Here is a 137720-nt window from a genome sequence, read left to right as displayed (position 1 = left end):
CAATAAATACCTCCTCCCCTCGGCTCCTCTGTCCTTTCCGATTCTGGTCTCTCTCACCTTAACTCTCCTTTTGGAGCCCTCGATTCCACGATTCCGAGGCGATTTCCGGCCGCTGAAGGTTAGGACTTCGATTCCCTGCCCCTTTATCTGCACTGGTTTGATGGTTAATTCCATATTCAATTCGTCCGGTGGAGGATCTGCGTTTCGTTTGCTTACAAGCCTTCTGTTGTCGTCTCTGCGCAGGGATCGTCGAGCGTTTTGATTGGCGGAGATCGCCGCAGGCGAATCGCGAAGAGGGCTGATCCCAAAAGGTACTTTTTTTTCCCCCTTATTGTTCGAGGTTTTAAAATTTTGGCTGAAATGAATTGTTTCTTTTAATCTTTGGGGTATCTTTTTTATTGTTCATCACGAAGAAGGACTTCGAATCGATGGAAGAAGGATGATTCCGTGCTCGTGAACTTTTCCTGGATGCTCATTTTTCCTAGAGATGCCTTCCTAGACTCTGATCTTTGGATCTGCAAACAAGAAATACAAGAGATTCCCAATAATTGAATTCCACTCCGTTAAATATGAAAAAGATGTGAATTTGACTTGTGTAATCTGCCCCTTTTTGTTAGTTCAGCTGTTCGCGAGGAGTTTGGGAATTGGTTTGAGGGTATAGCCAGCGGTTGCTGTGGGCTTCTGTTCTTCTTCGTGTTATATGTCAATTTTTTTCTTATCCCAAGCAAAATTGTCGAGAGCTTAGGAACAAAGTATTTATTTGTTAGTTTAATCTTCTTCTGGAGCAAAGTTGTGTTCTTTTTTGTTTGTTTGGTGTGCGAAGGTTAGACTGGGGTTATGGGTTGCGCGAATCAAATAGAGTTCTTAGATATATTACTTATTAGATCTTAATCAAGATGTAAAAGATATTTCCTATTCTCAACCTATGCTGCTGTGATGCAGGAGAGTTTGCAATGGAGCACGATGAGACCGGATGCCAAGCACGTGAAGGACCAATCCTTTGCATCAACAACTGTGGATTCTTCGGAAGTGCCGCAACCATGAACTTGTGCTCCAAGTGCCACAAGGACATGATTCTCAAGCAGGAACAGGCCAAGATGGCGGCATCCTCGATCGACAGCCTCGTGAATGGCAATGGCAATGGCAGTGGCAGTGGAAAAGAGCCCGTCGTTTCGGGTAATGCTGTTGTTGCTGTTGGCTCCATGGAGCCGAAAGTGATTTCAGCACAGTCATCCGATGCTTTAGCCTCAAACGAGGCCGGAGAGGCAAAGGCGAAGGAGGGTCCAAACAGGTGTGGCACCTGCAGGAAACGCGTTGGTCTGACTGGTTTCAGTTGTCGGTGTGGGAACCTTTTCTGTGCTGTGCACCGCTACTCGGATAAGCACGACTGCCAATTCGACTACCGAAAGGCGGCCCAGGATGCAATTGCCAAAGCAAACCCTGTCATTAAGGCCGAAAAGCTTGATAAGATCTAGAGATATGGGTTAAAGGTTAATGAACTCTGTTCCGATGATCTCCACGTTATCATCATGCCTTTTCTGTCAGTTGGCTGGATGTTGGTGTCCTTTGATCCTATATATATGGCTGGAGGAATGATGCATGGGGCATCCTTGCAGCCTCTCAAGAACCTCTATCTTGTTGATTGGAAAAGGTTTGCATGTTGGATCTGGTGTGTAATCTTTAATTTGTGCTGGTTTGCATGGTGGATGAGTACAACGTTATGCTTTAGTTAGGTTTGTGACTTAGTTTCATGGTTATTATGTTACAAGTCTATCGATCCTAGTAATAATCAGATAGTGCATGGAAATGCCCAATCTTTTGTTCCATCTTATAACAAGTTAAGACTGCCTGTTATGTTAATATGCAGATCACTCACTGCTTGTCATCCTCTATTGACAGCAAGGTAGTGTGGTTTTCCAGGAAAGACAGGATATTATCGAACCATCTGTTTACTCGTTCTGTATTGCAGTTTTACTGTAATGCTTTTCTGCTTTTTTGTGCATGTTCCTGCTGCATGGTGCAGTAATTAGTCAATGGCAGATGTGGCCCTCTTGTATTGAACACATACATTCTTTTGGTTTGCTGATACTCCACAAGGTAATAGATAGTTCATCAGAAATTGTTAACAAGATACATGGTCTCTTGGTGGCAATTTCACTGATGTTTCGTTACTCTTGTTGGTCTCACTATTGTCGAATGAGATGTGGACAAGATGTGTGCATGTATCTTGTTTTTTCTCCGCTATGCAGCTGCTGTAGATGCCCCTCATTTTCCCCTGGAAGGGGGCGAGTGCTTTGTGATGGCTTGTCGACGGTCCATAACGAGTAGCTTTAGCTTTTCATTGCTTCCCACAAGTCCCTGATTTGATGCAGTTCCTGCTGGAGAAGACGTGATTCTATTGGCTTCAATTGGATCCTCAAATCATACACAGCTTCCCAATCTGTAAGAACCGTCGTGTACTTTACTAAACATAAGGTCTACTAAGCTTTGTTGCCAACTTCAGCTGCCACACGCTCTGTTGTCAGCTAAAAGAACAGCAAAATTACCTGTGCCAAAAGGAAGAACATCCGGTGGAAGAACCGAGCCTGAATGAAATAGAGAAGAACTGCTACTTTGTCCGTAGCACGGATTGCCACGGCTGCAGTTGCAAAGTAGAATACAATATAAATTTCGATTCACACATCTTTAGTGATTGAGAATGTAGGAAAATAGAGTTGCTGCTCTTCGTGCCTCAACACATTCACTCACCTTCCAAATACCAACTGTGTGTGAAGTAACAAGACAAAAAGAGAAAGCCATCCTGCCATACTCTGGTTTCCTTCTCCATGTCCTGCCAAAATAAAGTTGTATCATTGAATTGACCCATTCCGGTTGAACTAAGGAGATCCACTTTCTTTTTCTGTATTCAATCACAGAAATGGATTCAACACTTTTGAGAATAATATTCTGGTTTACTTCACCACATCCTTTTGAAAAAACAGATAGCAAGACGTCAGTGTATTAGATTTTGGCCCTTTTTTTTTTGTCAGAGATATATATAACGCAACAATATGAAATTTGGATTCTGAACAGACATCCTTACCTTATAATTATGAATTGACAGAAGCCCAATGAATACATGAGGCAGTAAAGCCAATGATAACTTATAACGAGGAGGCAGAGACCACATGAATTCCATTTGCTTATCTGTATGGCTTCAGCAGTAAACCAACGTGCAGAACATCGGATAGAGGGTATAAATCCTGAAAAGGAAGATTCGGCAATGCTAGTTCCAATGATATAGATAAGTAGAAGAATTGCTTAATCACCAGTAGTCTCTACAGGTACAAGTCCCTCTGACAATTAGGTGGAATCGGTTGCTATCCCTCAGAGATATATATCTTGCATATACCTTTGACACATACTTGGCAAAATTGTGACAATCAACACAGATCCGAAGGTTCTTTGTAATACGAATCAACTTGCAAGGGGTACTGCCCATCAACCCAAAAGCTATTGCCAGTTTCTCACTATGTCCAAGCAGGATGCTTTCCTTCTGCTCATCATCCACATCATGCAATACACAGCTAAGGTCTGGAACATAACCTGCTTCTTTGATCCTTTCATATAGCTCCATAATCTTGGCATTTATCTGTTCCCTCTGGGGATGCGACCGATCACTGGAATAGAAAGTATGCATGGTTTTGTCAAGATTGATCCAACTTCTGCCTGGTTCTTTTGTCACTGTCCTCTCTTTCATCAATTCCCTGACTCTGGCGACATCTTGCCATCTTCCAGCAGCAGCATAAATATTAGAGAGTATCACAAAGTTCCCTGAATTTTCTGGCTCAATATCGAGAAGCTTTTGAGCAACAAATTCTCCGATGGAAACATTAGCATGAACTCTACATGCACCCAGAAGAGAACCCCACATGGCTGTGGTTGGTTCAAAGGGCATGCACTTCATTAAGTCCAAAGCCTTCTCTATTCTCCCAGCACGTCCGAGTAGATCTATGACGCATCCATAGTGCCCTATATCTGGTTTCATCCTTTGACCATTAACCATAAAGTCAAAAAAATCTAAACCCTCATCAACCAATCCACCGTGACTGCACCCAGACAGGACAGCCAAAAAAGAAACACCATCAGGCCTCACCTCTTGGACCATGGACTTAAAGAGACGAACAACCTCACTCCCTAAACCATGCTTACCATATCCTGCAAGCATTGCATTCCAACTTATCACAGATCTCTCAAGCATGTTGTCAAAGATTTTTCTTGAATATATTAAGCTACCACACTTGGAATACATGTCAATCAGAGAGTTTTGCAAGACAACATAAAATGGAAGTTCACATCTGATTACCAAACCATGCACTTGTCGACCATAATCCAAAGCAGCAAGTCCAGAGAGTGCATTTAAAAGACAGGAAAAGGTAACGTAGTTGCATTCTATTCCCTCTTTATGTAGTAATTTGAACACTTCCAAGGCTTCCGCATCAAGACCCAACTGGGCATATCCAGAAATAATGGCAGTACAAGAAACAACATCCCTGTCAGGCAACATGTCAAAGACTCTCTGAGCATCATCGATTTCGCTGGCCTTTGCATACATGTCAAGCAATGAACTCCCAACAAACATATGAGAGTCAAAGTTGGTCTTGAGTGCTAGGGAATGAATCTGCCTGCCATGTTTAGGCCCAAAAGGACCAGTACAAGAAGTGAGCACCGTAGCGAAAGTGTATTCATCTGGCAATTGACCTGTGAATTCATGCCATGGGATAAAGATTCAATATAGCAGCATCTGATGTATTTTGACTCTAGTCATTTGGATTTTCCCAGTTCTTCTATCCTTATTTTGGGAATAAGTCAGCAGGGAACACAGAAAACAAAAGATCCAATAGAAGTAATGTTGATGCTCTGTAAGCTACAAAGCAACACAAGATTATGGTTTTTACTAAAGAGATCAACCGGGAATTGGTGCAGTGGTTGATTCCGCTCTTCACCTTGAAAAGGTTCTTGGTACAAATCTCCATCAAGGTACTGCCTTAAGCATTTGAGGTAGTTAATTCTCTTGGTACACAGGAGTATAGTACTACATCACCAATTACTCCCTCTGTAATTCTAAAAGAAAAAGGTCCTTACGAAAGAGAAGAAAAGCATATCTTCTCTATGCTTTATATCACAACAAATCATTGTGTCTTGAAGAGCTTATGATATTATGTCTAAAGAATGATATCATATATAAGATGGTAATTTAAATGTTCTCACTGAGCTGTTCCCTAAATCTTGATAGATTCATCTGGAAATCAACTTAAACATTGTAAGCTACTTAGAAGATAGGAAACTGATGCAGCTGCAATTTCCCTCTTTATCTGTTATGAGTTATAGACACAAATTATTATAAACAAAAATAGGTCCATTTACAACTAATGGATTTTACTATCACTAATATAAACAACTTTGATATAAGATGATGTGTAAAATCATTTATGAGAACATGTAATAGCTGTTCATTTGAACAGATCAAGCATTGCACCCAAATACTTGTTTTTTAAAGTAGTAATAACTCAAACTTGTAAAGGTTGTCAAGAACATCAAGCTCTTGAGTCTGTGGAACATGTTCCTTCTCTATGTTATCCTGCCATAAATGTGTTGAATGGTTCAGGTGATAGATACCTAGATGATTGGAATTACCCAAACTGAAGATTCAAATATAATTATGATGCAATAGAAAGTAACAATATTCAGCTTTACCGGCTTCCATCATCTTAACAAACAGCTCCAAGGCCTCAGCGCGGTGACCCTTCTGAGAATATCCTGAGATCATGGCGGTCCACGAGACAACGTTCCTTTCAGGCATTGCCTCGAGCATGTGGCGAGCGTCGTTCAAGGAGTCGCACTTCACATACATGATGAGCAGCCGGGTGGCGAGGTACACGGAAGGGAGGTACTGGGACTTGATCATGTGGGCGTGGACCAATTGGCCCTCTAGGAAGGCCCTTCGGTCGATGCACGCGGTCAGGAGGGCGTCGTACCCGTGGAACCTGACCTCGGTGCCGAGCGTAGCCATTCCCGACAGCGCCTCGTGGAGTCGACCTTGGAGGCAGAGGGGTTTGAGGTTTGAATCTGGCGGGAGCGGCGGCGGGCTCGTTTGGCAGGAGAGTTGGCGAGGGCGGTCGCTGTCTTTGAAGTGGATACGGCGGAGCAGGAAAACGCGGCTTCGACCGTGCATTTAGAAGAAACGGGAAGTGCTCGAAATGAAAATACAAACATAGAACGGGCTGAAGTTATCGTACATGTGTGCTGATCGCCGAAACCTGATCCGTACGCAAATCCTAAAGCATTTCGGATGGATATGATGGTGGGAAGGGACGAGAATACCCTTCTATCCTGTTTAATGTGGTTACGATGATCCTGGCGTTGACTTGGCTTGCCGTGTCAGCGAAGACCAAGTCAACCGCACGAGGCGTGAGCACAGTCAGGACCACTTGTGATGAGATGCGATGGTTGACTTTTGGTTATAGTTGGCTTGAGCTACGATCGGTGTGAAAAATGTCCATAATGTGAGTCATATAATAAAACTAAGCCTTTGACCACAGCAATTCTGCATCCAAGAAGCAAAACAGATCCCTGTCCCTTCAAAATTTAATATAATATTTTTGACCTTCTATATATATATATATATTTATATATATAATTTAGATTGTAAGTTATTAAGTGGTCAACAGCATTCTTATATATATATATATATATATATATATATATATAATTTAGATTGTAAGTTATTAAGTGGTCAACAGCATTCTTTAAATCGTTGGTTTGGTATAGGGCGCTTTAATTTTCGCATGATAACGGGAACGGAGGAAGATGAAACGGGTTACAGCACGACGCAAATGAGACTGTTTCCTGGAATCGGACTTCGGCACCCCGTTGCCGCGTTACCCACAAACCACCCGGACTTCTATGTCTGGCTTAAGGGTCCCACATGAGAAAGCCCAAAGAAAAGACACGTACATGCGGGTACTAGCTTGAGTGGCCAAAAAAAGGATTGCTCGTCTAAGAACGGCCCCGTTTCCGTAACAGTAGCACACCATCGACGACCACCCTCTCTCTCTCGATCTCGATCTCGACACCTCCCCCACCCACCGCCCCCCCACAAACCCAGACCTAACCGATTCCGTTTCCTGGTTTGTTTGGCGCCTGAAGAGAGAATCATAATTTATATTGGTAGATCGAGAGAGATTCTTCTCTTCTTCGTCGTCCTCGTCCTCGTCCTCGTCTTCTTCTATCCGATCCCTCGTCTTCTGATTCTGCCTCGTCGTGCTGGCGGTCGTCGTCGTCGCCGCGATCCGTTCGCCCTCGATTGATTGATTGATTCCGTTGGAACCAAGATTGAGATCGAGATCGATAGAGAGAGACATAGAGGATGTCTTCGGGGAATAGCAGGTACGGGGAGTTCAACCAGAGGATCGACTACGTGTTCAAGGTGGTGCTGATCGGGGACTCCGCGGTGGGCAAGTCGCAGCTGCTCGCCCGCTTCGCCCGCAACGAGTTCAGCGTCGACTCCAAGGCCACCATCGGCGTCGAGTTCCAGACACGCACCCTCAACATCGACGACAAGACCATCAAGGCCCAGATCTGGGACACTGCCGGCCAGGAGAGGTCGTCTCTAATTAATTTCATCGCTTTAAACTTCCTTTTCGTTCTGTTCTTTCTCGTGTTTTTTGGGTCCTGATTTGGTTGATTAAGATGACGTTTCCTGTATCCTTTTTCTTCATGCATTTGATCGTTTGAGAGAGCAGGTTATTTCCTTTCAATAATTAATTAAATTTCAATTTAGATCCATCCTTATTTATTGGGTATCCTTTAAAATTTAGGGACGTTGCATCAGATGCTGATTAGTGTACCGGATGTTGAGGAAATGTAATGCTTGTTGATACAAGTTCCATTGATTCTGAACATCCTGTTCACTCTTACAAGAGCTATTTTCAACAAGGTTGAATTTGGTTTTGATGTTTTATGAAGATCTTTCTTTGAGTGTATTCTTGTTGTTGTCGTATCCATCGCAGTTTTACTTGTCACTTTCGCTTTGATTTTCAATCAGATGAAGAGGAAGAATAGGATAGATTCAAGAATTTAAGTAAAAACTTATTTGGAGGAATTCAACAGAAGACATATCAGAGCGTAGAATAAAAATCCTTAATAGAAAACAAAGGTCAACTGCCAATTAGTCCATTGTAGGACTTTCATCGATTCAAACTGGAATCAAAATTCTGACTGCCATCTATATACATTCAAACACAACTAGAAGAAAATGCATGCATAGTCTCAGTTTAGTTCAGAAATCATTACCTGCAACAGAGACTAATAATTCAACAGCTATTTTGCACCATCAAACAGTGCTTGTTGGCTTGATCGAGGGTTGTAATAAGACATTAGTCTAGCCCTTCCTTCCACTTCAATAATGTTCCAAAGAAATCACAGTGTCAGGTGATTTTTGACAATTATATTTTACCCATTCCTCTGTAGAAATAAGTTTGTCTAAAGATTTTTAATCCTACATGTGGAGATCCAATGTACATTGGCTTTTTACAACTGATGCTGTGGTTAATACATCCGAAATGTATTAACAAGATTTGAAGTGTCAATAATAGAATGACTTTGAAAATTGTAGGTAGGTTGCATATTAATTTCTTGTTTAACAGTTAGTAACAAAAGTGAACTATATAGTGCTTTAGAAATATAGTTTTGAATTTGGCACAATTGATACTATTCCATTTTTAGCTGTGCCAGGACATAGCTATTGACACTTCACTGGCACATTAGTATACTTCGAGCTGTGACATAGTTATCCCAACTACACAGATAAGTGCTTCCTCTATCTTCATGTTAACTTCCTCTGGATTTTATATATGCTTTTAAGTCTTTAGAAGTTTGGTGTATGAGAGATAGGTTCAAGAGCCATGACAGCCAATTATTATTGAGGAATGAAATGAGTGCAATCATAAAAGACAGTGCTTCATGCTAGGTGATCATGTTTGCTGCGTTCTGGTTTGAGATAAAAGGTAATGGGATGAAGGATGATTGATATCTTGCTCAGCATTACTAATGATCTAAGTGTATTCCACTGAGAATTGGGATTCTCTTACATTTTTCACTCAGTTTCGTTTTAGTATAGAAGTGCTGGATTTTTTTAATTATATATGTGTATCTGGTATAGATGATTTATCTGTTAATTTTGTTTAGTCCAAACCATTATTAGATCCTTATAAGTTAATTTTAGTCTTAACCTATTTTTAATATTAGACTAACTAGGTGTTACACTTATCTGAGTTACACTTTATGATGGCACTATTGCTTGCCCTCCATTAGATTATTGCATTCTGAACGTCATGTCTACTTGGGGAAAATTGAATAACCGTACCGACAAACAATTTTGTTTTCTGGTCCTTTAGTAGACTAGTTTTTAGGTGCAAAGTAAAAATCTATACCTTTACATTAGTAAAATGTATGCACCATAAATTAGAGATGGCTCTGATTTGACTTTGATAATTTATTCTTTGCCTAATTATAGACATGGTTGAATCTATGTGAATAAGATTCCACCTAAGTCTACCATAATAAATGCATTTTGCTTTGGAGCTCCTTATTGAATAATGGAAATGAACTTTATACAGTACTCTACCAAGATTTTTGTTATAGAAGTAACTTGGGCTATTGTCATATTTGGAAATATGTGGCTGGAGAATTACCTGGAATATAAAATGTTTCCAAGAGATGGTCCAGACATATTTATGAGATTGGAACAACTATATAATGACAATTTGCCCTTGCTACTTTTCATTAGCTGGAGTAAACCAAGGTAGTGCTTATATCGCTTAAACTTGTTTCGATCACTTTTGGATTGTCATTTCTCTTGTGAAATCCTTGCCTTTGAGGTGGGTGATATATGATCTTCTACCCTTGCCAAATATTAACTTTAATTTATGTACCACCTTCAGATTACCAATCGATCACACTAGTAGCTATATTTAAATTGACTTGATTGTTGTGAGCTCTATGATTTGCTAAAACAACTCAAGTTCTTCATACCTGCTTACGTGGTTATCCAAATATGCCTAGAATTGCTTAATTGAGCACCAAACAGGAACTCATAAAATATTGAAATCCCGAACCTACTACTTCAGTAACCCAAATTCCACAATATATTTGCTAATGAAAAAGAAAATAAAATCTTTAGATTGACCAATATAAACTTGGATGCTACTGCTATCTAATGCAATGAAAAAAATGATAAATATAAGTTCTTGTTTTACCCTAGATCAACTCAGACCAACTTTTCTGGATTTAATCTTGTGAGTATTGAGTGAGTGTACATTTGCAATATGGCAGTTCTGGAATAAAGAACCTTCGATGGAAGAGTATGCTTTAGTACTGAACACTAGTAATGTTCATCTTAATAGCAGCTGACTGTCAGCATCTTCTCCTATAAATTGCCTTACTTCTGCTTCTGGTTAATGTTCACCTTACATCTAATATTCCAATTCCCTATGATGATTACCAACAGGTACCGGGCTGTAACAAGTGCATACTACAGAGGCGCAGTGGGGGCAATGTTGGTTTATGACATAACGAAACGTCAAACGTTTGACCATGTGGCAAGATGGCTGGATGAACTACGGGGACACGCTGATAGAAACATTGTAATAATGCTCATTGGCAACAAATCTGATCTCGGAAGTCTTCGTGCAGTGCCCATTGAGGATGCCAAAGAATTCGCCCAACGCGAGAATCTCTTTTTCATGGAGACCTCTGCTCTTGAGGCCACAAATGTCGAGGGTGCCTTTGTGACTGTGCTCACTGAGATATATCGGATCACAAGCAAGAAATCTCTTGTCGCCAATGACCAATCTGACTCTACTGGAAACTCAAGCTTGCTCAAAGGAACCCAGATAGTAGTTCCAGGGCAGGAGCCTCCAAGTGAGAGTAAATCCATGTGTTGTGGGTAGACATAGATGGTGCATTTTCTATGGTTGCCTATCAATTTGATTTGGGTAGGGTTTCTTCATCTTCTTTTGTTTGACATTTTTGAATGTTGATATTCCTTTAGCGATCATAAGTATGCAATTCTTTTGATTTTTAGTGTATGTAATTCCATAGACACATCAAAAGATTTTAATTAGCATGAAACTTTGTTTTAGTTGATTCCCAGATTTATGTATAATTTAAATCAAATTTATCTTTTCAATTATTTGTTCTTCTTTCAAGTCATCCTATATAGTAGACCTGTACTTGCTTCAGGGAAATAAATAAAATTGGTTAGATGATGTGCTTCTGATCCGGTAACAAATGGACTATAAAGATTGTTTTAAAACCTAAGCCTTTCATGGAAAATTATTTAGCTGTCATGATTCTTCTATAATTACATTTATACAGTATTTTCCTGTTGATTAAATATAATCAAATGATGAGAAGCCTCCCATACACAAAGATAAATCCTTGTCCTTAAGAGACGTTTCGATTTGGTAAAGGCATGTTATGATTATCTGAGAACTTCATTAAATATTACTTGGTGTCATTTAGATCGATCGTTTTTTTTCCTGTAATGTATGCCTATAATTAATTTGTCATTTTAACTGCTATTTAAAACTTCAATTAACATGTGTACACTATAAAAATTATCATGATGCTAAGAATATTGGAGTAATACAAGTGTTATATATAACTTGAACTTGCCAATATTAACCACAATTAAAATCGATTAACTGTTTTCGATGAATCATAACATGATATGGATACATTCAATAATAAAAATTGTATGGGAAAATATGCTATTTCAAAAGTGTGTGTGTGTGTGTATATATATATATATATATATATATATATATATATATATATATATATATATATATATATATATATATATATAAACCCGATCTTTATGAATTGAAACGTGGAGTTAATGATGGTTTAGGGGCCAATTAGCAAGAAGATTAGCAACCAACCCGCGACTAAGTCGAAAGCATTATTTCCCTCTTCGGTCTCTCGCCAAGATGATACCGTTTTTTAAATCCGCGACATCTTCCTTCCTATCCTACTCCAGCGGAGACGTTAACTCTCGGGTCGGTTCCCGTCGCCTCACTCCGTGACCGATGTAGAAGCAATATATGGCTTTCTCCCTTCCCTCTCACTCCATCCTTCCTCCCACGGAAAGAAAGAAAAAATATAGCGAGAAAACGAAGCGATGGTCGAAGGCCAAGTCGAGCCCTCCATCGACGCCTCTTCCTCTCCTCCCTCCGTCGACGCACCCGCCCCGGCTGCCACCTCTGCCCGCTCCCCCCAGCTCCTCCTCCGCCCCCGGCGCGAGCCTTTCGAGCACGGTCTCCTCCCCATTCCCAAGCTCATTTTCTCCGACGGAACCCAAACCCTAGCCGCCCTCGCTGACAAGCTCCTCCACAGATCCATCAGCTCCCCGCACCGCGTCGACGTCCCCGCCCTCGCCGACGCCTTCCAGATCTCTCTCGACCACGCTCGCCTTGCCCTCGATACCCTTGCATCCGTCCTCCCTTTCGAACCCGATCTGGACGGCTTCGCCGACGTCCATGATATTGTCTTATTTCTCTACGTCCAGTCCTACAAGCGGCTGGTCCCCCGTCCGCACAAGGACTCGGCTGCCATCGCCGATGTCTGGCCCTCCACATCGGCCTTTGACGGCTATTTGTCCGCCCTCTCGCCACTTCAGGTCCTGGAACTGTCTTAATCCTTGCAACTTTCTCCTCAACCATTTCGCATTCGGTGACACAAATTGCTTCCCGTTGCAAAATTTTGAATGCTAGGAATAAAAGATTCATAGGATCTAATTTTGAAGAACAATCATCGTACTTGAAGTCTCTAATAGCTGTGCACATGTAATTTGTTGGCTATGTGAGTAACCTCCAAAAAATCAGTCCATTATGGCGACACTTGGATATTGCCAATATAATGCAGCATAGAAGAACCAGAGAATATTGATAGAAACTTCTGATCATCAGCAATGTTGGTCCTTCTTAGCGTGCAACATTTGGTGCTTCTACTCTTTTACAAGTATGCAATTACTTTTGAAATAATCGGAAATATATTTGAGCTACTTTCGACCCCTTACTAATTGTATTTTCAAGCACAAGTCATACATCTTTCTAGCTAAATTTTGATACCTGAACAAGTAGGAGAGCTTGTTCAATCATGTTTCATTTCTAAGCTCGGTGATTAACATCATGCATGGTCGTTAGATTTTCAAGATGATATAAATAAAGACACCTTGGCAAGTGGAGCATGGGGGGGTAAATCAGGAGCATAGCTGAAAATTTATCACAAAAGGGGCTTTTTGATTCTTAAAGAAATTGTTCTATTCCTGGTTGCCCTTTAGAATCTGAATTTGAACTCTTGCCCAATCAAAAAGATGGAGGTACTTGATAAAATGCTCCCTGAAAGCAGCACTGGAATGGTACTCCTTGAATTGATTAAGTGAATTCATATGTTATCTGCAAAATTTGGATTACAGTAGCGCCAGCCAAGAAATTTGAGTCAGATTGTTCAAATTTTGTAGTCGCATTCAGCTTAGTTTTATTGTTCATGCTATGGTAATCAAGCACATCTATGATTTAGATAAATAGAAAAATTAGGCTTCTGAATCCCTAATTTGCTAAATTTGCAGCTTGTACGCAGTAATAGTCGTCGATTTATGCCTTCACAAGTGGATGAAGAAGCTCATCAGTTATCATACTTACAGAAGCATATGGCCAATATTATTACCCTATTGGCGGAGCCTGCTGAAGGGGAGGGTGATGAATCTCTGGTTTGTCTGTCACATGAGGACATCCTAATACTTCTCATTTGTTACATGCCGTTGCAATTCTTTCAGTTTTCCAAAGTAATGACATCTTTTCTGCTTTTTTCTTGTTAAATATCTCATTTACAGGTTTTGACAGTGGAAAGATTTGAACACCTTGGTTTCCTTCTCCATTTTTCTGAAGGAATTCCATTGACCCAAGCAGCTCCTTTTTTTGCTAATTCAGATCCAGACATGCCTGCTGTTCCTGTTTCTGCAGCTCAAGTCCATGACTGGGTCGTGCAAAACATAGTCGTTTCATTGGAACATAATGCTGAGAAGGTATTAGCAAAGGACAACAATATGCATAATGCTGCAGACTTGGATGTGCCAATGACTGATATCTGCTCAAGTCATACAAGGGTCCAAAGCAGCTCACCTCCTGGGACCTCTGTGCCTGCTAATTCAACATACGTGACAAGTGTAACTTTTGTGGAGGGTATATCAAAAGCTTCGGTGGTCAAGCAGCCATGTGATATTAAGGGGCCTTCTCTAAAGGTAAGGCCACATTGGCAAACCTTCATTCGTACCTTCAAACCAGGTTTGACAATCTCGATCCATATTGGGTTTTGGCATGCTGGTGTATAAATATGATATGCTGTTATGGAGCAAGATTTCAGTGCAATCTCATAGGCTGCTAGCAAAGTTAAAAAAACAAAAATAAAACAATATATATCTATAGCAGTCACATGCTCTCTTTTTATGTGTCCAAACAGATCAAATAGTGGAGAAACCATAACCATATCCGTTTTAGATCGGCAGATAAGAATTTGGATATGGATATTAAACAAATACTAAATTTTGTTACCATATTTGTTTCAAACAAATATATTACATAGGAAAATACAGTCAAATGATTTCTTTCTTAGATTAATATAAGTAATTTGACTATTCTATATGTATTTGGAGTTCAAATGTTTGGGTGCAATTATAACCCGAGCATGTCCATTTTTATATTTAAAGTGGGACAGAGATAAAGGTATCTGACGTGTACAAATTTAGTTATCCATATCTGGTTCGGATATGGCGGACCACTCCAGTTTGACCCTAACTCTTCTAATTCTTCTCTCTAAGGTTACTGCAGCAATTTTCCAACACTAGCCCTTGAATGCATCAGGATTTTACTTGAATTGAACCTGCTTTAGTTGTAAATAAACCAAAAATAACTGGGTTCATGCATGTACATTAGATTTCATCTAAAGTGTTCAGTCCATGTGCTGCTAGTTGCATATAGGTAAATAATGGGTCGTACACCTGGAATTTCATGGTATGGAAAACCTTGCCTTCAGATGTTGACTCTTGTGGACTACTGCAATTTGTGCATCTACTTTGAAAAACTTGTGCACATGGTTAAATTTGGTTTGTTAATTCTAATGTGTTGGAACACCATTTCTTGTGGATATTTTACAGCATGTTATTGCTAATAATTTATAGAATTTTTGTATTTAATATTGATCACCAAGCAAACAACGGTGACAGAGGCAAGAACAGAATACTGTTGTGAAAGGATTTTAGATAAGTAGCTCTCAAAATTTCTAATTGACTAGTAGAACAATGTGTTATAGTTGAGGTTCCATCATATTCTAGCTAGCTTTTGTGTGATATTAACTTTTACTTGGTTCTATATAAAAATAAAGCTGTTATACTGCAGGTGTTAAACTGCCATGATTCAGTGATATACATCTTAGCACCTTTGAGCTATGCTACAATTTATGGATGTTCAGATGCGACTGTTGTTCTTGGTGCCATTGGTAAGGTATGCGGTGATCACATTGTGCTTATCAAAGATCACTTTAGAGGAATAATGCAAAGTGTTATTAGATCAATAGTGCATAAGCTAGTAATTGTACACATTTTGTCTGCCTAATCAAGCTTTTAAAAAAGTGGAAGTGGAATGGAAGTAGTTGGGTCATGGCGGAGGCATACGAGGTATGCAGGCACAGGTGCATATGCAAACATATATTTAATTCCTATGAATAAAAATGAAAATGAATTAAACTTTAAGCAACATCATCAAATTTCATACGTAGATAATAAGATATCTTAACATTAAAAAATGGAAAAACCTACATATCTAGTGCTGCTTGTTCTTCATTTTCTAATAATTGAATGCTTGATGATTTTATATGTATTATTTCTAGGAGCAGCTACAATTTTGGTCTGTTATCAACCATTTCATTTGCTTTCTATGTCCACTTATTTTTTTCCTTATCCTAATATATTGTTATATGTTTAATGTTTTTGTAATATGCCGTGGAGCAAGTTGGCAAAACTAATTATATAGAACAAATATTAGTAAGATTTACTTTCTTTCATGCCTCTTGGCATGTGAATGTTTTACTTATGCTGTTTTCTTGATTGGATTTTGAATTCAGTAGTTGTGTTTTTCTTTATTTTTTTTAGGCTGTTAAAGTGGAGCACTGTGAGAGGGTACAGGTTATTGCAGCTGCAAAACGCATTTGTATTGCAAATTGTCGTGAATGTCTGTTTTGCTTAGGGGTTAATCAACAACCTCTTATCGTTGGAGATAATCATAAATTGCAAGTAAGTGTTCTTTGTTTCTTTATTTTTTTTACTTCTTCTGTATCCATATCTTGCCATTAATATTTTAAATGGGAAGTGCACATCCCATCCGAATAAAATTATTGATGCCAAATATGCGTGGATATCAAAGCATGGGTGAAGATGAATGAGGCATCAAACATTATGATGCAATCAAAATTTGATTGTAATCTTTATCTAAACAGTTATTTACTAAATTATCCTTTTATCAGCAAAGATTCAAATTCTCTGGTGGCCTCTTTTTCATTTCTGATATACAGTAGAACAGACATGTGAATGATAATAAAAAAAATGGAGCATGACTAGTTTTATAAGTTCTGATACTTTTAACTGATATTGTTAGGATATCACAGTTCATTCAGTCTGGATAATACTAACCTATTGTTGGATCATGATCTTATAAACCTATAAGTAAAATATATTATGGATGATGTTACAGCATAATAGAATGTCTAATGGAAAGAGAATAACTTTCTTAATAGAATATCTAATGGAAAGAGAATAACTTTCTTCATCCAGGAATAATGACATTTTTTCTAGGACATGTTTGAGTGGTCTAAAGCAAGGATTAAAATATCATACCGTACCGGAATTTCGATATTCATTCGGTATGGTACGGTATTGTATATTGAGCGGTATACCGTTCTGTGATGTCGTAGAAAAACGAGGCGACGTTACCTCGACAATGTCGCCTATATATATATAAGTAAAAAAAATCTTATATATATATATTTATATATAAAAGATTTTATATATATATATATATATATATATAGCATCTCCGGTAGTAAAGGATGGCTTTTTCCAGTTGCATGCCATTTGTTGATGTGCGAAAGCGTGCTTCCGTTTGCTCATCTTCGAGCTCAATCAATAAGGATCCGGAGTCTACCCTAAGGATTGAAAAATGTAGCCGAGCATGGAATTCTATCCTATGAGTCTGCTTGTTCTTCCTTGTACTTCGGCATTGCGATATGTTGCCTACACCCCATGTTATTTAGATTTAGGCGATGTCGCCCCGCGTGGGAGAAGGGAAAGGCGACATCGCCTTATATATATATACCACTCGGTAACGGACGGTCCGTGTATTGGTCTGCTGACGGATCGATACATATCGTCCGTACCGAACGGTATTATTCGAAATTGAAGACCTTGATCTAAAGAAGGTGCAAGTGGATTCCTTTCAGTTATGTTTGTTTCTTATTTAGTTATGGTAATCTCATTCTCTAATATTAAATCACGTGGTTGACACTGATCATAGGATTTTGGCCTGCAATTGGGCTTGAACATCTAAACATAATATTTCTTCGTCTGTATTGATTGTTTATTGAGATGGAGATGAAACAAAATAAATACTAAGCCACAATCTTGTATGAGTAGGACTAGGAGCATAATAAGCATAATGTAGTATTTATCATACGTTGAAATTGAGGTTGAGATAGATTTTAATAAGATAAAAAAGATTAGAAATGCTTTGGTATTGTGCTTATATTATTCAATAAGAGAGGTTGAGAAAGATATTGTTCATATCAAGGTTCACAATATCGTACCGTACCGGTATTTCGACCTGGGCTCAGTACCGGTACGGTACGGTATACCGAGCGGTACACCCAGGTGTGCCGAGTACTGTAGCACTGCTACAGTGCTATGGTGCACTCGGACCGGTAACAGGCGGTCCGCGTACCGACAACCTGTCGGACCGGTACGTACCGACCGTACCGGGTGGTACGGTTCGGTATGGCAGACCCTGGTTCATATGATAGGAGCATAATGGATAAAGCAAAGTTCCTATTGTTCCTCATGTTGCATACTATGTGTGATCAGTGTAATGAGCCATGCTTTTGTATATTACAATGCTAGAGAATTAAGAAATGGTATCCGAAAATGTTACTGTTGCATACATGAGTTTGGTGGTTAGTGGTACACCGAAGGATAAGACAAGTTGCTTACTTAACTAAAGTATTAGTTGATACTAGTGACTCGGTGAGGAGATCTCATATTTACCAATCCATTTAACAGTGACTTGCTACTGCAATTTCTTAAATCAACGGAAGTGTTATATCTACTTCTGTGCCTAGAAGCACCTTTAGATGAACCTCAGAACTAAAATCATGGATTATGTTCTTCGCGTGTTGTAGATTTTTTTTCTTCTGGATTAAAGCCTCAAGAATTATATATCGTCATGCAGTATTGAGCACTTCTATATCCTTTCTTCACAGGTCGCACCATTTAATACCTACTATTCACAACTGGAGGATCACTTAACTCAAGTTGGTGTTGATTCGAGCATCAATAGATGGGATGAACCCTTGGTGCTGGGGATGGTTGACCCTCATGATTCTTTGTCCCACCCTGCAGGGGTCTCTGATGTTCAAGCTGAGTCTGCCACATGTATCGATCCTGATCAGTTTACTAATTTCTTGGTATGCTCAAATTGTTACAGTTCTTGGTCGAGCACTTAAAAAAAAATCAGTATCAATATTTCCTTTAAATTTTCTCTTTTTTTCTGGTGAATGCTCAAAATTTGTCCTGGCAGTTTTATGCTAATTAATTTTCCTTGACTATTGATAAAACCTTAGCTGTATTTTTGAGTGTGAAACACTTCATCTGATATGTGAAACACTCTGTGGGCTTCTTGCTAGTCTTCACGGATGTAACATCTAACAAGTTGTAATTTATTACATGCAGATTCCTAACTGGTTTGGAGCTGACTCACCGCAGTCCACAAAATATAACCCATTTCCGTTGCCTGAAATTTATAGAGCATCCCAGAAAAAGAAGGTAGAACCTACTTGAGTGTTATGATGACTACAGCTATAGTTGTATTTCTTCTATAATGCCATTTTTTTAAAACATTTGCAATCTGTAATTTTCTCCAGCACTCAAATCTGACTGATGTTCAAGAAGCTATCAGGGATGTGCAACTTGATGAGAACCGAAAGCGAGAATTAGCATCGGCCCTTCATGTACATTTTAGAGATTGGTTATACGGTAATGCTTAGTTTCCTACTACTTCATCCAGCTGGTAGAACTTAGGTTAAAAATTGGGAGCTTTTGCTTCAATATAGTATCTATACTTTTTTTTTGTGTGTGTGTGTGTGTCGCATAATACCTTCATTCAGGACACCTGTTATTTACGGAATATACTAGGTAAGTAGCAGCAACATAGTAAATTTATATATTGTAAAATACTTAGTGCATGTATAGTAAGATGTGGATATCTGTTTCATCCAGAACCTCTTCACAGTGATGGTTGTCACCAATGCCTTAAGACCAAAGATTCACCCCTCGAAGGTTGCTACTGAGCTCTTGCTGGGACTGGCCTTACACATCTTTTTGGGATTGCATCTTTTGATCTCGGGGGATGAACATGGATTTTGGTGGCAGTGCGGAAGAAGGGAGAGATGAATTAAGTGAGAGATCAAACAAGGTATCGCAGGGATCAAGAAAAGAAAGAATCAGGAGTGACGAGGAGAGGGAGGGGTATGCTATGATTCGGTTAAACATTAAAATGAGGTTGCTTTGATTGTTATTCTCTTGAATTAGTGGGGGATATACTATAGGCTAATTTAGTAAATTATATGGATCACATAATTTTATACAATATAAGTTGGATTGGATCACTGCTGGATCAGGACAGCCCTGATCCATACTTGATTCAACTAGATTGCTGGATCAGGCTAGTATTGAACTTGACCCGTATCAGATTTAAATCCAGACTGGATCTCAGATACATGGATGGGGTCAGGGTCAGTTTTTGTTTTGGATGATTTACAACCCTAGATATCTTCATAGTACATTATATTGATCTACCTAAAATGTCCTTATAATGTTTCCACAATTGCTTTGACTGACTGAGATTTTGTGTGCAGCTTCGGGGAACATTCGCCAGCTATATTGTCTACAATCTGATTGAACCGACAAAAATGTTTGTTTGCTGGAGGTAATTTGTCACGGCCAGATTCTTGCAATACAACGGAGTTGGTCTTTTCTCCTCCAATCTGTCCTCGCATGCTTTACAAAATTTTTCATCCACTGTAACTGGCATCTGTTCTAATGCATCATGTAAACTGGATGCACATTTGGTACTAGAATTTTATGCACGTTGAGAGTTTTGATTTTTCTCTTTTTTTAAAACTTTTTTCCCCTTCTTCAAAGATCATCCCTGGGCTTGTCAGGTAGTTCATGTGCCTTGGCGGTGTTGTGGATGCCACGCATGGAGTTGCACTTATTGGTTTGCTACTGGTGAATAATATTGGCTACTGAAATCATTACGTTCTTCTGAGTTTTGAACTGTTAGCTAACATGTTTCTCTTCACCAAGGTTCTATCTAAAGCGTATATGGCAGATCCAATTGTGATGTCGTGGTGTCTGATGATCATGGGTTTCTTACATTGCTTCTCGACTGCAGCACCAAATCGTCGAGTCGGAGAGGACGCTTATGATCGGGCTTGATCCGAAATAAACCGGAACCCAATTCCGGCCCAGCATCAAACGATTTTTGGCTCGACGGGGCCGAAGGTCGGATCGTTTTGACTTACAATCTCATCACTTATTTGTTGCAGTACAGTGGTTATATATACTTCATTTTAGTGTATCCCTAAATTCCTTTGTTGCAGTAGTTATTTGTGCTTCTATTTTTAATGGATTCTACCATTCTATAATTCGACGTATTTTTCCAAGTAAAACAAAGAAATTTTGCTGATTTAAACACGTGTTCAAATTTATTCGGATCCAACACCGACTAGATGAGGTGGATCTGTTATTTTTTTTTATCTTTCAAAATAAATCGGAATGCCATGAAATAATAGTATCGAGCTCAATAAACCGTTAAGATCTTTACCAATTAAACTAATTAACACTTTTTAAAATGTATCATTTGATGTTTGGAAATTTTAACCTTTGGTAAAAGGGTCTCACTAGACAAATAAATGCTTAAAAATAATAAGATTTGTTAGAGATTATAAATAAAGATTCATCTCTACAAAGATAAATATATATATATATATATATATATATATATATATATATATATATATATATATATATATATATATATATATATATATATATATATATATATATATATATATATATATATATATTAATCGAGCATACCATTCATCAAGAGAAAATATTAATTTTCAAATTAAGATTTTTTATTATTTTCAAAGGAAGATTATTTTTCAAACCAAATTAGAATTATTAATCCCATCAAGAGAAAATATTAATTTTCAAATTAAGATTTTTTATTATTTTCAAACCAAATTAGAATTATTGCTTTGTTCCAAGAAATGACATCATGTATTTTATTTGATAAAATCATATTTTTTTTATAATCTTATCTATGTCTATAGTCGATGATAAAATATTATGATGCATCAATCGAGAGAGAGAATCAACGGATTGGATTTTTCTGACTGTCACAAGACATGTGAAAGATGCGAGACATTCATGAGAGCATTCATTCCGTAGAGGTATATTTTTCTATTAATTTATCTCTTCTTATATTTCTACTCCTGTCATTAAAAACCAAAATCCGTCATTGTTTGTCCGACGTCAATCGAGTTTTTTCATAACTTTATCGCTTTCATTCCTTGAAATGACACATCAGATGGCATCTTTTAGGCCACACGTCAAACAACTTTTGATGGAGATCGGTAGACTAACGAAGCTACTCGCCAAGCCATCTGCATCGGTTTCGATGGATGGAGATTGAGATGCGCTTGGAATCGTTCTCGAACATCGATTGAAAGAGGTGACATTTTAATGGAAGTAAAGGAGGGGACGAAGGACGAGGAACTACAAGCTGATTCCTTGGTGGTCCACTTGGTTGCGACGCCGGTGTTGTCTGGGTAAAGGTGATGTGTGGAGGAGGGAAACGCCATTTTTTCCTCATGCTCGTAGCATATAAGTGGAGGAGAACGTCGAGGGCTTCCGTGATCACCATTTCCTCCTCCTATTTTTTAGGTATTTATGATCATAATGCTATTGGCTTGGTTTCAACGTGAAGTTCCTTTTCTTTTTTTTTTTTAAGGTGATGGTTAGATCGCCATTACAAATCGATAATGTGATCCGATCCAACTCACAAGATCAATCTTTTAAATTATGAATAAATCCCTATCGATAATTTGGCCCTTTCGACTTTTATCCATACGACATTATTATCTTGATGTCTTTCACACATAAATATTTTCTAATATCTTTTTCTATTCATGCGTGACTCAATTATCTCTCTCTTTTATTCTCTCTCTATTATGCTTGTACTTCAATCTTATTTTAGAGTTTGATGTGACACAAATCTTAAGGATTGTGGCATGAGAAACTCGTCATCATTATTTATTATTATTATTCTTGAGATTCTTAATCTTGCTTAGATCACCAAATCTACTGTACTCCTTCACCTCGTTCGTCACTCTTATAATGAATTGATTGCAATCGACAGACTAATAGTTATTGTCTCCATGATTCGGTGATGTTGGACCCGAAAGCTTCTTCTCCATGTGTTCTTTAGGGGGACGCTCGCATGGATTGAGCGTGTGTGGTGTAGAGGAGAGGAGAGGTATCCTTATTGATATTTTCTTTCCTCTTCCCCATCCTTGTTGATCGACAGCTTAGCATAAAGCATAAGGACGTAGACCGAACCCCGATTGCGGATCCAATGATCCTGGTTCTTAAATTTTGAGAATCGAAACCAAACCATGTAGGGTCGATTTAGATTCCATAACCAAATAAATTTAGATTCGATTCCAATTGAAACTTAGCTAGGGTTAGAACTATGCAGACCAGCTTGCACTACGGTTCGGTCTCGTCGTTTTCTTGTGCCTCTTCATCTTGATGGAACCAGTCGCTAGTTGGGGAAGAAGGGCCTCATGAAACGCTGTATCTCCCTGTCCACGTCGTCGGCGGCGTAAGCGGTAAAATATCGCAGATTCTATCGACAGAGGAACAAAAATGCACGCAAATCTGCTACCTAAGTAGTCATCGTTTGTAGGAGAGTGCACGATAGAGAGGGCAGTCAGTTCCCACGTGAATCATGCAGCCATGGATGAACAATACAATATTCATCTATGATTGCTGCAGACTGTAGTCACCGCTGCGGCTGGCGAGCCCTCTATAAGGACTAGCCGACCGGTAGCCCTCTTCATCCATCACAGCACTCTCGAGCGTTCCTCCTCCGCATGACTAATATGCTGAAGCAAGGGTTACGAGCTCCGACCCACGCCCCCTCCCTCTTCCTCTCCCATAAGCCCTTGCTCTCTGGCCATGGCGCCTCGTGCGTGCCCATGGTGTCGTCGTCGTCGGCTCGACGCGGGAGGGCGTCGAGGCGTCGACGGCAGATCTGTTGCTCCGCCGCCGCCGAGGAGTCCACTCCGGCTGTGGTGGCGGCCGCGAAGAGGCCGGTCACCGTCAACGCCGTCTTGACGGTGCTGCCGACCGTGGGAGGAGCCTTCGCCCACATCGGCATAACGCGGGGGCTCGACGACATCGGCGATTTGCTTGGCAAATCCCTCCACCTTGAGCTCGTCAGCGCCGAACTCGACCCGGGTAATCATCTTCTTACGCGATAGAGATGATCTGCTCCTGGTTTAATATCTATCTAAAATACTTGAAGATAACGGCGAAGAAGAGAATTCCTCTCATCTTCTCTTCTGTTCTGGCGGAGAAGATAACAATCTGGTATTCGGGTAGACAAACTTGTGGTTTGACTCGATGAAGATGAACGGACCTACCTGTAAAATGATATCGACTCCGGCGAAGTTTGATTCCTTAAGAGTAAGGAGAAGATAATAGTCAATAAACTCACTTATAAATAGGAAAAGATATAAAAAATATATTCATAAGTGTTGAGATAATAAAATGAGTTGAGAGGATAAAATATTCAGGAGTCAGATTACAGTAATATCCAATGTTAGGCTCATAGAAACTTATGTTCTTAGATTGAATTGGTATCTGACCTGATATATGTTAAGATTTTGATACTTTTGTGAATTGTATTGGGTTCTCAATCCATTAAACCTTTCAACCTTAGTTTGACATAATGAATGAGATCTTATATCTTATACCAAATAACAAGTGTTCCTGATGTTTTGGCAGCAACGGGACTGGAGAAGAAGACGATTGCGGCGTTCGCTCACAAGGCCAGCCACGGCGTTGAAACTGCCAAGTACGAAGCCAGCTTCAGCGTCCCACCGAGCTTCGGAGAAATCGGTGCTGTGTTTGTGAGGAATGAGCACCACAAGGAGATGTATCTCAGTGATATCGTCCTCTCCTCAGCGGATGACTCCATTGCTGCAAACATCAGCTGCAAGTCATGGTTGCACTCCAAGTTTGACAACCCTGAGGATAGGGTTTTCTTTACCAACAAGGTCTCTCTCTCTCTCTCTCTCTCTCTCTCTCTCTCTCTCTCTCTTATGCTCTTTGATAAGTATGTATATATATATATATATATATATATATATATATATATGTCAGATAATGGTAGAGATGATGGCATTTATTTCTATCTTAAGTATTTTTCGAAAATATTATATAAATATTTTTATTCTATCATGTCTGTTTTTTTGGTTGATGTTAAATCCACAAACTGCCGCTCACTTTCCCTGAGGCGCCAACGGTCATTGTGGACAAGCACAAGTGACAAGCTGATGATGACCGGCGGTCCACAATTGTGGGGAACGCGCCAATCAATCATTGAGCACAACTATTAAGGACAGCTGCAACATCACGGGGACTGTCGTCACCCGTTGCCCCATAACTACTCGACTCGATTCTGACACCCTCCCGCCATATCATGGTGTCCGAATCAGAGTCTGCCAATGGAACAAACCCACATCAGCACTTAAGATAAAGTGGGTGTGTGTGTGTGTGTATATATATATAGTTAATTAATGTTATTCCCGCACACCAAATGCTTATCACAGGACCCTAATAGATATGTCTTTATGATCTTGTCGTTCGCCACGTTACAAGCACAGAAGATTCAAAAATAGCTTCAGAACTTTTAGTTTTATGTTGCACTTGTTTTATATTAGCCTAATCTGTCATCATGGGATGAAATTGTTTGATACCTAATTTGTCAGAATTATTCATGTGAGGCGAGAGAGATGAACTTTGCGAATAATTCGAGAGAATCGGTAACATATATTGAGTTTGATGGACAATATAGAAGGTTGAGTTTTTGATTTGAATTGATGTTAAATCTCTAATATATATTAATATTTATCGGTTTGAATCAAAGTAGATGGATCCTAACTCGGCCCGACCGGAATTGATGTTGTGGGTGTGCCATGGCAGTCCTACTTGCCGTCTCAGACCCCGACCGGGCTTCAGAAGCTGAGGGAGAAGGAGCTGGGGATACTGCGAGGGAATGGCACCGGGCAGCGCAAGAAGTTTGAGCGGATCTACGACTACGACACGTACAACGATCTCGGCAACCCCGACAAGAACCCGAGCACGGCCAGGCCGGTCCTCGGCGGAAGCGAGGCGTTACCCTATCCTCGCCGCTGCCGAAGTGGACGTCCCAGGAGCAAGAAAGGTATCCATGCAACTGCATGCTACACTCTTCTTCTGCTACTACTACTACTTCTTCTTCTTCTTCTTCTTCAGATTTCTTTTTCTTCACGCTGCAGATCCTCAATCGGAGCAGAAGGGAGATGTATACGTTCCCAGGGACGAGAACTTCTCGGAGGTGAAGCAGGTGACGTTCTCGGCGAAGACGCTCCGCTCGGTGCTCCACGCTCTGGTGCCCTCGCTGCAGACGGTGCTGGTGGATGCCAAGCTGGGCTTCCCCTACTTCACCGCCATCGACTCGCTGTTCGACGAGGGGGTGCCGCTGCCGAAGCAGGACGCGTTCCACGTCTTCCGCACCGTCGTGCCGAGGCTCGTCAAGGCCGTCACGCAGGGCGCCCATAGCATCCTGCAGTTCGAGGTCCCAGAAATGTTCGAGAGTAAGCCATCTTCCCCATTATGATCGTGCCAAGCAAGCTAATATTTCTATCGCAGAAGGTCAATTGCATTTACTGGTAGATTTCTATGCGTCGTTTCTGATTCGCACTGATTGCCTGAATCAGGGGACAAGTTTTCATGGTTTAGAGATGAAGAATTTGGTCGGCAGACACTGGCAGGCCTCAACCCTTTGAGTATTCAGCTAGTCACGGTATGATCCTTTTATCTCCCATGAATTCTTTGCTCGAAATCTTGTACCCGTTTCGGACCTACGCCATGAATCATCTCTTACGCTCGACATGTTGCAGGAATTCCCTTTGGTTAGCAAACTCGATCCAAACATTTATGGTCCGCCCGAGTCTCTGATCACCGAGGAACTTATCGAGCGAGAAATAAAGGGAATTATGACTGTGAAAGAGGTATAATGCAGGATATGATCCGTATCTTTCCAAACATCACAACGAGTTGTTCATAATTCTACAATAAAATGTTTGATTTAGGCGCTGGAGAAGAAGAAGCTGTTCATTCTGGACTACCATGATCTGTTTCTGCCGTACGTGCATAAGATTAGAGAGCTGGAAGACACCACGATGTATGCGTCCCGCACAGTCTTCTTCCTCACGCCGGCCGACACACTGAGGCCTCTCGCCATCGAGCTCACTCGGCCGGCTTCCCCGACCAAGCCTCAGTGGAAGCAAGTCTTCAGCCCTTGTTGGGACGCCACTGGAGCCTGGCTTTGGAAGCTTGCAAAAGCCCATGCCTTGGCACATGACTCGGGCTATCATCAACTTGTCTCCCACTGGTAAGATGAACACTCGGCTTCATTAGAATCGAGATCGATTCGAGTTCTTTAAGTTGGAAAGCCCAGCATTTTGTCGAACACCGAGCTTCGTCGTTTGTCTCAGATCATCTGAACTAGACTTACGAGCCACTCTGGGTAATGTCATTCCGCAGGCTGCGAACTCACTGTTGCGTGGAGCCGTACATCATCGCAGCCAACCGGCAACTCAGTCAGATGCATCCGATCTACCGATTGCTGCACCCTCATTTCCGATACACGATGGAGATCAACGCGCTGGCCCGCGGCTACCTCATCAATGCAGACGGCATCATCGAGCAAACCTTCTCCCCGGGCAAATACTCCTTGGAGCTCTGCTCGGTGGCCTATGGCAAGCTTTGGAGGTTCGACACGGAGGGCTTACCAGCTGACCTGATCCGGAGGTACTTGACATTAGAAAATTGATGTCGCCATTGAATCTCTACAGTTCAGCTTTGACGAAGCTCTTCTGTTGTTCGACAGGGGAATGGCAGTGGAGGACCCAGCGGCGGAGCATGGATTGAAGCTGACGATAGAAGACTACCCGTATGCGCAGGATGGTCTCCTGATCTGGTCAGCCATCAAGCAGTGGGTGACCGACTACGTCAACTACTACTACCCAGATGCCAGCCATGTCAAGGAGGACTCCGAGCTCCAAGAATGGTGGACGGAGGTCCGAACCAAGGGGCACGCCGACAAGAAGGACGAGCCATGGTGGCCGGTGCTGAACACACAGGAGGACCTGATCCACGTCCTGACCACCATCATCTGGGTGGGCTCCGGCCACCACGCCGCCGTCAACTTCGGACAGTACCACTACGCCGGCTACTTCCCTAACCGTCCCACCATCGCGCGCACCAATATGCCGGTCGAGGACTACAACGACGAGCAGCTCGCCAAGTTCTGGGCCAAGCCGGAGATCGCCCTGCTCCACTGCTACCCCTCGCAGATCCAAGCCACGATCGTGATGGCCATCCTCGACGTGCTGTCGACGCACGCGCCCGACGAGGAGTACCTGGGCCGCGACCCGGAGGCGTCGTGGGCGCAGAACCCGGTGATCTACGCCGCGTTCGAGCGGTTCAGCGGGAAGCTGAAGGAGATCGAAGGCATCATCGACGGCAGAAACGCTAACCCTGAGTTCAAGAACAGATGCGGCGCCGGCATCGTCCCGTATCAGCTCCTGAAGCCGTACTCCGAAGCTGGCGTCACAGGAATGGGTGTCCCGAACAGCATCTCTATATGAAACACCGACGAGACGTAGAACTCCTCCCCTTCCTTTCTCTATCTTCCCTTCACCACTGTAGGCAGAGTTTTCGAGCGTTTCCTCGATCGCCATTTGAATAAAGCCAAGCATCAAGGTGTTTGATGTTTGGTCCTTGTTTGATATGTTCAAAGAGGTCACAAAAATTCCATGGATAAATCACAAATCTATCTCACGAACATTTATGGGACTTGAACTATAGGTGTTAGTGTAAACAACCTTAAGCCGTCGTCTCGGGACAGACGCGGCTTGGTTCGGGTCCGGATGACGGGGATCTCCTTGGGACGTGCCTCGAGACTACTGAGGTGGCCGATCCCGGTGTTCCGATTGGGATGGGGTCGCTATCCTCTCCGGGCAAGAACTCCTCGCCTGCGCGTCCTGTGGGGACCTTTGGCTTCGCACCTGCACAAAGGTCGGGTCGAGGGAGCTCGGCCCGACCCCTCCGACGATTAAGTTAGTGAATAGTCACAGGGAGTTTGTTATTTATATTGGTGTCCTCCTCCCCCCATTTTCCGTTTAGAATGTACGGGTATTTATAGGGAAGCTTACTGTTTCCTGATGTGTCCGCTTGTAGGGGACATACTCGTACTCTTGGTAGCGTCTGACACTGGTGTTGGCGTGGCGTGAAGGACCGAGCCTGAGCAGGATGTTTAATGTGCCTCGGTCAGTGTTCCAGTCCGTTTGACCAAGTGGTGTCAGGTCAACTTATGCATCATCTGGGGCAGTTGACGTCAACTTGAGTCTTATCGCCATTATTACCCTCATCATATCCCCCCCCCCCCGAAGGAAGCTATGCGTCAGTTGTTGTAAAAGGGGGGTCTGAGGCATGGCTTCGGCTTTGAGAAACTGTCCCAACCGGGTGTTTTGCCAGTCCGTTGCCAATGGTGGGGGAATCGTGGAGTTTAGCAACTAAGAAAGGTTGGATGTGCAGCGATGACCCCGGGTAGTGTGCGGTCGAGGAGCACACTCAGTAGAGCAGGCCGAGCAGAGGCTATGGTCTCAGGGAGCATGGAGCCGAGGAGCACGATGCAGGCGGGCTGGCCGCGCAGGTGTGGTCTCGGGGAGCATAGAGCCAAGGAGCATGACGCAAGTGGGTGTTAGGATCGAGAGCACTAAGAGGGGGGGGGGGTGAATTAGTGCAGCGGAAATCTTACAGCGATTAAAAACCAAAAGCTGCGTTCGTTCAATAAAAGCTATTATGATGCAAAAGCTAATTCTCAGTTTGTATCTAAGTGCAGTTTGCGTCTAAGCGCAGATTGCGTCTAAGCGCAGTTTGCGTCTAAACACAGTTTGCGTCTAAGCGCAGTTTGCGTCTAAGCACAGTTTGCGTCTAAACACAGTTTGCGTCTAAGCGCAGTTTTGCGTCTAAATGTTGAAACTCGTTCGTAAAATTGTAGAGGACAGTTTGCAGTTATCAATAGGATCAAAATGTAAGTGTAAACTGCAAAGAAACTCTTTCGTAAAAGCACGGAAGACAGTTCTGTAGAATCAAACGTAAACGTAAACTGTAATGTACGAAAATACGAATTTACGTCTGAATGCAGATTCGGAAGAACAGCACTTAGAACTTGTTCGTGAGAGCGCAGAGAGCAGTAGTAATGGAGGAGGTTTGCAGTAATGATAAAGTGCTCAAAAATAAACGCAAACCAGAGATTTAGAGTGGTTCGGTCAGCCTTGACCTACTCCACTTTTGGCTTCCTCCACCGACGAGGTTGCCGACGTCAACTAGGGGCCTTCCTTCAATAGGCGAAGGCCAAACTTCCCTTTTACAGTTTCTCTCCTTTTGACAGGCTCAGGAGACAACCTTTACAGACCTTTCTCTCCTCACTTTACAACTGAAAACTTGAAGAACAGAAGGAGGAGACTTAAAGGCTTTACAACACTTTTGAGCTCTTAGAATCACAGAAAAGATCAAGATTTCGGTGTAGGTCTGTATCTTTTCAGTGCTGAATGGGTGGGGTATTTATAGGCCCCAACCCAATTCAAATTTCGAGCTCAAAACGATCAAATCCCGGAATTCCGGGATCAGGCGGTTGCACCTCTTGACTGGAGAGGTGGCACTGCCTGGCAGAGCTCGAAGTCTGAGCTCAGGCGGTTGCACCTCTCGACTGGAGAGGTGGCACCGCCTGGCAGAGCTCGAAGACTGAGCTCGGACGGTTCCACCTTCTCTGTCAGGGGTGGTTGCACCTTCCTGCCAGAGCTCGAAGACCGAGCTCAGGCGGTGCATCTCCTGACCAGAGAAGTTTCTCTTCTCTGCTAGAGGTGGTTGCACCTCTCTGCCAGAGGTGGTTGCACCTCTCTGCCAGAGCTCGAAGACCGAGCTCAGGCGGTGCATCTCCTGTCCAGAGAGGTTGCAGCTCTCTGCTAGAGCTCGAAGACCGAGCTCGGTGGTTGCATCGCCTGCCAGAGCTCGGAACTTGAGCTCTGGCGGTGCTACCTCTCGACAGAGGAGGTTGCACCGCCCAGTCTCGCTTGGAGACTGAGCCCTGGGCGGTTGCACCTCTTGGCTGGGGCGGTTGCACCGCCCAGTCTCGCTGGGAGACTTAGCCTGGGCGGTGGCACCTCCCTGCCTGGGCGGTTGCACCTCCCACAGCTACTTGGGTTCGAATGGGTTGAACCATTCGACCCAACTTGAGTTCTTCAGGGGCCCAATTGCCCCAGGATTAAGCTAATGGGATCACCTCCCATTTCTAACTTAATCACCGTGCTAACTACGATTAAATTTAAGACAATTTCTGCAGCTTTGCTTCGGTACGTCAATCGCTTCTTCCGGCGAGTTTCCGGCGAACTTCCGTCGATCATCCGATGAACCCTCGGTGATGCTTCTGCGGACTTCCGGCAAACTCCTGGACTTTGCGACGATCCACTTGGCGAGTTCCGACGAGCTTCGCTTGGCAAGCTTCTGGACTTCTCGGATCTGTTCTCGCAGAACCTCCGACGACCGTCCGTACTTCCGTCGAACTCTCGAACTCCCAACGTGATCATGAACTTGACTCCGGCGCAACTCCTGCTGCTTGTCTATCTTTCATCGTAGTTAATCCTGCACACTTAAAACAAAACTTCGATCGAGACAATTAATCCTAAGCAATTAACCAAGTTGTCCGGCATGTCATTGGTCCCTCGACGCTTCGTCTGATTCTTCGGCGCATCGTCCTCTCCTGCGGCCTATTGCCCAATCGGCCAGTTGACTCCGCAACTCCGATATCCTTGGCACAATACCCGCTCTATTTGGCCCGATGCCCGAGTCCACGGCCCGAAGCCTTCTGTCGATACGTCGACCGATCCACCGGCCCGACGTCCAATCTTCTGACATGTTCCTCCGGCACAACATGATTTTCCTGCTTTAATTGTCTCATCCTGATCAAAGCATCCTGCGTCACTCAAAACGCAGATTAAATCATAAACATATATCAAGTAGTTTCATCATCAAAATACGAGATTCAACAATCTCCCCCTTTTTGATGATGACAACCACTTGATGACGGAGTTAAACTTAACTCCCGGAGTTTAAACAAACTCCCCCTATCAATATGCCATATTGATAGAACCTTGAATTCAACCTGAATTCAAGTTATTGCAATATTCATCATGAATACTTGCAACACGTCAACATGAACATATGCATAAACTTATGCATCACATGTCATGTCATCAACATACTTCTCCCCCTTTGTCATCAACAAAAAGGAGAAGTACCACAATCAAGTGTTTGTGATATTGGTTCAATTCATTGCATGAAAAACATAGTATCAAGTTTTATCATAATGCAATCTTTGGAGCTAGAAGATTTAGCAAGTATTTCATCATGCTTAGAACATTCATGCTATCAAGTTTTAGATATGCAAGTTTTATAGCATATAAGATAGCAAGTTCTACATCATGTAAGCTAGCAAATTAGAGATGTTCAAGAAGGCAACTCTTGCTTCTTGAAAATTTTGCTCACTTTGCTAGATGCGCAAGTTAGCATTTTTGCCTCTTTTGAGATAGCAACTTTTTGCTTCTCTTTAGACCAACAAGCTAGCAATTTTTACGATATACAAGTTTCACAATATATAAGCTAGCAAAAATTTCGAAAGCAAATACAAGATAGCTTTCTTGTGTAAGCTCATGATTCTTGCTTCCTATTGCAATGTGCAAATTGCAAGTTTTGCTTCAACTAAGATATTCAAGATAGTGATGTTCAAGAAGACAATTTTTCTTCTTGAAATGAGCAAGTTAGCAATCTTTGCTACTTAAGATAGGCAAGCAAGCAGTCAAGTTTTTGCATCTTCTTGACTTGTACAAGCTAGCTATCTCCCCCTTTGTCATTGTAAAAAAGGAAGAGAGAATACAGTTTTGTACTTCTTTTTTCCTTTTACAACGATTTCAAAATCATGACAAAGGATGAATAATCAAGTTATGAATGTCAAGACAATTTTTCATCATGAATATTTTATCATTGCATGCATCATTATCATAAGTTGAAGTATTACATGCATGATATCATATCACCATTCATAATTACATTAATGTTTCAATATAGCAATTTCTTCTCAAAATGTGTAACTTGGCACTCATAGCATTTTAGATCATGATTTACATCATATGCAATACATCACATCATAATTAGAAAGCAAGTATTGCATGCATAATTGCACATCATAAATGTTTCATATCATGATGGTATCAATTTTGTCAAATTATATCCTACCATGCATGATCAAAACTTCTCCCCATTTTATCATTGAAAACAAGAAGAAAGTAGGGGGTAGAGCATAAAAGTATTAAATATTTTAATCATTTCAAGGCATCATAGATCAAGTTATGATTCGTGATTCATCATAAAGCAAGTTAGTTTTCAATCATCACATAAGGCATTTAAGGAATTTTTGAAACATAGGAGAATGATTAATTTAAGCATACAATGTTTCAATCCAATTCAAGTCATGAATATCAATGCTTTCATATTGTGAGTATCAATTCATGAATACCACAGGATATTATTTGTGACTTCAATTTTGCAAGATCAAGATTATGATTCAAATCAAATCATTAACTTGAAATTCATAATCAAGTCATTAAAATTAATTTCGAGATTCACAAAATATCATGAAATCATTAATCTCGATCAGATGGGAAAAGCATTTTCTTTTTAAGTGATTCTTTTAACGCATCATAAAAAAACTCATTCATAATTCAAGTGATTTACAAGATATCATAAATGAATTTATCACTTGTATTTCATCAAAATCGAGAACTCTAGAGATAGAAAATGATTGAAGCATTTAACATGATTGATGCATGATTCATATTTAAAGTGTATCTTATATCGTAAATACGAATCAAGCATTTGTCAAATCTGAAATCATCCTCAAAATTACATTCAATAAATTCATGTATGACAAGCATAGATTTATTGAAAAATCAATAAGATAGAGGATTACATTTCAAGTGTTCATCAATTGTAGCATTTCATCATGTGGTAAGATATCAATGCGTAAAACTGTGAAGCAAGATTTTGTTTGATATCTTGATACAGGGCATATAGCAATGATAGCAATCATATATTTCTTGGTGATGCAAGCATGGGATAATCATAGCATAGTGTTTATAGCATCAATTCATATATTTCTCCCCTTTTTTAAGTGTTTCATCTTAAGTGATCGATTTCATGTTAGCATGCCTTTTCATTTATGTCAAATGAAAACATGCATCAACGTTTAGGATCGTAAAATGAATTTCATCATAAAACCATCAATCACAAAAATCATCATGTATATCTCATGCATGAAATTGTCAATCGAAATATTTAATTTCATCATTATGCATTTCTTCAAATCAAACATGATCTTTAATCAAAATCGAGAAATAACAATGGAAATTAACGTAATGCACATTATTACTTCTTAACCATGATTTCATATTTTCAATCAAGATCATTTTATTTGTTTATCATAAAATATGCAATATTATCATTTTTGAAATTACTTAGTACGATCATAATAATTTTTTTTTTTAACATGTAATTTTTAAGAAAATTAATTCTAAACTAAAAGAGAAAGATACATCATGAAAGCATCAAGTAATTTCAAAATAAATTAGGGGGATTTCGATTACCTCATCATTGTAGGCTGTTAAGGCGTAGTTTGCCGCCTTGCTTTTGTTGACTTTCTCTTCTTCGGAGGAGCTCGATTCATCCCAGTTTTTGTTCTTCTTCTTGCGTTTAAAGCAAGTAGTTTGATTCTTTTTGCTTTTTAATTTTTGTTTCATTTGTAGTTTAAGTTCACCATCACTTGAGCTTATGCTCGAGTGGTCTTCAAATGTTCTATGTCCCAAATCCTTCCTGTTCTTTGGAAGGTGGTTCTCAAGTTCTTCACGTGCATTGCACGTCATTTCATATGTGATCAATGAACCAATTAGTTCTTCAAGTGGAAATTGGTTCAAGTTTTTCGATTCTTGAATAGCAGTTACTTTTGAATCCCAAGTTTTAGAAAGTGAGCGCAAAACTTTGTTAACGAGTTCAAAATCCGAAAAGCTTTTACCAAGTGAATTTAAACCATTGACGACATCTGTAAAACGGGTGTACATGTCAACAATGGTTTCGCTTGGTTTCATATGAAAAAGCTCGAAATCATGCAGTAAAATATTAACTTTCGAGTCTTTGACTCTACTAGTTCCCTCATGCGTGATTTCAAGAGTGCGCCAAATATCGAAAGCCGTTTCGCACAAAGAAACCCGATTGAACTCATTTTTGTCCAAAGCGCAAAATAAGGCATTCATAGCCTTTGCGTTTAAAGAAAAATACTTCTTCTCTAAATCCGACCATTCGTTCGTCGGTTTAGAGGGAAGTTGAAAACCATTTTCAACGATATTCCATAAATCCAGATTTAGAGAAATCAAGAAAACTCTCATTCGAGTTTTCCAGTAAGTGTAGTCCAATCCGTTAAAGAACGGTGGACGAAAGACCGAAAAGCCCTCTTGAAGAGCCATTTCTCTCGGGTGTAAATCCGAAATGAGAGATACCCCGCTCTGATACCAATTGTTAGGATCGAGAGCACTAAGAGGGGGGGGGGGGTGAATTAGTGCAGCGGAAATCTTACAGCGATTAAAAACCAAAAGCTGCGTTCGTTCAATAAAAGCTATTATGATGCAAAAGCTAATTCTCAGTTTGTATCTAAGTGCAGTTTGCGTCTAAGCGCAGATTGCGTCTAAGCGTAGTTTGCGTCTAAACACAGTTTGCGTCTAAGCGCAGTTTGCGTCTAAGCGCAGTTTGCGTCTAAACACAGTTTGCGTCTAAGCGCAGTTTTGCGTCTAAATGTTGAAACTCGTTCGTAAAATTGTAGAGGACAGTTTGCAGTTATCAATAGGATCAAAATGTAAGTGTAAACTGCAAAGAAACTCTTTCGTAAAAGCACGGAAGACAGTTCTGCAGAATCAAACGTAAACGTAAACTGTAATGTACGAAAATACGAATTTACGTCTGAATGCAGATTCGGAAGAACAGCACTTAGAACTTGTTCGTGAGAGCGCAGAGAGCAGTAGTAATGGAGGAGGTTTGCAATAATGATAAAGTGCTCAAAAATAAACGCAAACCAGAGATTTAGAGTGGTTCGGTCAGCCTTGACCTACTCCACTTTTGGCTTCCTCCACCGACGAGGTTGCCGACGTCAACTAGGGGCCTTCCTTCAATAGGCGAAGGCCAAACTTCCCTTTTACAGTTTCTCTCCTTTTGACAGGCTCAGGAGACAACCTTTACAGACCTTTCTCTCCTCACTTTACAACTGAAAACTTGAAGAACAGAAGGAGGAGACTTAAAGGCTTTACAACACTTTTGAGCTCTTAGAATCACAGAAAAGATCAAGATTTCGGTGTAGGTCTGTATCTTTTCAGTGCTGAATGGGTGGGGTATTTATAGGCCCCAACCCAATTCAAATTTCGAGCTCAAAACGATCAAATCCTGGAATTCCGGGATCAGGCGGTTGCACCTCTTGACTGGAGAGGTGGCACCACCTGGCAGAGCTCGAAGTCTGAGCTCAGGCGGTTGCACCTCTCGACTGGAGAGGTGGCACCGCCTGGCAGAGCTCGAAGACTGAGCTCGGACGGTTCCACCTTCTCTGTCAGGGGTGGTTGCACCTTCCTGCCAGAGCTCGAAGACCGAGCTCAGGCGGTGCATCTCCTGACCAGAGAAGTTTCTCTTCTCTGCCAGAGGTGGTTGCACCTCTCTGCCAGAGGTGGTTGCACCACTCTGCCAGAGCTCGAAGACCGAGCTCAGGCGGTGCATCTCCTGTCCAGAGAGGTTGCAGCTCTCTGCTAGAGCTCGAAGACCGAGCTCGGTGGTTGCATCGCCTGCCAGAGCTCGGAACTTGAGCTCTGGCGGTGCTACCTCTCGACAGAGGAGGTTGCACCGCCCAGTCTCGCTTGGAGACTGAGCCCTGGGCGGTTGCACCTCTTGGCTGGGGCGGTTGCACCGCCCAGTCTCGCTGGGAGACTTAGCCTGGGCGGTGGCACCTCCCTGCCTGGGCGGTTGCACCTCCCACAGCTACTTGGGTTCGAATGGGTTGAACCATTCGACCCAACTTGAGTTCTTCAGGGGCCCAATTGCCCCAGGATTAAGCTAATGGGATCACCTCCCATTTCTAACTTAATCACCGTGCTAACTACGATTAAATCTAAGACAATTTCTGCAGCTTTGCTTCGGTACGTCAATCGCTTCTTCCGGCGAGTTTCCGGCGAACTTCCGTCGATCATCCGATGAACCCTCGGTGATGCTTCTGCGGACTTCCGGCAAACTCCTGGACTTTGCGACGATCCACTTGGCGAGTTCCGACGAGCTTCGCTTGGCAAGCTTCTGGACTTCTCGGATCTGTTCTCGCAGAACCTCCGACGACCGTCCGTACTTCCGTCGAACTCTCGAACTCCCAACGTGATCATGAACTTGACTCCGGCGCAACTCCTGCTGCTTGTCTATCTTTCATCGTAGTTAATCCTGCACACTTAAAACAAAACTTCGATCGAGACAATTAATCCTAAGCAATTAACCAAGTTGTCCGGCATGTCATTGGTCCCTCGACGCTTCGTCTGATTCTTCGGCGCATCGTCCTCTCCTCCGGCCTATTGCCCAATCGGCCAGTTGACTCCGCAACTCCGATATCCTTGGCACAATACCCGCTCTACTTGGCCCGATGCCCGAGTCCACGGCCCGAAGCCTTCTGTCGATACGTCGACCGATCCACCGGCCCGACGTCCAATCTTCTGACATGTTCCTCCGGCACAACATGATTTTCCTGCTTTAATTGTCTCATCTTGATCAAAGCATCCTGCGTCACTCAAAACGCAGATTAAATCATAAACATATATCAAGTAGTTTCATCATCAAAATACGAGATTCAACAGTGGGCTGGTCGCGCAGGTGTGGTCTCGGGCAACATGCGGTCGAGGAGCATGACGTAGGCAGGCTAACCGTGCAGGTGTGGTCTCGGGCGACACGAAGCCGAGGAGCACGACGCAGGCGAGCAGGCTGCGCAGGTGTGGTATCGGGGAGCATGGAGCCGAAGAGCACGACGCAGGTGGGCTGGCCGCGTAGGTGAGGTCTCGGGGAGCATGGAGGTGAGGAGCACGACGTAGGCAGGCTGGCTGCACAGGCATGGTCTCGTGGAGCACAACGCAGGCGGGCTGGCCGCGCAAGCGTGGTCATGGAGGTTCAAGCCCTCCTTCTAGCGCCAAAAATGTTAGTGTAAATAACCTTAAGCCGTGGCCTCAGGACCGACGCGGCTTGGTTCGGGTCTGGATGATAGGGATCTCCCTAGGACGTGCCTCAAGACTACTGAGGTGGTCGATCCCGGTGTTCCGATTGGGATGGAGTCGCTATCCTCTTTGGGCAAGAACTCCTCGCCTGCGCGTCCTATGGGGACCTTCGGCTTCGCACCTACACAAAGGTCGGGTCGGGGGAGCTCGGCCCAACCCCTCCGACGATCAAGTTAGTGAATAGTCGCAGGGGGTTTGTTATCTATGTTGGTGTCCTCTTCCCCCTATTTTCCGTTTAGAATGCGAGGGTATTTATAAGGAAGCTTACTGTTTCCTGATGTGCCCGCTTGCAGGGTGTAGGCTCGTACTCCTGGTAGCGTCTGACACTGGTGTTGGCATGGCGTGAAGGACCGAGCTTGAGCAGGATATTTAATGTGCCTCGGTTGACGTTCCGATCCGTTTGACCAGGCGGTGTCAGGTCAACCGAGGCGTCATCTAGGGCAGCTGACGTCAACCCGAGTCTTATCGCCATTATTACCCTCAGGGAAGCCATATTAATTTTATTTCGCCAAGTTGAAATTTTCTTGATTTAGCCAAAATAAATTATGGGAGAGACTAAAGTGGATATTACTACAACTACAAAACTCAATTTAGTAACTATGAGAACAGAAACTTGAGGTATTATTATTGTCTACTAAAAAATATGAACCAAAAAAGAAGTTAATTGATTGTGTTGCATTTTGTTGGGGAAAGGAAAACTTAAACATCAAAAGAAAAAATCAGTCATCAATAAATAAAATAATATATAAAAGATTTAATATGATTTGATAACTCTCTACCTATACCTGTAATGAAAAATTAAAATTTTTATCTTATGAGATTAGTCACAAGACGCTTGAGTTATTTTAACCATGACTCTTAGTTATCATCTCACATGAATCCTACAAAATATGTTCTCTAAATATCTCATAAAAAATATTATTTATCATATTTTTTTCTTCATCAAAATATATTAGATAATTATAAAATAAAATAAAATTTTATTTTTAAGATTTTTGTTTTTTTAGAATTTATTTTTACTAAAAAGTATACATTGATCTCAACATATTTTATCAAAATCTTAAAATACTTACCGGTCTCAACACATTTTATCTGCATAAATCATACATTCATGAAATAAAACTCAAAAGGGGTAAAAAAATAGGCTGATTATATTACCCTATCGTGGTTAACTACTTTTAATATCTCAGTCTTATATTTTAAAAAATTACATTGGTATCTCGTGATGAAGAGTGAAATATTTAAGTCGTTTTACCAATAAAAATATAAAAATAAATGATAAAAATATAATTTTAACATTATATTTGGTGATGATGGATAATATTGGTAATGATGGGTAATTATTATAAATGAGGAGAGATGATGATCACTTTGCATTTACATAAGTATTGATGTAGTTGTTAAGTTGTGTCATTCAAAATATACGTCGACATCAACGTATATGTAGAGTGATATTCACATTTCGTCATTGTTCTCATCATTCATTATAGTCACCTGTGGTCCCCAACAACATTGTTGTCCACTACCAATTATATCGTTCGTCACCATCAACTGAATCATTAAGATCATCTTTTTACCATTTGTTTTCGTATTTTATTTGATAAAATTAATGATGTTAAGATAAATAGATTTAAATATTTTATTTTTATAATTATAAGAATTTTAATATAAAATTTTAAAGTATAAAAAGTGAGATGACGAAGGTAGCTAAATACAAACGTAATTTATAATCAGTCCTAAATTAACCTTAAAGAAACTTAAAACCGGTAAGTGCCCGCCTTCCGAGTTCTCGAGATATCTCCATATCGTTCATCTCTCGGTCCTCTTCTTCCGCTAAATCCGATCTCTAAATGAACCCTAATGCTTCGAAATCCTCCGTCAAGTATCCTAATGCAACGCGCCGATGTCCCTCGTCTCCGACAGGTAGCCTGGACCGCCGTTTCTCGGCCATGGATCGGCACTGGACGAGCTCCGGGGATGTGTGAGTTTGAGAGCGATGGCTTCTGAATCTGAGGTGAGCTTGTTCCGTAACCCCTCTGTTTGTTCTATTGGTTCTCTGTTCCTTTCCTCCTTATTGGATTGGCACGATGTCATGTTTGCGGTTCCTACGTTGATCTATGATCTAGTTCTCTTTCACTGCTTTCTATTTCATCTGCAGCTTTCTGTTGGGAAATCATGCTTGCTGACCGAGGCTATGGATTTCTGGCACTGTGAATCTTTCATTGGCCCAGGTATGGTTTCTTCTTGTGTGGATCGAACGGAACTGAGAAGAAACATTTGATTGGAGAGTATATTTTCTTATGCGGTTCTAAAACATTCGCCGCTATCAAGTATATGTGCCACAATTTGGCATTCCTTTGGAATCTAGCTATCTGCTCTAATTGAGAGATGATCTTAACCCACCCTTGAAAGAGTTGTAGCATCAATCATTTTGACCTTAATCCTTTAAAGGCCTATGATTCTGACACATGATAAATTTGCTAGAATCCCCTCATTAATAGCTTGTTTAAGATGATTGGAAATCCTATAAACTCCTTGATTGTAGGATTCTATTAGAACTAAATACGCCTCATCGTCACTCTTGTTCTACACCAGATCATGCTCTTCACAAGAGAAATGTTTTGTACTTAGACCACCTGTTCCAATATGTTCATTCAGCAAATTGTGAACTCAGTTATTGCAATTAAATGATATCCAATGACTTAGGTTTGTTGGTTGGGACTTAGATTTGTTATCTTCAGTTAATTTATCTTTGAAGATTCAACTTCTTCATTTGCCTCCGGTAGATGTTCCAATATAACATGTTCTAAATTGTTCAGTAATTTCAGGGACATAGTTATATGGAATGTGAAATTTCTCTGTCATAATTCGAGTGCGATTACTAGGTAGGCCACTCAGCTAACCAATCACCATATGCATAATTGGTTCATTGTTTAGGTTTGCGGTCGCCTAAGGTTGCTTCTTACATCATTAGGTAATGAACCATCCATCTGATTAGGTCATTAATAGAAGGCTTGAAGACTATTCACTTGTTAAATTTTCTGCCTGCTTTTTTTAAAAAAAAGAGATTTTCTTTAAGGATTCCATATTACAATTGTCTATGATTATATTTGTACTTGTTGGATAATGTTTATAAACATGAATTGTTTCCATGGGGCTCTATCATGAATTGAGATGAGAAACCATGCACATAGTTCCAAGGGGATAGAGGAACAGTGATAGATAATGATGGTTTTTCTATTGCGCTCCAATCGGGCTCATATATTTTTCTTTCCTGGCTTCTTGGATGGTGGCTTGTGAGTCTGCTAAAAGTTAAAGCATTCCTTGGGCTGATAGCCCATATTCAGCCCATGTGGGCTTTATCAGCCCACAGCCCACACTCCCTCTTAACCTAACCCTAATTAAGATTAGAGGGGTGTGGTGGCTACGTTTTAGAGGTAGATTAAAGCTATAAAAAGGCAGCAACGAGGCAGATCTTTGGAGCGACGAGATTCCAAAAAGAAGAAGGAGAACAAGGCAGAAAAGGAAGAGAAATAAAGGGAAGAAGACAAGGACAACGCAGAGAGACTATTCACAATCATCTAACCGTGTTCTCATCTCAGGTTAGATCAAATCTACAGTGACTCTTGCTGTGATTACTTAGGGAGGTTTTAGATATTGTGAGCAGTGACGTGATCCTTATATCCCAGTTATTCTCTTGTGGTTGTTGCTAGGGTTTTGGGCAAGAGATTGAGATTTGTATATTCATTATTCTCATAGTGGATTATCTCTAGTTTGCCCCGTGGTTTTTACCCTTCACATTGAAGGGGTTTTTCACGTATATCTTGGTGTGATTGTGTTTCCATTTTATTCCGCTGCGTATTTTGGTCTTCTAATATTTGTTCCTATACAAAGGTTATTCCTGTTTATATCCCCATCAACTGGTATCAGAGCGGGGTTTTGGTGATTTAATTTTTGTATTTGAACATGGAGGCCAGTAATATTTCTCGTATGATTAGTTTGAATGGAAACAATTGGATGATATGGAAACCGAGAATGGAAGATCTCTTGTATTGCAAAGATTTGTATGGACCTTTGCAGGGGGATAGTGCAAAACCTACAACTATGATAGATGATGAGTGGAAGATGTTAGATCGAAAAACAATTGGGTTTATTAGATAGTGGCTTGATGATAGTGTCTTTCACCATGTTTCCACTGAAATTTCTGCATATTCTCTTTGGAAAAAATTGGAAAGTCTCTATGAAAGAAAAACAGCTGGCAACAAAGCTTTTTTGATCAGAAAACTTGTGAACCTAAAATATAGAGAGGGTGCTTCTATTGCTGAGCATTTGAATGAAATACAGAGTATTACTAACCAGTTATCCTCTATGAAAATGTCTCTTGATGATGAGTTGCAGGCATTGTTACTTCTCAGTTCATTACCAGAAAGTTGGGAGACATTGGTGGTTTCCCTTAGTAATTCTGCGCCAGATGGTATTGTCACTATGAGTCAAGTAACAAGCAGTTTGTTAAATGAGGAGTTGAGAAGGAAAAGTTCGACAACATCTCAGAATGATTCACAAGCACTTATCTCAGAGAACAACAGAGGAAGGTCAAAGTCCAAAAGCAATTCACGTATGGGTAGGAGCAAGTTAAGATCAAGAAAAGATATTGTTTGCTATAACTGTGGTGAGAAAGGACATTACAAGAACCAATGTAAGCAACCTAAGAAGAACAAGAAAAAGGGAAAAGAAGTAGAGTCTACAGAGTCAAAGGATAATACTACAACTACAGTGCAGGGTGGTGATTATTTGATTTTGTCTCCTTTTGATGATATTTTTTTTTTTGTGTGTCAGGATCTTGAGTGGGTGATTGACACAGGTGCTTCTTATCATGCTATACCACGGAGAGAGTTTTTTGCTACATACAGGTCTGGAAACTTTGGTGTTGTCAAGATGGGCAACTATGGCACAGCAGACATCATTGGCATGCGTGATATCTATTTAAAGACCAACCTTGGCTGCAAGTTGGTACTTAAGGATGTGAGGCATGTGGTTGACTTGAGGCTGAATTTAATTTCAGTTGGAAGACTAGATGATGAAGAGTATGAAAGCAGATTTCACAGAGGGCAATGGAAGCTCAGTAAGGGTTCTCTTGTTATAGCTAGTGAAAAGAAATGTCATACTTTGTACAGGTTGCAGGCTAAAGCTTATGGTGAGCAGTTAAATGCTACAGAGAAAGACTTCAGTATGGAGTTGTGGCATAGGCGATTGGGGCACATGAGCGAGAAGGGGCTACAAGCTCTTTCTAAGAGAGAGGTATTACCAGATCTCAGAGGTATACATCTGAACTCTTGTATTGATTATTTGGCTGGTAAACAACATAGAGTTTCATTTGCTAGTGCTGCTTTGTCTAGAAAAATGCATGCCTTAGACCGTGTTTATACAGATGTATGTGGTCCTTTGAGGACAAAAACTCCTGGTGGATCTGTTGATGTTCTTGGTATAAGTGGTGCACTTTATTTTGTCACTTTTATAGATGACTTTTCCAGGAAAGTTTGGGCCTATGCTTTGAAGACCAAAGATCAGGTTATTAATGTCTTCAAAGAGTTTCATGCCAGGGTTGAAAGGGAGACAGAAAGGAAATTGAAATGCATAAGATCAAATAATGGTGGTGAGTATACGGGATTGTTTAATGACTATTGCATATCACATGGGATCCAACATGAGATACAGTTCCTGGTACACCTCAGCATAATGCAATTGCAGAGAGGAAAAGATCATATGTATGCTTTCACAGGCCAAGCTACCCAAAAGGTTTTGGGATGAGGCTTTGAGGACTGTAGTTGATGTGATCAACTTATCACCATGTACAGCCCTAGATGGTGATGTTGCAGAGTATGTATGGTCAGATAAAGATGTTTCCTACAGGCATTTGAGAGTATTTGGTTGTTGTGCATTTGCACATGTTCCATATAATGAGAGGTCCAAGATGGATGGTAAGTCTAAAGAATGTATTTTTCTTGGTTACTCACATGATCAGTTTGGTTACAGGCTTTGGGATCCAGAAAAGCAGAAGGTGTTCAGGAGCAGAGATGTGGTCTTCTTTGAGGATCAAACCTTTGAGGATTTGAAGAAGAAGGCACCAGCCAAGACTTCTGCAGAAGGATTAGCAGATTGTGACCCAGTTATTCCTCCAGTATATCATGGTGATGGGGGAGATGTGCAGGAAGATAGTGTAGAGCCTGATGTTGATCTACCTGCAGGACATGTTGAGCAAGAAGAAGTAGGAGAGCAAGTTCCAACAGAACCTCAGTTGAGAAGATCTTCTAGACAACGTCAACCTTCCAGAAGATACTCTACAGATGAGTATGTGATGCTTACTGATGCAGGTGAACCAGAGAGTTACCAGGAAGCAATTGAGAGTGAGCAAAAAGAGAAGTGGTTAGTTGCTATGCAGGAAGAGATTGATGCTCTTCAGAAGAACCACAGTTATGATTTAGTGCTGCTACCAAATGGAATGAAGGCCTTGAAGAACAAGTGGGTTTTTAGATTGAAGACTCAAGAATATTGTTCTCAACCAAAGTACAAAGCTAGATTGGTTGTGAAAGGCTTTGGTCAAAAGAAAGGTATTGACTTTGAAGAGATATTTTCTCATGTTGTTAAAATGTCTTCTATTCGTGTTGCTCTTGGTATTGCTGCTAGCCAGGACTTGGAGGTTGAGCAGTTAGATGTGAAGACAACTTTCCTTCATGGTGATTTGGAGGAGGAAATTTATATGGAGCAACCAGAAGGCTTCAAAGTCAAATGTAAAGATAATTTTGTCTGCAAGTTGAAGAAGAGCTTGTATGGGCTAAAGCAAGCTCCAAGACAGTGGTACAGAAAGTTTGATTCATTTATGACAGAAAATGGATACAAAAGAACGGCTTCAGATCATTGTGTGTACATCAAATGGTTTGGTGAGGATTTTATTATTCTCTTAGTTTATGTTGATGACATGCTTATTCTTGGGAAAGATATTTCTAAAATTGACAAGTTGAAGAAGGAACTGAGTGAGTCTTTTGTAATAAAGGACATGGGGCCAGCAAAGCAAATACTAGGCATGCAGATTTCTCGTGATAGGAAAAGCAAGAAGATTTGGTTGTCACAGGAGAAATACATCGAGAAGGTATTGGAAAGATTCAATATGAGCAATGCTAAGCCAGTTGGTTCGCCTCTTGCAGGTCACTTCAAGTTGTGCTCAGAACAGAGTCCGTCAAGTGATGAAGAGAAGGAGAAAATGCAAAAGGTTCCTTATGCTTCAGTGGTTGGAAGTTTAATGTATACAATGGTATGTACGAGGCCGGACATCGCATATGCAGTGGGTGTTACTAGCAGATTTCTTGCAAATCCAGGCAAAGAGCACTGGGCAGCAGTGAAGTGGATTTTTAGATATCGTAGAGGGAGCTCTAAGGTTTGTTTAAGCTTTGGAGGTGGACCACCTGTGTTAACAAGTTACACAGATGCAGATATGGCAAGAGATATAGATACGAGGAAGTCTACTTCAGGTTATGTACTTACTTTTGTAGGGGGAGCTATGTCATGGCAATCCAGGTTACAAAGGTGTATTGCTCTCTCCTCCACAGAAGCAGAATATATTGCTGCTACAGAGGTATGCAAAGAAATGTTATGGATGAAAAAATTCTTACAAGAATTGGGGCTGAAACAGGAAAATTATGTGGTGCATTGTGACAGCCAGAGTGTCATCCATTTATGTAAGAATCCAATGTTTCATTCCAAGTCAAAGCATATAGATGTCAGATACCACTGGATTCGAAATGTATTTGAAGAGAAGCAGTTGCAGCTTCAGAAAATTCATACAGATGATAACGGAGCAGACATGTTGACGAAGACCTTACCAAAAGAAAGACAGGAGATATGCCGACAGTTGGTCGGCATGGCTTTACATTGAGGAGTCATGAGATAACCTCCCTTATGGGCTAAAGGGGGAGGTTGTTGGGCTGATAGCCCATATTCAGCCCATGTGGGCTTTATCAGCCCACAGCCCACACTCCTCTTAACCTAACCCTAATTAAGATTAGGGGGGTGCGGTGGCTGCGTTTTAGAGGCAGATTAAAGCTATAAAAAGGCAGCAACGAGGCAGATCTTTGGAGCGACGAGATTCCAAAGAGAAGAAGGAGAACAAGGCAGAAAAGGAAGAGAAATAAAGGGAAGAAGATTAGGACAACGTAGAGAGACTATTCACATTCATCTAGCAGTGTTCTCATTTCATGTTAGATCAAATCTACAGTGACTCTTGCTGTGATTACTTGGGGAGGTTTTAGATATTGTGGGCAGTGACGTGATCCTTGTATCCCAGTTATTCTCTTGTGGTTGTTGTTAGGGTTTTGGGCAAGAGATTGAAATTTATATATTCATTATTCTCATAGTGGATTATCTCTAGTTTGCCCCGTGGTTTTTACCCTTCACATTGAAGGGATTTTCCACGTATATCTTGGTGTTCTGTTTGATTGTATTTTCATTTTATTCCATTGCATATTTTGATCTTCTAATATTTATTCCTATACAAAGATTATTTCTGTTTATATCCCTATCAGTCTTTGCATTTCTACTTAAACAGCAAAAGATACTTTGTATATTTATCCATTTATATTCTGCCACTTTTACATTTGAAATATCTATCTTACACTGGATCTGCTTCTTTTCTTAACTGACTTTTCTGTAGTAAAAGTACACGGTCAGTTCTAAAGAACATTCATCTCATCGCGGAAGGTATGCTTTCTTGTCTATTATGTACTTTAATTGCTTCTAGAAAAGTTGGGGGTTATTTATGATATCGAATTTATCATTTTGGAATATTTGTTGCTATTTTCACAAAGATATTTCTTTTGTTTTTTAGATTCAACATGTAATTTTGTGCAAAACTGCAGCATTATTAGGGTGTTTATAATTTAGGTAAATTTAATTAAGCACAATGGTAGGCATGGATTTTATGAGAAAGGTTAAAGCGGGTGAAGATCTAGAAAGGTTAAGGTAGAAGATGTTGTAGCAATGGATACAATAGGGAAAACCATCACACAAACTAGGAAAAAAAAAAGAGAGAGAAAAGAAAAAGAAATATGATCGATCATATAAAACTCAGATACTTACATGATTCGTTCGGTAGATCTATGTTCGCATGCAGAGTCTCTCTATGGAAGAACAAGGTAATAGTTATCTAAAAACTTCCGAAGATTCAGAATCAAGTTTTAACGCCACCTGATATGCCTTTCTTAATCCCAACTGTTCTCTCTCTCTCTCTCTCTCTCTCTCTCACAGAAACTCTTTTTCATTGCTTCTTTTTCTCTCCCCAAATTCCACAACGACCTTATCCTTGATTACCTACTCTGTTTGATAGATATTTTAACCACGAGAAAAAAGAAAATAATAAATTAGTGTATTCAGGAAGAATTATGCAGCAAACTATTTCACTGGTTTCTTGTTTAAATTACAAGATACTATCTATGACCGATGTATTGGTGCTTCCCAAATTCAACATAGGCGAGAGCCTTGCAGACTGGACTTCTATGTATACTGAGAGTAGGCATATTAGAAACAAGAAGGCTGGCTATATGATAAGTTTCCATAATACACTTGGTTTGCTACCACAATATGCGCTTTGCAGCGATTCTTGCACCAGCCATGGGTTTCAGGAGAATTAGAAGAGCAAACCTAAGTCCAAGCACTCAGGAACTCTGTGACTAATTTGTGGTCAGGAATGGGGAAGGATCGGGTGGCAGAGAAACTTCAACTGCTCCTTCCAGCATCTGAGTCACCTTCTGCATCGAAGGCCTGAGCGACGGATCCTCTTGGATGCACCAAAACGCTATTTTCACAAACCTCTCCACCTCCTCCATATCGGCGAGTGCGTCATTGTCATGCTGCACCAAAAGATCCGCCATCCCATCCTTGTAACAATCGTAAGCCCAGTAAATGAGCACCGGTTCCTCCTCTTCCCCGATCTCTGTTTCCAAGTTCTTCCTGCAGCATATGATCTCCAGCATCATCACACCAAAGCTGTACACATCCACCTTCTTCGTGATCGCCATGCTCTTGAACCACTCTGGTGCTACGTACCCTCTGGTTCCCCTTATGCCGGTATTGGTTCGAGTCTGGTCAGCCCTCAGCAGCTTCGCTAACCCGAAATCCGAAATCCTAGCCACAAAATTGTCATCCAGGAGTACATTCTGAGGTTTGATGTCACAGTGGATGATCGGAGTGCTGCACTCGTCGTGCAAGTAAAGCAATCCTCTTGCGATTCCAAATATGATTTGGACCCTCTGCTGCCAATGCAGCTTTGTATTGCCGAACAAGAAGCCAATCAACGACCCGTTTCGCATGTACTCGTACACCAGAAGTCTGTGCGTCCCTTCGTTGCAGTATCCAATCAATCTGACCAGATTCTTGTGATGAGTCTGCCCAATAGATCTCACCTCATTTATGAACTCCTTCTCGTTCTCGCGAAGCAGCCTATCTAACTTCTTCACCGCAATATTAGTGCTAATGTAGGATGACAACACACCTTTATAAACTGAACCGAAGGCCCCTCTTCCCAGTTCTTCTTTGAATCCATCGGTTGCTTCTTCAAGCTCCTTGTAACTAAAGACTCTGATATTAAATTCGGACATGCTGGTCTGCGGCTGAAACGTCGGACTCCTCCCCCTAGGGGAGCCAAAGATCTTTGCAATGATCAACGCGATGAAGATCACATTAAAAAACCCAGAGCACCCCAGAAGCACTGCTCCAATCTGAATCAAAGTCTTCCTTTCCTTCTTCACCACAGATATAACTGGACCCGATGGCGGCAACAGGGAAGTATAATTAGTTTTCGACACTTTTATCAGTGCCGTCCTGTCGATATAGCTACCCAGCTTTCCATTCGACAGCGGCAGCTTCTTCTTCCAGCATTCCTTTCTGTCCCAGAAGATGGCAACCGCGCAGAGGCAATCCTCCAAACAGTACTGTCTGCACTGGTCTTCGTTCACGTTCGTGTAGTGCTCGTAATCCGAGAAGGGCCAGTCGGCGTTGTTTATGGGGATCAGGTTGAACTGAGCAGGATCGTATTGTTTGCAGATGGGTGGGAAGTCCTGGTCGCAACCTTTGTACTTCCGCTCCGGGTCGATGAAGGAGTACCCTGGTGGGCACAAGCAGTTTACCTCGCTCTGATCTCCGCCGGATCTGCAGTAGCTGTTAAAGCCACAGGTGCCGCTACCAGCGCCGTCGGATTGAAGATCTTTGCAGATGTCCGCCGGCACTTTGGCCACCGCATTCCATTTCCTACTCCAGGATCCGGTCGCCCTGCCGCTCTTGGGGTAGATGTACTGGCGGAAGACGCCGTCGGGATCCAGCCTCGTGCGTTGGAAGAAATCTTCGGTGGAATAGACAGAAGCCATAGTTACGTTGAGCAGAGTACCATTCGTGAGAGCGAAGTATATGCTGCCGGATTCGTTGTAGACGAGCTGAAAGCCGGAATCGGTCGTGTCGATGGACCAGTATGGATCGTATTGGTTTCCAGAGGGGATGGCCAGCGGTAGGAGCTGGAGTTCGCCGCTCGTTTGCGCCGCGAGCTCGAATCGGCCATCTGAGAAGTCGGAGTCGGTGAGCTGGGAACGAAGGTCGGAGCCCAGTCCCAAGACTTGACCCGGCAGGAGCGTGTCCGTAGGAAGATCGAAGCTCTGCCACAAGATGCCGTCGGAAGGAGGGGCGACGGCGTTGCCGCCGGAACCAGTGAGGACGACGTTGCCGGAGTCGAGGACGGCGGCGGTGGAGGCGTTGGCAGGGCCCGCGCTCCACACTTCGTTTCCGCCGTCGTCCTTTAGGGAGAGGCGGCCGTCGCTGGTCAGCTGCAGGGTGGAGCCTGATCGGACAGGAGCGTCGCGGTTGGCGGACCAGACGACGGCTTTGGGGGAGGTGGACTCGAACCAGATGGCGACGAGGAAGAGGGAGGCTTGGGCGTCGGTGGGGTAGAATCCGAAGGCGAAGTCGCCGGATGGAGAGAGCCAGGAGCCGGTCGATGAGCCAGCCGTGAGGGTGGTGCCCTGCGTGATGTTGGAGTAGCTCTGGGCGGAGGAGATGGTCTGGGTTAGTAGCAAGACGAGGAGGAAAGTGCGAGTGAGGATGAGCGAAGGCAAGAGATAGGGAGAAGGGGGCGACGCCATCTTTCGTCGGTCTCTCGAGCTCTATTCTCTGCTGCTCGCTGGTAAGATCATCGGCCTACTGAAAGGAATTATTTGTTGGACGGCAAGAAACTTGCGAAGTCTTTCTCCGTCGTCGTTGACTTGATGTAATCCCTGAAATGGTGTCGTAGAGGCCACGTCAAGAGAGGCCAGGATGTCTCAATCGTGCTGACCTGGTCAGCCAATTAGTGGGTTGAATAGTAAGCTCGCACGCTGATCACAGGATCTCGCATCCGCAGGAATACTTAGCCGAGTTCGGAAGATGAGAGATCAGTGATCTGGATGTTTCCGTGTCGTGCTTTTAGATTCGTACTGGCGAAACAAGTGCTGTGCCCAAAAGAACGTCAAATCTCTGGGCTGATGGTTAAGCCTGATTGGAGAAAGGCTTTGCAACGCCCTTTGTCTATTCTAATTTTTATCTCTATTTTCTCTTTCAAATTTTTCCCCTGAAAAGATTATATATTTGCTCATGAAAAATAAATATATATATATATATATACATATTTTTTATTTCAATTTTTATTGCAAGCCCATATAAGAAACCACCATTTACAGGGAAGAGAAGAGGGGGACCCCCGGGAGCGTGGCACCTGCATCAACGATGAACACATTCCCATTCACGTACTCCGACGCATCATCGACCAGATAGCGGATGAGCGAGGTGACGGAAGGATTCGCCGTGCCAAACGTCCCCAAAGGTACTGTCCTCCTCGCCACTTTACTGATCCATTCCTTCTCCATGAGACGCTCCGTTATCTCCGACTTGAGGATCCCAGGACACACCGAGTTCGTTCTTATCCCGTATCGTCCCATCTCCAACGCCATAACCTGCACAGGTTTTACGAGACTGAGAGGCTCATCTCCGGTTTGGATTATTCCTAAGCCGGCCGAAGGAGAAGTAGACATGGCAAGCTCACCCACGTGATGGAGTTCACGCCTGTTTTGGATGCAGTGTAGGCGAGCGATCCGGGCAGCTGGCCGCGTGCAGTGCCGGCGATGGATGAGATGTTGATCACCGCGCCCTTCTGCTTCGCATCTCGCATGCGTATGCACACGTGCTTCGACACCAGCCACTGCCCGGTTAGGTTGGTGGTCATGATCCTGTGCCACTCTTCCTCGGACCAGTCCACCGCCGAGTACACGCCACCTGAGCTCACACGCAGCGGACATCAGTAGAACGCTGTGGGATGCAGGAGATGCTTTCTCGAGCACGACAGTGTAACGATCAGAAATCGTTATGGCTAAAATTACCTCTGACTCCGGCGTTGTTCACCAACGCGTCGATGCGGCCGAAGGCGTTCCACGCGTCGTGCACGGCGGCCTCGATCGCGGGGCTCTTGCGGCTGACGTCGAGCTCCACGGCGACGGCTTGGACAGTGTTGGAGGAGCCGTTGATCTCGTCGCCGAGGGATTTGAGGCGATCGACCCTCCGCGCGGCGGCAACGATCTTGCACCCGGCGGCGGCGAGGTCGAGGCATATCTCCCGGCCGATGCCGGAGGAGGCGCCGGTGACCATCACCACCTTGCCCTTCAAGCTCCCCTGATTCATCGCTCCCACCTCTGCCGCCATGAACACCCTCAATGGTTCTAGGATCTTCCACGGAACCAGGATTTCCACTCGGACTAGACTCGCTGACTCGATGTTCTACCCCGCCTCCGCTCTCCTTATATAGCCGGTCGCTGGAACTCGTAGCGGCGGGCGATGACGGCTGACGTTGGATGAATACGGACGAGAGCAGAGAGAATCGTATGCGACTCCCCTCGGCGGGCGTGCACGGTACCAACGGCGACTCGGTTCGCTCCTCCACCAGATAGAGACATCACGTCACGGAAGACGCTTACGTGGAGTTCATACTCTTCGTCATAGAATACGTTGTCATCACTGCGGGATGGTCCCCGCCGTCGTACACTCGAGCGGCTCGCTGCCGTGCGTGGGTTTCGTTTTGTTTGCGGACGCGGTTTCCACGCAGGCAAAACTGCCCATCGGCCCTGTCCCATGATCTCAGCCGTCCATCTGATCCGGAAGGAGACGCGCATGACTCTGTCGATGGTCGTTGGTGCGGCATGGGACGTCACGGGACTTCCCGAAAGAAGCTTTTGGTGATGGGCTGCGTCCATGTGCATGGGATTCAGAGGCTATATTTTCGACGAATGGAAACAATCTCGGGGCCCACATCATTAAGTGGGTTGGGTGGGGGGAAGTCGTGAGGACTCGTACTGTGGGCAAGCAGAACGTCACGCCTGATGTCACGTGACAACGTCCGCCAGCTGTGTTCGACCCTGATAAGTTCCAGGGGTGACATCACCTGTGACGAACCCGAACGATATTCTTTTCTTTTGGAAGGATTTTAAGATTTTTGTTGGTCATTGGGGTGGTGGTTTTTTCCTTCTATTATATTTTGAAGATCATGTACATATGAGACACCATAGTTTGGGTAAAATAATAGTGACATTGTTTTCTATAGGATTACATATGATATGAAAAATATATATGAACCACGAACCACATGGATCATTATTATCAAATCAAAACGAAAAAAAAGAAGATATTCTTCCAAATGATTCATATATGAGAAATCTTCCATGCAACAATAGTTCTTTAAGTTAGCAGCCATAAAACCTTCCAATTGGAAATCATATGGCTTCACAAAATTCCATCATATATATGAACCAGTTTACATATGTATAAACTTCTTCTCTCATGTGTAAATGATTGCATGCATGCATGAAGTCAGTTCAGTACAAGAAGATCTCAACCATTTCACCACGTCACACTTTCTCATGCACACCAAATGGATGAGCAGCCAACCAGCCCTCAGTGAGTGCCTCCCAGCTTTCGTGTGCATACCTACCTCATGCTCAGTAAGGAGATCCGATGATGTCATTGCTTTGGAATAGAGCTGCTAGTTTAAAGCATACAAGACTTTTTAAGTAGTGAAGCTGATTGATACTTGAGAATTGAGACATGCAAGATAGACACTTTTTTTTTTTTAAACGCAAGAAAAGCTCTAAAGTTAATGTTATTATCAGAGAGTTTTAATCTTTTGATTTCATTATTTTCATGTTGTGAAAGTTTATTATTTTCTCTATCAATGTGGATAAAGATTATAAAATTTTATTGTTATTTTCCAACATATATATTTTTTAATATCAAGATATTCTCCTCTTAATATGTTTAAAATGATGAACACATTGATTGAATCAATGTACATCCATCAGACTCTAATTCGATATATATAAAGCAGTGATCTCATGTCTTGACGTACCCTTTGATCTTGACTCTAATACTAGATTAATTTTTGTATCAATTGTCAATTTGATGAGACAACTAACTCTTATCAAATATCATGATCAGATATGATAGAATAATTAACATATTAATTTCATTGAAATTGAACTACTGACTTAAAATAGTTAGGTTGAATCTTAGTCTTAATATACTTCACACTAAATCCGAGTGTTGATGTTACTACTCGTTTGCTTTGCTTTCCTCGTTCTAAAGATCCTCTACGCAACACCATCCTTCTCCTTTCAACGTAACATCCCATCCTCAGAAACACCAATTGCTTGAGTGGCAAAAGTCGTCACAAAACCTCCCCGTGAGATCCCTTACGTAAGAGGAGATCGCTCTTATCCTCACAAGCAACTTTAAGACATGTAAGAACGGATCAAATCGGAAGTATGAGGAAAGAACACAAAGCTCTCTTTGGAAGATGCTTATAAAGGCCATGGTCTCCAACTGAGTTGCTGAGCCTGATGTGATGGCCAGGCAATACAGTGTAAAGCCCCTGCAGTCTTTCTATGGCTTGGGAGCGGAATCGCCATGCCCAAGCTCAACTTCCTTCAAGATCAGAAGCCTGCTCAAGGTCTACCTCCTTCGACACATCTCCCATGCCAAGTCCATGGTCGCGGAGCTTCTTAAGAAGAAGAAGAAGAAGAAGGCCATCGACAGCAACCGCGACTTTAAGCTGAGGAAGACGAAGAAGAAGCTCTTCGGCTTCTTTAAGCTGCACCGTAGCTGGTCATCCTCGTGCGTGACACCCATGCCGCCGCGGCTTCCCATCTCGGAGTTTGATGACTCGACGGTGATCTTCACCGAGGACAGCGCTGGTGAGGCGGAGCCACCACTCGGTGGGTGCCTCGACTGGCTCGAGGACGAGTCGGAGGCTTCGGGAGGGGATACAGGCGAAGGAAGCGAGATCGACCGGCTCGCGGAGAGGTTTATAGCGAGGTGCCATGAGAAGTTTAGGCTGGAGAAGCAGGAGTCGTACAGGAGGTACCAGGAGATGCTTGCAAGAAGCATATGAGACTGTTATGTTGCAAGAAGCTGTCCATCGGAGAATGTTTCCGGTGAATAAAGTTTGGCCATTAGAGGACGTTGTTGCAGTTTACGTTCCACAAATGATTTTTTCTGAACACCTCTCTCTCTCTCTCTCTCTCTCTCTCTCTCTCTCTATCTATCTATATATATATATATATATATTCTATGACTGAACAACTTAATCTCTCTCTCTCTCTCTCTATATATATGTTTTATGGCTGTTCTATAACGATGTTTTGAAGATTCTAGTGCATAGATTAAACAGGTAATGATTAAAATAATTTGTATATATTCTCTTTTTCTTTTGCATTTGATCTTTGGAGGAGTAGCCCATGTAACTTTTAGGCACATCAAGAATCTTTTTAGTGGGAAGCTTCAGGGGTTAAGAGGGATAGGAATCATCTTTCATATCCATCACCAGTGATGAAGCGTGTTAGATTCATGTAAGCAACCAACAAATAATTACATGGCATGCGCTAATTAGTACGTACTAAGCCTAATCAAACCATACAGCTGGAGGGATTACAGTGTCTTGAATGATTAAAGGCGACCTGCAGCCTGCTGTTTGGACAAGAAGTTGTCAAGGAGCTGTTGAGTTAGCAATTCATATCATCCATAAACCACACACAACATGACAGGAAATTGACATCGACCCTTTTATCTAATGCATCACTTCCCAGAGAAAGGTTGGAAGGTTTCGATTACAACACAGATTAACCACTGGTTAAGCATAGAAACGTAAACTAATAAACAGAACGGGTGATGCATTCGATAGCACTATCCTCATAATACATTATCGGAGTAAAACTTTTTAATGGTATATACAATCAGGTTTGAGTATATGGCAGTTATGCCCAATCAAATTCATCCTCAAGATGAGCATGATAGCATGCACACACCAGGTCTGTAAGCCCATGCAGGTGGCAACCGTGCATACTTCTCCATTCCCAGTTGATCATCGTATGGGTGCTCCATGAGTTTCAGAAGCCTGCGAACCTCCCCATAGTCACCTTGTTCAGCTGCATCGATGGCGCTTTGGCACAGATAGTTCCGGAGGATGTACTTTGGGTTAACAGAGTTCATCGCGGCCTTCCGTTCATCGTCCGACGTACCACTAGCAACCAACTTCAGAAGAAAGAAAGCGACCATCAGGAAAGAGTGAAATAAGCATGCTCATAGCCTCAGAGATGCCCATGCAGAACCCGAACCACTAAGCAATGCACCAGCCTGGCTGTGGGCCCAAGGGTTCCATGGGATGCAATACTAGCAGGGCCCCAAAATATTATGTTATCATATATAACCTAACAAAGTTGAGTCTGTTTTCACTTGCATCTTAATACAATCGGCTTTAAGCAAAGAATACAGCTAACCTCAAAACCATGAGACTGAAGGAAGTTCCTATATGCATAACAAATACATGTTTCTTGCCATATTTTTTGCCAGATTCACTTATTTGTTACCATATGCAATCATCAAAGCAAATTTGCAATGTTCTTTAGGAAGACTAATGCACTTCTTTCCTCCACTCCATCATGCATTCAAATCGTGAAGTGAAGAGAAATAACTTGCCTAGCTGCAAAACTTATATTTGGCAACTCCTCTTTCCACATGGGATGTATTGCTATGTCCTTAAATACCTCATCAAATCCACATGCCATTTGATTTCAACATACGTTGCCATGCTTATCTTAAAACTTCCACCTTGCTCCTTGTTGAGCTTCTTGCTGTATCCTCCACTCATCATCACCACTTCTCCTAGTCTACCCTTGGTTGCTCACCTTTATACTATAATTGAATGTTACCAACCATTCTTGCCCCCAATCTATAACTAATAAGCTGAACTGTTGAATTAAATTCCTAGGCTAAGCGGGTTAGGACTTCATTCTTTTGAACCTGAAGTCAGAGGACCAAAAAGAAAAAAGAGGACGAGGATGACATGGACATGTGCTACTACGAAAAATCAGAGTAAATGTATCAACCAAATGAAAATCATACCTCTTCAATATAGGTTTGCACCCAAGTGGTCCATGCCTCCTTCCGCTCCTGGCCAATGTCCAACAAAGCAGCTTTAAGAGGGACGAGGAGCTCATTTTTGGGAGTACCAGTGTCCGCTTTTATATTTGAAAGCAACCGAAAGAAGTTTGTGTAATCAACTTTGTCAACAGCCATGTTGTTGAGAAGGGTACTTATAAGTTGTTTATTGTATTTGGATAAACCTAGTTTCCTGGTCATTATGGACTGGTATTCATCCATGAATTTGTCTCCATATCTGCAAAAAAGATGAACAGCCTAATGTCAACAATCAAACTACATGTTTTTCAAAACATAATCAACCACATTTTTCAAAATATAATCTCATCATAAACTAAAAAAATTACCTTTCCATAGCATAGTTTGCCTCCTCTTTGCTGATCAATTGTGCAGCCGATAAGGTTGCAGTAAATTGTGCAATATTCCACAAGCCAATATCAGGCTGGTTTGCAAAACAGTACCTCCTCCCAGGAAGGTCTGTAGTATTTGGAGTATAACTTGGATCAAATGCATCCAGAAAACCAAAAGGCCCGTAGTCAATGGTCAGACCCAACACACTCATGTTATCGGTGTTCAGAACACCATGGGTGAAGCCAACTCCTTGCCAACTGGCAATCAAGGAAGCAGTCCGCTCAGCAACCTCAACTGACCAAGCTGATAAGATCCATGCAAAAAACAGACGGTCAAATATTTAAGTATTTCCAGAAAATATTGACATTTTTATTCATAGCATACAATATTTGGCAGATTTAGACAGATGCACATATGAAGAACATTACCTGCATACTTGTTAGATGTCAGATCCACTATCAAAGAGCCCTCGACACCGACCTCAAAAGACAAGTCATCACTTTTGCTCATTTTCTCAATATGGGGAAAATGATGGCAAATTGTGTAATCTGCCAAAGTTCGAACAAGATCAAGGTCTTCTTTTCCCCTAGAGGCATGAATTTGATATGAACCAAAACGCAGGAAGGACTGAGCAACACGGCAAACAATTGCACCAGGTTCATCCTTAGGATTGCCGCTGCAAGGCCCATGAGCATATATAAGGTTGATAACATAACAGAGAAAGGTTAAGAATTTAAGATAAAATATGGATATTTAAAACACACAAGTAGAATCACAAGGTTTATATGAGAGGACCTGAAGTCTTTAAAGTAACAAAACCCGAATATTCTGTCTATGCATTGTGCTCTTCTGTGAACTTTCATTAGTAAAAATGCTACCATCACGTACCTCATATTAAAAAAAAAAAAAAGATGACAGGAAAAAACAGATCTATTTGGAAGGATATGCCCAAAGATGTAACTGTCTTCTGATTTGTGCTACTATGAAGTAATAGTCTATTGACCTGGGATCACTACCCTGTGATTCTAAATAGTATCAACTGTGCTATAACCCCTTCATGAAAAGTGTGTAGTGCTGCCATTTGTTAGATGTACAGAGGAAAAAGTAGCCATAAAAATGTTCAACAGTAACATACTCGTAAAACATGTCTCGACTAACAAATTTGCCAGTGGTAACAAGAGAGAGTGCACGAGTAGTGGGAATTCCTAGTCCAATCATTGCCTCACTGCAAAGAAATTCACGAATGCTGCTACGAAGGACTGCCAGACCATCTGCAAATCGGCTATAAGGAGTCTTCCCAGCACCCTTAAGCTGCAATTCCCATCTTTCGCCTCGAGAATTTAGAAGCTCACCAAGAGTAATTGCGCGTCCATCCCCTAGCTGACCAGCCCACACACCAAATTGGTGACCCCCATAGCACTGTGCATAAGGTAACCTACAAAAGATAATAATTTAGATCATCATCACAGTTGAAGCTGAGAGAAAGGTACACGACCAAAGTTTATCATTTAATACTAACCCTCCCTTTAGAGGTAATGCTCCAGAGAATATTAAAGGGAAATCAGGCCGCTCAAATCTGTAACCAGACATGAGGGTAGAGTCAAAATAGAGCTCCATTGAAATAACATATTACCCGAGAGAACTAGTCAACAAATCCATGCAAAGCCATCTAAAAATGGAACTATCCAAGATTCCCAAGTGTCTTTAAATAATTGAAGATGAAAAATAAATCTTACGAGTCAAAATATTCTTATATATGCTTTAGGCAATAGATTCAGGCAACTACAACGTAGTATGGATGATGTGATCCAGGTACTGGGGAATGAGAACAGATGAATAGGTATTTGATTCCTGGGGAAACTTGTTCGTCAAGTCATATTATTGCAAACCAACCGAAGATGCAAGACATGACACTTGAATTGCCAAATAGTTAATGTAAACATGAAACGAACTTGTGATTATGCAGGTTTTAGAGAAAAGTCTAGATTTGAGCAATAATTTATCTAATTGGTGAAAAATGTTGATTACTTAGCTGAAAATTTTACATATTTTAGAATTTAAACAGCTGAAGAACAGAGCTAGTCAAGATGCCCACTCTTTTGGATCCAAATCAAGCAATTCAGCAACTGATTCTGACCAAGCTACAAGCTCAGGACTTTCCACTTCAGCAGATGGAGATACTTTACTGTAACATGCATGAAGCACCTGAAAACCATTTGAAAACAGATCAGCTATTTTCTAAAGTTCAAATATTAGCTGCAAACAGAAACTTGTTATTGTTGGTCAAACATATGCAATTATGTTTAAAAGAAAGCTAACTACAGGAAACAAAATTATATTATTAATTATACCAGTTGGAAGATCGGTAACTCTGAGATGTGTTTTTGAACAGAAGGTGGATAATATTATAGTCAACAAGAATTACCACTCCACTACCAGGTAAATGAGCACCGGTTCCTCCTCTTCCCCGATCTCTGTTTCCAAGTTCTTCCGGCAGCATATGATCTCCAGCATCATCACACCAAAGCTGTACACATCCACCTTCTTCGTGATCGCCATGCTCTTGAACCACTCTGGTGCTACGTACCCTCTGGTTCCCCTTATGCCGGTATTGGTTCGAGTCTGGTCAGCCCTCAGCAGCTTCGCTAACCCGAAATCCGAAATCCTAGCCACAAAATTGTCATCCAGGAGTACATTCTGAGGTTTGATGTCACAGTGGATGATCGGAGTGCTGCACTCGTCGTGCAAGTAAAGCAATCCTCTTGCGATTCCAAATATGATTTGGACCCTCTGCTGCCAATGCAGCTTTGTATTGCCGAACAAGAAGCCAATCAACGACCCGTTTCGCATGTACTCGTACACCAGAAGTCTGTGCGTCCCTTCGTTGCAGTATCCAATCAATCTGACCAGATTCTTGTGATGAGTCTGCCCAATAGATCTCACCTCATTTATGAACTCCTTCTCGTTCTCGCGAAGCAGCCTATCTAACTTCTTCACCGCAATATTAGTGCTAATGTAGGATGACAACACACCTTTATAAACTGAACCGAAGGCCCCTCTTCCCAGTTCTTCTTTGAATCCATCGGTTGCTTCTTCAAGCTCCTTGTAACTAAAGACTCTGATATTAAATTCGGACATGCTGGTATGCGGCTGAAACGTCGTACTCCTTGATAGAAATAATAGAAGATAAGAACAATAATTGAAGAAGCTTTATTATAGAAATGAAATAGCTTTAGCTTGAATCTATTAACATGTTCCTTCTTCTATTTATACAAATTAGGAGGGAGGATTTCCCTAACAGAATAGAGGATTTTCCTCAACAGAATGAAAAATTTCCTCATATAGTTAGGAAAATCTTATCTTCTATCATGCCCCCGCAAGATGGTGCTCCTGACAAGGATACCAATCTCGAATCGATGCAAAGAATTGTTTACAAGCGAGAGGCTTCATGAGTAAGATAAGTGTAGATCGCTACTGCTGCTGCTGCGATTGCTGTTGTTGTGATGGCATAGGCGTTCCCTTCATTCTCCTTAAGTCTGCCGAATATTGACAGATCAACGAAGACTACCGCGGTGAGGAAGATGAGGATTGACCACGGAGCCTCTTAGGAATGCAACGGCATTGGTCGCTAGCCGAAGGGTGAAGCTTCACTTTTCTTAGCGACGTTGGTCACTGGCCGAAGGCAAGAGTGAAGCTTCACTTTTCTCAACGACGTTGGTCGTGGTCGGCTGCAACGGTAGAGAAGAAATCTACAGCAATGTTGCAGTGATGCTACTACAGCAAAAGAGAAAACTGCAACAGAGGAGGAAGCTGTAGCAAAAGAGGAAGGAAAATGACTACAACGAGGAAGAAAGGTGGGGCAGTGCTGATGAGCAGCACTAGAGATGCCGTAGCGGAAGGGAACGGACGTTGGCGCAGAGTGGCAACACCAATGATGAATTGGCAGCGAGAAGAGAGCTTGCTCTAGGCAAGCGGCTCTGATACCATGATAGAAATAATAGAAGATAAGAACAATAATTGAAGAAGCTTTATTATATAAATGAAATAGCTTTAGCTTGAATCTATTAACATGTTCCTTCTCCTATTTATACAAATTAGGAGGGAGGATTTCCCTAACAGAATAGAGGATTTTCCTCAACAGAATGAGAAATTTCCTCGTATAGTTAGAAAAATCTTTATCTTCTATCACTCCTCCCCCTGGGGGAGCCAAAGATCTTTGCAATGATCAACGCGATGAAGATCACATTAAAAAATCCAGAGCACCCCAGAAGCACTGCTCCAATCTGAATCAAAGTCTTCCTTTCCTTCTTCACTTCCTTCTTCACCACAGATATAACTGGACCCGATGGCGGCAACAGGGAAGTATAATTAGTTTTCGACACTTTTATCAGTACCGTCCCGTCGATATAGCTACCCAGCTTTCCATTCGACAGCGGCAGCTTCTTCTTCCAGCATTCCTTTCCGTCCCAGAAGATGGCAACCGCGCAGAGGCAATCCTCCAAACAGTACTGTCTGCACTGGTCTTCGTTCACGTTCGTGTAGTGCTCGTAATCCGAGAAGGGCCAGTTGGCGTTGTTTATGGGGATCAGGTTGAACTGAGCAGGATCGTATTGTTTGCAGCTGGGTGGGAAGTCCTGGTCGCAACCTTTGTACTTCCGCTCCGGGTCGATGAAGGAGTACCCTGGTGGGCACAAGCAGTTTACCTCGCTCTGATCTCCGCCGGATATGCAGTAGCTGTTAAAGCCACAGGTGCCGCTACCAGCGCCGTCGGATTGAAGATCTTTGCAGATGTCCGCCGGCACTTTGGCCACCGCATTCCATTTCCTACTCCAGGATCCGGTCGCCCTGCCGCTCTTGGGGTAGATGTACTGGCGGAAGACGCCGTCGGGATCCAGCCTCGTGCGTTGGAAGAAGTCTTCGGTGGAATAGACAGAAGCCATAGTTACGTTGAGCAGAGTACCATTCGTGAGAGCGAAGTATATGCTGCCGGATTCGTTGTAGACGAGCTGAAAGCCGGAATCGGTCGTGTCGATGGACCAGTATGGATCGTATTGGTTTCCAGAGGGGATGGCCAGCGGTAGGAGCTGGAGTTCGCCGCTCGTTTGCGCCGCGAGCTCGAATCGGCCATCTGAGAAGTCGGAGTCGGTGAGCTGGGAACGAAGGTCGGAGCCCAGTCCCAAGACTTGACCCGGCAGGAGCGTGTCCGTAGGAAGATCGAAGCTCTGCCACGAGATGCCGCCGGAAGCAGTGAGGACGACGTTGCCGGAGTCGAGGACGGCGGCGGTGGAGGAGTTGGCAGGGCCCGCGCTCCACACTTCGTTTCCGCCGTCGTCCTTTAGGGAGAGGCGGCCGTCGCTGGTCAGCTGCAGGGTGGAGCCTGATCGGACAGGAGCGTCGCGGTTGGCGGACCAGACGACGGCTTTGGGGGAGGTGGACTCGAACCAGATGGCGACGAGGAAGAGGGAGGCTTGGGCGTCGGTGGGGTAGAATCCGAAGGCGAAGTCGCCGGATGGAGAGAGCCAGGAGCCGGTCGATGAGCCAGCCGTGAGGGTGGTGCCCTGCGTGATGTTGGAGTAGCTCTGGGCGGAGGAGATGGTCTGGGTTAGTAGCAAGACGAGGAGGAAAGTGCGAGTGAGGATGAGCGAAGGCAAGAGATAGGGAGAAGGGGGCGACGCCATCTTTCGTCGGTCTCTCGAGCTCTATTCTCTGCTGCTCGCTGGTAAGATCATCGGCCTACTGAAAGGAATTATTTGTTGGACGGCAAGAAACTTGCGGAGTCTTTCTCCGTCGTCGTTGACTTGAAGTAATCCCTGCAATGGTGTCGTAGAGGCCACGTCAAGAGAGGCCAGGATGTCTCAATCGTGCTGACCTGGTCAGCCAATTAGTGGGTTGAATAGTAAGCTCGCACGCTGATCACAGGATCCCGCATCCACAGGAATACTTAGCCGAGTTCGGAAGATGAGAGATCAATGATCTGGTTGTTTCCGTGACATGCTTTTAGATTCGTACTGGCGAAACAAGTGCTGTGCCCAAAAGAACGTCAAATCTCTGGACTGATGGTTAAGCCTGATTGGAGAAAGGCTTTGTAACGCCCTTTGTCTATTCTAATTTTTATCTCTGTTTTCTCTTTCAATTTTTTCCCCTGAAAAGATTATATATTTGCTCATGAAAAATAAATATATATATATATACATATTTTTTATTTCAATTTTTATTGCAAGCCCATATAATAAACAGGTACTGATTAAAATAATTCGTATACATTCTCTTTTTCTTCTTTGTTTAATCTTTGGAGGATTCTTTTTCTTTTGTATTTGATCTTTGGAGGAGTAGCCCATGTAACTTTTAGGCACATCAAGAATCTTTTTAGTGGGAAGCTTCAGGGGCTAAGAGGGATAGGAATCATCTTTCATAACCATCACCAGTGATGAAACGTGTTAGATTCCGGTAAGCAACCAACAAATAATTACATGGCATGCGCTAATTAGTACGTACTAAGCCTAATCAAACCATACAGCTGGAGGGATTACAGTGTTCTGAATGATTAAAGGCGATCTGCAGCCTGCTGTTTGGACAAGAAGTTGTCAAGGAGCTGTTGAGTTAGCAATTCATATCATCCATAAACCACACACAACATGACAGGAAATTGACATCGACCCTTTTATCTAATGCATCACTTCCCAGAGAAAGGTTGGAAGGTTTCGATTACAACACAGATTAACCACTGGTTAAGCATAGAAACGTAAACTAATAAACAGAACGGGTGATGCATTCGATAGCGCTATCCTCATAATACATTATCGGAGTAAAACTTTTTAATGGTATATACAATCAGGTTTGAGTATATGGCAGTTATGCCCAATCAAATTCATCCTCAAGATGAGCATGATAGCATGCACACACCAGGTCTGTAAGCCCATGCAGGTGGCAACCGTGCATACTTCTCCATTCCCGGTTGATCATCGTATGGGTGCTCCATGAGTTTCAGAAGCCTGCGAACCTCCCCATAGTCACCTTGTTCAGCTGCATCGATGGCGCTTTGGCACAGATAGTTCCGGAGGATGTACTTTGGGTTAACAGAGTTCATCGCGGCCTTCCGTTCATCGTCCGACGTACCACTAGCAACCAACTTCAGAAGAAAGAAAAAGACCATCAGGAAAGAGTGAAATAAGCATGCTCATAGCTTCAGAGATGCCCAGCATTATTAGGGTGTTTATAATTTAGGTAAATTTAATTAACCACAACGGTAGGCATGGATTTTATGAGAAAGGTTAAAGCGGGTGAAGATCTAGAAAGGTTAAGGTAGAAGATGTCGTAGCAATGGATACAATGGGGAAAACCATCACACAAACTAGGAAAAAAAAAAGAGAGAAAAGAATAAGAAATATGATCGATCATATAAAACTCATATTTGTTCGGTAGATCTATGTTCGCATGCAGAGTCTCTCTATGGAAGAACAAGGTAATAGTTATCTAAAAACTTCTGAAGATTCAGAATCAAGTTTTAACGCCACCTGATATGCCTTTCTTAATCCCAACTGTTCTCTCTCTCTCTCTCTCTCTCTCTCTCTCTCTCTCTCTCTTACAGAAACTCTTTTTCATTGCTTCTTTTTCTCTCCCCAAATTCCACAACGACCTTATCCTTGATTACCTACTCTGTTTGATAGATATTTTAACCACAAGAAAAAAGAAAATAATAAATTAGTGTATTCAGGAAGAATTATGCAGCAAACTATTTCACTGGTTTCGTGTTTAAATTACAAGATACTATCTATGACCAATGTATTGGTGCTTCCCAAATTCAACATAGGCGAGAGCCTTGCAGACTGGACTTCTATGTATACTGATAGTAGGAAGGCTGGCTATATGATAAGTTTCCATAATACACTTGGTTTGCTACCACAATATGCGCTTTGCAGCGATTCTTGCACCAGCCATGGGTTTCAGGAGAATTAGAAGAGCAAACCTAAGTCCAAGCACTCAGGAACTCTGTGACTAATTTGTGGTCAGGAATGGGGAAGGATCGGGTGGCAGAGAAACTTCAACTGCTCCTTCCAGCATCTGAGTCACCTTCTGCATCGAAGGCCTGAGCGACGGATCCTCTTGGATGCACCAAAACGCTATTTTCACAAACCTCTCCACCTCCTCCATATCGGCCAGTGCGTCTTTGTCATGCTGCACCAAAAGATCCGCCATCCCATCCTTGTAACAATCGTAAGCCCAGTAAATGAGCACCGGTTCCTCCTCTTCGCCTATCTCTGTTTCCAAGTTCTTCCGGCAGCATATGATCTCCAGCATCATCACACCAAAGCTGTACACATCCACCTTCTTCGTGATCGCCATGCTCTTGAACCACTCTGGTGCTACATACCCTCTTGTTCCCCTTATGCCGGTATTGGTTCGAGTCTGGTCAGCCCTCAGCAGCTTCGCTAACCCGAAATCCGAAATCCTAGCCACAAAATTGTCATCCAGGAGTATATTCTGAGGTTTGATGTCACAGTGGATGATCGGAGTGCTGCACTCGTCGTGCAAGTAAAGCAATCCTCTTGCGATTCCATATATGATTTGGACCCTCTGCTGCCAATGCAGCTTTATATTGCCGAACAAGAAGCCAATCAACGACCCGTTTCGCATGTACTCGTACACCAGAAGTCTGTGCGTCCCTTCGTTGCAGTATCCAATCAATCTGACCAGATTCTTGTGATGAGTCTGCCCAATAGATCTCACCTCATTTATGAACTCCTTCTCGTTCTCGCGAAGCAGCCGATCTAACTTCTTCACCGCAATATTAGTGCTAATGTAGGATGACAGCACACCTTTATAAACTGAACCGAAGGCCCCTCTTCCCAGTTCTTCTTTGAATCCATCGGTTGCTTCTTCAAGCTCCTTGTAACTAAAGACTCTGATATTAAATTTGGACATGCTGGTCTGCGGCTGAAACGTCGGACTCCTCCCCCTAGGGGAACCAAAGATCTTTGCAATGATCAACGCGATGAAGATCACATTAAAAAACCCAGAGCACCCCAGAAGCACTGCTCCAATCTGAATCAAAGTCTTCCTTTCCTTCTTCACCACAGATATAACTGGACCCGATGGCGGCAACAGGGAATTATAATTAGTTTTCGACACTTTTATCAGTGTCGACCCGTTCGTATAGCTACCCAGCTTTCCATTCGACAGCGGCAGCTTCTTCTTCCAGCATTCCTTTCCGTTCCAGAAGATGGCAACCGCGCAGAGGCAATCCTCCAAACAGTACTGTCTGCACTGGTCTTCGTTCACGTTCGTGTAGTGCTCGTAATCCGAGAAGGGCCAGTTGGCGTTGATTAAGGGGATCAGGTTGAACTGAGCAGGATCGTATTGTTTGCAGCTGGGTGGGAAGTCCTGGTCGCAACCTTTGTACTTCCGCTCCGGGTCGATGAAGGAGTACCCTGGTGGGCACAAGCAGTTTACCTCGCTCTGATCTCCGCCGGACATGCAGTAGCTGTTAAAGCCACAGGTGCCGCTACCAGCGCCGTCGGATTGAAGATCTTTGCAGATGTCCGCCGGCACTTTGGCCACCGCATTCCATTTCCTACTCCAGGATCCGGTCGCCCTGCCGCTCTTGGGGTAGATGTACTGGCGGAAGACGCCGTCGGGATCCAGCCTCGTGCGTTGGAAGAAGTCTTCGGTGGAATAGACAGAAGCCATAGTTACGTTGAGCAGAGTACCATTCGTGAGAGCGAAGTATATGCTGCCGGATTCGTTGTAGACGAGCTGAAAGCCGGAATCGGTCGTGTCGATGGACCAGTATGGATCGTATTGGTTTCCAGAGGGGATGGCCAGCGGTAGGAGCTGGAGTTCGCCGCTCGTTTGCGCCGCGAGCTCGAATCGGCCATCTGAGAAGTCGGAGTCGGTGAGCTGGGAACGAAGGTCGGAGCCCAGTCCCAAGACTTGACCCGGCAGGAGCGTGTCCGTAGGAAGATCGAAGCTCTGCCACAAGATGCCGCCGGAAGCAGTGAGGACGACGTTGCCGGAGTCGAGGACGGCGGCGGTCGAGGCGTTGGCAGGGCCCGCGCTCCACACTTCGTTTCCGCCGTCGTCCTTTAGGGAGAGGCGGCCGTCGCTGGTCAGCTGCAGGGTGGAGCCTGATCGGACAGGAGCGTCGCGGTTGGCGGACCAGACGACGGCTTTGGGGGAGGTGGACTCGAACCAGATGGCGACGAGGAAGAGGGAGGCTTGGGCGTCGGTGGGGTAGAATCCGAAGGCGAAGTCGCCGGAGGGAGAGAGCCAGGAGCTGGTCGATGAGCCAGCCGTGAGGGTGGTGCCCTGCGTGATGTTGGAGTAGCTCTGGGCGGAGGAGATGGTCTGGGTTAGTAGCAAGACGAGGAGGAAAGTGCGAGTGAGGATGAGCGAAGGCAAGAGATAGGGAGAAGGGGGCGACGCCATCTTTCGTCGGTCTCTCGAGCTCTATTCTCCGCTGTTCGCGGGTAAGCTCATCGGCCTACTGAAAGGAATTATTTGTTGGACGGCAAGAAACTTGCGAAGTCTTTCTCCGTCGTCGTTGACTTGAAGTAATCCCTCCATTGGTGTCGTAGAGGACACGTCAAGAGAGGCCAGGATGTCTCAATCGTGCTGACCTGGTCAGCCAATTAGTGGGTTGAATAGTAAGGTCGCACGCTGATCACAGGATCTCGCATCCACAGGAATGCTTAGCCGAGTTCGGAAGATGAGAGATCAGTGATCTGGATGTTTCCGTGTCATGCTTTTAGATTTGTACTGGCGAAACTAGTGCTGTGCCCAAAAGAACGTCAAATCTCTGGTCTGATTGGTTAAGCCTGATTGGAGAAAGGCTTTGCAACGCCCTTTTTCTCTTCTAATTTTTATCTCTGTTTTCTCTTTCAATTTTTTCCCCTGAAAAGATTATATATTTGCTCATGATAAATAAATATATATATATATATATACATATTTTTTATTTCAATTTTTATTGCAAGCCCATATGAGAAACCACCATTTACAGGGAAGAGAAGAGGGGGACCCCCGGGAGCGTCGCACCGGCATCAGCGATGAACACATTCCCATTCACGTACTCCGACGAATCATCGACCAGATAGCGGATGAGCGAGGTGACGGAAGGATTCGCCGTGCCAAACGTCCCCAGAGGTACTGTCCTCCTCGCCACTTTACCGATCCATTCCTTCTCCATGAGACGCTCCGTTATCTCCGACTTGAAGATCCCAGGACACACCGAGTTCGTTCTTATCCCGTATCGTCCCATCTCCAATGCCATAACCTGCACAGGTTTTACGAGACTGAGAAGCTCATCTCCGGTTTGGATTATTCCTAAGCCGGTCGAAGGAGAAGTAGACATGGCAAGCTCACCCACGTGATGGAGTTCACGCCTGTCTTGGATGCAGTGTAGGCGAGCGATCCGGGCAGCTGGCCGCGTGCAACGCCGGCGATGGATGAGATGTTGATCACCGCGCCCTTCTGCGTCGCATCTCGCATGCGTATGCACACGTGCTTCGACACCAGCCACAGCCCGGTTAGGTTGGTGGTCATGATCCTGTGCCACTCTTCCTCGGACCAGTCCACCGCCGAGTACACGCCACCTGAGCTCACACGCAGCGGACATCAGTAGAACGCTGTGGGATGCTGGAGATGCTTTCCCGAGCACGACAGTGCAACGATCAGAAATCGTTATGGCTAAAATTACCTCTAACTCCGGCGTTGTTCACCAACGCGTCGATGCGGCCGAAGGCGTTCCACGCGTCGTGCACGGCGGCCTCGATGGCGGGGCTCTTGCGGCTGACGTCGAGCTCCACGGCGACGGCTTGGTCAGTGTTGGAGGAGCCGTTGATCTCGTCGCAGAGGGATTTGAGGCGATCGACCCTCCGTGCGGCGGCAACGATCTTGCACCCGGCGGCGGCGAGGTCGAGGCATATCTCCCGGCCGATGCCGGAGGAGGCGCCTGTGACCATCACCACCTTGCCCTTCAAGCTCCCCTGATCCATCGCTCCCACCTCTGCCGCGATGAACAACCTCAATGGTTCTAGGATCTTCCACGGAACCACGATTCCACTCGGACTAGACTCGCTGACACGATTTTCTACCCCGCCTCCGCTCTCCTTATATAGCCGGTCGCTAGAACTCGTAACGGCGGGCGATGACGGCTGACGTTGGATGAATACGGACGAGAGCAGAGAGAATCGTTTGCGACTCCCCTCGGCGGGGAGGACGGTACCAACGCGGCTCGTTTGTTCGCTCCTCCACCAGAAAGAGACATCACGTCACGGAGGACGCTTCGTGGAGTTCAGACTCTAAGTCATCGAATACGTTGTCACTGCGAGATGGTCCCCGCCGTCGTACACCCGAGCCGCTCTCTGCCGTGCGTGGGTTTCGTTTTGTTTGCGGACGTGGTTTCCACGCAGGCAAAACTGCCCATCGCCCCTATCCCATGATCTCAGCCGTCCATCTGATCCGGAAGGAGACGCGCATGGCTCTGTGGATGGTCGTTGGTGCGGCATGGGACGTCACGGCACTTCCCGAAAGAAGCTTTTGGTGATGGGGCTGCGTCCATGTGCGTGCGATTCAGAGACAACTTTTCGACGGAACGGGAACAATCTCGGGGCCCACATCGTTAAGGACACGTACTGTGGGCAAGCAAAACGTCACGCCTGATGTCACGTGACAACGTCCGCCAGCTGTATTCGACCCTGATAAGTTCCAGGGGTGACATCACCTGTGACGAACCCGGACTTGCTCATGCTCCTTTGTGTTCTACCTTTTTGCTGTGGCTCCACCCATTTTTACTGATTTGATGCTGTGGAGGGTGGAACAATTTTTTTTTTTCTTTTGGAAGGATTTTAAGATTTTTGTTGGTCATTGGGGTGGTGGTTTTTTCCTTCTATTATATTTTGAAGATCATGTACATATGAGACACCATAGTTTGGGTAAAATAATAGTGACATTATTTTCTATAGGATTGATTACATATGATATGAAAAAAATATATGAGCCACGAACCACATGGATCATTATTATCAAATCAAAACGAAAAAAAAAAGATATTCTTCCAAATGATTCATATATGAGAAATCTTCCATGCAACAATAGTTCTTTAAGTTAGCAGCCATAAAACCTTCCAATTGGAAATCATATGGCTTCACAAAATTCCATCATATATATGAACCAGTTTATATATGTATAAACTTCTTCTCTCATGTGTAAATGATTGCATGCATGCATGCATGAAGTCAGTTCAGTACAAGAAGATCTCAACCATTTCACCAAGTCACACTTTCTCATGCACACCAAATGGATGAGCAGCCAACCAGGCCTCAGTGAGTGCCTCCCAGCTTTCGTGTGCATACCTACCTCATGCTCAGTAAGGAGATCCGATGATGTCATTGCTTTGGAATAGAGCTGCTAGTTTAAAGCATACAAGACTTTTAAGTAGTGAAGCTGATACTTGAGAATTGAGACGTGCAAGATAGACACTTTTTTTTTTTTTTTAAACACAAGAAAAGCTCTAAAGTTAATATTATTATCAGATAGTTTTAATCTTTTGATTTCATTATTTTCATGTTGTGAAAATTTATTATTTTTTCTATCAATGTGGATAAAGATTATAAAATTTGATTGTTATTTTCCAACATATATTTTTTTAATATCAAGATATCCTCCTCTTAATATGTTTAAAATGATGAACACATTGATTGAATCAATACATCCATCCATCCATCAGACTCTAATTTGATATATATATATATATATATATATATATATATATATATATATATATATATATATATATATATATATATATATATATATATATATATATAAAGCACGGTGATCTCATGTCTTGACGTACCCTTTGATCTTGACTCTAATACTAGATTAATTTTTGTATCAATTGTCAATTTGATGAGACAACTAACTCTTATCAAATATCATGATCAGATATGATAGAATAATTAACATATTAATTTCATTGAAATTGAACTACTGACTTAAAATAGTTAGGTTGAATCTTAGTCTCAATATACTTCACACTAAATCCGAGTGTTGATGTGACTACTCGTTTGCTTTGCTTTCCTCGTTCTAAAGATCCTCTACGTAACACCATGAAGTCCTTTCAACGTAACATCCCATCCTCAGAAACACCAATTGCTTGAGTGGCAAAAGTCGTCATAAAACCTCCCCGTGAGATCCCTTACGTAAGAGGAGATCGCTCTTATCCTCACAAGCAACTTTAAGACATGTAAGAACGGATCAAATCGGAAGTATGAGGAAAGAACACAAAGAAAGCTCTCTTTGGAAGATGCTTATAAAGGCCATGGTCTCCAACCGAGTTGCTGAGCCTGATGTGATGGCCAGGCAATACAGTGTAAAGCCCCTGCAGTCTTTCTATGGCTTGGGAGCGGAATCGCCATGCCCAAGCTCAACTTCCTTCAAGATCAGAAGCCTGCTCAAGGTCTACCTCCTTCGACACATCTCCCATGCCAAGTCCATGGTCGCGGAGCTTCTTAAGAAGAAGAAGAAGAAGAAGGTCATCGACAGCAACCGCGACTTTAAGCTGAGGAAGACGAAGAAGAAGCTCTTCGGCTTCTTTAAGCTGCACCGTAGCTGGTCATCCTCGTGCGTGACACCCATGCCGCCGCAGCTTCCCATCTCGGAGTTTGATGACTCGACGGTGATCTTCACCGAGGACAGCGCTGGTGAGGCGGAGCCACCACTCGGTGGGTGCCTCGACTGGCTCGAGGACGAGTCGGAGGCTTCGGGAGGGGATACGGGCGAAGGAAGCGAGATCGATCGGCTCGCGGAGAGGTTTATAGCGAGGTGCCATGAGAAGTTTAGGCTGGAGAAGCAGGAGTCGTACAGGAGGTACCAGGAGATGCTTGCAAGAAGCATATGAGACTGTTATGTTGCACGAAGCTGTCCATCGGAGAATGTTTCTGGTGAATAAAGTTTGGCCAGTAGAGGACGTTGTAGTTTACGTTACACAAATGAATTATATATATATATATATATATATATATATATATATATCCTATGACTGAACAACTTAATCTCTCTCTCTCTCTCTCTCTCTCTCTCTCTCTCTCTCTATATATATATATATATATATATATCTTTTATGGCTGTTCTATAACGATGTTTTGAAGATTCTAGTGCATAGATTAAACAGGTAATGATTAAAATAATTTGTATATATTCTCTTTTTCTTTTGTATTTGAACTTTGGAGGAGTAGCTCATGTAATTTTTAGGCACATCAAGAATCTTTTTAGTGGGAAGCTTCAGGGGCTAAGAGGGATAGGAATCATCTTTCATAACCATCAACAGTGATGAAGAGTGTGAAATTCCTGTAAGCAACCAACAAATAATTACTTGGCATGCGCTAATTAGTACGTACTAAGCCTAATCAAACCATACAGCTTGGGGGATTACAGTGTACTGAATGATTAAAGGCGATCTGCAGCCTGCTGTTTGGACAAGAAGTTGTCAAGGAGCTGTTTGAGTTAGCAATTCATATCATCCATAAACCACACACAACATGACAGGAAATTGACATCGACCCTTTTATCTAATGCATCACTTCCCAGAGAAAGGTTGGAAGGTTTCGATTACAACACAGATTAACCACTGGTTAAGCATAGAAACGTAAACTAATAAACAGAACGGGTGATGCATTCGATGGCGCTATCCTCATAATACATTATCGGAGTAAAACTTTTTAATGGAATATACAATCAGGTTTGAGTATATGGCAGTTATGCCCAATCAAATTCATCCTCAAGATGAGCATGATAGCATGCACACACCTGGTCTGTAAGCCCATGCAGGTGGCAACCGGGCGTACTTCTCCATTCCCGGTTGATCATCGTATGGGTGCTCCATGAGTTTCAGAAGCCTGCGAACCTCCCCATAGTCGCCTTGTTCAGCTGCATCAATGGCGCTTTGGCACAGATAGTTCCGGAGGATGTACTTTGGGTTAACAGAGTTCATCGCGGCCTTCCGTTCATCGTCCGACGTACCACTAGCAACCAACTTCAGAAGAAAGAAAGCGACCATCAGGAAAGAGTGAAATAAGCATGCTCATAGCTTCAGAGATGCCCATGCAGAGCCCGAACCACTAAGCAATGCACCAGCCTGGCTGTGGGCCCAAGGGTTCCATGGGATGCAATACTAGCAGGGCCCCAAAATATTATGTTATCATATATAACCTAACAAAGTTCAGTCTGTTTTCACTCGCATCTTAATACAATCGGCTTTAAGCAAAGAATACAGCTAACCTCAAAACCATCAGACTGAAGGAAGTTCCTATATGCATAACAAATACACGTTTCTTGCCATGTTTTTGCCAGATTCACTTCTTTGTTACCATATGCAATCATCAAAGCATATTTGCAATGTTCTTTAGGAAGACTCATGCACTTCTTTCCTCCACTCCATCATACATTCAAATTGTGAAGTGAAGAGAAATAACTTGCCTAGCTGCAAAACTTAAATTTGGCAACTCCTCTTTCCGCATGGGATGTATTGCTATGTCCTTAAATACCTCATAAAATCCACATGCCATTTGATTTCAACATACGTTGCCATGCTTATCTTAAAACTTCCACCTTGCTCCTTGTTGAAATTCTTGCTGTATCCTCCACTCACCATCACCACTTCTCCTAGTCTACCCTTGGTTACTCACCTTTATACTATAATTGAATGTTACCAACCATTCTTGCCCCCAATCTATAACTAATAAGCTGAACTGTTGAATTAAATTCCTAGGCTAAGCGGGTTAGGACTTCATTCTTTTGAACCTGAAGTCAGAGGACCAAAAAGAAAAAAGAGGACGAGGATGACAGCGACATGTGCTACTATGAAAAATCAGAGTAAATGTATCAACCAAATGAAAATCATACCTCTTCGATATAGGTTTGCACCCAAGTGGTCCATGCCTCCTTCCGCTCCTGGCCAATGTCCAACAAAGCAGCTTTAAGAGGGACGAGGAGCTCATTTTTGGGAGTGCCAGTGTCCGCTTTTATATTTGAAAGCAACCGAAAGAAGTTTGTGTAATCAACTTTGTCAACAGCCATGTTGTTGAGAAGGGTACTTATAAGTTGTTTATTGTATTTGGATAAACCTAGTTTCCTGGTCATTATGGACTGGTATTCGTCCATGAATTTGTCTCCATATCTGCAAAAAAGATGAACAGCCTAATGTCAACAATCAAACTACATGTTTTTCAAAACATAATCAACCACATTTTTCAAAATATAATCTCATCATAAACTAAAAAAATTACCTTTCCATAGCATAGTTTGCCTCCTCTTTGCTGATCAATTGTGCAGCCGATAAGGTTGCAGTAAATTGTGCAATATTCCACAAGCCAATATCAGGCTGGTTTGCAAAACAGTACCTCCTCCCAGGAAGGTCTGTAGTATTTGGAGTATAACTTGGATCAAATGCATCCAGAAAACCAAAAGGCCCGTAGTCAATGGTCAGACCCAACACACTCATGTTATCGGTGTTCAGAACACCATGGGTGAAGCCAACTCCTTGCCAACTGGCAATCAAGGAAGCAGTGCGCTCAGCAACCTCAACTGACCAAGCTGATAAGATCCATGCAAAAAACAGACGGTCAAATATTTAAGTATTTCCAGAAAATATTGACATTTTTATTCATAGCATACAATATTTGGCAGATTTAGAGATCAACCTTAGCAGATGCACATATGAAGAACATTACCTGCATACTTGTTAGATGTCAGATCCACTATCAAAGAGCCCTCGACACCAACCTCAAAAGACAAGTCATCACTTTTGCTCATTTTCTCAATATGGGGAAAATGATGGCAAATTGTGTAATCTGCCAAAGTTCGAACAAGATCAAGGTCTTCTTTTCCCCTAGAGGCATGAATTTGATATGAACCAAAACGCAAGAAGGACTGAGCAACACGGCAAACAATTGCACCAGGTTCATCCTTAGGATTGCCGCTGCAAGGCCCATGAGCATATATAAGGATGATAACATAACAGAGAAAGGCTAAGAATTTAAGATAAAATATGGATATTTAAAACACACAAGTAGAATCACAAGGTTTTTATGAAAGGACCTGAAGTCTTTAAAGTAACAAAACCCGAATATTCTGTCTATGCATTGTGCTCTTCTGTGAACTTTCATAAGTAAAAATGCTACCATCACGTACCTCATATTAAAAAAAAAAAAAAGATGACAGGAAAAAACAGATCCATTTGGAAGGATATGCCCAAAGATGTAACTGTCTTCTGATTTGTGCTACTATGAAGTAATAGTCTATTGACCTGGGATCACTACCCTGTGATTCTAAATAGTATCAACTGTGCTATAACCCCTTCATGAAATGTGTGTAGTGCTGCCATTTGTTAGATGTACAGAGGAAAAAGTAGCCATAAAAATGTTCAACAGTAACATACTCGTAAAACATGTCTCGACTAACAAATTTGCCAGTGGTAACAAGAGAGAGTGCTCGAGTAGTGGGAATTCCTAGTCCAATCATTGCCTCACTGCAAAGAAATTCACGAATGCTGCTACGAAGGACTGCCAGACCATCTGCAAATCGGCTATAAGGAGTCTTCCCAGCACCCTTAAGCTGCAATTCCCATCTTTCGCCTCGAGAATTTAGAAGCTCACCAAGAGTAATTGCGCGTCCATCCCCTAGCTGACCAGCCCACACACCAAATTGGTGACCCCCATAGCACTGTGCATAAGGTAACCTACAAAAGATAATAATTTAGATCATCATCACAGTTGAAGCTGAGAGAAAGGTACACGACCAAAGTTTATCATTTAATACTAACCCTCCCTTTAGAGGTAATGCTCCAGAGAATATTAAAGGGAAATCAGGCCGCTCAAATCTGTAACCATAGATGAGGGTAGAATCAAAATAGAGCTCCATTGAAATAACATATTACCCGAGAGAACTAGTCAACAAATCCATGCAAAGCCATCTAAAAATGGAACTATCCAAGATTCCCAAGTGTCTTTAAATAATTGAAGATGAAAAATAAATCTTACGAGTCAAAATATTCTTATATATGCTTTAGGCAATAGATTCAGGCAACTACAATGTAGTATGGATGATGTGATCCAGGTAGTGGGGAATGAGAACAGATGAATAGGTATTTGATTCCTGGGGAAACTTGTACGTCATGTCATATTATTGCAAACCAACCGAAGATGAAAGACATGACACTTGAATTGCCAAATAGTTAATGTAAACATGAAACGAACTTGTGATTATGCAGGTTTTAGAAAAAAGTCTAGATTTGAGCAATAATTTATCTAATTGGTGAAAAATGTTGATTACTTAGCTGAAAATTTTACATATTTTAGAATTTAAACAGCTGTAGAACAGAGCTAGTCAAGATGCCCACTCTTTTGGATCCAAATCAAGCAATTCAGCAACTGATTCTGACCAAGCTACAAGCTCAGGACTTTCCACTTCAGCAGATGGAGATACTTTACTGTAACATGCATGAAGCACCTGAAAACCATTTGAAAACAGATCAGCTATTTTCTAAAGTTCAAATATTAGCTGCAAACAGAAAGTTGTTATTGTTGGTCAAACATATGCAATTATGTTTAAAAGAAAGCTAACTACAGGAAACAAAATTATATTATTAATTATACCAGTTGGAAGATCGGTAACTCTGAGATGTGTTTTTGAACAGAAGGTGGATAATATTATAGTCAACAAGAATTACCACTCCACTACCAGATATTCTTTCAAAATAATACTCGTTATGCAAAGATCTTCAAACAACAACCCATGTGTGTATCTCTCATTAAATCTTTCTCGATGCCAATTAGGTAGCTGACAAACAGAGAGCACAAAACTTTGTAAAATCAACGTATCTCTGCTGATACAGCAAGAAAATATCCATTAGAGGACTTTCAGCTTATTTTAGTTATGTGGAAATCTTCAATTCAAGCTTATTAAAATCCAACATGATGGCTTTCATAAGTACTATAGAAAGTTTAGAAACTAGACTGGGGCTTAGGAGACCTAGAAAGCAAACAATCAAGGAAATGAAACAATTTCTCCTGGATGCTTTATCCAGACCGGACTGTCACGGACAAACTTCTAAACCGGGTGTTTGATGTAATGCTTATGTATGTCCGTGTCTTTTGGGTCTGTTCATGCTTTGTACAGCATGTAGGGGGGCGGCCAAAGGCTTAATAGTCCCATTTTAGTTGGGTCGGTGGCTGCTTTAGGCTTGTAAATAAAGGTTGTGTCATGTGGACACGTAGGAGAGATTTTCGGTATATAATGGACCATTTTACCCTTTGTTGTGCAACTGTTCAGAGCTTGTAAAGTCTGTTTGTAATTTGCATTGTCTATAAAGTGTTTTTCGGACATGTTTGCTTGTGGATCCCGAGTGAGGCATTTTCTCTGTCTTGTTCTCTCTTTTGTGGGTCCTAAGGGACCAGGGGAGGTTTCGGGGAGGCTGACCTTTGCGGACAGACACGCAAGGGTGCCGCACGACTTAGGCAAAATCAGCTAAGTCCGTGACAGATGGTATCAGAGCGGGACAAGCACTCATAAAAACACTTAGCATGCAAACGTGGGGGACCTAGCGGGACTGCATTGAGGGCAGTCAGCACACGCGCGATCGTTTGGGGGAAAACGGGCATGGAGATGTAAGGAAAAGGAGTCGCTCAGAGGAGCGGGCATTTGAGATTGGCATTCAGAGGAATGGCCAACCCTTCGCGCAAGAGGCACCACGAGAACAGACAAGCTTGGAAGAATTTGAAGCGCACAAAGGTTGGGATGGCTGAGTTTGAGCTACGGCTCAACGTTGACAACCATACTTGATGGTGCTCAAGGCAAGCGAGGCGCTTGGTTAAGGATGAGACCATCCAAGGTGTAATGAGTTGCTCAACGACCAAAAGAGCTATGCAAAGCTCACAGAGGTGAGGGGAATTGCTAATTCGAAGAATTTGGTACTCATGCAGGGGGCTTGTATGTGGACGATCGAATGTTCGTGGCCATCCCAAGGCGACCGAAACTCGGCGCCATGGAGCATTGAAACTTTCTCTTTGGCATGTGAAGGATACGTCCGTAGGAGGCTGAAGGGTGCAACTAGTTCAGCATGTTGCTAGACCTTGAGGGGTGCAGCGGGGGCTGTATTGACATGGAGTCGCAATCTAGCAAGTGCGTTTGCAGGAGGTAGGACTATGCACAATTTGTTCAGTAGAACGGAGTAGTCTAAGGGGATGGTGGTCTCCGAAACGAAGAGAGATGTTGCTCCAACGGGACAGTTATCCAGGAGGGATAAGTCTCGGCTCTCCAGAGGGAGAATCATGTGGGGCGGACCTCACAAGTTGAGGAGGAGTACCTCAACAACCCCACGAAGCTTGATGGACTGAGCAAGCGACGATGAGTCGTCGCATGATCTTGCTTGAGAGAATGCATTGGCGGATGCATTGCGAGATCAAGTGGGGGAGCGACCCAAAGCAACACAAATGAAGGTACACTTGGAGTCGATATGGAGATCGGACTCAAGGGAGGGCTGACCTGTGGAATGGTGGGCGCGAGGGCCACCATCAACTCAATGCAAAAACGAGGAGCGGAGCAACTTGAGTGTAACTTGGCGAAGTACCCAAGCCGTATGAAGGGAGCCAGCATAGAAGATGGAACATGGAGCAGAGGCATAATGCTTTCCTTGGACAAAGGTCAAGGACATGAACTCTTGCAGAGGCAAGAGCAGGATCATGTTGTTCCATAGGTCATTCATTCTGACGGAGCGGACTCATCTTGCATGGTGCCAAAGACGATGGGAGCTTCGGTGCACATGCACTTCATCTCGGAGGAGCATTTGATGGAAGAACTAAGGCGACTCAATTTGCGGAGGCGAAGTTGAGTTCAGAAGGCCTTAGCACGGGGCAAGAGGACGCAGAGGCGAGTACTCTTGAAGAATATTGCCACAGTGTTGTCATTCAAGTTGCTATGAAGGAGGCGGTGCGCAACGAAGATTGTGCTGGTAGGGGCAGAGGCCCAGGATCCAGACAATGGTGCATTGATTGCAGCGAAGTCGGGGGACTTCGGGAGCTACTAGGCGACGGACTGTCCTAGAGCGGTGCTTCATTTTGGTGTGACCCAAGAGTGGGTGGCTGAAGGTCGATTACCAAAGGAGCGAACAAAATCGAAGGTGGAAGAGACCCTGCGATGTATTGGCAGAGGCCACACATGGAGGGACCACAATTCGAGTTCATCCCACAAGGATCAGAATGCAATGGAGATGTCACCCTGAGGCGACATGGTGCAGCGGATCGGGGCAGAATAGTTCGTGGCAATGCGATACACACAATCCTGTCCCGTGAGGGACTGGATCATACGGAGGTATGATCGGGAGCTACTGGGAGCTCCACTTCGGTGAACAACACGACGGCAAGAAGGGCTATGGATTCAAGGAGCGAAAGCCATGGTACCGCAGAGGCGGGTCTTCCGTGCGTGCATCGAATTTTGCATCGGATGAAAGACTTGGTCATCAGCATATGGGGGCTGTGTTCCACCAAGGGAAAAGTTCGAATGCAAGTACCAGTGAGTCCCATGGGAGGGACTTGATCATACAGCGGTATGATCGAAGCAGTTGGAGAGTTGGACTGCTCCAGAGCTCATATTCGCTTAAGGGAGCCCGACAAGTTAGAGGACAAGGTCGAGTAAGCGAACGTTGCTACCAAGGAAGCTAAGGAGAGCAGAATCGGTGCAAACCCTACAACGTTATGACAGAGGCCATGCATGGGAGTTGCAGTCTGTCTTTCCATCGACCAAAGGGAGCTGCTTGGAGAACACAGAGGTGTTGAAGCAGGGGGTCGAAAGGGGCGAGGAAGCGACGACGAGTCCAGAGGGACGTAGCTATCCAAAATCCAGTATCAGTTAGAATGGAGGTGGACTCGGAGGAGTACCACAGAGGCATGTCTACTGATTGTAAAGAAAAGAGATGCAGATGCGAGTCGACGGATAGTAGTGTCATGAGCATGGCAGCGCCATGGTACCGCAGAGGCGGGACTTCCGTGAAAGTCATTGATCCCTTGCTCTCATGGAGGGAGAGCGCTTGGTCGTGAAAGGGGCCGAGGAGGTAGAGCATGCAGAGGCAAACTCCAAGTACCGAGACAAGGCGGAAGGGCAGAGGCCAAGGAACTTCGTAAGACCGGTGTCAATGAGTTTCTCATCAAGATAGCCGAAAGTGAAGGACTTCGGGTCATACAAGAGTGCACGACCAAGGAACGAAGTAGTCAGTACGCGGTGCTGGACCTTTGCTACTCAGGGGAGTAGGCGGCAGAGTTGATGGAGAAGACGGTACAATCCCAGAGGCGACCAAATCTATTAGGAAAATTACTCCAAGTTGGGGTGAAAACTTCCTGCATTCCAGAAGTTCAATGGCATTGAGAAGGTGAATCACAGTAGCTAACTCAACGCAAGGAGTGCAAACACTTCAAGTGCTTCAGAAGTGTGAGCAAAGAGCAGGCGAAGGCCAGTAACCAGCTCGATGCATGGAGTACAACCTCGAGGAGGCGGGCGAAGTCAAGTAACATTTGCCTTCTTAACTCTTAAGAGAATGGGCGAAACCGAGTACCCCAATTCTCTTATCTATCCAGCAGAGGAGTTCTGCATATGTTCAAAGACCCTTCGAAGATAACGAAAGACAATAGTTGTCAAATCCTCACCAACGGTGATTAGTGCTACTGAGAGTAGATCGTCCGCTTCATTTCCCGACGAAATGCCAATCGAAAGCGGAAGTGATGCGAACATACTTGGATGTGACAACTAAGTTGAAGAAGAGTCAATGAGCAAATTTTGTAGAGGAAGGACCCAGAACCTCAGAAGTTTGCGAGACGATGCTTGTTAAAGCTCCAACAAGCATCCACTCAGTTCAAGCAGCATGAGGCATTTGAGAGACTGGCGCAGTAAGAATGGTCTTTTCCTTCATTTGAAGGATCCGCAGGAACCAACAGGGATCAACACAACTCAGCCAACCCCACACCGGAGTCAGAGTCATGGGTGAGTTGAAGCAGCATGGCGGATCAAAGGTTCGACTACTCGAAAATAGCAGTGGAGAGCAGTTGGGAGCCAAGAGACGTATTGCAGCTGGAGCATAATATTGAAGACTCAGCAAAGGCGAGGAGTTGCAGTGTCGACAAAGGCTTCGACGAGGACGTCGAAGGAATAAGTGGGGGAGAATGTCACGGACAAACTTCTAAACAGGGTGTTTGATGTAATGCTTATGTATGTCCGTGTGTTTTGGGTCTGTTCATGCTTTGTACAGCATGTAGGGGGACGGCCGAAGGCTTAATAGTCCCATTTTAGTTGGGTCGATGGCCGCTTTAGGCTTGTAAATAAAGGTTGTGTCATGTGGACACGTATGAGAGATTTTCGGTCTATAATGGATCATTTTACCCTTTGTTGTGCAACTGTTCAGAGCTTGTAAAGTCTGTTTGTAATTTGTATTGTCTTTAAAGTGTTTTTCAGACATGTTTGCTTGTGGATCCCGAGTGAGGCATTTTCTCTGTCTTGTTCTCTCTTTTGTGGGTCTTAAGAGATCAGGGGAGGCTTCAGGGAGGCTGACCTTTGCGGACGAACACGCAAGGGTGCCGCACGACTTAGGCAAAATCAGCTAAGTCCGTGACAGGACAGCGGCGAAGAACATGGGCAAGAAAGGCAGAACGATAGCACAAGATACCGGATCGATTGCAGCCAAACATAGATTAAGCTTAAGGCGCTAAGAAATTCAAATATGTCCTTGATTTGTGTATGCTTCTTATTTACATGTTGCATAAGATAAACCAACAAAAGAAATTATAACTTCTGCACATATACAAAGCGTAGACAGGATGGCTAATTTTGTTACATGGAAAATAAAATGTGTGGTGGAAATTGCAGGAGTAAACACGTACTGCAAATGAAATAAGTAAAAACATCCACGCTCCAGACACTGACACATCTTAAAAAACGGTTCTTCTTAGATGAATTAGGACCACGACTCTATTCGTCTAAGTGTCGATCTTGATCGAGAAGGAAGATCCAAACCCACTAGGTCGGTGTTGCGATCAAAGGGTAATATTTTTCATGAATTATTCCCGCAAATAAGTTGAAATTGATCAATACACTAAAAACAATAAGAAGAACATTCGGAGACAATAGCGAGTGAGTCCTAAAACAATCAGTGTAAGAAAGGAAGAAGAAGTACCTGGCGAGGGATCGTATCGGATCTTGGATCACCAGGCAGCTCCCGCACGAAGGAGTGGTCCCAATTAAACTCCTCGAGCTTCAACCGCACGCCCTTTCCGCCATCGGCGAGCGCGGCCGGAGATTCCGCCGCCGGATCCCGCGCCTCCGTCTTGGACTCCATGGAATGGCTTCGTGATCCTCCGATCTGTCGATCGGGTCTCCGAGAACCCCGTCGCTCCGACGGCCGCCGATTCCGGTGCCAGCCCCAGCGAAGAGCGGATCGAGAGATTGGGCTGGAGAAGAAGGTCTTGGGAAAGGCGGCGAGAGGAGGAACGTGACGAACGAGGGGAAGAAAGGCGAGATGGCAGAGCAGCATGGCCCCTTTGGGGTGTGAAGACTCCGCCCCTTTTGTAGGAGTCGGCGTCTCGTGCGATGCGAGAGGGGAATCAGAGTAATCGTTGCTGCGGTGGTCAAAGCTCACGAGCTGGCGCTCGCACGGGCGAACCGAGCCTCGGCCCGCACGTGCTCTTGCCGTCTTACGATCACACATATTGGCAACGAGGAATTAAAGGGGGAAAAACCAGGGAAAAATAATTAATCGCAAGAGGGTTCCCCAAGAACAACGATGGCTTAAACTGTTCCACCATGTGACTCGAAATATCGAATTAAGGAGAACAAGGGAAAATTAATTACTCACAACATTATTCTAACATCGAATTATGGTCCTAAATTCATAATAAAATAAAAAATTAATATAGTTATTATTATAATCATGTTCGAGGGGAGTTCGTAAAAATTCGAGATGCTTTTGTCGAAGTTGATCTGTTACACTCGAAAATAATCTAACGTAATATATCTCAAAATATATCAAATTTTAATTATTAATTTTTATTAATTATTTTTAAATAAAACCTCTACTAAAATATTTGTTATGATTTTGTTCTATTGGAGTTGTGAAAGTTTAAGACCGTTTGTTGGAAGTTGACATCGTTAGTACTAAAAAATAAATACAAATATATTAGTTCACGAAATAAAGTACAAACGTGTCAACTTTGATAATTAATTATCTTAATTTGTATAAAATAAAAATATATATTTTTTGTTGGAATCATGATTTGGAAGAATTACGAAAGTTTGAGATAGTTTGATTATGGTTAACTCGTTATTACACCCATTCAAAAAAATAACTATAAATACATCAAATTAGATATTTAATTATCCTAACTCCATTACATTCTAATAAAATTATAAAAGTTTGATATATTTGATTGAAGTTGACTCCATTACACTCCAAGAATAAATTAAAATTACACTTGTTTATAAAAACATATCAAATTATAATTAATTATATTAAATTTATCAAAAAATAAAGTACATTAAAATATTTTATAGATTCATATTACAGTAGAATTATGAAAGCTTGAGGTTGTTTGATAAAAATTGACCAAATATACTAAAAAAAAATTTAAAATACACTCATTCTACAATCAGATTTGTAGTTGAGTTTAAAATAGAGTGTATTTAGGTAACCTTGTCTAAAATATTTTTAACTTGAACACTTGTATCCACATATCTTATCATAATACTTTTTTATAAACCTTTTATATTTTTGAAGAATTTAGAAGTATTATTTTTAAATTTTTAAAAGTAGTTTTGAATAAATAAGGGATAAAATGGGAAGAAAGAAAGAGAGAAGTGTACCAGGAGTAGGTCAAAAATAACTCAAAAAGATAAGGAAAAAAAGAAAACTAGACCCACTTACCTTCGTGTATATAAGGCTATCTTCATTCTTAACGAAGTCATAACTGTTGAATCTCGGATTTTGATGATGAAGTCAATTGTCATTTGTTGTCTAATCTATGTGTTGAGATAAGTGTGCAGGATTAACTACGATGAAAGTTAGACAAGCAGCAGAAGTTACGCCGGAGTCAAGTTCATGATCACGTTGGGAGTTCGAGAGTTCGACGGAAGTTCGGACGGTCGTCGGAGGTTCTGCGGGAACAGATCCGAGAAGTCCAGAAGCTTGCCAAGCGAAGCTCGTCGGAACTCGCCAAGTGGATCGTCGCAAAGTCCAGGATTTTGCCGGAAGTCCGCAGGAGCATCACCGAGGGTTCATCGGATGATCGACGGAAGTTCACCGGAAACTCGCCGGAAGAAGCGATTGACGCACCGAAGCAAAGCTGCAGGAATTGTCTTAGATTTAATCGTAGTTAGCACATTGGTTAAGTTAGAAAATGGGAGGTGATCCCATTAGCTTAATCTTGGGGCAATTGGGCTCCTGAAAAGTCGAAATTGGGCCGAATGGAGCTAACCATTCGGACCCTGATTGCACCAGGAGGTGCAACCGCCTAGGCCAGGAGGTGGCACCGCCTGGGCTGAGTCTTTCAGTGAGACTGGGCGGTGCAACCGCTCCAGCCAGGAGGTGGCACCGCTTGAGCTCAGTCTTCGAGCTAGATTGAGCGGTGCAACCTCCCTGACAGAGAGGTGGCACCGCCTGAGCTCGGTCTTCGAGCTCTGGCAGAGAGGTGCAACCGCCTCAGTCAAGAGGTGGCACCGCCTGGGGCTCAGTCTCCGAGCCAGACTCAGGCGGTGGAACCTCCCTGACAGAGAGGTGCAACCGCCTGGGCTCAGTCTTCGAGCTCTGCCAGGCGGTGCAACCTCTCCAGTCATGAGGTACAACCGCCTGATCCCGGAATTCCGGGATTTGATCGTTTTGAGCTCCAAATTTGAATTGGGTTGGGGCCTATAAGTACCCCACCCATTCAGCACTGAAGAGATACAGATCCACACCGAATTTCTGATCTTTTCTGTGATTCTAAGAGCTCAAATTTGTGTAAAGTCCTAAAGTTCTCCTTTTTCTGTTCTTCAAATTCTGAGTTGTAAAGAGAGGAGAGAAAGGATCTGTAAAGGTTGTCTCCTGAGCCTGTCAAAAGGAGAGAAACTGTAAAAGGGCAGTTGGCCTTCGCCTATTGAAGGAAGGCCCCTAGTTGACGTCGGTGACCTCGCCGGTGGAGGAAGCCAAAAGTGGAGTAGGTCAAGACTGACCGAACCACTCTAAATCTCTGGTTTGCGTTTATTTTGAGCACTTTATCATTACTGCAAACCTCCCACATTGCTTCTGCTCTCTGCGCCTTTACGAACAAGTTTCTAAGCGTTGATATTTCCAAATCCGCATTCAGACGTAAATCGGTGTTTTCGTACGAGATTTACATTACAGTTTACGTTTACGTTTTGATTCTGCAAAACTGTCTTCTGCGCTTTTACGAACAAGTTTCCAAGTTCAGATCCCTTTGAAACTGCGTTTAGACGTAAATCTACGCTTAAACGTAAACTGCGTCTAGACGTAAAAACTGCGTTTAGACGTAAACTGCGCAAACTGTGTTTAAACGTAAAACTATGTTTTTGACGTAAACTGCACAAACTGTATTTAGACGTAAAACTGTGTTTTAGACGTAAAACTGCGCTTAGTCGCAAACTGCGCTTAGACGCAATCTGAGCTTAGACGCAATCTGCATTTAGACGCAAACTGCATTTAGACGCAAACTGCGCTTAGACGTAAACTGTGCTTAGACGCAATCTGCATTTAGACGCAAACTGCGCTTAGACGCAAACTGCGTAAACTGCGCTTAGACGCAAACTGCGTAAACTGCGCTTAGACGCAAACTACGTTTAGACGTAAACAGCGTTTAAACGTAAACTGTGCCTAATCTTAAAATCGACTTTTACATCGAAATCATTTTTATCAAAAGTACGCAGCTTTCGGTTTTAATCACAGAAAGATTTCCGCTGCACTAATTCACCCCCCCCCCCCCCCCCCCCTCTTAGTGCTCTTGATCCTAATAATAACATCTGTTTACCTCGTCAAATCTTATATTCTAATTTTGAGAAGCTTGCTTTAGTCCATAAATGTACCTAAGCAACCTATACATTTTATCTAGATAATCCTTCAACATGAATTTCTCAAGTTATATCATATACATCTCCTCCTCGATGTTATCATTGAAGAATACGATTTTCACGTCTATTTATTAAATCTCATAATTATAATGTACTACAATAGCTAATATAATTCATATGGATTTTAACATTACTACGGATGAAAAAGTTTTGTCATAGTCAACACATTGATTTTGACAATAACCTTTAGTCACTAGCCTTGCTTTATATGTCTCTACATTTCCATCTACTTCAATCTTCTTCTTGAAGATCCATTTGCAATCGATGGGTACAATATTCTCAGATGCATCAATTAAATTTCAAATATTATTGGATCACATGAAATCTATCTCAGAATTCATGACTTCTTGTCACTTCCCAAAGCCTATACTCATAATAATCTTCTCGTAGATCTAATGATCAATATTAATGAGAGTTTAAAAATATTAACTCAAATAAAATCAAATCAATAGGAAAAAATAATAACACAAATTTCTCCTTATTCCATGTTAAGTAACAAAAAGAAATTCATTCAAATAGGAAAAAAATCTCGCATAAAAATGATTATGAGCAATGCGAATAATAAGTCAAAAGTCAAAATGTTCAAATAAAATACTTAATTTGTAAGAAAAAAAATGTCACGAATCAAGAGATTATTAAAATAAAATATTATTTTTGATGCATTTCGTGACTCTAAATTATACTTGTCAATATTACATCAATAGCGTGAATTTAATTATCACTTTTTACTTATCAATTAATGTTGTATTCATCATTACTGTTTTTTAAATATTTGTTATGTTTCTTAATTCAAATTAGTCGATGTTTCTCACGTTTAGAACGGATGTTAATGGAGACGATCCATTCGTAAGGGCACGTACGATGTTTTCGAACCGTGCAAGGATAAATACGTAAAAGCAGAAACAACGCTAACTCACTGGAATCTCATTCGGATTCGGATCTTAAGTGAAATCCGGCTCGTTAGCGATATCCCCATCCATTGCCCGTAATCCCCGCCCTCGCGTATGACGGGACTCAAAAAATATACGCATACTCTCATATAAAGCGTTGGAATCCGCCATTTTACGGAATTCCGTTTCGAACCCTCCCTCCCCCCTCTTTGCTTCCCGTCGCCTCCTCTGTCTTCCCCTCGCCTCCGATCCCTCTCGACCCCCCTCCTCTCCCATCCCTAATTACTTCTCGCTCGATTCGGAATTTCGATCGAATTCGCGTTCTTATGCTCGTCTTCTCGTGAAGAGCGGAGGGAAATCGATTTAGAAGCGGCGGTTCTCTCTTTTCTCCGCAGGAAATTGGTTCTTGGTCTCTCTTCCATTTCGACGTGATTGCAGTCGTTAGGGTTCACGCGGTGGAGGATTTGGTGCCGAGAAGACCGACATCATGGCGTTCGATCCATCCGATAGCAGCGGTGAGCGTTACTTGGCATTCTTGATCCGATTCGTGATTTAGGGTTTTGTATTTGCGTTAAAAATCGTTGGCTCTCTTTGTGCGATATCGCTCTTTACGAAGTGGTGGTGCTGCGACTCCGTGGATCAGCTCTGTTTGCTAAGAGAAACGCTAGGTTGGAGAATTAGGGTTTTGAGTTTGATATGCGGCAAATACTTGGGTCGTGTCGTAGAACGGAACTGTAAACTTCGTCTTTCAGCATGTTCTTCCTAGGTCAGCGTTCCGTTTCTTTGAACATCTGTTTACGTAGGGGTTTGAGATTCTTATTGGGTGTAGAAGATGTTTTTCTTTTGCATTAAAAGACTCGTAATATATGAAGTTGTTGAAGATATCAAAGTTAGGGCTGTTGTGTAAGATATGCTGCAGCATGAATTGCCATGTTGTATCTTGTACTTTTCATTCGCATGTTGAATTCAGTAATTGGTTCAATGACAGAAAAGCTACATTTGATTCTGTAGGATATAGACAGATGAGTACAGTTAGAACATGCATGTCAAATTCAAGAGTTGATTGGAAGTCTCTGGAAATTTTATTTAACTCTTTGATTATGTGATCATGTCAACTTCTGATTATAATTTGGTTACAGCAAGTGTTAAAGATCGCCGGACTCAAATGTCATGCTGAGAGCGCAAGAGCTATAAATAATTACTATATTCATTTTGCATTCAGTTATTTCTGTTAAAATATTTTGGTTTCAGTGCAGGATTCTAGTTTTCTCCAGGTTTCTAGTCCTGATTCTAGAGGAAACTGATGGTCATTTGTTGCTAATTTTGGATGTACACATTGATGCTTGTTTCATGGAGTCTGGATATTGCATAATTTGTACAGCAGAATTGTTGTTTGTAAGACTTAAAATTGCTTTCATGTTTCTTTTTGGCCCTTGCAAGCTTTTTTACTGCTCTAATATGATGAGCCTTGTATTTTGAGATTTCACATTAGATGATTGTGTCCCTAACAAACACAGTCTTCGATGGACTTCTTGAATTTGTTTTGATAATAGTTAAGTATCCTTCAGTCTAGACTTGTTTATGTCTTCTAGTAAAGTGCAAGAAGAAGCTAAATATATGGGTGATAGATGGGCCAAGTTTGATCCAGCTTGCTTGTAAATTTAATTTAAATTTTGTTGGGTAGATAGCAGCTCAGTTTAAGCTTGCATAAATGTTAAGAGGAACCAAACTTGAACTTGCAACCTGGTCTTGAGCCCAAGCTACCCTCAAGTGCAATAATCCATATATTTAACTGGCTTACTTGCAAACATTGGCTTTACACTCTTTCCTCTGTTTGCACTTTGTTGGCAAGACGAGGATGTAAGCATATGATAAATAAGAACTTCAGAGTGATGCCTTTGATGATGAGAAAGGCTTAGATGAAAGATTCAGTTATTGTGGAAGCAGCAAGGCATATGACATATTTTTTCTGATTTTGTGCATATTTCTTATAAGATCCAACAATTATTTATGATGCGGCTACAATTTGAATATCAGCCTACCACTGTAATTGGAAGCTTTAGTAATGGAACTTAAGTCTACCACTGCCCGATTGCATGTATCTTTTTCTTCGTCTAGTATTTGTAGATTAATCTCAGGAAATTTGGGGTGTAGTAGTCATCAGCTCCTCAAGCAGGATGGAGGTCTAGATGATGCGAAACTTCAACTGTTGGTGTAGACATTAATGTATATGTTATTTGTCATGAAGAAGGTTTGATCAGTTGCAAATAAGTAGCCTTGGTATGCCAACTTTGTTTTTACCAGCTTAATTTAAATGCCACCATTTTGCACTTTTTTCGCCAAGACGCCAACTAAATGCATGAGTATTCACAGACCTTCCAAAGCTATTCACTGTGCAACATATTTGCTTAGCTTCTTTTACACATCTCCTTTGTGATAGGATGCATGGAAGCTGATGCTACTGATTTTGTCGTTGCTATTTGGCTGCAGGAACTGATGATGATCTTCCACCAACTCATCAGAACAGGGGCATAAGAGGACATGTGACTGGTAATGGAAGAAATATTGTTGGTGCTATTCCCTATGCTAGGATGCAGAATGATATGGAGTTTCAGATACATCGAATCGAGCAAGAAGCATACAGTTCAATTCTTCGAGCATTTAAGGCTCAATCTGATGCCATTACTTGGGTATCCATAAATTGACCATAACTGACCTTATTATTGTTGATTTCTTTTGCTTTTTACATGCAAATCTTAGTTACAAGTTGGCTTCATGATGGAACATATACATTCAGGAGAAAGAAAGTCTAATAACTGAACTTAGAAAGGAGCTGAGAGTGTCAGATGAGGAACACAGAGAACTATTAAGTAGGGTCAATGCTGATGACATAATTCGAAGGATAAGGTTTGTTAAGGAACAGATATCTGAAATTTTTGGTTGAAGATATGTTTTTGGCTTCGTTCCTTTTCCAGCTATAAGTTGCTCTTGTGAACTATTTCTTAAATAGGGAATGGAGGCAAGCAGGTGGGCTCCAATCTGGAGTGCTTAATAATGTTCAACCAGATGGTGGCAGGCAAGCACCAAGCCCCACCATCTCAGCTTCTCGGAAGCGGCAAAGAACGTCACAGCCAGCACGTTCTTTGTCTTTGGATGCACCATCTCCTGGTCTGTACTCACAACCTATTGCATCTTCCATGCAGCCGTCGTTATCGACTGCAAAAAGGGTAGCTGCAACAGGAGCGAAGGGCAAAAAACCTAAATCGGTGAGTGGTTAGGATGTTGAAAATGTACGTAAAATATTTGTTTCTTAATCCCGTATATTATTTGAATATTCTTACAGTTGTCATATGCCATCTGTTAAATTTATACTTAAATTGCAGGGTCAGGGATTGCCCAGTGCATCTTCGATGAAGTCCATGCAGTATTCTTCTGCAGGTCCTAGTGGAAGGGGCCTAATTGCAAATAGGAACTCTTCTGGTGCTCCTGTTATAGTCGAACCAGCTAAAAAAGCACCATATGATCCACTAATTGGGCGAATAGTCATGACTAGGTGGCCCGCAGATAATCACTTTTATGAAGCCGTCATCACTGATTATAATCCGGTCGAAGTAAGCTTGTTAAGTTTTTCTATGTCTTTATTGTTTTTGCGAGTGCATTGGCAGTTAGAAATTTCTGATTATCAGCATTTCACAGGGTCTGCATGCTCTGGTCTATGATAAGGGCACAAACAATGAGACGTGGGAATGGGTCAATTTAAAAGAGGTAAGTTGATTGCTTTTATGATGCCACAGCTACTTTGGTTCTTTAAGTGATCAGAAATGAAGTGTTTTCTTCTTATTTTTGCAAAAAGTATGTACATGCTGTGCTGATGGCAGTTATAGCATTGGAATTTTACCTCTTATGTTAGCTTGGTCATTGCATATGTCTAATGTTCACATTATGCTCTAAGTTGAAAATTTGTGGTGATCCACCATTATGAGCAGATGCGTGAAAAAATGGATTGACGTTTTAGGACTTGTCATAATGCATTGCTAGCCAAAGCACTCTCTGCATTCTATGCTTATTAGTTATATTGAAGATGTCCAAAATATTTGGTGATATTTACTGGTTATCTTTGTTTGTCAAATTTGTGGTGAGTCAGCGACCATTGGATTGATTAGGGATGATCGGCTAATCCGTTATTCTTCTTCAAGACATTGACTGTATGATTGTAGCTATTATTGTCGTATTTCTTGAGTTTGTTTACCTTGCATTATCTTACACATTTTTTCGTAACTTACTGATAGAGTTAGTACCTATAGCTGCCATCTCTTGGTTTGTAAGCCTAATTCAACTTAAATAAGGTTAGGTAGAGTTTGAAACTATGCAGAAAGCCCAAGAGCCCCTAGAATAAGATGGAAATTTTATTAGACAATTATTTTTCTTTTGAGTTCGTGATGCCGAAGTTTGCCAGAATTAGAACAGAAGGATGTTGTTGTTTGACGTTCATTTTCCTAGGGTAATTGAATGTAATGGACTCAAAGAAGTACATTTTCTCCATATTGTATCTTTTATTTCTTTCATCTATTTAGTTGTTAGTTGTGCGCTTCCACATTTACATAAATGAAGTAAAGATAGGATTTTGCTTTAGCCCAAAATTATTCTGCTAGCCTGTGGTTCACTTCAACACACTTAACTCAGAAGGTATCCTTCCAATGTGATGGTAAAAATGAAGATTTACAACAAAAAGTATGTATATTGTTCAACATGAGAATCATTATATTTATAAAAAAAATCAAAACCAACGAATAATTTATGAGCTTGCTAATTTTGATTTCATCAATGCTTCAACTTTTAATTTTGGGGCTTACCCGATTGCAGATTTCCCCTGAAGATATAAGATGGGAGGGTGAGGACCCAGATATTAATTATCAGCCTGGGCAAGGTGCACCAGGTCGCAAGATCAAGAAATCCACTGGCCGTGGCGACGCCATTCCAGGTGCCGGAAGGGGAAGAGAAACTATCAAGAATCAGCCTAAGAAAGATTTTCCAACGTCTCAAAATGGCATCAGCAAGAAGAACACTGGCGACATCGAGATACTTCACACTGAGACTCTCATAAAGGAAGTATGTTTTCTTAAAAGTTTAGTGAACGTGGTTTAACAGTCGGTCAGTGTTTTTTTCTCATGTAACAGAATATTCTGTTTCCTGTTCCAATCAGGTGGAGAAGGTTTTTGGCGCCAGCCATCCTGATCCTCTTCAGATTGAGAAAGCAAAAAAAGTGTTGAAAGTACGAAAACTATGCCAACTTTCAGTACTCAGCAGCTATGTGTTTTTATGGATAAAAATTGAGGTACTCATGTTTGCAGGACCATGAACAATCACTAATCGATGCAATTGCAAGACTTGCCGATGCATCCGACGGCGAAAGAGGTAATTATCCGTAAACCCATTATTCTTTTTTTAAGTTCTGAATGAGATCCTTATGCATCTAAACCTATTTTATTATATGCAGTTAATGATAATCTTTTGTGTTTCTAAAGCTTTCCACATACAGTAAAGCAGAACCAGTTGGTCTGGTTGAGATATGTATTCATTCAATAGGCTGGTTATAGAAATTGGTATCGATTGCTTACTGATTACATGTAAAGCATAACAAGATTATTGGTATCGGTAGTTAATTCTTTTCCTTTCTTTGGCGTACTCCCAATTACTAAATCGAAGATAGTACACATGAAACTTCCACTGCATGTTGTTTTTGGTGGTTCTAGGAGATCCAGGTGCTTTTGATATCTGTATGTATCAACACTTGACAGCAGCGACTCTTGACAAGTTGCCATCTACAACCATGCTGAAATGTTACTAGTCTAAAAACCTTATTTGTGGGACAAACATGCTTTCTTTTGTTGTGGCAGAAGACGACGAGCACCAGTTTTCACATGAGCAGTACATGGAGCGAGATGGGGAATGGAGAAATGAGCAGTACGGTGGGAAGCAGCACAGAGCTAATCATCATGAGGCCGACATGATTACAGGTGAAGGTGGAGAAGACTCGGATGGCCATCATTTGATCGGGGATGGTGTCGCATCAGGCTACCAGCATCACGGCGACAATGATGACACGTAACTGTATCTCTCCCGCTGCCTTTAGACGCCTGCCCCATGGCTGTACTAAAGGCAAATTTGCTTCCTACGCCGAAGAAGAAGCGCATATTCTTTTGGCCATCTCTGAGGGAAATATGCCGAGGAACTGTGCTTCCTAATATTGTTTTATTTATAGCTTTTGTAACTTTGTAAATGCTTAGAACGGTTGCCATGTTTTAGCATTGATGTAGTTGCACAAATGCATCCTCAGTTATGGTAGCAATTATTCACGAGAATCAATATTTTCTTTTTCTTTTGGGATAAAATATAGATACAATAGGTGACGTTAGCCTCGTGGCTCCCCGGTAAGGTATGGCCCATATGATAAAGCACTTGGGAAGAGAGGAGTTTGTATCTGATAGTCCTCTCACATTTTGATGATATATATGTTGCTCATCTTGCGGATCAAAAAAGAAGAGAAGCTTGTACGGTTTTCTGAGACTTACTTTCCAACTCCTACCACAACAAGGGATAAAATGTTCCGTCAAAAGTAGCTGCATCTCTACATCGGTGGGAAATGGGGAACTCCTTCCGGCAGCGGCATTTTGACTTAACAAAATCGACCACGCTATTGCTGATGATCCATCATCATTGACCACCGACCAAAACCTACACATTCATGAGGTTATTGAAAAGGTATCAGAAGTTGCAATAATGCACTAAACTGAATTGTAAATCTCAAATCTGGTATCATACAAAAAAAAAAAAAAGTCATTTCAGCAAATGCTTGTACTACAAAAAAACACTGGAAGATGATGTTTTCGCGAAACCTGCAAAGTTTGCAAATGCTCTGACAACAGTGCTGTGTACTTGCTTTCAATTTCTAGTGAGAACTAAAATGCATTCTGTATTATGTATTTATGTATCAAGATTACACGATATTGAACGTGTCATGGATGCTTTCAGAAACCGCAGTTGCCATATATTGAACTGACAGCTTCATGAATCATGGAGAACGTGTGGATGTCTGTCAAAAAATTAAATCATCGAGCAGTCAAATTAAATAAAGTCGAGAAACAAACTGTTCTTCTGTGATATAAAGTATGCATGTGTTTGTGAAAAAGTAGAATTATTCATATGCTCGTATAAGTAGAGTTATACATTCAAGTGATTATCGATGGAAAGTCCATGCTGTTTTATCTCTTTCTCTTTCAACGATAATACTATAGACTTCACATCATCGAGATTCCAAAATTCATCACTATCATGAAAAACTTCAAATACAAAACTCTAATAGCTAATTAATCCACTCAAAGCACGGAAGAAACTAAGCACGACCACACATTGAAGTTGCAACTTAAAAAATGTCTAAACCAAATGAAGGCCACAGATGTAAAGATGAGAGATGATAGAAAATGCACCTCAGTAACATAATAGCTCGACGAAGTCCATGAAAATGTTAATATATGCTTTTGAAAGATAAGAGATGATAGAAAATGCACTTCGGTAACATAATAGCTCGACGAAGTCCACGAAAACGTTAATACATGCTTTTTAGGATCCATCCATTCGCTGACTGATCGCCTTGCATCCTTGTTAGTGATATATATCTTTCCCATACATACTACAACAAGAACTAGAGGGCTTCATCATCAACATTTGTAAGGGGGTGTGACACGTGGACAACTGATGTCATATCCTACTCTGATGCCTCGTCAACTTGACATGTAAGATGAGTGACTCATGCAATCGATACGATGGTGCCAACCGCAATGCCTGATAGTTTATGTGACTAATCATGCCAGGTAATGTCTGGCAATGTTGTGAAACCACTCCCACAATGATTACCAAGTTACGATTCAAGTGCTATCTCACCTAGAATCCTTCGAATCCTAAATCATGCTTTTTAACCTTTGTCAGGCATGCACCTAACGTAATTTTTTTACAACATCCTTTGTTGGATCCATTAATCTCCCGACACCAAGTATGCAACAAACTTGTAATCAAACCAAGGATGGCTCCGAATCTTGGACATCTTGGACAATCGAATCCAAAATCACGCTTCTTAACCTTTGTCTGGCATGTGCCCAATGTAATTTTTTTACAACATCCTTTGATGGATCCATTTATCTCCCGACACCAAGTATACGACAGACTTGTACTCGAACCAAGGTTGGCTTCGAATCTTAGACATCTTAGACAATCGAATCCTAAATCACACTCCTTAATTTTTACAACATCCTTGTGACAAACTTGGAATCGAACCAAGGTTGGCTGAATTAGACAATCAAATTCTTCTTTAACCAACACAAAGCAAAAGGAACTATAATGACCAAGCAAGTCATATAATTCGGTAAGCTTCCTACTGAACTTATCATCTGTTTACAATGACATCACTGACGAGAAAGCATACGCAAATAAGAAATAGAGAAGGGATTTAATTGATTTGATTCTTCTCTCTTGCTCTCTCGTGAATGACTGCAACTGACTAAGGTCTATAACAGATGAAGCTCATCATTAGCATATTGACATGTATTTCGAGGATTCACATCTATCAACATGTGATTGGACCGGCGATACAAACAACAGACAAAAGAGAGAAGAATAAACTGATGAAGAAAGTAGTATAAGCAGATAATCTTACCAGCCACTATCAGCAATAGTAATGGAAATTTCAGTTTCATTATGTTAAACTTGGACCAACACAAAGATGGTCAAGCATTTCTGTGAATCCAGTTGGTTCTTTCGAGGGAAACAATTATCCATCTGTCCATCGGAAGATGATACAGAAAAATCTACAAAAACAAGAACCGGATCATCCCATGCTGAGGATTCATCTGGACAGAGGGATCGAATTCCGCGATGGTATATCCCTAAATTACTAAGTAAAAGCAACGCAAAGCAAAGCCCTGATCCGATAGATCTCGCGATCGACTGGTATTTCACACAATTAATTCAAAAGATTTAAAGAATTCATCGAGATATTCCATGGATTACATGCATTGACGATCGGAAAAAGATGGATCAAATTAGCCAAAAGCAACGCAGCGATGATCGCGGAGGAAGAAGAAGAATCGCGCACCTGTTGATGAGCTCTTTCTTGATCGGGTTTGGCCTCTGGCGAAACCCTCTAGAAAGATTCATGGTGTAAATAGGGTTTGAATAGATCCATGGGGGAGAGAGACGGAGAGAGAAGAGAGAGAGAGAGAGAGAGAGGTAGACTTTGAAGCTTTCTTTCTCCGGGCGAGGAGACTTCCGATTGATGAGAAGGAATGAGACGCGTTGCGGTTGGGGAATAAAGAGGGAAGACGTGCCTGAATTAGGTCTTAAAAAAGGGATTTTTATTATATATTTATATTTATCTAATTTTAAAAATGTTTATAATATCTCTTCGGTGAACCCTCATTAACCACTAATGATAATGATCATGATGTTAATAACCACTTGAAATTAAAAAATGATTATTTTTTTTTAAGATTAATTTTTCTTTCACCATATACTTTCATTTCCAAGAAAAAAATAAGTAGTCCATAAATCGTATTTGAATATAAAAATTTTAAAATTTAAAAGGTAAATAATAAGTGATCTAACAAATTCTTTATATGTCAGGTGATTGAGAATGAATGACTTGTTCCAGAATCGTCTCGTGTCTTCTTCTCGGGAGAGTGCTACGAGTGCCTTCCTATCATGGCACGAAACACCAACTCATGTTTTACCCGGAAATGGAGGTGAGTTCCGAGGGACCCAACAGATGGGTCCCACACTGTGGAGAGGAACTATTAGAAGACATTGTCTATCCTAAATACGACACTTCATATGAACATCCAAAGTAAAAAAAGCTACATGATGCTAAATATTCTAATCCAACAATCAGGGCTTTTTGATGACTCTTAAATGATTCCAAGTCCTATTTACCTGAACAAGACAATCATCCCGCTCTCTCTTCAATGACGATGATGATGCCGCGGTCGTTAAAAAAAAAAAAAGAACATGGAGAGAGCCTTCTGCTTGTCTCGCCCCCTACTATTACGCAGAGAGTGTAGGGCTGTTGATTGCAAGTCCCATCGTATTCAACCCGTTGTCCACGTACACGACTGAACCGGTCACCGATGAGGCCAGAGGAGAGACGAAGAATGCTGCTGTGTTGCTGACTTCATCTGTAAAATGTAATTTGGATTGATACATGAAACACAACTCTTCGGCTTGATCAAAAGAAGATAGGGACGAACTAATAAGTGTTGAACATGACCTGCAAGCAATTCTTTCTGCAGTGGCGCGTTGGAGAAGGAATAATCTATCATCTTCTCGATGAATCCAATGGCTTTTGCTGCTCTACTTCCCAGTGGCCCTGAGCACATGTTTGACCAAGTCGATCAGCAAGGAAATACTTGCATATACATACTTTTATAGTGAATGATTGCAGCTGAACTGATCTAGTAAAACATGATTGATAAACAAAGATAATAATGAACCACATCATGCCTAGTACAAAATCATGAGGGAAAAAAGGAAAAAAATCAGTGAGATTTCTAACTGAAATAGCTAAAATCTTTCAGGAAAAGAATTAGATTAGAATGATTAGTCTTGTTTGTAACACCAAGGAGAGGCTCACAATTTTTAACCTAACTATGATTTATGAAAAGACATACCTGCAGATATTGTATTTACTCTGATTTGGCCTTTTCTTCCAGCTTCAGACACCAGCACCTACAGCCAGAAACAAATGTGATAAAAAGTTAATGCAAACAACAGCAGTAAATGCATTAACGAAAAATCTAGATACTTCATGGAAAGTAAGGTTTACTCGGTTATCACTCTCTAAGGCTGCTTATGCTGAACTCATTCCACCTCCATATCTGCAAGTTGATACAGCAACTAAATAAACAAGTGTAAGCATTATATTAGCTGATTTTGACAAAGAAGTTGAAAACACATTATACCCTGTGATGGTTCTTTCACAAGCAATGTATGTTAGAGACACTGAAGCACCGACTGCCATATTGAGACACTTTAAACTTAAGCAGACCAAATTGACAAACAGAAGTGACAAAAGACAAAGATGTCAAGATTCACCAGCAGAAAAGAAAAATAAATGGCAGAAGCATGAAATCCGGGCAACTTTTGAAAGGAATCTAAAGAGTGTGTTGGTTTACTTTGGGCAATTATAATGTATTATATGGGGCCAAAACAACCTTGTTTAGTTGAAAATGTTTGATTCGGTTACTTTCGATTTTGAATTGTATTTTCTTTAGCTAAAAAAATTTCAGATGATTCCAATCCTTCTTCCTCTACACCCAACCCTCTCTCATATTCACCTGTATCTGCTTATAGAATGCTCCTTTATTATTATGCTGCTTTCACTATGATAATAAAGATAAAATTATCATATAGGGCTTCTACTGCAACATTCTTGGCTTGCAAGGTAAGCTCATTCCTGGATTGGAAGGCTTAGCCAAGAGTTGTCTAATAACAAAAAGGAACACATACTGTCAGACTTCTCTTGAAACACATGCAATATAATATGACATGTTCAAGTGTTTATTTAAGGAAATGAAATAAACCTGGATTCATTATCAGAAGGAAGTACTGGAGTAAGGAAATGAAAGAATAACTAGATGCCGAGATTGCAGCAAGATATCCTCTTCTTGATGTCTCTAGAAGCAGCTTGGTTACCTGTTTACAGAAATTATTATTTTCACACTATATGTATGTATGTATGTATGTATACTTGGCCTATACTTGGAGAACCTATACTTGGCATTCATCGACATAATCACTCCATCAAGTTACAAGTCATGGAGAACCTATACTTGGCCTAATAGAAGAATCAAATAAAAACAGTCATGAATGCGTATGATTCTAATAAAATACATACCGACATGAGTTGTCAAACTTGCCACGCCTTAAGCTTGTCTCAAAAATGTTTAGGTCCTGCAGATGATACATATGGAAACTCAATTGATTACCCAATATAACAGTAATATCGGTTGGCATGCAAAATCACATACAGGAACCCATGTTCCGACAAGAATTTCTGCCCCAGCAGCAGCAAGAGCTTTTGCAATTGCCCATCCATAGCCATTGTCATCAGCCCCTCCAGCAATAAATGCCCGTTTTCCTGAAAAAACAAATAAGTATGCTGATGAAGCTTACTGAGGAAATAAGTATGATCGTAAAGCTTATCAGGGATGAAGTGGCATGTCATGTATTAGAATTGGAGATACGTCATCTTGAAACAGTTAATTTACATGAATATGAAATCATAATGCCATATCATCAGTTCAAAAATAAAGCAGCAATTGTGTTTCATAAAGTGGTTTTCTGAACATGCATTGTCAACAAATAAACATCCAGCATATAATTGTCATTAAAAAAAGAGAGGAAAACCACTTGGGTGAGTCTGGAAATAACAGTTACCGAGAATCATGAGCAAGATAATCAGTGATGGATTCATGCAAGAATGTGACTCAGATGGATTAAATTGTGTGGACCAGACCATGACTTGACTTCAACAAAGTGAATCATATAGACAAGAACAATGTATGCTTAAGTTAGTCATCCAGATTTTCATCCTGGGACATATATAACCTTCACTTGAAAGATGCACATTAATATTGATTGTCATACCTTGAAGCTGTAAATGTTGTTAAACTCTAGGACAGTTGAAATTAAGGTGTGCAAGTGGTCTTCACTTGCCATTTTGTAAGGAAGTTAATAACACCAGATATTGCTTATGGTGCACATCAAGACATTCTTTTAGCTTATTAAACCTTAACCCAAAACAAGATTATAAGTTTCAGTTGCCGTATCTGCTATAAGACATAATCAATCCTGCATGAATCTTAAAATATTATAAACAAAAAAGGGGTAATGAAATGTATTTCACCAATTATGCCATCAAAATCATTTCATCTATTTTTAGCCGTTGAAATATTCTCCTAGGCACAAATAATTCAAAATGCACGGAAATTGCTAGCAGTACCACCACTCACTAAACTTGTAAGGGCACCAGAAATCATCTGATAGCTGGTAATTCCAAAGATATGGGATTAAGGAATAAGGCAATAAAATGTGGCAAGTTACATTTGGGTCAAGATTTCTAGGTGCTACAAAAGGTAACCCGGAAAAGCTTTAAGCATTAATATTTAGTACAATACCATGTTGGTGCAGAAAGGTGAAGATATGAATAAACAGTTTCTACTAAAGGAAGAAGACAGAAATGACAAAGTTCACTTAATCCCACAATAATTTAAGTAAAAATCTACAAAATTTCAGACAGACACATAAGACGCATACAACAAATCTGATACCAACCTGAAACCCTTGTCTAGCAGAACCAAAGCATTTCTAACCTAACACAGACTCTGAATGAAACTCCTTTCTTACTTCATTTTAGCAATGAGAGAATCAACCTCTGCCCCTTTCGTTCCTAACATGACACAGAAAGGTTCATCCCAATAACAAAAGAGATGTGGGAAAATATCAAGAAAACCCCACTTCTAAGTCAATTGAAAAGATTTTTCACAAAATAGGAAATTGTTACAATATAGATAACATAAATTGTTGTAGACACACAAAATATGCACCAAAGATAAAGGGATAATTTCTCAAGTCAAGCAATGCAACACCTCTGAGATCAATAGGCAACCCATATGCTGTGCCTTCCTCACTTTCCCCAGTCATTGCCCTGGGAACAATTCTGTGATACTTTGAAGAGGAGGATGGGTATCTCTCAGGAAGACCTTGAAGAGAGATGTTTGACAATTTTGTTAATCCTTGACTGGCTACTTTCAGGTTGAACTTGGAAGCTGTTGCTCTTGACACGAACGTTCTCTGGGGAGAAGAAATGCAAGGCCATGCTGCCACCACTTGCAAACCAGCAACTGGTGATGCTCCCATTATTCTTCAGATACCAAATAAGCCTGCATGATCCATGATGGAAGACAACGGCTTAGATCAAACTACGACGGCAAGGATGCCAAAAAGGAGGATGAGAAAGAAGGAAGCGCCACCTTCGCTTTAAAACATCGCATTCACCTCAAGTTGCAGCAGCAGCGGAGAGATTTAGGTGGAGGGAGCAGCAGCAGAGAGGAGGCGCGGCAACCCTGTTCGCGTTGTTGAGCTGCCAATGCTAGCGATAGGTTTGGTTAGGGTTTGCGCCGAGATCTGGCGGAGCTCAACCCTCCTCTAAGTTGGATCTCATGCGCTCGGCACCATCTTAGGTAAAATTATATATTACATAATATTCAAAATATGTTTTAAGCTTTTGTCCGTCTTTTTCAAAAATATTTTTACAAAAAGTGTTCTTTTTTTTATTTTGAGCTTTCCATCGAAACCAATTAAATGGAACCAATCAAACTGATTTGATATTAAATCGAACCAATTATAATATTTTTAAATAAACGTATAATATTTTTCATCCAATCAGATCAATTATAATGTTTTTGAATATGATCATAATATTTTTTTACTCTATTAAAAATATTAAATCCTATTCATTAATTTTACAGCATATATTAAGGTTTCATAAATATTTTTTTAATTTTAAAATAAATTTGAAAATAAAATTATATATATATATATATATATTCAAAATAAAGGACGATTCTAATTTTTCTATGTAGCCTTAAATTTAAGCCTATGACTTGTGAAAAACTTATAACATTTATATTATATATTAAAAATAATTATAATAAAAAATTACGAAGGTCTTGACATATTTCAAAATAAACTATAATAAAATTAGGTCTCGATATTTTAAAAAACCTTATAATCATTTATTATGAAGGAATGATAATAAGAATCAATGATGTATTATCCAGTTACAATATTTTTTTTATTTTAATGATAAAAACACTATAAACGAAGAGAAAAATAAACTATAACTCCACTCAAAAAATATTACAATACTAAATCAGTTGTCAAGGAGAAGTTCATATGGTTGTGATTGAGGAAATGGACCACAAAGTAGCACTGATTTTTTTATAATCAAAATTGAATTTCATTAAGGTATCTATGTTTCGAGATTAAAAATTAAAAAAAAGAAATATAGTATAAAGTATTTTCTTGATATATTATTTTTATTTTTAGTAAATAGTTTTTGTTTTAGGTAAGGATTCATATAGGATATCAGATAAGAGCTAAAATTAGAAGTAAGGATCAAGATTGTGTTCCGTTGTGAGAATGTAATGATTTCTGATGTTAACGTAAGTTAGTGACTACATCAAAACCTTAAATAATAATAATAATAATAATAATAATAAATAAATAAATAAATAATAAATAATAATAATAATAATAAACCTACCAAAAGCTGTTATGGCAATATATATATATATAGGTGGTATTTTTGTTAAAATATCTGATTGATTAATATATTATTATATAAAGGATAAGTCTTACATTCAAATTCACGGATTAGAGTTATTTATGATAGTAAATTTTTTATTAAAAAAAACAGGTGGCAGTAAAATGCTGTACAAATCTAAAAGATACAGTGGTCAACTTTGTTCATCCTCTTTGACCTTTACTTTGCCCTCCTATTATGCCTTTCTTTCACATACCCTTTTGATTCCCTAGGGATTGGCATTTATGTCTGTCCTGACTTCTGTAGAACCTACCTCACATAAAGATCTTATAGTGAGCCAAGTGAGAAGCATGAAATGATTTTTTTTTTATTTGTACCATAAAAATAAGGTTGTTTTTGATGAGTTCACATTGTTGATTGATGATACAATGAACCCTGTTGAATAATATGTACCAACTTGAGATTAAAAAAATAAATTAGCTGTTAAAAAATCACTGGTTTTTGTATTCCTGTTCTTCTTGCCAGAGAGAGAGAGTGAGAGAGAGAGAGAGAGAGAGAGAGAGAGAGAGAGCAGTAAAAACTTTTACCTCACTGATATGGAATGAAGTGCCAATACTAATGACTTGACTTAAATCAATCAACTAATACCTGTAGAATAATATGCACCAACTTGAGATAAAAAAAGTAAATTAGCTGTTAAAAAATCACTGATTTTTGTATTCCTTTTCTTCTTACTACTCAGAGAGAGAGAGAGAGAGAGAGAGAGCAGTAAAAACTTGTTACCTCACTAATGTGGAATGAAGTGCCAACACAATAGTTAGCACTAATGACTTGACTTAAATCAATCAACTAATACCTGTTGAACAATATGTACCAACTTGAGATAAAAAAAGTAAATTAGCTGTTGAAAAATCACTGGTTTTTGTATTCCTGTTCTTCTTGCTACTCAGAGAGAGAGAGAGAGAGAGAACAGTAAAAACTTGTTACCTCACTAATATGGAATGAAGTGCCAATACAATAGTTAGCACTAATGACTTTGACATAAATCAATCAACTAATGCCTGTTGAATAATATGTACTAACTTGAGATTAAAAAAAGTAAATTAGCTGTTAAAAAATCACTGGTTTTTGTATTCCTGTTCTTCTTGCTACTCACAGGGGGAGAGAGAGAGCAGTAAAAACTTGTTACCTCATTAATATGGAATGAAGTGTCAATACAATAGTTAGCACTAATGACTTGACTTAAATCAATCAACTAATACCTCCATCAACATGCGCACTTGCATGAACAGCTGTAGAAGTTTCATTTATTTTTATCAGCACATACATGTTGCTAGTGACAACTAAGATAACTGTTACAGAGGAAACTTTGAGTCTTCTCATAATGCCAACTAGTTCATCAGATCTCAGCTTCATATTGATTCAAAATGGAGTAAGCAATTTATTATCTAAACCAACATTTACGTGTTTGATCTCATCGATAGTATCTATCCTCGACGTAGTTCTTATTTGTCGTTATCGGCTTGAGTGCGAAGGTTCGCGAAGAATTATCCATTTTGCATGAGTTTGCATGAGGATCTCTCAAAGTATAGCACGAGCACAAGAACTCGTAAAGAATTATTTGTTTTGATGAGCCGTCATAATTTTTTTCTTTCAAGATGAATCTCAGAACCACATTGGTACTTTAAATTATTAATTCTTCTACTCATCAATCCATACACTTATTTTTGGGGATGTTTAGTTACAACACAAATCTCTTCAAACCTTGAAAGCGAGGCATGAAGAGGACATATGACACAGTAAAAACCGCCACTTACATTTGAGAAGAAGAAGATGAACAGTTCCAATGACGAAAACCTAAAAGTCTATGGCAATCGACAACTAAATTGGTGATTTGAATTCAACTCTAGAAAAGGAAGGGAACAGCACAACAGAAGCTTTTGATCTACAGCTCGGATAGCCACAAGATGACCACTGATGATCATCATGCGTTTTATTATCAACCAGCCTTAATCCGAACCAGTCAGAACATCGTTAATAAAGTTGATGTAGTTGAATTGCTCACTCGTACCCGTTTCCTTTACATGCATCCCATTCTTAGCCAAGTCGACGTAGGGATTCTTCATGGACGAGACTCCAGCCGCCATGGCCTTCATCTTCTTGGAGGCAGGCGGGAGTTTGGCGTTGAACCTGACCTTCTTGAACAGTTGGGCTTTTCTGGCTGTCAAGGGTTTCTCCCTTCTCTTGGTCTTGCTGTGAGAACTCATGTGGCCTCCGAAGGCTTGCGCGCTGGGGAACTCCAGGTTGCATATGTTGCATTTGTAGACGCGAGCCACGTCGGGGCCAGGCCGGACGTGTCCCGCTAAATACGACTCGATGGCCTCCCAATTCGGATCCAGTGGATCGCCGGTGGGATTCAGGTAAGCTAGATAGGGGTGGGAGAGAGCTTGCAGTGTGTGATGCTCCAACTGAGGAGCCCGACACCCCCACCCGACGAAGTCCGGGGGAGGAACGAGCTGCTCCTCCGGTGGACAACCGCCAAAAGCATGGTTGGCCCCGCGATCGGAAGTTGGAATGCCAAAACCAGCTTGGTCGAGGAAGGCGGGCCCAGTGTTTGCCATGAGAGCAGGATGGACCGCATCGAGAAGGAGAGAGGCCTCGAATGGTGTGGCGGAGGCGTTTGGCTGATCCATCATACTTTTGGGGTGGAGCTGCGAGGAAGAAACCGGTGGCTGGTTCATATAGAGGTTGATGTCTCCGTGCTCGAAGGGTGACGCAGAGAAGGCGGCGGATTCAGCGAGTGCAGGAGTGGTGGCTTTGGCAGCAGCACTCCTGTTGAATGAACTGCACTGGTCTTCTTCTCGATCATTGAGGGATTTCTCCGATGAGAAAGACGTATCATTGGAGCAGCTTTGGTGCAGGAGAAGCTCGAGTTCGTCAGCGAAATCCTCCATACCTATGCCTAGTGAAGAGAAGAGAAGAGAGGAGGGTGTCATATTTGGCGAGGACATGGGTATATTTATATATAGAGAGGGGGAGAGAGAGAGAGAGAGAGAGAGAGAGAGAGAGAGAGAGGCAGTGATAGTTAAATAAATGGTCTGAATACAACAACACTAAGATTCCTACTGACAGGATTGATTAATTGGACAAAGTTTGGTTCTTTCACCCATGTCTATTCACAATTATGAAGATATTAGATTCATGCATGGTATATCACATTATATTCTAGGACTAGTATTTGATATCCATGATTGCAAATATAGTATATCCATGGTATATTACATTATATACTACCACTAGGATTTGATATCTTACATCTTGTATTTATTATTGGTGGCAAAAGCATTATAGCTTCATGAACATTACTGTATCCACAACTTACATAGGACATAGATCTTTCTTGGGATTTTCGATTTGATTAATATATTATTGCATAAATGATAGGTTTCATTTTTCGATCCACATGTTATTTAATATAATTTTTTTTTTTTTGTGAAATAGACAAGAAAACTATTCCAACTTTAACTATACTTTAGTACCAATCGAAGGTAGACAAGGAATTTGTTTGCATTTTTTAGACTCATTATCTATAATATACTTGGATAAAGGAGAGTCTTCAGAATATGTAGAGAGAGAGAGAGAGAGAGAGAGAGAGAGAGAGAGAGAGAGAGAGAGAGAGGATAAATGTTTTCTCCTTCTGCAAGAGCCTAATGTCTTGGATTCTATTGACAGATGTATGTTCATCCCCCTTTAAATGAGCCATCTTCTTAGGCAGATTGTGCAATTTCTTGATTGGTAAGCTTTAATTTTCACATATCTGATGTAACCACGAATAAAAGGAGTCTGATAAATACAACTTCATGTTCATATCCTTAATGCATAACAATATTACATATTTGAGTTAATATCCTTTGGGAAGATTAATCTGCACCTCCTGAATGAGGAACAGTACTTGATCGGACATCAACCCAATCAAATCTTGAACCATTGATTGAGATTGAACTGATGGATCCATCGACCGGAGTGCAGATTTGATTTATAACTATTAAGATTTAAATGCCCTTTAAATGAATTTAAAACTCAAATCTTTTAATGCTCTGATACTTCACCCGATCGATTGAAGGTCCGGTTCTCAGTTTGTCCGATCGGACTGACCGATTCAATTCGGGTTTTATAACGCTATGTTTTCGGCGTTAAATATTGGACCTAATTTGTTGGTTTTTTCCTTCAAAAATCAGTGGTATAAATACTGGATCGAGAACATGCGATATCCAATACCACCTCTTTAAGCTTAGAAAGATAGAATGCAAAGGATATCCGAAAGAAATGATTCACAAGTGATTCCACGAGAAGCCAGTCAAAATCAATCGAAACCACGGTCTTCATCACAAGCCTTCTCTCCGGTGCATGTACAAAATAATAATAATAAGAAGTTTCGAGATGCGTGCACGCGAAAAAGAGTAAGGAGTTTCAACCCAAACCCCACATAAGTGGACTTGGGAAATCAATTAATGCTGGCATCCTTTACGTAAAGAGGTTGTTTATATTAACGTCAGTGCTCTCAAATAGATTTTTGTATATATATATATATATTAAATTAAATTAAATAATTTGATGAAATAAGATACTAATCAATTTATGTGTTATTATTGATTATATATATATAGTAGAATAATGAGTTTTTAAGGATATTGATGTAAATTAATATATTACATATATAAAGGGATAAATAAGAATATGATCGATTTTTAAAAAAGAATCTCTAAGGAGGTGCCCCCGTTTTCAATGTTCATATTTGGGTTTTTTTTTCTAATATATTAAATACTTTTTGTCGTTGCTTATCATCTCTATCTCGTTATGAAGCCTCGTCACCTCCATATGATTATTTTCGTTTTATCATTTTTTTTCTTGTATCTTCATATTCAGTCATACAGAAGAGATAGCAATGATAAAAAATATTTAGTATATTAAAAGAAAATATGAGTACAAAAAAATTAAAAGTTGGGAGTAAAAGTCCATTTTTTTTAATTAATCATCCTAAAAACATTATTGAGTTATATATATATATATATATATATATATATATATATATATATAATTACCGTTTTACTTCTTTAATAGACGGATGAGATGAGAGAGTTGGAGATATGGAGGGTGGAGATGCGAGATCGATACCAATTCAGAAACCTCTGTTGCAATGCTTCTAACAGCCGTTGTGTCAGTGTCTCTCCTTGGTTTCCATCCATCACTGGCCTTCTTTCTTGGGTCTACGTAAGAATCTGATGTCCATCTTGCTCTGTGTAATTCTCCATGTCGTGAATTTGATATATCAGCAGGGTCCAGATTTATCGAACACCGTCTTTTAATTCTGCTGGGATCGAACATTATCCATAAAAGTGAGTTCGTTTTGGCATTGGCCTTTGCCAGTGGTAAGACGGTCGAACACATCGCAGGGTGTGTTTGATCATGGCAACATATGGAAATGTACATGCGTGCAATATATATAAATCGATTGATGTGGCTTTACGAAATGGCCTGCGCTGTCCCCTTGCAGAAACTTTCCCTTTCCCATGCGTGAACGCTTCAAAGTAAAGTCTAATCCAAGTTATGCGTGCGCCAAAAGGCCCGGCAATGTTCCGGTAATTTGGAGAGCTTTACTTGAAAGCAACCTAGGAGGAGACTCAATATATCTGCCTCGGCTTTCAGCTCTCTCCCAGTGTCTTGTGCTGATCTCGATGGCCTCTTCCACCATGAATCTCGCCATTCTCCTCCTCTCTGTGTTCCTTGCTACATCCTTCGCCCTTCCCAGCGACTTCTCCATCGTTGGCTACTCTGAGGAGGACCTGAGCTCCCATGACAAGCTGATGGAGCTCTTCGAGTCATGGATGTCCAAGCACAGCAAATCCTACGCAAGCTTCGAGGAGAAGCTGAGGAGGTTCGAGGTCTTCGAGGACAACCTGAAGCACATCGACGAGACTAACAAGAAGGGCCGCAGCTACTGGCTCGGGCTCAACGAGTTTGGTGACATGAGCCATGAAGAGTTCAAGGCGAAGTATCTGGGAGTGAGCACCGACGTGCCGAGAAGGAGAAGCTCCAGTCCCAGCTTCAGGTACGAGAATGCTGCAGACCTGCCCGAGTCAGTGGACTGGAGAAAGAAGGGTGCAGTGACCCCGGTGAAGAACCAAGGTCGATGCGGTAAGCAACTTGACCAAATTTGTTCTGGAACGCAGACTCCAGCTAGTTAGAGACACCACTGATCGATCATGTACACATGCAGGTAGCTGCTGGGCGTTCTCGACGGTGGCAGCTGTCGAGGGCATAAACCAGATCGTAACAGGGAACCTGACCTCGCTCTCCGAACAGCAGTTGATCGATTGCGACACCCAAAACAACGGCTGCAATGGAGGGCTGATGGATTATGCCTTCTCGTTCATAGCCTCCACTGTTGGGCTGCACACCGAGGATGACTACCCCTATCTCATGGAAGAAGGCACCTGCGAGGAGCAGAGGGTAAGTAACAGTACATGCGTGTATATATATGCTGCCAAAAGCTCAATGCATCTCAACACATTTGCTCTTCATGCTGGACTCAGGCTGATCTCGAGATGGTCACCATCAGTGGCTACGAGGATGTGCCGGAGAACAGCGAGGAGAGCCTGTTGAAGGCGCTGGCAAACCAACCTGTAAGCGTCGCCATTGAAGCTTCCGGCAGGAGCTTCCAGTTCTACAGTGGGGTGAGGACTCTTGTACCTGTCTCTAATTTTCTGTGAAAGTAGTGGGGGTTGGTGATGAAGAGTCGTGTCGCCGATTGCTTGTGCAGGGAGTGTTCGATGGGCCGTGCGGAAGTGAACTGGATCATGGGGTGGCAGCGGTGGGATATGGCTCATCCGAGGGACAGGATTACATCATCGTGAAGAACTCGTGGGGCCCGAGGTGGGGGGAGAGGGGTTACATAAGGATGAAGAGGAACACGGGGAAGCCCGAAGGCCTCTGTGGCATCAACATGATGGCTTCTTACCCCACGAAAGATGATTGAGGGATTGCCTTTGTTACAATCCCACTGAAACATTTAATGTGTGATTTCCTCTTCTGATTTATTGATAATAAAGATGTATATAATATATACTAAACTTTCACCACAATTGGTCCCATGGTCTAGTGGTTAGGACATTGGACTCTGAATCCAGTAACCCGAGTTCAAATCTCGGTGGGACCTACGTTGCCTCTCATTTTTATAGTTCTACTATTTGAATATGAAGATTCTGATCCATTTCTGAAACGAATTGGTCTCATAGTCTAGTGGTTAGGACATTGGACTCTGAATCCAGTAACCCGAGTTCAAATCTCGGTGGGACCTATTTTCTCTCTTTTTCGTAATTCTATTGTTTGAATATGAAAATTTTGATCCATTTCCGAAATATTGGTCCCATAGTCTAGTGGTTAGGACATTGGACTTTGAATCCAGTAACCCGAGTTCAAATCTCGGTGGGACCTGCTTTATCTCATTTTTGTAGTCTTACTATTTGAATATGAAATTTCTGATCCATTTGTAAAATGTATCGGTCCCATAGTCTAGTGGTTAGGACATTGGACTCTGAATCCAGTAACCCGAGTTCAAATCTCGGTGGGACCTTAATAGTCTTTATTTTTTCGTAATTTTAGCGTATGAAGATGATGGATCTGATCCAAACCCGAATAGAAGGCCCAAAATAGGACCCGTTAAAAACCTGTCAGCCACGAAATATACGGATGCAGTCCGAATTCCAATTCGACCCGTTTGTATCACCACATCGCAAATCGCAGAGGGCTTCTGTAAGATGTTCTGTTAAATTTGCTTTATGATTCGGGCACTGTGCGGGTAGCTTCAAGAACCCTAACCCCCTTACTCCAGCCGTCCCCTTTCCTCGCGCTTCCGAGTCGCCGTAGCCTCTTCCTCTGCGCGCCCACTGAGTCGGATCGACTAAGGAAGCGCGAGACTTCTGTTGATACGGGCCGCGGCAGCGATTCACATCCGCACACGCCGTAATCCAACGTTTTCTCTTTGTTTGTACAATATTTCTTCTTTTCTTCGTCTTATTAAAGCTTCGATTCGATTCAAGTGACCGCTCTTTTCTGTGGGAAACGACCTTTATTTTAGTGGGTTCTTGAATTAGTTCTTATTGATCTCTTGAATTCTAATTAAAACGATCAATGATCGTATGGTTTTGGGTGATTGAATCAGTTCTTGCTGCCTAAAGTTACCGAGGAAGGGGCTTCGCTGAACTTGGTTGCGTGACGATGGGGGTGGAATTGGCGAGCAACGATCTGCCGATTTTTGAGGTGGAGGATTGCTACCTCAGTGACTCGGAAGCTTTTGCTTCTGTTATACATGTCCTCGATGGTGTTAGGATGGTAAGAAGCTCAAATAATCATTAAAGCTGTGCCATCTTTCGCTGCTTTTCTTTTTATTGCGAGCTAGCTTAGAATCTACAAGCATGATGACAGCGATTGGATGAGTGTCATTTTTTATCCTGAATTGGCCATTATGAGAAAGTTCATGAAGCTTGACCCCTTGTACAGAGTTAATCTTTCAACAGAATCAGCAGTGCACCTATGGTTATCCACTTAAAATGAGACATTTATTTTTGCCTGTGTTAGACTAGCTCAATTTGACGTCAATTTGTGATGTTCCTCGATATAATATGGACACATGTTACTATTTTTATGGATTAAGCTTCATTGAATGAGCAGTTGTATTTGTGTCGTACTATCTGTCTTATACATATTAATTTACATTCTAGAAGTGCTTAGTGAGAGTGATTATCATGTTTATTTTTTTTACAGGCTTCAGTTTTGGTAGCTCAGAGTGATAGAGATCAGTATGACTACCTGCTTAGCATTGTGGATCCAGGAAAGAGAATGGGTCCTGACGAGGAGGCTTTACTGGCGGTTGGTGATGATACATATATACAATTAGGGATCTGTGCTGAAAATTTTAGAAACCTAACATTCTTTCTCAATCTATTCTGCAGACGGCATTGAAGGCACTATCAGGAGCTGTCTCCAAAATAGACATTGTATACCATGGTTCTCTAATTAGCAATGTATGTCCTAGGAGAATACAATCATGGCTCACTCTGTGTGTTTGTGTATGCTCCATTAGCTTCTTAAGTCATAATTGCTTACAATATATATGCCAGATTTTTGGTTTGTGCCTATGGAACTATGGGTTGGACGCGAGGAATGCATTGTTGGAATTGATCACTTCCTTGGTATGCATATTTATGAAGAGGATAATTTCTTACTATTAGCTTTATTCAATGTGCATTACTTATGCAATTCTTTTGGTCACTGACACCAGGCTGCTGTTCCTGACAAGTTTCTTGATGGTTGTTTACGTATGCTTGTGAACAACTTTCTGCCACCTCGAAGGCTAAGGGAGTCCATCAGCCAATCACGATGGATTACAAGAAAGAAAGAGGTTCATAGTGAGCTTCACATGGCTTTGCATTATATCACTGATGTAGTACCTCTTGCTCCAATGAAGCTGAAGAGCATAATTGAAAAAAGAATGCCTAGATGCACAGACCCCAAAGATGTAAGTTATGATGCTTCTGTTTGTTAAACCTTTAACCCTCCTTATTAAAACCAGACTTAGAAACATGCTTATTGATTTGGAGTGGTGATTGTGAACTTCTGCAATTGTATTAATAAAACCATCTTTCCCTGACATGCTTCTTTGGATTAGTGAATGAAAATCATTCTGATGTACAGAGACTGTAGGCTAAAATCGTTCTGTTATATAGAGACTATAGAATATCTTATTGTTAATCTCTTATCAAAATTTTCCTTTTTCCTCAGTTTATTCTAGCAATCTGGACTTTATTCTTCTGGTGCAGTTCACTATCACCTGAATATTTGTCAGCATTTCTTTTCTTTCGGATAAGACTTGGATGTATATCTGCAGTCTTATCATCAAATTGTCATTGGCCTAAAATAATCTATAGCTATTAACTTGTGAAGACATTTAAGACACACTTTCTTCTAAAAAGCTTTCTCATCTCCAGTCCTCTGGTAGTTTCTCTTCGGAAATATAGAGAACATGTTACTTCCAAATTCCATTCCCAAAATTGAAAGCTATTTCTCCTGTTTATCTCCAAATAGTGCATCAGAAGATACCCAAACTTTTCTTTCTCTTCACTAACAGTGTAGTGGTGAAAGGCTGTAGCCATGGTATTATTTCTTTCTTGTGAGTTTGCTTTTCCTCATTATTGCATCTTGTGCAATATGTGGAATTATGACAAACAAAATTCACTTATGCAGCTTAGGTAATTAGTACTTCTAGCTGGAGTCAGTCGGTTGATTCGAAAGAATCAGGAATGAGAAGTATGGATGGACATATATCTGCTCTGAAGAAAACACCTTATGATATTTGTAGGGGATGGATTCCATCATGTTGTTGTTTTGGATAGTGTAGAGGTCATTTTATGCGTGATATAACTTCAAAAAGGCATCAATATTCTTTTATTTATTTTTTACGATGGTAAGCCTCATCTATGGCAAACACATTATTTTGCTTAGACATCAGGTGTTTTTCTCTTACACCTGTACTGCTGGTTGCTTCAAGTTGACGTGGAAGTTTCTTGTATGATTTCTTTGCAATATGCAAAAATAGTTTTGACTTCCTGTGGTAAATCTGGAACCAACTCATCAAGTTGAAACATATGCAGATGATTGTACTATATGTGGAGTGCATGCTTGGGCTGGAAAATGATGAAATTGGAGAATTCCTAGGAAGCTCATTGTTGGCAAAGGTGGTGGATTTGCTTACAGATTTGGATGTAAGTTCTAGTCCTGTTAGTTTCTTGATGAGATTGTGTTTGCAAATAAATCTATAGCCTTAAGTGCTAATTTCCTAGTGTTGCAGGTAAACATAACCTGGGAGGATATTCTGCAGGAAGAGCATAACAAGGGCATATTTGAGATGGAACTTGAAGAATGGGAAGATAATATGGGTACTGATGCTGAAGTTGGAGTCAAGGTTTGTTTTTGACTAACATGATATTTAGTGGATTGTAGGATATAATCATACAATGTTCTTGATGAAATCTATTGATTACTTTTTCCCGACTTCAAATTGGGACTGAGATGCCTATCACGGTTTTCAGCCTCCCATGGAAAATGGGGTTTTAAAGGGCAATGCTTTTGCCGACAAATTGGATGGTCTGATGGTGATAGTCTGTGAACATCTCAAATCACGGGCAGAGAATGGCCATTTATTAAAGGTGAACTTCTACATCTAACATCTATTGTTTTTAAAGATATTGCATCGACCTAGAGAAATTCCCAATATTCTCTTAGGTTTTATTTTCAATGTGTATGTTTAGTGTACGTAGTCAGATTTTTATATGAAAGAAAAACAATATTTTCTTTCTTAAAGGTATTGGTTGTTGATTTTGTGGCTTGAGTATTAAACATCCAACTTGTTCTTGGGTTAGGTACTCAAAAAAGGTCAACATAAGCTAAATATGTTTACCGAGTGGAAATAGACACACGAGTTGATGTTACCATAAGTTGGCCATCCATCAAACTGCTTAGATGCTCAAATTCTTGTATGATCCATATAGCATCTAAAGAAGAGTTGTTTGTTGGTTATTTTGTTTAATATAGTATAATATATTGTATCTAATTATACATTATTTACTTTTTTTTTCCTTTTATATGCAACTGTTCATAATATATAAAACAAGTTCAATTGAGATATCCTAAGTGACGTATACTGTAAAATTTTACCATTTGCCAAAATTATGGTATTCCTTGTTTCTTTGCTTGTGGCATTAAACTAGCTCTCATCACTTGATCATCTAGTTTTAGATTATTAAGCATTATGTAAACAACCTAACAAGGAAAAGACTGCTCGGAACAGAAGCTGCTGTTAGTATTAAATTCTTGCAACACCTCTTAACATGTTTAGTACTGTTTATGTGTGATACTCTTTTACTATGACATGGAGATGCTTTTCTAGGTTGACTGCATTCCAGTTTGTATTGGGCAAACTGTAAAATCAATCTATTCTGAGGTCACACTTGTGATGTATATGTTGCATATTTTGCATCCTCACGTGGATTTTTTAAAGGAAATTATCATTCAAGCAAGAATTTTACTCAACGTCAGTTTTAGGACCAGACAGATTATTAGGAACGACTATCTCAAACACTGATGATTTAGTCTCTACAAATGGTTATTTTCATATTGAAAAATAGGCGATCCAGCGGTCCTTGTGGCTTCCACTAACATGTGGCCTAGGAAGGGTCAATGTATGAAATCTTACTCTTGAAAGCAAAGAGATTCCACGATTCGAACCTTGACACCACGTTTGCTAAAAAGTGACCTTGCCATGGCCTCAAAGGTCACTTTCTGATGTTTATTTCCAAATTGTAAGATATAATATAAATCTTGGCCTCAAAGCTTGCTCTCTATGTGACATGCTTTGAATAAAGTAACTGTCAGTGACCTGTTTGCTGATCTATGCATGATAAACTTCAGCAAGTTACTGCCTTCGTTGGCTTTACACTAGATATTTTGTAACCTTCTGTTTTACTCTCATCTTGATCTTGGTTAAACAGGTTTTTGAAGCACTTTCAGAGATTTTTCGAAGAGCTATGTTAAAACTTCACAAGTCAAAATTTGCTCAGGTAGTTTTGTTTTCTGTTCATTCTTGCTTTTGAAATATTGTTTCTTGTCTATTATCTGGTAAGCTTCACTCAGTTGCTCATATGTGCAGTTCCTGATGTTCTATGCATGTTCCCTGGATCCTGACATTTGTGGTCTGAAATTTGCTGTTCTGCTGACTGATATATTTGTTTCAAAGAATGAGGATCCAGATTCCAGGTTCTTTCGGAACTTCAAACTGAACATAATAAACCAGAGTTTTTCCTAGTTACTGATGTTTTAATGTTAAACTTGATGATAAAGTTTAATCTCTTACCAGTCCATGAGCGGGGAACACCCAGTGGACAACTTTTTGTCTGTAATTAGAGGTTGGAATTGTCTATACTCTATAGTAACCATAAGCAGTAGAGAAGACATAATAACACATTGCTGTAGAATAGTTCATTTTTCAAACATATATCTTGTCATCTAGTGTTTCTTTTGTGTTGTTAGTGACTCTAAGCTTAGAGTTAAGTTTGTGGCTTTACACTATCAAACATTTTATAAAGGATGAGAGCAGAGAGAGAGCATTTCGAGTCAGCAACTCGGCATATTGATTATACTGAGAAATTATCTGCAAGAATGCGTTCAAGTTGTTGGAGTGTGGACCTGGTGATTGAGCATAACACGGAAACCAATGATGATTTTGCCAGACCTTATGGTGCATATAATGTTGTTTTTGACATGTGACTTTTAATGGCTCAAAAGTTGCTATTCTTATCCCTTCAAATGGTTCACATGCCTTGTTCACTTTCTTTTTGTGAACATTTTTAAATATCTTACTGTTATTATTGTTCCCAGATTTTGACCAGAACTATACATTCATTTTTTGTGTCTCACAGTTTGATTTTTACGTAAAACCTATGAGCTATAATGAAGATACACATGGGCTAGCAATAGTTTCTTGTGATTATGAGGTCAGGCTTCTGCAATAATTTCTAGGACAAAATGTCTAACTGGTTGTCAATTAACGGATTGTCCAGTTTCATACTTTTTGATTCTTTGATGTTGCTAAGCTTGTCAAATATTTGTCACTGGTTTCAGAAAACTGAATATGAACTCCTCTGGTAGGATCTTTGAATTTTTTTCTGCATTTGTAAGATACTCTAATGTTTCTTGAATAGGAAAATGGAAAATAGCATTACTTGCTATTTTGTTTCTGTTTCGACAAATCCATTTGGTTGTGTATGTACATCGTAGCTTTCAAAATTTAGCTTTTACTCAAGGAGGGCTTTGAAATCTGACATTGGTTCTATATTCATTAGTGAGCTGGATATCATGTATGCTATTCTGGGCTTAACATGTTCTTGCAGTCATAATTATGTTGGAATTGCTTGATTAATGTATTCATTGCTTAGCTTAATACCAATCAATAAGAGATTGAAATTCTTTGATTTACCAGGTTTCTTTTTGGTTTTTTTTTCTCAGTCAACAAGTGTTATATGATTTTTTTTGGGGTTATTCAATGTAGAATGAAGGCTGTTGCATATCTTGCAAGTTATCTGGCACGGGCTAAGTTTATTTCATCTTCCATGGTTGCAAGTATACTTAAAAGGTTTGTGAAAAATCCTTCTATTTCTTGCATCTAATTCTTTATCCATATATTTCATCAACCAAGCCGGTCCTTATTTGAATCCTGATTCAGATTAGTTGATTGGTGTTTTGAATATTGCCAATTCCAAGATAATCAAGGAAAGATCAATCCTCAAGCTCATCGAGTCTTTTATTCCGGATGTCAGGTAAGATATGAACTATTTCGAACTTGAGGCTCTTTAAATGTCCCATATTCTTAGTCATTTTGCATGCTGAGAATGTAATATGAGCATATGTTCTCATCATCTTTGGTTGTACGGACAGTCGGACACCTTACCAGGATATAAAATATTTGTGTATGAAAACTATGGTATGCAGTACCGAATGGTACCGTCTGGTATGGGTAGTACGTACCGGTCCGATGACATACTGGTATGTAGACCGTCCGGTACCGCTACAGCGCTACAGTATTATACTGTAGTATTGTTGCAGTGCTACAGTGTTATACTGTAGCAGTGCTGCAGTACTACAATGAAGAAAAATATATAAAATTATTCAGTATACCAGGGTGTACTGTTCGGTATGCCCTGGTGTATCGCTCGGTACACTGGTACCGTACCGTGCCAACCTCGAAACATCGGTACAGTACAGTATTGCATATCTTGATGGAAACAACTGCATGGATGCTTTGTCTTTTTCTGTCTTTGTTGGGAGGAAAAGGCGATTTCTCCCCCTTGTTTCTATTTGTGGGAATAAATATAAGACAATGGGCAAAGCTGGTGAAGTAGGATGCTTTGTTGGATGGTTAAGTACTTTGGTATTGCCATTAGTTATCATCTGACTATATTCTTGTTATGGCAACTATAGTTCATATGGCTTCTAAAAGTTTTGGTTTGTGCTTGTCAACAATCAACAGTCTGTCAGATTCCTCCACCTCTAAACGACCTATTCAGAGGTGGTGGTAATACCTTAACCGCATTAATGAAAGAATCCCTCAACTGCAGTTTTTGGTTTGGCTTGAGATCTTTCTCTTCCTTTCTACAGTGCAAACCCAGCTTGCAAATTGTGGCCTGGTTCCACTTGAATGCAATATTAGTTGACTGAGATATCTTTGGTAGAACCATGGTTATGGTGATTTGTTTTAATCAAATTGAATTAGGATATAAACCTTGTTTAAACTATGCTTTGTTCTTTTGTGGGCATTTTAATAATTTCTAAGTGATTCACGTCATTTTAGGAACATAAACAAGAGCAATAGCAAGTGACACTATATGTACATTATAACTAATTATGGTGGTTTACATAACTGTTACCAGCTTGTTCTCATTTGTTTTCACTTTTCACTATGTAGTTGTTGCCTTATTATGTATCAGAGTTCTTTGAACTGCAAATCACGATGATATAAGTTGCTATGATGTATGTTCCTACATGATTTAGTTGAATTTTACTCTTTTCCCTGTAGGCTACAATGTACATCCTGTGCTTTCGCATGAGATCAATCTTGGATGTTCCTCACCTCAAACATCTGCTTTTTCATATGCCTCTGGGTTCAATCTTGTGTCACCCGACCTTGGATCCTCTTAAGGTTTGTGGGAATTCATGTTTATTTGCTTTAAGTTGGGTATTTAAATTGCTAATCATGCCTGTGGAGTGGAGTATTTAAATATTTGTAACTGCTGATATATTTGCAACACATGAAGATAAGAGAGTCTTATGTTGAACCCACAGACATACCATTACAAATTGAAACGGAGAAAATTTCCGACATGTCTCTTTAAGGAACACGAATCTCTTCTAAAGCCCCTCAAGTACGAAAATGTAATCACCAACAAAACCTTAGTCCTTAGTGTCAAATGTGCATATAAGAGCTGTATGAACATCAGCCCTAAAAAACTTGGTTGGTCTTCCATCCTAAACTCCATGGTGAGCTTGGGCCTCCGAAAAATATTGGACCCAACCTCTTGGGAATCAGGAAAAATGCAAGAAAACACAACATACTTGATCCTTTTTAAGTGTTCCAAGTGAGGGGTTGATGAGTCTGATACTCATCTCCATTGCAAGAATAATAGTTCTTGATATTTCAGAAATGAGGGACTCTCATCAAATCAGGCCCTCAGTTAATATGCATTACATTGAATTGAAGGTGATGGTTGAGAGATGAAGCCAAATTTCTGTGACATTCTTCTGTGGATCATAAATGTTCTGATCTTCTTTGCCTGACCATATTGCAGGTTTGTTTGCCCTCTATTGTGCTAGAGTTTCTTAGACAGGCAAAGGCTGCTCGGTTGTTTAAAACATCAGTCCCTTACCTTTATGACTACTCACTTGAGTCTGAATTCTCAAAAGCTTTTGGAGGAATTGAGCGGTTGGACATGTTCTTCCCATTTGATCCATATTTACTAAAAGAGTCTGACAGGTTTGTCCTTATTCCTCACCAAAAATTGTTTGGAAAAATTTCAAATCTAAATTACTTGTTAGTAGATTATGTTTTCAGAATCCTGTACAAGAATATTTTCAAGCTTCTTATGCTAAATTTAGAGGACTTAAGCATCACAATGATTCTGATTTCCTTGGATTTAGCCTTTGATGTGAGTCACATTACATATGGCTCCTAATAATGACAGCCTTTCAAATTATTTTAATGATAATTAATATAGTAGTTATATTGTTTGGCAAGATTTGCTATCGTTGGTTCTATTGAAATTTCATTTATTAAATATATAGATACCTCTTCTAAATATTGTCTCTGAACCATTACTTCTCTTTTTGAAGATTCATGCGGCCGAATTTCGAGTTCTGGTCCATGGTAAAGACGACTTACAGCAATTGCAACAGCGAAGATGAGTATGAATTTGATGACCTTGATGCCCCTGATTTCCCTGAGAATGCAGGGATTTATGAAGAGCATGACGATCTAGACCTCGACAATGGGGATGATCTCGAGTACTCTTTGAACAAGATGTCAATTACTCCAAAGCCTGCCTTCCAGCATCCCATAAATACCAACTTCCACCAGCCTGCACGAATGCCTGCAAGAATCAGACCATCTGTTAGTCCCACTTGGTAGCCACCACCAGCTTTCTTTTTCATGGCAATTTATTCTCTCTTCTGAACAAGGGATTCATCTAAAGGGGAACCGAAAAGATTTAAGTTCAGCTAATACCGTTGGTCTTTTATTTATAGGTCACTGTTGTAATCATACTGAGATCATTTTGTCGACGTTCCCAATTCACCATAATATGCTGTAAAATAGAATGATTAAAATGATTGGTTTGTGTAATTTTGTTCGTGTATTCTTCTAGTTAATATAATTGGCATATGTCTTGAGTTTGTGTGATGAGGGGGATTAGTGTAAAACTTTTAGTGGTCTGTTTTGAACAGTAATATGTCAGAGAGAACCTGGCACAAATTGTGTAAAATTTTCAGTAAAAAGTCGAGAGGTCTGTTCTTCTAGCGAGCTTACTGTCTGTAAAAAGCTTTAGTAACGTGTAAAAATGTAGTTCAAAATGGCTGTGTTCACCGCCGTTCAAGTGCTATAATAGTGTCTGCAAAATTATCCTATTGGTGGCCAGCTGAGCTGAAGTGCCTCTCAAAACATATAAAGGTAAACCAACCCTCCGATCAAACCCTCCAGCTCCCAAAACAGTAAACCAACCCTCCGATCAAACCCTCCAATCATCGCCGGTTGTCCGCGCAGTAGAAGGAAAGAATCCCGCAACAGAACCGGCTACGCGGTAAGTTGACGGACGGTGATTGTATCCGAAAGTTACGCTCGTATCCCGCATTCGGGTACGCTCGTATCCCGTATTCGGGTCATATGATCTCGGTCGGCCATCTCCCCTTTCATATTTCGAAGGCTTCGCTCCAAAACCCTGGACGCCAGTAGAGCTTCTTCATATTGCTTCTCTGGTCCGCAGGCATACGTCTTCCCCTCGTCTCCCCTTTCATATTTCGAAGGCTTCGCTCCAAAACCCTGGACGCCAGTAGAGCTTCTTCATATTGCTTCTCTGGTCCGCAGGCATACGTCTTCCCCTCGTCTTTCTTCGGGACTCGGGGTAGATTCCGCTGTGGGCGTCTCAAGGCGTGGCCGTGTGGATCGTTAACCAGGTTTCTTCCGTTCGAATTACTTGTTCATATTGCAATTGTTTGTCTATATTCACCCGTTCGATCGGATAAGGCTACGATATCTTTTGTTCTATCAGAAAGAATGTATTTCTAGGGGATAGTAGTTTCGAGTCTTGTGATCATTTAGGGATCAGGTAATGTATGGCGTTGATGCGATAACGAAGCACTGGGATCAGTAGGGTTTTGCGCTTACCTTTTCGTTCATTACGTTCAAGATTTAAGATATCATTCTTTCTCAAGGCTGCAAATGGAACTCCTGAAGATATTTTGATATGCATATTAGAGCAAGAAATAGGATCATGTTAAATTTATCTGTTCGCTGTCAAGGTTTATTGCTGATTTTTTATATGTTGGAACATTCTGCCCTTGAGAAACTACATAGTCGGCGATGACTGAGCTAATGGCTGAGGTTGGTTCGGAGCAAGAAACGACAGAGCTCTCTGAAAATAATGAGACTGAAGTAGAGGTTGAAGGTAGGGACTTATTACTGAAGGAGAATGATACAGATAAGCAGAGCTCTCAGCTGTCTGTGAAGGCTGGTAACTCTGAATCCGTCGAGACCTCTGCAGAAAACAATTTGGCTGAGATATCTGATAAGACTGATGATACACTGACCGAGAAGCAAGTTTATGACGCACTCTTGGAGAAGAAAACTGATGAGACACTCTTGAACAAACAAACAGATGGTCTGGTCACTGTGACAATGGCTCAAATTGACACTGGTTCTGATCAAATAGGTGGTTTAGGTTCTCCATCTACACTGCTAGAAAATAAGACAGCATCTGTAATGACACATGTGAAGGAACCTCATGCAGAAGATAATCACACCAAAACCTACTTGAATGATGAAAATACTGGAGGAGATTGTTCGACCCAGTCATCTACCTTTAACCCCTACTTTGATGGCAATCTTTCTGGATCTGAGGAAGAACAAGCTTCTTTCTTGAAGGAGCTGGTGAGTTTCTATAAGAAAAGGAGGATGGTGTTCAGACCACCTAAATTCTATGGACAAACACTGAATTGTCTCAAGTAAGATCTGTGTCATTATGTTTAATTTTTGCTTTTTTTTGTGCATAACTCAAATGGCAGACCAACACTTCTGAATTTTTCTCTACCAGGTTGTGGAGAATAGTAAGTAGATTGGGCGGTTATGAACTGGTACGTATGATATATTGTTCTTCCAACAATTGCTCATTGCTTGATGAATTTTCTTTTGTCCCAGGGTCTTGATAGGACCCTCATGCGCTGAGGGACCCTTCATTTAGTTGTTGCTATTCTTTGATATCCTTTTTTTTTTATGTTTTAAGGTGGCTATTACAACTCTTCTCCATCATTTATTAGACATCTAACCTTAGACAAGAGGAAAGTATGCTGTTAAATCATTATATATAAACTGGTTTCTTTGATGTTGGAAGTGGGTCTTGTGAACTAAGTTCTGATGCAACCACATGTAGAGTAGGTAGAACATAAAAAATAAAGAGTGAGGGAGGCCATGGTAGAGGCGATAGAGATTATAATTAGGACGATATCTAACAAGAGGTAGATGAAGAAGGTTACCATGACATACTTGTAAAAAATTCAGATTTATATTAAGAAAATGTGTAGTTCAATACATCATTCAAGATTCTAACTATGCTTCTAGCTATAGTTACATTCAACTGATTTTAATTAAGTTGTTAGATTTTTCTTAGCTAGATTTGTTTGTATTGGATAACAATCAACTAGCCAATTGAAGTAGTAACAGTTTACTAAAAATTTAGATAAGTTTTGAATTTTAGCCCACCTAAAATGTACCAAAGTCTGTTAAAAATATTTTTGTAATATCTAAATAAAAAATTACCCCAAGTCTTCTTGGTTTAGGAACTTATTGGCAGTAAAAATGATAAGGCTTATTAGAAACAATAAAAAAAATAAACTGTTGGAAAATACAGCTTGTTGCATTTGTCATTCCATCAAATATTAACAATTAACAATTTTATCTCTTTGATTGCTTTCAGCTATGGTTAGTGTCGTTGGAATTGCTGTTTGATGATGAGTCTGATCAATGTAACACCTTCTATGAATTATAGCAGAGGGATGCATTGATGTGTTCAGTCTACTTACAGAACTAGACTTACACTAACTGGTGATCTCTACATGGATCAACACACTTCAAGAAAGAAAGAATTTGTCATTTAAGTAAACTCTCATGACCAAGAAATTACAAGAAGATGAATGGTAGTAACCAGAAACATATGCCATTTTATTTGCTATGTCCTCATAGTATGCTCTTTAATTTCTAAGAATAGGACATGCAAACCATATAAAGCAATGCTGTGTATATTATAAACCATCAGGTTCATTCTTTTGCTAAATGTGAGTGGATATTTAGGAATCGTGTTATTACTATTTTGGTACTGATATGATTGACCTGAAACTTATAGGTGACACAATGTAGGCTCTGGCCTGAGGTTGGACTGACTTTCAAGCCTCCCAAGTGAGACCTTTTCTTTACTTATATTGTTTTTGTTATTATTTTTAATTGTTTTGTAAATTGTTGATCATGAGAGAATCAGATGACACAAATTTATGAAGAAATCTATGGTCCACTGATTCATTTACCTTTTCGATGTCCATAACATTAGGAAAACTTTATCGCAACTGGTCAGAGCAATTATGATACGCTTGTCAGGTCTGTTTGAGTGACAAGGACCACCTTGGCTGCCTCAGTGTAATCTGGTATGCCATTAGGGATCATCTTTTATCTAGCTTGCCTACATATCAAAGGATGGGTTCCTGTTCCTTCCTATAGGATTTTACAAACAGAAAGCAATAATAAGATGATCATGAAGTATCCTGGTATTTCTTGCAGAAGTTTGAGACAAAATAAAACTAAAGTAAACAACTGCTATGAATACAATTCTGAAACCTTGTGATTGCAAAAGGTAGCAGCAGCATGATTTAATAGGAAAGTTGAAGTATTGTAATCTTGTAATGAAGTATGATACTGGACTTTGTATGACTTAAGGAAGTCACTCAATTATATTTCTCCAGTGCCATGTGTAGACAAATGGATTAGGACTTAAGAGAAAAAGAACAGGCAAATACGGTGATCTGTATCTTATTTTGTTACCATATACTTGTCTCGAGGGATCTAAATGATCAGTTGGTTGTTCATTAGGTGTCCTTTTAACTTTGACTGTTCATTTTAATTGCTACATTTTCTAAAAAAAAATTTGGAAGAATTTTCTTTCCTGACCTTCTTGACCATTGGGTTATAAAGTTTTATTATAACCAAACCACAGTTGAAAGCATGGATGAAGCTTATGCTTTATTAGCATCTTTTGAATGAAACATTTAGATGAACATTATGTAGTGCTGAATGCCAAGGATAACATGGAAAACGTGAGTGACAATTTTTGTCTAGGACTCTAGTATGATCAGCTACAGAAGCATTCTTTTTTTCTTGGGGGAAAATCTATTAATAGATGCCACTACTTATGCAGGACTTTTACAACAGTGTCTTGGTCTTTCCGAACTTTCTATGAGAAGGTAATGCATTAAATGAACGTGCAATTCTAATCTTGGTTCATTCTATTATTTTAATTTTCTGTCATCCATTTTGATATGTCTTTAGTAGTTCAACTTCATCTATAGGGCTAAACAATGAGCAATTCTTCATAATGATTGAAAGCTGTTCTATCAATCTCAGGGCTCTCTGTTAAGGAAACTATTTTGTTGATATTTAAGCATAAAATTTCAGAAAACTGTTTGCATAAAATTTAGATCAGCATATTTTTCGTTATGAGGTCTCAAAAACATAATTTCTTGTTGGTAGGTTTCTGCAATACCATGTTTTACATTTTATGTATTTTGTTATAAATGCATTAGATAGATGTTCATTATAATTTGTTATCTACTATATGTTAATATTTGTAAGTATGTAAATTCTTATCTGTGGAGGTTTAATATCTGAGACCCTGGCAAATCTATATTTACAGCAGCAAGAACAATGACAGCCACAATGGTGACAACGACAAGCGGTAATGTCCCAAGTCCCAACTATCATGGCAGTTGGGACATTGGGGCTTGTTGCTTTTGTATATTTTCAAGGAAACACGTGCCTGTGCAATAGTTTCATTTTTGTTATTTGAAAAAGGTTGACGACACTTGCTAAAGCTGAAAATGGTCAATTTGGAATTCTTATTTTGTGCTTCTCGATGGTCATATATGCCATATGGTATGTGCACAGTTTAGGATAGGAGTGGATCTGTAGACATAAGCTTATAAAGTAAATATGGTTTCTCACAGTTCTAATTTATTCACTCGAGGGCTTTCACATCAAATCTTTAGTCCTCCTGCATCTTTTTTATGCCCATCTTTTACTATAGTAATTAAAAATGTTTCTTCGAGTTTTTAGCCCATGGCTACAGGCATTGTGTTTCAGAATTTCAAGTAATCTTTAGATTAAGGAAATCATTATCAAGTTGATGTACAATGAGTCAGTTGCCTAGTTTAAGTTTTATGATGAGGATCGGTGCTGCATAAATCTTCAGCAATGAGTACTAGCATGGTTATGTTAAATTATCTTGTTTCTTGTACCATGGATAACAATCATGGGATTTTATGTTGGCATTTAATGCTATTTGTTCTTATCTTTATGCATGTACCAGCTTTTTTTCAGTTTGTTGAGTTTGTTTTATCTGCATCATTTTTTCTTGTTTAACCTTACCATATACAGGTGCTCCTTGAGTATGAGAAGCATAAGTCCCGAACTGGTCAACGTAAAAATCCCTTTATACATCTTCCATCATTTATGAGGTTTGAAAATCAGGTACTGTTTTCTTTTCAGGTCTTCTCTGAATGTAAAAGGTGAACAGTTAAACCTATGAAAGAAATATTTGTGTGTATCTTTACCGTCCTTGGGACCTGAAAGAGAGCAAGCATTATATACAAGATTCATGCATATTTTAAATCACAAGTCATATTCAATTTATTTAATTCTTTTGACATGGTTTATGTCAAACATGTAACAAATGCATGTCAGTTGATGAATAGTGGACAACAAAACATGTAAAAGATAGAACATTGTGATTTTGTGAAGTACTAAAGGGTAAATGAAGTGGACAAACCTCTTAAGAAAAATAATAAAATCAGGTACTAGTTTTTGGAGACTAGTACAATACATTCAAAAAAGCAACACAAGCACAATATGGATTGCATCACTTAATTAACAAACTTCTTAACAAATAGTCAAAATTTTCAATCATATCCATCAAATGACCCTAACTATAATTTCAAAGTGCTAAAGTTGAGACAAATGATCTCATATTGTAGATTTAGGAAACAATTCTCATTTGGTGTCACAACATTACTGATATTCTTTAAGGCTATAGTGAAGTTAGTATCAAATTCTCAGTCATATCCCTCTAATGAGCACAATTGTAATCTCAAATTGCTAAATTGTGACAAATAATTTTACCAAGTAAATTTAGGATAAAATTTAAATTTGGTTTAATGCTGTTAGTGAAATCTTTTAAGTCTCTTATAGTGGAGATAGTATCAACAGTTTCAATTTCATAACTTAAAGAATTTTGGGAAAGAACTTGACTAATGGGAGAATATGCAAATTAGTAAATGAGAATGTATCAAAGGTCTTTTAAAATACTAGGTATATATATCTCCAATTCTGTGATTTAAAAGATGCCTATAAGCAAAAGTGGATCGATGAGCTTAGCATGGTTGAGTTTGTTTCAGAATTTTTTTGGTTATCAGAATAAATAGATTTAATTTAATCAAATCCTAGCACACAGCTATACTTAATTGACCTCTGCTTGAACTATTTGATAATTTAGTTGGGCTAGGATGAAAGGATAATTTGAATTAAATTGATAGCTGATTTTGGAAACTGTATTTGAGATATCAGCATTTCAGGTGGATAAAACTACACAATAACAGTTAATGCATATTTACCACTATGAGCTAATTGAGGTCCATGTCAAAAGGAAGAAAACTTAATTGCTTATTATCCAGTGGTTTTGTTATACTCAAAATGATGAACCAACACATGAACTCTGTTTTACAGGCCAGAGTTTGTATTACTAATTTTGGATGTATATATAAGAAAAATTGATTTAGAAAACTACAATTTTGAAGCCAAAGTTCATGTTGTATGTTACAAGTTTAAAGATAGCATCCATGATTTTTCTGATTAGCTGTCTCAATTTCAGTGATCTAATTCAAATACTTAAGTAAGATCTAAAGATGAATCCAAGTCATTAAAGAGTGACAATTCACTCTGAGAGTAACATAACCTTCTAGAAAATATTACTCTCTAAGGTAATATGTCTTACACCTTTTCTTTTGTAGGATGGGAATTCATCTATTCTGAGGGAGGATGAACAAGGTAAAAGCATTGGTATGTTTTCTACAACCCTTTTAATTAACTAAAAAAACCATTATTTACTTATTTTTTAGACTTTGTGTAGGCCCGTTTAAGAGGAGAAAACCTTACCAAGAGCATGCAGCAAAAGTTGTGAAAACACTTGTTAATCCACGGTTAAGTCTGTTTTTCAAATATTCATACCATTTCTTTCTCAATATGACTTTTGTTATGTATATGACTTCACAAGGATTTGAAGTTTTTTGTGTATTAAATGTAGAATTGTGAATGCTAGAAACTATCCAGTACTTTTCAAGTGTACTTTGTCTTGGCAAAATTTTAGAGAACCTGAAAAGACCCTCAGGCTTTCCTTTTGCTGATCTGAATTGGTTTCTCTGATTGTTAACTACTTTCAAATACAAAAAAAAATCCCTTTTGTGTGGTATATTTCATTTTGAATTCCTTAAATGGTTTTAATTGTTTTACAGTTTTCAATTATTGGTATCAAATGAAGATAATGAAGGTACTCAACATTTAGGGGTTTGTCTTTGTAGTTGAGCCAATTCACTTTTTCAAGCAAGCACACACGCTCAGTCTTAACACTGGGTAGTTCCATTTCTTGGGTCGTTTGATAGCTTTTCCTAATCGATGTCTCAAAGATTGCACATAATATGATGCTTTATGGTGAGAATCATGTTAGAGGTTTCTGTCATATGTTATATGGACAAACCTGATCACATTGTCTTTGCAGCAACCATACGAATTACCAACATCACAGCCTTTCTAGTTCCACCCTTTTTGTGTCATCCCATTTGACAGCTGATAGCAATAAGTAAATATTAACTACCATGCAACCAGTACCCAGATAGCTTCACACTCGGACAACCTGACATTTGAAGTTGAGATTTTTATATTTTTTTTTCAAGGTTTTGCTTGTACAATTTGTATACATTGTCTTGAAAAGTAGCTGATTTTCATGTTGTACTGTATGATACCTCTAAGAATGTTTGGTTTGAGGTTGAACTTTGAAGTAGGTTAAGTTATTTTAACCTGTCTGAGCTATACCCTTCGAAGTGATACCTGAATACCAAAATCCCACATCAACATTCATCAACTTATGCAAATCCTAGTTTCAGATTTCTGAGGGATAAGGTTTTATGAATTTGGTGGAAGAAACTTGAAAGAAAGGAAATTTTTGTTTAAAAAAATGGACAGACAAGGCAAAGTCAAAAAAGAAAAGTGTGAATACAAAACATGTGTTGATAATAGAGGAAGAAAAATGACACGAGAGTCATAAGAGAAAGATTAGCACATTCTGTTGGGTCCTGATAAAAACTTGTTTGTTGTAAATGACCAATGCTAATTTTCTATTGCCAATAAGTAGAAAACAGTAGTTGCAGCATCTTTGTGAAAATTTTAATGGCCTTCTCTTATATTAATTGCATATTCGAACAGTCAGAAGTTAGTGAAATAAGATTCTAGGACTATCTTTTTTTTTTCTGTTAGCGATATGATAGTTTACTTTTTAGAGTTGATAAGAATGTGCTATATTCCACTATTATATCCTTTTAATTTGCTGCAATTTTGACATGAGCTCTTTCAGAGTCTTTTGGTTGCTTATTGTTCTTTGCTAGTAAATGATGACATGTTATGTTTTTAATGTGCAGAAAGACTGTAGATGTTGCTGATTTTGGTGCCCCTGCTGACTGGGTTAAGATTAATGTGTTGCAATCTGTATGTTCATGCTACTAATTCATTTTTTTTTATCATTATTCCATTGCATGAACTTCTATTTGCAGTGATGAGATATTCAAAAGCAAAAAGCATATGGAGCCATTGACTTTACTAAGTGCTTTGATTTTTATTTCCACAGAATGAGTGCTATGACGTGTATGTTCTGGTCCCAGGACTAATGATTGGAGAGGTAGATTATGCAGCCTGTTCTCATTGTTTTTGAATCTTTTTTGTAGATTGATTATTTCTTCTAGCTTGTTTGCAAAATTACTTTTTGTTGTGGGGATGTTTGCCAATCCAATTTTGGGCACTAATAAACTCCTACGTGGCTGTTGTACATAGGTACATATTGAGTCAGATCGTACAGGTTTTTTGATCATTTCTGGTCAGCCTGAGCAGCACGATAATCCTTGGGGTATCACCCCCTTTAAGAAGGTGCTTCTGCACTTTATTTCCAGCAAAACAAAGTGGTTGATTTATTAACTAATTTATTGGCGAAAATTGTCTTTTTTCTTTTTTTTTTCCAGGTCATAAACTTCCCTTTACCGATTGATCCGCATCATACTACTGCCGTGGCTTTCTTACATGGCCTGCTATTTGTTCGTGTACCGATTCAACGAAGAGTTGGATGGCACTGCGGAGTTTAGGGTTTATAAAGAGATGAGAATTTGGGGGGAACTCATAACAATCGATCACTTACTACAGGTTTTGTCTCTGATCATGGCTAAATATTTTTCCAGTACTCCATTTTGTTATGAATGTCACATGCATTCCCAGTACATGCATTACTGCCTTCAACTCAATCGCTGAAATTTGATTCTTGGGCCGAGTTGAAGACGGAATGGTGTTTGATTTCTCGACTGCGTAGCTGTTAAGAGAGTCGATCTTCTTCAGGTTTTGGCTGCTTGTTATTTGGTCCTCGAAACAGTTTATTGCTCTCATATTCTGCATGACATTTATCCAGTATCTCAAGTACTCTATCTAATTCATGAAATAATCGAGTGCTGATGTATGAGTTTTGAATGTTTACCGCCTGCCATTAGATGCTAAAGTTGGGATTGACTCGTTTAGAAGGAGCTGTCGCCTCCCTCGTTCCAATCTGAACATGTGGCTGGTCCCAGCCATTGGTGTCCAATCCCCTACTGAAGTCGCTGAATCCTGCGTTGTTTAGATATTTGTCCGGTAAAAGGATTTCGATGAGAAGATCGATTGGTACAAGTCCGACAACCCATTGCACCATGCACTAATTTCCAATCAATTTAGTGCTCTTCTGAGAGTAGATATTATTAGGATCCTCACGCGTGGTGTGATAGCAGTTCTCTCCGTAAAGAATGAAAACTGTCAGCTTACCGCCTGCCATTAGATGCTAAGTGCCCCAAGATGAAATCAAATAGATCAGAAATCCACTCGCGCTCCAACTGACGAAGAGACGTACGCGGACTTTTACGTGAGCTTACCGCCTTCGTCTTGACGATAAACTGTCCCCAAAAAAATTAAATCGGTGGAAAATTGGGCCAGCTGTCACGTTCGTATTCTCACAACGGTGACGACACTCCATCCGGGGAAACGTAGCGCGCGGAGTCTTTGGTGGCCTTACCGCCTTCGTCCTGGTGATGGTACCTCAAAAATAATTTAAATCGGTGTAATATCCGTTAACGCGCATATATTTATTCGTACGTTCGGTGTCCAGAGCTCCGAGGACTGTTTGTGTGGGCGTACCGCCTTCCTCCTTTAAAAAACACATCGGTGCAAGATGGACCAACGCATTCCTGCTTATCCTCGCCGTCGGTGACCGCACTCGTAAAGGCCGAAACGCAAGACAGTAGGAGCAGTTTTGGTTACGCATACCGAAAGCCGCCACAACTCGGATAGATCAAATTTCTACAAAATATTAGCTGCGGTCACTTGGTGTGCTTACCAATTACGTCTTGGGCGCCCGAAAATATTAATAACGATGGAAGATGGCAATTTTCAAGACCCTCATGCTCAATCGCGGTGAACAGATTTCAGTTGCCGTTGATACCCGTAACAGCTGATCCCTATAACAACAGTACGTGGAAGACGTAAGACACTGCACAAGTCACTATTAATTCTCTTATAGTTTCTCTGGTCGTCGTCAATAAGTGTGATCAAATGTCACCTATTATTTCTGGTTGATCGTATCACAAACTAAGATTCCATTTTATCTTAAGAACAGTTCATTTGAAATCTGCTGAGGTTTTGTAGACCAACGAGATTCTTAAAAGGACAAAAACTGTAACGAGTGCTCTCCATTCAAAAAAAAACTATTACATGAATATATGGCTCGCAATGCTATAATTATATGGGAAGAATAGGTTGTGGATACAAGAAAAGTACTTTTCTCAGAGCGGTTGGTAGATTTTGGGTGAGCTTACCTAAAAAAAAATATTCGGCAGAAAAATGGGTCAACTAACACGTTGTTAAGTCTGTCTTCTGCTGATCGCGCTCCAACCGCGGCCCCTTTTTTTTTTGTTTTTTATGGTCGAGAGTACCTCAAAAAATAAAATAAAATTGGTTTGGAATCTGCCTAAGCCACCGATTTTTATTCTCACATCTGATGATCGTACTTCAACTAAAAAAAGGAGAGAATTTTTTTTTTGAGCTTACGATAATAAATAATAACAACAATAAAATTGTAGGCCTCAATTATTTGAGATCAATAATAAAATCATCTCATGATTTTAAATTTTTTATAATTTAAATAATTTTATTTGTCATATTTATCTTTTAAATTGATATTAATTTTTTTTTCTATTAACCAAGCATCCTTCTGAATTTTATGATTTTATTAAATAAGCTAATAAATTAAGCTATTTTTTTATTTTCTAAACTTTTTCACATCTCACTTGGATATCATCATGCCTCATATTCTTAGTTATTTTTATTTTCTTTAATGTGTCTTTCACTTTATTAACTCTAATTTTATGAATTAATATATGATTATTAAATCTACTACTATTATTTATCATTAAATCTAAGTCTAATATGAAATATTTATTAAATAATATATAATAATAATTTTTCATCTTTTATTAATAAATATTCTTTGATCTTCATTTTCAATGCATATAATATTATCTAAATCCTTGCACTTTCTTTTCCTAGCCTAAGCAATTCGATATATATCTTTTTCATCATCTTTAATAGCTAATTTATTATAAAAATTATTATAAATTTTATATCTTGTCATACTAATCATTTTTTAGTCTTTTTTTATATTCTTTATATCTTTTAAAATTTTCTTTTTATAAATTTATTAATCTTTAAAATATAATCTTTTAGTAAAAATTATTTTTTAAACTTACTTGCACCACCATAAACTCCTCTTAATGTTACACATCTATCTTTAATTTTATTAAGAATTTTTGTTGTTAAGATATTAATCTTATTAGTTATTGTAGTTCAAATAATATTAATATTATCCTCATTTTAAGTAGTATCTTTTTTCATCTTATTCTTAAAAGTATTTATGTTATTATCTTTGAAATTTTAACATATAGTCATACTATTTTTTTAATTTTTTTATCTTCTATTTACTATAATAAATTTCTAATATTATTTGAAAGTTTGATTCATCGAACTTTCGCTAGAAGATTATAATATAGGTAAATATGGAATGATAATTTTACATTCCTTATATGTTTTAATTATTAACCCATTTATGATTTGAGGATCAATCACATATTTGAGTGCATGATTTGAATATATAATTTTAGTCTAAAAATTCTTTATGGTATCAAAACCTTCTTGCTTCAAGCAAAGAATCTTTCTTCCTTACTCTCGTTATTGCTATTTATATATAAATTCTTTGAGGAAAATAATAAGAGTGAAATACTATTACTAATTATATGTAAAATCTAAAAGTTATTATAAATGATTTGACCCTAAATCATAAAAAAATTATTGTTGATATTCTTAATAGCCTAAGAGAGGAATATAAAGAATTGACGATAGTAATTTATGCATGTGACTCATCAATGTCATTGAAGAATTATGTAACATAATAATTGATCATGAAATGACAAGAGAGGAAGACGGAACTAACTATCACAACTCAATTCAATCAAGAATTCAAAGAAAAAGGCAATCAAAATAATAAAAACTTTAATAAAAGATCGAACAAGATGCCTCCTCGATATATAGATAATACACAAAACTATCATCCTTCATTAATTATTTGGTAACAACTTCAATCCAAATAATTCAAAAAAATAACTTTAACTATAACTATCATTGGTTCTGATATCCCAACAATAATTATAGTATTCGAGCCTCATGCATATTAATTCTAACCTACCATTAAAATAGTTTACTTTGATGGAGAAGGTAAATACTAGGCTCTAACAACTTATCTCTCATTATGTGACATACAACATCTTAAGTCATCATCACATACATCTCAACTAGTTAATTTTACTAAATGAAAGCACCGATACTTAATTAAGACTGGTCTCACCCTCCTACATTAAGCATTCATGCTACTAATATTTTAGTTAGCAACCTTTCAAGTTGTAGTCTACCTCATTAATCATATACTCACTCCAATCCTATAACACTAATCATAATTTATAAAATTATTTTATAAAATTTTAAATATTTAAAATTTTAAAATATTTGATTGTTTATGTCATTCATAGCTATATCCCTAAGCGTTACATAAGTTAACACCAATACCTAAGTATTACATTTTTATTAGCTATTTATTTGAACATAATGCTTTTCGATAGTATGATCCTTAAACTCAAAAAATCTTTATATAATATTATATTATTTTTGTTGAGTCTATTTTTTCCTTTCAAAATCTTACTCATTTAGAATGCGAGCCAATACAATAACTATTAATCATTGGATTCAAATTAGTATACCTCAAACCCTCTTAATCACACACCTCTCACCACATCAACCAAAAAATTTTCTCTAGACTTGTACTCTCTTATTACTCCAGTGCAACATTACCTCACTATCTCTGTAACTTCTCAAATGATAATTATCATAGAGATTAAGTTATTCTACTATAAAATCTATGGTTTATGTGGACGATATTATCATCACAACCTTGAGTCACTACTCTCCTCTAATGAATCAAGTAATTATATAGAAATCAAACAATTCCTTAAGTAATTGATAAATCGATTCTCTATCAAGAACTTAGGAACCTTAAATAATTTTTTAGGAGTGGAAGAAACATTTATATCTTCTAGATTTTTTATATCATAAAAGAAGTGCATTCAAAATTAATTATAAAAAATAAACATAAAATGCAAAAGAAGTTACCATACTACTCTCTACTACTGAGTCACTCAAATTATATGATGACAGCTCTACTACAGATCACACATAATATCAACAAGTACTTGATTTCTTATAGTATTTATCACTTATATATCTAAATATTTCATTTATAGTTAATAAATTATCACAAGTTATGTAGTGGCCCTTCACTAAGCATTAGTCTACACTAAAATGTATTATGCAATATATTAAAGAGTCTCTCAATCATAAACTTATATTTTTGTAAATACTCATCACTTTATCTCTATGCCTTTGTCGATGTTAATTGGATAGACAACACTTATAATATAACATCTACATCAATCTACATTGACTTCTTTGGAGCAAATCTGATCAGTTAGTGTTCCAAGAAATAAAATACAGTTGTAAGATCCACGCTAAAGCTAAATATTAAAGCCATTATTACCATCGTTGTAGAATTCAATTGGATCACCAATCTACTATATGAAGTTGGCATCACCTCCCAATTCACTTCTATAATATACCATAATGATATTGGTGCCACTTATTCATCAACCCAATATTCCACTCATGAAATACATGATCATCAACTTCTATTTTGTTAGAGATAAAGTTGTCAAACATCAACTATGTATTTCTCACATTTATATTTTTGATCAATTAGCAAACTTCCTCATAAAGTCTCTCACTAGTAGGATATTTCAGTTGCATCGAACGAAATAAGATTGATATCCTTAATATAAGCTCAATTTTAAGAGGGCATAATAGAAAATCATGATATAGACAAATATGGAATGGCAAATTTATAGTTCTTACATGTTCTAATCCTCAATCAATCTATGATTGAGGATCAATTACGGATTTGAGTATATGATTGGAGCACATGATTGAGAAAAATCTTTCCCTTACGACTTGTATAAATACACATTACCTCAATAAATGAAATTATCTCTTTCATAATATTTTTTTATAATTAATTTTATATACTTTTGTAGTAATAAAAAAATATATTTGACTACAATTGTGATTATTCTTATAAGTAATTAAATGTTCATCTCTTTTCTTTTTTTAAAGTGAGTATTTGCACCATACCACTATCTTCATTTATCTTTTTATAAAAAAACTCACATATATATTCATCATATATTTTTCTTTAAGTTTTTTTATTATAGCTATTCTTGGAAAGATATCATCTAAATTTTCTTAAAATTCTCTTTTGACTTGATCATTCAATCCAATTTGAGGGGCATACGTACTAATGACATTTAAAATATCTTATTTTTTATAAATTTTAGAACTATAATTTTATCTCTAATTTTTTTACATCTATAATATTGTTCTTAGATCATTATATAAAATAATTCCTACATTATTTCTATATTTAACTTTTCAATATATCGAATTTTAAATTCAGTATTATTAATCTTTCTATATTTTTCTCTTACCCATTTAATATCTTATAAGTAAATAATATTTATTCTTCATCTAATCATAATATCTATCAATTATAATCCCTTACCAGTGACAGCACTTTTAAAGCACGAGGGTACACAACATCCAATATACAGCAAGCCGCCAAAACTTGGAAGGACCAAACTTTCTCTAAATATTTGTGGATACGATGATAAGACCTTTTCTCACACCTTGACATGCTGAAGATTACTCTACTTGTCCAATCACTGACATCGATCTCGATAAATCACTAACTTGTCACAACAATTCTCTCTCTGATATAAGTAACAAGAACTGGTTTTAAAGGCTCCACGTCTCTATGCATGCTTGGATTAGGAGCGTTAACATGGTTGCAACCCACACTACAACAGACAACGAAGAGAGCAACGCACTACCACACGAGAAAACAAATCCCATTACTTCCGGTTTGCGAATCGAACGAAGCTTTGGCTGCAGCGGTTAATGGCGATATCGTCGTGATATTATGGTAAGACGAGGGAGGCTATCACTGCTTGTTGAAGCAATTAATGCTACTGTGGTTTAGTCTTCCCTTCCCTCTGTAATGGTTCCTCCGCGACTGCCGCCTCGAGTGACAGCACCGCCGCAGCTGCCTTTTCGATGGCCAACGCCACCTCTTTTCCCATGATGACCTCTACCACATTTTCCATCGCCACCGCCTTTTCCTTTCCCGTGCCCTTTGTTTACTCCTTTTACGTTACCAACTCCACCACCAGTACCATTACCTCCACCAGCACCGCTGCCGCTTCCTCCACCATCGCTGCCGCCACTGCCACCACGTTTACCACCTCCGCAGCCGTTGCCACTGCCACCACCAATTCCGCTTCCTCCACCGCTGATGCCACCGCTCCCGCTTCCAGCTCCCCCCCGGCCATTGCCACTGCCACCACCATTTCCGCATCCTCCGCCTCCTCCACCACTGCTACCGCCGCTGCCACTACCTTTACCACCTCCGCTCCCGCTTCCAGCTCCTCCGTGGCCATTGTCACCGCCGCTTCCACTACCACCACGGCTTCCGCTTCCGCCGCCACCACCTCCGCCACCAATGCTGCTGCCGCTACCGCCTCTGCCTCTGCCACTACCACCACCACTACCCTTCCCGCCGCCGCCGCCGCCTCCATCATTGCCGCCACCTCCACCGCCGCCGCCGTTACCACCCCCACCTCCTCCTCCCCCACCGCCACCACCACGACCCCACCCCCATCCAAAACCTCCATTACCGCCACCCCCACCTCCTCCGCCATTATCACCAGAGCTGGCTCGGGTGTCAACCTTATAGTCCATGACACTGTTGCGGAGAAGTGCTTGATTTCGGAAAAGGTCAGTCATGGTGGTGTTCTCATGATGCGATGATGGCGGTTGCTCATCAACACGAGCAGCAGCAGCGCATGGCATCAGAAGAGAGACGGCAACTACAACGCTGAGTAATCCCCGCAAGAGGGTCCTCTGCAAGGCGAACGCCATTGTCTCATCATCTCATCGTCCTTACTCCCTGCGTATTTATACCCAGGAAGAGATCAGAGAAGCTGCGGTGTTAATGATTGAAAGAGCTGGGTGATGTGACGGCGGCGGTGGTGGTGCGGGAATGGGATTGAAGGAGGAATACATCGTTGCTTGCATTGCACTACTTCATCCACCAACGTGCATGCGCGTGGTGGGTGCCATGGGTGAACCCCTCTCGATCTTGATAGAGCCGCTCATGCGCTCTCTAAATTTTGGATCTGGAGATTAGCCCCACCATTTCTTGTTCTCGGCTTCTCTTTGTCTCTTAGCCGTACAATTCCACTGCATCCATCGACTGCATTCAAGCATGATCACAACAAAAAACTGTCTGAGCTCAGTGATGAATCCATGAAATGCACCGCCCTTGGTTATCATAGATAACTACTCTGGAATGACCATTCTGTGGGGGCACACCACGTTTGGCGCGCACCTGTCCGTCTCTTCTTCTTCTTCTTCTTCTTCTTGTTTTCCAAGAGAGAGATGGGAACAGGAGTCATGCGAT

The 137720-nt window shown here is 40.6% G+C and overlaps 20 protein-coding genes, 1 long non-coding RNA gene and 4 other non-coding genes across 32 annotated transcripts in view; 14 read left to right on the top strand and 11 right to left on the bottom strand.

The window, feature by feature from the left end:
- Positions 1 to 1814, top strand: part of LOC103977945 (zinc finger A20 and AN1 domain-containing stress-associated protein 8) — a 1822-nt gene extending 8 nt beyond the window's left edge. The window contains exons 1-3 of the mRNA XM_009393611.3: positions 1 to 118; positions 244 to 311; positions 943 to 1814. The exon at positions 1 to 118 is cut by the window's left edge and continues 8 nt beyond it. Coding sequence (XP_009391886.1) covers positions 954 to 1475 — 522 coding nt within the window. The 5' untranslated portion in view covers positions 1 to 118; positions 244 to 311; positions 943 to 953 and the 3' untranslated portion in view covers positions 1476 to 1814. The remainder of the gene's footprint in view (positions 119 to 243; positions 312 to 942) is intronic.
- Positions 982 to 6425, bottom strand: LOC135607271 (putative pentatricopeptide repeat-containing protein At3g13770, mitochondrial). 2 transcript variants are annotated; one of them, XM_065098956.1, is made up of 5 exons: positions 5737 to 6425; positions 3083 to 4740; positions 2749 to 2966; positions 2547 to 2638; positions 982 to 2440 (listed from the first exon to the last, which is right to left on the bottom strand). In XM_065098956.1, exons 1-2 carry the CDS (start codon positions 6212 to 6214, stop codon positions 3305 to 3307), a joined length of 1914 nt encoding a protein of 637 aa, XP_064955028.1. In that variant the 5' UTR covers positions 6215 to 6425; the 3' UTR covers positions 982 to 2440; positions 2547 to 2638; positions 2749 to 2966; positions 3083 to 3304. The 2 variants fall into 2 exon arrangements, with proteins under 2 accessions (XP_064955028.1, XP_064955029.1); XM_065098957.1 differs by having other exon boundaries at positions 2749 to 2830.
- A 664-nt stretch (positions 6426 to 7089) lies between these two features.
- Positions 7090 to 11187, top strand: LOC103977943 (ras-related protein RGP1). Its single transcript, XM_009393609.3, has 2 exons — positions 7090 to 7644; positions 10550 to 11187. The coding sequence occupies exons 1-2, from the start codon at positions 7409 to 7411 to the stop codon at positions 10989 to 10991; spliced, it is 678 nt and encodes a 225-aa protein (XP_009391884.1). The 5' UTR covers positions 7090 to 7408; the 3' UTR covers positions 10992 to 11187.
- Positions 11188 to 12130: 943 nt separating this feature from the next.
- On the top strand, positions 12131 to 20693 carry LOC135607270 (uncharacterized). 2 transcript variants are annotated; one of them, XM_065098954.1, is made up of 9 exons: positions 12133 to 12724; positions 13676 to 13816; positions 13940 to 14347; positions 15501 to 15605; positions 16253 to 16393; positions 18628 to 18831; positions 19097 to 19189; positions 19288 to 19399; positions 20281 to 20693. In XM_065098954.1, the coding sequence occupies exons 1-9, from the start codon at positions 12227 to 12229 to the stop codon at positions 20322 to 20324; spliced, it is 1746 nt and encodes a 581-aa protein (XP_064955026.1). In that variant the 5' UTR covers positions 12133 to 12226; the 3' UTR covers positions 20325 to 20693. The 2 variants fall into 2 exon arrangements, with proteins under 2 accessions (XP_064955027.1, XP_064955026.1); XM_065098955.1 differs by lacking the exon at positions 18628 to 18831 and having other exon boundaries at positions 12131 to 12724; positions 20281 to 20528.
- A 2718-nt stretch (positions 20694 to 23411) lies between these two features.
- On the top strand, positions 23412 to 28615 carry LOC103977941 (linoleate 13S-lipoxygenase 2-1, chloroplastic). Its single transcript, XM_009393606.3, has 9 exons — positions 23412 to 23956; positions 24506 to 24777; positions 25706 to 25946; positions 26041 to 26358; positions 26482 to 26567; positions 26665 to 26775; positions 26857 to 27158; positions 27311 to 27577; positions 27657 to 28615. The coding sequence occupies exons 1-9, from the start codon at positions 23590 to 23592 to the stop codon at positions 28414 to 28416; spliced, it is 2724 nt and encodes a 907-aa protein (XP_009391881.2). The 5' UTR covers positions 23412 to 23589; the 3' UTR covers positions 28417 to 28615.
- Positions 28616 to 47615: 19000 nt separating this feature from the next.
- Positions 47616 to 50721, bottom strand: LOC103977940 (G-type lectin S-receptor-like serine/threonine-protein kinase LECRK3). The gene has a single exon (XM_009393605.3). It carries the CDS (start codon positions 50391 to 50393, stop codon positions 47937 to 47939), a length of 2457 nt encoding a protein of 818 aa, XP_009391880.2. The 5' UTR covers positions 50394 to 50721; the 3' UTR covers positions 47616 to 47936.
- A 152-nt stretch (positions 50722 to 50873) lies between these two features.
- On the bottom strand, positions 50874 to 52059 carry LOC135607269 (uncharacterized). Its single transcript, XM_065098953.1, has 3 exons — positions 51663 to 52059; positions 51329 to 51558; positions 50874 to 51239 (listed from the first exon to the last, which is right to left on the bottom strand). The coding sequence occupies exons 1-3, from the start codon at positions 51979 to 51981 to the stop codon at positions 50961 to 50963; spliced, it is 828 nt and encodes a 275-aa protein (XP_064955025.1). The 5' UTR covers positions 51982 to 52059; the 3' UTR covers positions 50874 to 50960.
- Positions 52060 to 54172: 2113 nt separating this feature from the next.
- On the top strand, positions 54173 to 54718 carry LOC135606667 (uncharacterized). The gene has a single exon (XM_065097722.1). It carries the CDS (start codon positions 54173 to 54175, stop codon positions 54716 to 54718), a length of 546 nt encoding a protein of 181 aa, XP_064953794.1.
- A 646-nt stretch (positions 54719 to 55364) lies between these two features.
- LOC135606666 (uncharacterized) lies at positions 55365 to 60272 on the bottom strand. The gene is made up of 8 exons (XM_065097720.1): positions 59551 to 60272; positions 59210 to 59352; positions 58634 to 58690; positions 58250 to 58549; positions 57543 to 57790; positions 57111 to 57417; positions 56728 to 57001; positions 55365 to 55857 (listed from the first exon to the last, which is right to left on the bottom strand). Exons 1-8 carry the CDS (start codon positions 60250 to 60252, stop codon positions 55603 to 55605), a joined length of 2286 nt encoding a protein of 761 aa, XP_064953792.1. The 5' UTR covers positions 60253 to 60272; the 3' UTR covers positions 55365 to 55602.
- A 1017-nt stretch (positions 60273 to 61289) lies between these two features.
- Positions 61290 to 62792, bottom strand: LOC135606665 (G-type lectin S-receptor-like serine/threonine-protein kinase LECRK3). The gene has a single exon (XM_065097719.1). The coding sequence runs from the start codon at positions 62790 to 62792 to the stop codon at positions 61290 to 61292; it is 1503 nt and encodes a 500-aa protein (XP_064953791.1).
- Positions 62793 to 63750: 958 nt separating this feature from the next.
- On the bottom strand, positions 63751 to 67890 carry LOC135607265 (G-type lectin S-receptor-like serine/threonine-protein kinase LECRK3). The gene has a single exon (XM_065098949.1). The coding sequence runs from the start codon at positions 67537 to 67539 to the stop codon at positions 65110 to 65112; it is 2430 nt and encodes an 809-aa protein (XP_064955021.1). The 5' UTR covers positions 67540 to 67890; the 3' UTR covers positions 63751 to 65109.
- A 138-nt stretch (positions 67891 to 68028) lies between these two features.
- On the bottom strand, positions 68029 to 69208 carry LOC135607267 (uncharacterized). The gene is made up of 3 exons (XM_065098950.1): positions 68810 to 69208; positions 68476 to 68705; positions 68029 to 68386 (listed from the first exon to the last, which is right to left on the bottom strand). The coding sequence occupies exons 1-3, from the start codon at positions 69105 to 69107 to the stop codon at positions 68108 to 68110; spliced, it is 807 nt and encodes a 268-aa protein (XP_064955022.1). The 5' UTR covers positions 69108 to 69208; the 3' UTR covers positions 68029 to 68107.
- Positions 69209 to 71403: 2195 nt separating this feature from the next.
- LOC135607268 (uncharacterized) lies at positions 71404 to 72167 on the top strand. Its single transcript, XM_065098951.1, has one exon. The coding sequence runs from the start codon at positions 71420 to 71422 to the stop codon at positions 72011 to 72013; it is 594 nt and encodes a 197-aa protein (XP_064955023.1). The 5' UTR covers positions 71404 to 71419; the 3' UTR covers positions 72014 to 72167.
- A 487-nt stretch (positions 72168 to 72654) lies between these two features.
- On the bottom strand, positions 72655 to 82793 carry LOC135607264 (uncharacterized). The gene is made up of 8 exons (XM_065098948.1): positions 82328 to 82793; positions 76511 to 76620; positions 75935 to 75991; positions 75551 to 75850; positions 74844 to 75091; positions 74400 to 74706; positions 74017 to 74290; positions 72655 to 73147 (listed from the first exon to the last, which is right to left on the bottom strand). The coding sequence occupies exons 1-8, from the start codon at positions 82682 to 82684 to the stop codon at positions 72893 to 72895; spliced, it is 1908 nt and encodes a 635-aa protein (XP_064955020.1). The 5' UTR covers positions 82685 to 82793; the 3' UTR covers positions 72655 to 72892.
- Positions 82794 to 87349: 4556 nt separating this feature from the next.
- LOC135583116 (protein EMSY-LIKE 3-like) lies at positions 87350 to 93521 on the top strand. Of its 3 annotated transcripts, none has more exons than XM_065098946.1 (10): positions 87350 to 87670; positions 89646 to 89845; positions 89953 to 90062; positions 90166 to 90421; positions 90539 to 90766; positions 90852 to 90920; positions 92019 to 92264; positions 92359 to 92427; positions 92507 to 92570; positions 93056 to 93521. In XM_065098946.1, exons 1-10 carry the CDS (start codon positions 87643 to 87645, stop codon positions 93262 to 93264), a joined length of 1479 nt encoding a protein of 492 aa, XP_064955018.1. In that variant the 5' UTR covers positions 87350 to 87642; the 3' UTR covers positions 93265 to 93521. The 3 variants fall into 3 exon arrangements, with proteins under 3 accessions (XP_064955018.1, XP_064955017.1, XP_064955019.1); XM_065098945.1 differs by having other exon boundaries at positions 93053 to 93521; XM_065098947.1 differs by lacking the exon at positions 93056 to 93521 and adding an exon at positions 92653 to 92976.
- LOC135607263 (uncharacterized) lies at positions 93505 to 96523 on the bottom strand. Its single transcript, XR_010485125.1, has 2 exons — positions 96304 to 96523; positions 93505 to 93890 (listed from the first exon to the last, which is right to left on the bottom strand). It is a non-coding gene; the product is annotated as an uncharacterized LOC135607263 (long non-coding RNA).
- Positions 96524 to 97038: 515 nt separating this feature from the next.
- On the bottom strand, positions 97039 to 101407 carry LOC135607262 (enoyl-[acyl-carrier-protein] reductase [NADH] 1, chloroplastic-like). Of its 3 annotated transcripts, XM_065098944.1 has the most exons (9): positions 101234 to 101407; positions 100850 to 101143; positions 99230 to 99339; positions 99097 to 99152; positions 98783 to 98894; positions 98026 to 98077; positions 97871 to 97928; positions 97471 to 97569; positions 97039 to 97378 (listed from the first exon to the last, which is right to left on the bottom strand). In XM_065098944.1, exons 2-5 carry the CDS (start codon positions 101118 to 101120, stop codon positions 98891 to 98893), a joined length of 441 nt encoding a protein of 146 aa, XP_064955016.1. In that variant the 5' UTR covers positions 101121 to 101143; positions 101234 to 101407; the 3' UTR covers positions 97039 to 97378; positions 97471 to 97569; positions 97871 to 97928; positions 98026 to 98077; positions 98783 to 98890. The 3 variants fall into 3 exon arrangements, with proteins under 3 accessions (XP_064955016.1, XP_064955014.1, XP_064955015.1); XM_065098942.1 differs by lacking the exon at positions 98783 to 98894; XM_065098943.1 differs by lacking the exon at positions 98783 to 98894 and having other exon boundaries at positions 101259 to 101407.
- Positions 101408 to 108237: 6830 nt separating this feature from the next.
- Positions 108238 to 109693, top strand: LOC135607261 (cysteine protease XCP1-like). Its single transcript, XM_065098940.1, has 4 exons — positions 108238 to 108723; positions 108806 to 109038; positions 109122 to 109262; positions 109349 to 109693. Exons 1-4 carry the CDS (start codon positions 108264 to 108266, stop codon positions 109562 to 109564), a joined length of 1050 nt encoding a protein of 349 aa, XP_064955012.1. The 5' UTR covers positions 108238 to 108263; the 3' UTR covers positions 109565 to 109693.
- TRNAQ-CUG (transfer RNA glutamine (anticodon CUG)) lies at positions 109673 to 109744 on the top strand. The gene has a single exon. It is a non-coding gene; the product is annotated as a tRNA-Gln (tRNA).
- Positions 109745 to 109813: 69 nt separating this feature from the next.
- On the top strand, positions 109814 to 109885 carry TRNAQ-CUG (transfer RNA glutamine (anticodon CUG)). Its single transcript has one exon. It is a non-coding gene; the product is annotated as a tRNA-Gln (tRNA).
- A 65-nt stretch (positions 109886 to 109950) lies between these two features.
- TRNAQ-UUG (transfer RNA glutamine (anticodon UUG)) lies at positions 109951 to 110022 on the top strand. Its single transcript has one exon. It is a non-coding gene; the product is annotated as a tRNA-Gln (tRNA).
- A 67-nt stretch (positions 110023 to 110089) lies between these two features.
- TRNAQ-CUG (transfer RNA glutamine (anticodon CUG)) lies at positions 110090 to 110161 on the top strand. Its single transcript has one exon. It is a non-coding gene; the product is annotated as a tRNA-Gln (tRNA).
- A 197-nt stretch (positions 110162 to 110358) lies between these two features.
- LOC103977934 (uncharacterized) lies at positions 110359 to 120088 on the top strand. Its single transcript, XM_009393595.3, has 16 exons — positions 110359 to 110550; positions 110750 to 110919; positions 111352 to 111456; positions 111540 to 111611; positions 111708 to 111779; positions 111869 to 112105; positions 113238 to 113348; positions 113435 to 113548; positions 113676 to 113792; positions 115134 to 115202; positions 115292 to 115398; positions 116690 to 116773; positions 116864 to 116957; positions 118214 to 118336; positions 118983 to 119167; positions 119524 to 120088. Exons 2-16 carry the CDS (start codon positions 110806 to 110808, stop codon positions 119816 to 119818), a joined length of 1899 nt encoding a protein of 632 aa, XP_009391870.2. The 5' UTR covers positions 110359 to 110550; positions 110750 to 110805; the 3' UTR covers positions 119819 to 120088.
- Positions 120089 to 120234: 146 nt separating this feature from the next.
- On the top strand, positions 120235 to 129954 carry LOC103978117 (AT-rich interactive domain-containing protein 3-like). Of its 2 annotated transcripts, XM_065098939.1 has the most exons (12): positions 120235 to 120858; positions 121259 to 121905; positions 121995 to 122034; positions 123300 to 123352; positions 124362 to 124407; positions 125597 to 125689; positions 127225 to 127273; positions 127344 to 127413; positions 128905 to 128971; positions 129111 to 129161; positions 129314 to 129406; positions 129499 to 129953. In XM_065098939.1, the coding sequence occupies exons 2-12, from the start codon at positions 121265 to 121267 to the stop codon at positions 129616 to 129618; spliced, it is 1323 nt and encodes a 440-aa protein (XP_064955011.1). In that variant the 5' UTR covers positions 120235 to 120858; positions 121259 to 121264; the 3' UTR covers positions 129619 to 129953. The 2 variants fall into 2 exon arrangements, with proteins under 2 accessions (XP_064955011.1, XP_018678945.2); XM_018823400.2 differs by having other exon boundaries at positions 120235 to 121905; positions 129499 to 129954.
- A 6283-nt stretch (positions 129955 to 136237) lies between these two features.
- Positions 136238 to 137179, bottom strand: LOC135606664 (glycine-rich protein DOT1-like). The gene has a single exon (XM_065097718.1). The coding sequence runs from the start codon at positions 137177 to 137179 to the stop codon at positions 136238 to 136240; it is 942 nt and encodes a 313-aa protein (XP_064953790.1).
- Positions 137180 to 137720: the final 541 nt, after the last annotated feature.

Source organism: Musa acuminata, chromosome BXJ2-3 (assembly GCF_036884655.1).
Source record: "Musa acuminata AAA Group cultivar baxijiao chromosome BXJ2-3, Cavendish_Baxijiao_AAA, whole genome shotgun sequence".
Lineage (NCBI taxonomy): Eukaryota > Viridiplantae > Streptophyta > Magnoliopsida > Zingiberales > Musaceae > Musa > Musa acuminata.
The sequence above is the reverse complement of the archived record's forward strand: the minus strand, read 5'-3'. Positions and strand labels throughout refer to the sequence as shown.

Coding starts and splice junctions, on each gene's coding strand:
- LOC135607271 (XM_065098956.1), bottom strand. CDS start 6,214: ATGCACGGTCGAAGCCGCGTTTTCCTGCTCCGCCGTATCCACTTCAAA. Junction 4,741..5,736: donor TGTTAAGATGATGGAAGCCG/GTAAAGCTGAAT, acceptor ATGAATTCACAG/GTCAATTGCCAGATGAATAC.
- LOC103977943 (XM_009393609.3), top strand. CDS start 7,409: ATGTCTTCGGGGAATAGCAGGTACGGGGAGTTCAACCAGAGGATCGAC. Junction 7,645..10,549: donor GACACTGCCGGCCAGGAGAG/GTCGTCTCTAAT, acceptor GATTACCAACAG/GTACCGGGCTGTAACAAGTG.
- LOC135607270 (XM_065098954.1), top strand. CDS start 12,227: ATGGTCGAAGGCCAAGTCGAGCCCTCCATCGACGCCTCTTCCTCTCCT. Junction 14,348..15,500: donor TTAAGGGGCCTTCTCTAAAG/GTAAGGCCACAT, acceptor GTTATACTGCAG/GTGTTAAACTGCCATGATTC. Junction 16,394..18,627: donor GAGATAATCATAAATTGCAA/GTAAGTGTTCTT, acceptor CTTTCTTCACAG/GTCGCACCATTTAATACCTA.
- LOC103977941 (XM_009393606.3), top strand. CDS start 23,590: ATGACTAATATGCTGAAGCAAGGGTTACGAGCTCCGACCCACGCCCCC. Junction 23,957..24,505: donor CAGCGCCGAACTCGACCCGG/GTAATCATCTTC, acceptor ATGTTTTGGCAG/CAACGGGACTGGAGAAGAAG. Junction 25,947..26,040: donor ACGTCCCAGGAGCAAGAAAG/GTATCCATGCAA, acceptor TTCACGCTGCAG/ATCCTCAATCGGAGCAGAAG.
- LOC103977940 (XM_009393605.3), bottom strand. CDS start 50,393: ATGGCGTCGCCCCCTTCTCCCTATCTCTTGCCTTCGCTCATCCTCACT.
- LOC135607269 (XM_065098953.1), bottom strand. CDS start 51,981: ATGGCGGCAGAGGTGGGAGCGATGAATCAGGGGAGCTTGAAGGGCAAG. Junction 51,559..51,662: donor GAACAACGCCGGAGTCAGAG/GTAATTTTAGCC, acceptor GTGTGAGCTCAG/GTGGCGTGTACTCGGCGGTG. Junction 51,240..51,328: donor GCGTGAACTCCATCACGTGG/GTGAGCTTGCCA, acceptor AAACCTGTGCAG/GTTATGGCGTTGGAGATGGG.
- LOC135606667 (XM_065097722.1), top strand. CDS start 54,173: ATGGCCAGGCAATACAGTGTAAAGCCCCTGCAGTCTTTCTATGGCTTG.
- LOC135606666 (XM_065097720.1), bottom strand. CDS start 60,252: ATGTCCGAATTTAATATCAGAGTCTTTAGTTACAAGGAGCTTGAAGAA. Junction 59,353..59,550: donor AACCGGTGCTCATTTACCTG/GTAGTGGAGTGG, acceptor TTTGAACTTTAG/AAAATAGCTGATCTGTTTTC. Junction 57,002..57,110: donor GCAAACTATGCTATGGAAAG/GTAATTTTTTTA, acceptor TCTTTTTTGCAG/ATATGGAGACAAATTCATGG.
- LOC135606665 (XM_065097719.1), bottom strand. CDS start 62,792: ATGGCGTCGCCCCCTTCTCCCTATCTCTTGCCTTCGCTCATCCTCACT.
- LOC135607265 (XM_065098949.1), bottom strand. CDS start 67,539: ATGGCGTCGCCCCCTTCTCCCTATCTCTTGCCTTCGCTCATCCTCACT.
- LOC135607267 (XM_065098950.1), bottom strand. CDS start 69,107: ATGGATCAGGGGAGCTTGAAGGGCAAGGTGGTGATGGTCACAGGCGCC. Junction 68,706..68,809: donor GAACAACGCCGGAGTTAGAG/GTAATTTTAGCC, acceptor GTGTGAGCTCAG/GTGGCGTGTACTCGGCGGTG. Junction 68,387..68,475: donor GCGTGAACTCCATCACGTGG/GTGAGCTTGCCA, acceptor AAACCTGTGCAG/GTTATGGCATTGGAGATGGG.
- LOC135607268 (XM_065098951.1), top strand. CDS start 71,420: ATGCTTATAAAGGCCATGGTCTCCAACCGAGTTGCTGAGCCTGATGTG.
- LOC135607264 (XM_065098948.1), bottom strand. CDS start 82,684: ATGCTGCTCTGCCATCTCGCCTTTCTTCCCCTCGTTCGTCACGTTCCT. Junction 74,707..74,843: donor GACATCTAACAAGTATGCAG/GTAATGTTCTTC, acceptor GGATCTTATCAG/CTTGGTCAGTTGAGGTTGCT. Junction 73,148..74,016: donor TGCAAACCTATATCGAAGAG/GTATGATTTTCA, acceptor TTTCTTCTGAAG/TTGGTTGCTAGTGGTACGTC.
- LOC135583116 (XM_065098945.1), top strand. CDS start 87,643: ATGGCGTTCGATCCATCCGATAGCAGCG. Junction 90,063..90,165: donor GACATAATTCGAAGGATAAG/GTTTGTTAAGGA, acceptor TTTCTTAAATAG/GGAATGGAGGCAAGCAGGTG. Junction 90,767..90,851: donor CTGATTATAATCCGGTCGAA/GTAAGCTTGTTA, acceptor AGCATTTCACAG/GGTCTGCATGCTCTGGTCTA.
- LOC135607262 (XM_065098942.1), bottom strand. CDS start 101,120: ATGGGAGCATCACCAGTTGCTGGTTTGCAAGTGGTGGCAGCATGGCCT. Junction 99,340..100,849: donor GTTGCCTATTGATCTCAGAG/GTGTTGCATTGC, acceptor TTGTTTTTTCAG/GAAAACGGGCATTTATTGCT. Junction 98,078..99,096: donor AAGTTTGACAACTCATGTCG/GTATGTATTTTA, acceptor ATCAACTTGCAG/ATATGGAGGTGGAATGAGTT.
- LOC135607261 (XM_065098940.1), top strand. CDS start 108,264: ATGGCCTCTTCCACCATGAATCTCGCCATTCTCCTCCTCTCTGTGTTC. Junction 109,039..109,121: donor GCACCTGCGAGGAGCAGAGG/GTAAGTAACAGT, acceptor TGCTGGACTCAG/GCTGATCTCGAGATGGTCAC. Junction 109,263..109,348: donor GCTTCCAGTTCTACAGTGGG/GTGAGGACTCTT, acceptor TTGCTTGTGCAG/GGAGTGTTCGATGGGCCGTG.
- LOC103977934 (XM_009393595.3), top strand. CDS start 110,806: ATGGGGGTGGAATTGGCGAGCAACGATCTGCCGATTTTTGAGGTGGAG. Junction 111,457..111,539: donor ACGAGGAGGCTTTACTGGCG/GTTGGTGATGAT, acceptor TCTATTCTGCAG/ACGGCATTGAAGGCACTATC. Junction 112,106..113,237: donor GATGCACAGACCCCAAAGAT/GTAAGTTATGAT, acceptor AAACATATGCAG/ATGATTGTACTATATGTGGA.
- LOC103978117 (XM_018823400.2), top strand. CDS start 121,265: ATGACTGAGCTAATGGCTGAGGTTGGTTCGGAGCAAGAAACGACAGAG. Junction 122,035..123,299: donor GATTGGGCGGTTATGAACTG/GTACGTATGATA, acceptor TGAAACTTATAG/GTGACACAATGTAGGCTCTG. Junction 125,690..127,224: donor TTATGAGGTTTGAAAATCAG/GTACTGTTTTCT, acceptor TTTCTTTTGTAG/GATGGGAATTCATCTATTCT.
- LOC135606664 (XM_065097718.1), bottom strand. CDS start 137,179: ATGGCGTTCGCCTTGCAGAGGACCCTCTTGCGGGGATTACTCAGCGTT.